This window comes from Malus sylvestris, chromosome 7 (assembly GCF_916048215.2).
Source record: "Malus sylvestris chromosome 7, drMalSylv7.2, whole genome shotgun sequence".
NCBI lineage: Eukaryota > Viridiplantae > Streptophyta > Magnoliopsida > Rosales > Rosaceae > Malus > Malus sylvestris.
This window is the reverse complement of record NC_062266.1, coordinates 32,667,913-32,804,969: the sequence shown is the minus strand read 5'-3', so window position 1 is coordinate 32,804,969 and position 137,057 is coordinate 32,667,913. Positions and strand designations below refer to the sequence as shown.

Below are 137,057 nucleotides of genomic sequence, written 5' to 3'. Positions count from 1 at the left end.
TACGTTTATATTATTTTCAATCCTATTTTCTCTTAACGTACTAAAAGAAAAACTTATTTCGGTACGCTTGATTTTGTGAGATTTAAAAATATTTTAAACTATTTTGGAAAGAAAATATCTTAAATCGTAGATAATTATTGCTAAGTTGTAGCATTATTGTGAAAATATATTAATCTAACCAACTTTTTTTTTTTTTTACAATTATTTCTAACGGATGAGAGTGTAATCAAAAGATTAGATTATAGGAAATTTGTTACAATATAATGTGCATATAGCACCAAAATTACGATAAAAAAAAGTTTAATCAAATCATTAAAAGGCATGAATGTTTGATCTAAAGAATTCAAAATTGATGCGTATATATGAAAAGATTCCATTATTTTATGTTAGTGGACTTCAATTCTCTCTTATAGTTGGTAAAGGAAAATCACCATAAGATATGACTAATTATGTTGTACTATAATATAATTTATTTATTAACGTCGGATTCATCTTAAATTTGAATTCATGTTAAATCTTTACTTTATTTCATTGTGTTTGAAAAAATTGTGTGAATTTGAAAGATTTGAGTGAGATTTTTGCTTGGATTCCCATTCCGAAGATTGTAGATGTAGACAATGGAGATTATGATGATTACCTTTACCTATTTATCTTTTTCACTCGTTACTCGACACATGTATTTCATTAATAAATTAAAATTAAATTGCATAATTTATGATTGTTTAATTAACTATGTAGTTTAATTTGTTATTGAAATACACATGTCAATTGATGAGTGCGTAAGATAATAGAGAAAGGAAAAGTAAAAAAATAAGGGGTTGGTGCACATGGTCTCCTATGGAGGAGGCCCACGTGGCATCTATCACACGAAGTTTGTGATCCCAATCCGACGGTCCAATTGGCTTGCCATAATCTGGTGGAAAAGTTAAGGAGGCAGAGACGAAGAAACCAGATAAAATCATATTGACTGAGTTCGTAGAGAGAGAGAGAGAGAGAGAGAGAGAGAGGGAGAGAGAGAGAGTTAAGAAGAAGAGGGAGGAGGAGGAGGAGGAGGAGGAGAGAGAGAGAAAGAGATGGCGCTAAAGGTACCGGCGCTTCCGTTGACGTTTGTGGTACACACGCTCGGAATCGTGGGCTTGGTTTTGGTGTTGGTTTGGAACATTCATTTCAGAGGCGGCTTGGCATGGGAAGCTGCCAACAAGAACCTCATCTTCAACGTACGTCTCTCTCTCTCCATTTCTGGGTTTTCTTAGGTGTAGAAATAACTTCTTAATTTGTATTGATTTTCTCTATGTGCGCCTTAATTTGACTCTATAGTTATCTGGTTCTCAAATCTCGATTGATATACCGTCTTTTGTAGCGTCAATAACAGTTCTCTAAATTTTGCGTACGTGTTTCTCTGAAACAATTTAGATAGTTATGAAAGATAGAAGGGTTTGTGCATGTCCTTAATTATATAGCATATGGCTTGGTTCTCTTCTTATCGATATGGAATTGGATACCATTCTTTTTTTTCCTTTTGTTTCCTTTTCTATTCCTCACAACCGGTATTGGCGCTGCTCCCCGATAATTTTAAGCAATTGAATACCCACCCCACCTTCTTTGACTGCTTTTTCTTTCTTTTCTTTTTTTATATTTTGAGAAACGGCAAGAGAGTCTTCAAGGCTTTCTATACGTTTTCTGTCGTCTCATGTTTTTAATATAATATTTTATAATATTAATTCGAGAATAAGGTAATACATAATTCATAAATGTCTCATTTCGAGGAAGTTTTTTAACATTTCTTTTATATTTTTCATTGGTTAAAGTTGGGAGTTAAAAAACACTAAGGAGAAGAGTTTAGTGAAATGCTAATTAAGTTTAGTGGCAGTGTAGGACATGATTAAAGTGCAACTCTTTCTACATGTCGATCTTAATGTTGGTTGTAGTTGTAGAAACAGCTAAGCACCTTGCACAAGTTCACCTACCATTCTTACCAAAAATATGTCATGCATGGACTCGACACAGTGCTACTTTCCAATATGATTATCTTTTTCGAGTAGTTCATGTTTATATGCTATCAATCACGATATGAGTTGCATCAACAACAGTCTTATCCTATTAAATGAGATTCATTAAATAAATTCTTCGTGCTTTTGCGCTAGATTGTGAGCAAAATCTTCCGTTCACTCTAAGTACTCCAAGTATTTTTCCAAATTCTTTTAGGCCTTTCTCAGCCCTTTTACCTTAAGCATTTGTCTCAAAACCACGATACGAATTATTTTTGAAATTTGATGAGAAAACTATTTAACTTTAGGGTTTTTAGGGTAAATCATGAGAACATGTATATGGCACCTAGCTTCCATAAAATGGTTGGTGCTTGGAATTAATGGTCTAGAAATTAATAAATGTCGTGTGGACATTCTGTGGACACTCACATACTTATCAAATTTGGTGTGATATAGAGCTCAAATAATTCACGTGTCTATCTGCTTCTGGAAATATCTAAATCTTCATATCATTGGTACACGTAATTACGTATGTAACCCCCAATCTTGGATTTATCCGCAGCTTTTGACACTGGACAGTGGACACTCTTGTCTTTTTCTATTTCAATTTCATTGTGCATAAAGAATTAAAATCTTTTATTATAATTAGTTTTGGAAATAATAGTATTATTCACACACTTTTTACTTTGGACATTATGTTAATATCTATTTTTTATTTTTTCAATACATTCGATTCAATAGTCGAAAATTAGAAGAGTGGAGGGTAAAAAGTGTTGTGTCTAGCGCCACCCATAAAGAATTGTGTTTTATTCTTAGGTTAGATGTCACTTAGGAGAAATTTTTGATTGTGACGGGAATACAGATATCCCAACATTTGTATAATGACACATGATGTACCATCTCGTGTGCCTGTTACATTGAAAAATCTATCGTCACTTGGGCAGCCTGGGAGTAATGAAATAAGTCACGTGATTTGCCTCTATACGACTGGTTTTCTTCCATACAATTATTTATTTCTGGATTTACTTCATTGGATATTCGCAGGACAAAACTATAAGTTTAGGGTTTGGTGGGTCCGTTGGGTTTGGTGTGGCCATGATCGATGGTAAACAGTCTAAGTTTTGGAATAACCAACGGCCCAATACTATGGCAAAAGAAAGAAAAAATTGAATGGGCCAAAGCCCAAATTTTATTTGTTGGGTATTCGTGATGGTGAAATGATAATATTTTCTTGTATTTTCTGGTGCAGCTCCATCCTGTTCTCATGTTCCTTGGCCTAATTTTCTTGGGAGGAGAAGGTAATAAAATACTATGTGATTTTTTTACAAAATATGTTCGCAGCTTGACGATAGATCTTGCTGTAAATTTTACGTACTGAGTTTTTCACTTGGTCTGACTGTCGAACCTTCATTCGTAAAACCAAAAATTGCAGCCATTGTTAGTTACAAAGCACTGCCTTTCAGGAAAGAGGTGAAGAAAGTGATACACTTGGTTCTTCATGCCCTCGCGTTAGGTCTTGGGATCATTGGTATTTATCTTGCATTCAAGAACCATAACGAGAGTGGAATTGCCAATCTGTACAGTTTGCACTCTTGGATTGGAATCGGGGTCATTTGTCTCTATGGAATTCAGGTACGTAATCCCTAACCCCAACTACGAGGCTCACTTTCGACAATTGTCCACGCTCGTGTGAGTGGTTTTAGTCGTTAATGCAAGCATGTGAATCCTATTGAACTACGAGGCTCACTTTCGACAATTGTCCACGCTCGTGTGAGTGGTTTTAGTCGTTAATGCAAGCATGTGAATCCTATTGAACGATTCACATGCATAACGACTGATAGTCACCCACATGCGCTAACAGTTATGCTTAGACTTTAACTTGTTATTCTCTTCTCCTAATCATCTAAAATTGGACATTTTTATCCGAATATGCAGTGGATATATGGGTTTGTGACCTTCTTCTACCCCGGAGGAAGTCCTGCACTGAGGAGCGAGTCTATCCCATGGCATGTGGTGTTTGGAATCACCGTATACTTACTAGCTGTTGGCAATGCTTCATTAGGGTTCTTAGAGAAGGTCACATTCCTCGAGAACTCGGGACTCGATAAATTTGGGACGGAGGCCTTTCTCGTCAACTTCACCGCAATCATCACAGTACTGTTCGGAGTCTTCGTTATATTCTCAGTACTTTCTGAAGCTCCTACTGTAGAAGATGACAACAGCTATTCTGCTATTTGATGATACAAGGACTGTAGCATGTGCATGGCAGCATGGGGCTTTAATCATTTTACGTGTATCTATTTATCTATACATAATAAGACTTGCGACCACTTTTTTTATCCTTAATTATTGGCATGCCCTTCTATTTATTTATTTTTATTAATTAAGAAGAGGTGGGGTGGTGTAATTTATGTGGATATAATGACAAGATTTCGAGCAATCTTAAAATTCATGTTGCATTTTATTACTTGACCATGAGCATAATAATACCATAATTATGTATTTTAATTTGTTGGGTGGATTATGGAAGACCAACGATTTTATATATATATATATATATATATATATATATATATATATATATATGGTGGCAAGGTAGCTCACCATTCTCACAATCAAGCAACAAGAGAGCAACTTACACTGATCAAGTGTTTAGAGAAGAGTATCAAATCTTATTACCACTTGGATTCATCAAAGGGAGTCCGGATGGCTCAAGGTATTTCTTCTGCTTTCTTAAATTTCTTAAATTTAGTTTTCAAGATCATTTTTTACTCTTGAAAAACAATTTAGTCAGGAAGGAAGGCATTAGATACGACACACAAATTGTTAATATATTTCAACACTGAAAGATGGATAATAGAGATACTTTGGATGCGGTCCCTAGCCACTATTGTTATATGGTTGAAACGTTATTGGTTTTCAGTTTTATATCAAAGTCTCTGACATTAATACATTTATGTATAACCGTATCGGTTATAGTGTATTGGACATATTAATCTGTCACACATTTAATTGTTTAAATTTTTCTTCTTCTTCAGAGCTTTTACAAAAGAAGAAGGAAGATACTCTATCCTTCATAAAAACATGGGAGGAGAAACAAAAAACCAAAGTTGATAACAAGTATTAGCTCTCTGCTTTTTCATTTCTCATCTAATTAATCTGGATTAAGTCAAACAATATACTTATATAAGATGATTATACAATTATTTGAGATAGTATATAATTAAGTTGCTGAATTACTAAATAAACTATTGGTGATGAATAGAGCTAACAAAAGGCTGGCCATCAATGAGGAGAGAAAGAACGCAGATCAAATAGACCTGGAGGCAGAAGAGAAGAAGATTGAGGTAGTTTTTGTATTTATTTAGTTCGATCCCGTTCGAAAGTGATTCTAGGAGGGCCGGAATTTCTTATGAGGATAACCACTTGAAAAGTGTTTTTCATAAACTTAGTTAACGAAACACCTCCAAACGAGCGTTTAGATGTTTTCTTTTCTTAGTTTATCATTAATCGTTGTTAACTATGAGCTTGTGCTTGCATGATGGAGCAGACAAAAGTTGAGAAGCATAGACACAGGGAACTGGAAAAGCTGAAGAACAAAGAAGCTCACTCCGCGAAGATCATAGAAGACAGTAAGGTCAGAATTGAAGCAAAACGCAATAAAGGACATCTCAATGTTGAAAAGAAGGCTGACAAATTTCGTAACGCCAATACTTTGCCAACCAAGTGCTTTGGCATGTGCGTGGACGAATAAAGATTTCGCGTTTTCTCTTTCTCTACATGCATGTTTATTACTGTTAGTTGATTAGCAATTAAAAAATTATAAATAAATTGAGGCATACAGGGATTTACCTCACTTGAGAAGTTGAGTGTGGGATTATACAAATAATTATACTATTTTAAATATAAATAACATTAATTTGTTTTCAATCTATGTAATCGGTTTTCCATAAACTAATAGAACCAATGAAATTAAGCTACGTAAGCATTCAGAGGGACAGCACACGACTACGACATGTAGTCTTCTAATGTACAGCTCCGGACTCCAGAACAGACTACAGAGATCGACAAATTTATTTCTAGTGGAACAAGTGTTTGTTTCTGATGTCAATACGTCAACAGAAGGGTGTGGCAGTTGGTGCCTTAACGTTTTCCAACTACCAATAAGGATTGAGATTCGCTGAATCTTTTTGTTTTCAGTATGCAAATTGAGAAATTTGGATCACTAAATTTCAATTATACAGCATCCCATTCCCATTTCATTGGTCCACCTCACAAAAACTTAAAAACTTGAACAATTTGAATCTCTTTCTCTTTCTTTTGAATGGTCCGAATCTCTTGATCCACATACTCCAAACATAGAGATATAGAGTGAATCTCATTCCTGCCAACAAGACTTTGCTTTCTCTTTTGCCGAGTTGTGTTTGGAACTCAAAAAAATTTTGTGGCAAAAAAAAGTAGAGAATTTTAATGAAAAGCTTGTGGTACTGTTCACTTTAACGAATAACCATTTTTTTACACTAAAAAGTCAAACTTGGTATTATTCACTTTACCCTTTATTTTGTTATTATCATTAAAACTCAAAGTTTTCAAGTTTTTTTCATTAGTTTTCCTAAAAAAGTATTAAGCTTATAATTTGGCCTATTTACTGCCTTAATGGATAAGCTCAACTCATTTTCTAAAGGCAAATCAAACAATTGATGATTATAGTGCATAATTGACTTATGAACGTCGCAATAACATCTAGTTGCATAAATGTTGGTCTCGGTTTCTTAGGGTTAAATAGTTGTTTATCATTTCCAATAGTTGTCAATACAACTGTAGGGATTCGCCCTAGGCCAACCTCTCTGGTCCCTTGGCCTTTGCCGTAACTTACAAGTTAGAAGTAAACTACAAACCACCCAAGGCAAAGCCATTTGTTGTAGTTTGTTTTGTCACGAGTTGTCCAGGTCCTTATGCAAATATGGAAGCTCATCATTATATTGAATTGTCGAATTCAAACGGAAAGTTATTTACTCGTAAAAACAGTTACAAGTTACACTATTCGTCATTTACTCATCTAACTTAATCTATTTTAACATCATGCATTATTGGGTGAATTTTGTTTCCATTTTTGGACAAAGGTCATAATCGTTCAATTCCTTCTAGACCAAAATGACTATTAAATTAAGTTAAATTAAATTATTTAGGAGTCACTTAACTTATATAAAACGTTTACAATTCTTGTATACATGAACTACAATAATCATATGCACGCAATGTTTAAGCAACAATTTGATTTGGATTTTTGACAATAAAACACACTACGTACCTTGTTACTCCGGCAAAAGTATAACAATGCTTAGGAAAAGCTAAGCACCAGCAATAGCTTTCTCCTTGATAATAACATCCATTTTGTTTTATTGTTTTCACAAGTTAATCTATTTCTCCATCGTGTGGATTAAACTTGTTAAATTATTAATTTTTCGATTCATGTGATAATCACATCGGCACTTAGTGTTACTAATTTAGAATAAGTATGAAAAGAAATGAAATCATTCAAAATCTTGATTTCTTTGTGCTTACAAACACCAAATCAATCAAAATTAAGAATGAGATCAGCTAAGAGAGTAGTTAATTCAACTTACATTCCTTAGTTTCCATATACCTAACTTTTCAAATTCTCTTGTTATTTCATGTTTGATAAAGTAATATCTCACACGTGTTATAATATATATGAACGAAATGAGGAAATGACTATTACTTTGTTATCTTACTAAAAAAAAATATATGCCAACTCATAATAGCCACTTGTACCTACCATCCAACTAAGCTTGTATGAGCTAGTATGAGCTAATGTGCTTTGAAATATCAGTTACCTTACTCCAACCATACAACATATACAATCCCAACTCTCTCTCTCCTTCTCTCTCACCCCCTCCGTCGCTTCTATTATCTTCTCACTCTAAAGAATACAGTGAACTTCCCTTTGAAAACTTCGAGGTTTCTTCCACCTTCGAACCAACTTTAGCAATCAACATGGCAGAGGCACTCTCTCTCTCCCCCCCTCCGTTGCTTCTATAATCTTCTCACTGTAAAGACTACAGTGAACTTCCCTTTGAAAACTTCGAGGTTTCTTCCACTTTCGAACCAACTTTAGCAATCAACATGGCAGAGGCAGAGGAACCCAAGAAGCTAGAATCTGAGTCACCCTCGGATCCTCCACCCGCTCCGATTACGGCTCCGGCGGAGAAAGAGAAGCCGCTTGTGGAAGCTCCAAAAGACCCTGTGTCCCACAAGGACAAATCTGAAATTCCACCACCTCCTCCTCCTGAAAGCAAGGCTGAGCTTGATGAGTCCAAAGCCCTTGCTACTGTTGTTGACAGTATATTTCTCTCTCCTCTCTCTCTCTCTCTCTCTGAATCTTTTCCACTTTATTATGTTTTCTTGTTGTTTTGTTGAAGTTGATAACTTAATCTGTTTGGTAGGTGAGAAAAAGAAAATTTCAGACTATTAATATGAGTTGGGATTGCTATATGCATGCTAGTGATCATGTGTCTGTTTGTAGTTTTTAGAATCTATTTGTCTTTTTTTTCCTTTTAATGTAATTTTTCCCATGGTTGCTGACTAATTATTATTGGTTTGATTCTGCCCTGCTTCTAGTCTTGCTTTGGTTTCTCTTATTGTTCTGAATTTCTTTCTCTTTTCCCATAATTTTTCCCTGTATTTTTGTTGTAAACATCTTTTCGTTTCTATGAAATTCTCTTTGATAATCTTTTTTTTTTTTGTCAACCTGGGTCAGAATTATATTTCATATTCAGGAGTTTCATTAGATTCCAACATCTAATTGCTATGTGTTGGTTTGTCGTCGATATTTAATTTTGATTAGTTAAGCAATTGAAATTTGATTTATGATCATTTAAACAAATTGCTTTTGATTATTTCAACTGCTGTTCTGGGACTCTCGCTTCCTTAACTTATTAATTTAGCTACAAACTTACAAAATTTCCTTCTAAAATAAAAACGAAATGTTCATCAAAAGGTGTCATAAAAATCTCAACGTAAGAAAGCTCCATACTTCCATTAGATCGACCAAACTTGCCGTTGCTTTTACTTGTTATGTTCTATCCTTTGCATGTCATGTTTTGAAAGTTGCATTTTCCTTCTTCTCCCACAGAGCCTTCGGAACCTATTGCCGAAGAGAAAAGTAAGGAGGGTTCCATCAATCGCGGTGAGTGTTTAGGGTTTGATCATGAGGTCCGTTGATTCCTGCTTGTTTGTACGCATTATAATCAACTAGGTTAAACTTATCCTCCTATCATCGTTTTCTTGTTCAGATGCTGTGCTAGCAAAAGTTGCAACAGAGAAAAGGCTGTCACTTATCAGAGCATGGGAAGAAAGTGAGAAATCAAGGGCACAGAATAAGTAAGAGATTTCTTCAGTATTGAGCCTAATTGAGTAATCATGGTGTCTGATATGTTTCTTGACAAGACGACATTCTATTCTAAACTACTATTATTTACGGGGAAGGGCATTTGGAGGTGGGGGCAATGGGGTAGGCACAGTGCCCTGGTAACCTAACCGACACCTGCATGGTGTTTCATACGTTGATAAAGAATCAAGTTTTTTTTTTTTTTTTTTTATATATCATTTGATATACTGAACTGAAAGTGTATGTGCTGGCTAACAGAGCTCAGAAGAAATTATCTGCCATCGGTTCATGGGAAAACACCAGGAAGGCAATTGTGGAGGCTGAGCTGAAAAAGATTGAGGTAACAATTTATGCGCATTTCTTCGTATGATCTGCTTGGATTCCTAGACGCAAAGGTCTTGTCTTTTACTCTCTGTTTGTTTCCTGTTCCGACATTTTCACTTTGTGCATGAGCAGGAAAAATTGGAGAAGCAAAAGGCTGAGTACATGGAACAGATGAAGAACAAGATTGCTTTAATCCACAAGGCTGCAGAAGAAAAGAGGGCGGTGGTTGAAGCCAAGCGCGGGGAAGATCTTCTCAAGGCGGAGGAAGCTGCTGCAAAATACCGTGCCACAGGGAAAACTCCTAAGAAGCTCCTCGGTTGCTTTTAAGCTAAACTTAATATTAAGGTACGATTGAGTATTTGGTTGGTTTGGAGTACATTTGTTTTTTTAGATGTGTTTGTTTCTTCTTCACATAATGGGGTCATTGTTACTTATTGTGTGTGTGTGTGTGTGTGTGTTTGTAAAAACAACTTCTGTTTCCTTATATTTTTGGTTTAAAGAACAATTTGTGCAGGAGAAAACCAAAAAGGAGCGAGCAATTTTGTGTTTCTACATATCTGCTCAATGATAGAAAAAGCCTAGCCTGTACAAACGATGTGACGATGGTAGTATAATAGTATAATAGTATCACAACCCTATCATGCACTGTCATGTGTTTTAATTTTTCAATACGAAAGTGCATAATTGGTTTGAAATACGAGACATCTCAATTGTAGTATGTTATCTCGGTGGGCGTTTTCTAATAATAAAGGTGATTGATAAGTGTTGGTAAGTGTAATCATGATGAGGCATTCCGCAACATTTGATTGTTAATATTTCATAAATTTGAGAATCATGAATGTTCAAATGTGGAATCTTGATGACAATTATTGTTCATGTGATACGCATGCATGTAACTTCAAATTTCTTCTTTTCCATTGGAAAAGGAAGTGGGGAAACGAAAAGAATATCTCCGTAGCTTCCAATTCCATGACCCCCAAGGAATAACTTGATGTCCAAGTTATTTCTTTCCATTGCCTTCCCCTCTCATCCCTCTATAAGTAAAATACCCTAACTTCCTTCCCCTACTAGCTAGATATGGTAAAGCTAACAATTGTTGGAAGGGTCAGTGATGGACTTTGTCTTGCCAAAGGACCGTCTTATATGAATGAAGAGCACGAAAACTCTTCGTTTTACAAGCAACAAGGAGAGTTCATATTCAAAGAAATCTCCAGAGGAGCCTTGCCTCCTTCCAGGATGACCATTCATGTCGATCATCACTGCTTCAAGTATCCTTCTTCTTCTTCTTCTCTGTTTTTCAGTTTTCTTTCTTTTTCCATTTTTGAATAGACTTCATCACCACCAGGTGTTTTGTTCACTTAATCTTTGCTAAAATGTAGTTACTTGGTGGAGAAGGGAATTGCATTCATCGCGTTGTGCGAATCTTCGTATCCAAGAAAACTAGCTTTCCATTACCTTCAAGATTTGCAAAAGGAATTTGAAAAGTTCGACAGTAACCTCATTAACAAAATCACAAGACCATACTCCTTCGTCAAATTCGGTAATTCTCATCACCTCGTTATAGAATTCGATATCAACCAATCTCTAATAACTAGAAGGCAGAACAAATTATAATTTCGTCATTAATCCCACCCCAAATAAGTTCTGTCACAGATGGTGTCATTGGGAAAATTAGAAAACAATACATTGATACAAGAACACAGGTTAATCTGTCAAAGCTTAATGCTAACCGGAAACATGATTTAGACATTGCTACTGAAAATCTTTCAGAAATCATAGAGAGACGGAGACATTCAGGTAAAATTACGCTTCATATTTATCGCTGCATTCATCATTAAGGTGTCATGGACAAATCATTTGCTTCCCTCTTTTGTTCCAAATTCTTGAATTTACAGATCTATTGGAAAGACCATTGCTTCCTCCTCCTCCTCAAGCTGTTTCGTCTATTTGGTGTTCACCGCTCCTCGAGGTACATTTTAACATTTACTCGAAACTCATACTTAATGGAAGTTTATGTTCTAAACGAATTAATTTCTTTGCATCATTGATCCAATGTTAATTTTTCTGAGCAGGTTATTGCGTTGAAATGGACACCTATTACCTTGATAATTGCTGTTGCCACTGCTGTTCTTTGGGTCTCCATAATCCATGCAGACAACAATTTCATGGTTCTAAACTAATTGGGGTTATCAGGAACGGATTAAGAAATTTCTAATTCATCTCGTTGAGTTGCACCGATTTGTTATTCGATCTCACTCATGAAGGTTATGGTTTTTTTTTTGTTGCCAAGATACACCAGTTTAGAAAGAAGAAAATAATCAAATTCTGTTCATGTTCAATTAATTCCATATGTTGAATCAGATAATCAAATTATGTAAATCCAAATGCAATTCTTTCACTGTATTTCCTTGGAAATAGACGTTCTCCCTACATTCACAAAGCAGGAAGCTTACTTGGCTTGGGGTCACCCATTTTTATTTATAAAAATACATTGCATCATTCTGCAAGTTGAAATCACTACACAAATCTACAAAATCAACAAACGCTGGTCCTGAAATCTGTTCCTCAAACTTATACTGCGAATTGATCATCTCCAAACCCGAACCATGATGATGGCTTATCCCATGATGAAAACCACTGCCAAATGTTCCCTCATTGTTCAACTCAAAACCATGTCCTAGATCATGATCTGCTTGCAGGTTATTTGAAGTGGTACTATGATCAAATCCTTCCCTCGAAACCCCAGTATCACTGATGTTGTTTGCAAAGCTCCCGCCATGAACATGGTCCAAGGAGAGCCACTCGGCAAACATAATCTTTGGTAAAGGGCTTAAGTGACAGTTCTGATCTTTGGATAAGTCATCCAATGGCGGCGGTTTTTGCAATGATTCATAACTGGGATTGATGCCGGTTGTTGACTTTTGGGGAGATGGTGAACACTCCAAGATTTCTGAGCTTGAAGTGCTTGTGTACTGGGATTTTCTTGGACCTTCCATTGTTTCGTCAGCTTTGGTCACTTTCTTCTTCAAATAAGAATGCCAATAGTTTTTTATCTCATTGTCTGTCCTTCCCGGCAAATGCTGTGCAATTTGAGACCACCTGAGGTCATAGAAAAAAAAAAGAGTTAATGGAGTTATTTGCCTTAATCAGTGATATTACAAGAAGAGTGCACGGTTAATATCTGAGACGAGCAGTGTGTCATGATTTCAGAAAGAAGGATCAACAATTCACTATTAATTAACACCGTTTATCCCCAACGGATTTGGATCCTCTCCTGAGCAGGAGATCAGGATCCTCGGGATCAAACAACATGGAGCGTTGGATTTTGATCTAACGGCTATAATTATTATAATTTTTAGAGGGATCCTCTGTTTGTAGCCGTTAGATCAAAATCCAACGGTCCATATTGTTTGATCCCGAGGATCCTGATCTCCTGCTCAGGAGAGGATCCAAATCCATCCCCAACTTAGGCTTAACCACTTAAAGCACAACACGCGAAAGGTTTTATCATAAACAATCTTGGAACAATTAGTAATTTAGTATAGTAGAACCATTCATCATGTATTAAATTATGGAGGGTCAGGATTGATGGTCAAAGCAATGTATCTTGTTCTCTTACTTGTTGCCTAACATGTGATGAAGGGTCAGGATTGTCTCCTCCTCTTGTTTGCTAAATGTCCCTCTCTTTAACCCTGGCCTTAAGTAATTTATCCACCTTAATCTGCAGCTTTTTCCATTCCTCTGCAAGTCTGCATTTAATATATTATAATTTATAAATACAGTTAGTCAAATTGAGAAAGATGCTTAAGCCTATCGTAAAGGAAAGTCACCATCAATCTCTTTTACTAATAGAATAATATTAGTAAAAAAATTAATATTATATCTCAAAGTTTACCCAAGATTAAATAAATAAATTACGAGGAAGTCTCGAACCGTTTGCAAGAGCGTAGACTTACTGTCTAACTGACTTAACACGCATATGTCAATTAACAGTAACCAAAGAGCTAGAAATTCTTGATTATAGTATTCATCTAATTTCCTCGTCATTTTTTTTTTCAAAAAATCTCAAACGTTAGACCAATTTGCCAATAAAAGAGTACTCATTTGGGTTATACAAGTACATCTATGAAAATATATAGTTATGATGCATTCATAAACTAATACCATGCTGGGTTGATTTAGGGGTGTGGCTGGAAAAACAAAACTGGAAATGGAAAACTCACCGGCGTTTATCGGGACGGAGCTCCAGCAGCCGTGGCCGTGTTTGAGGATGTAGTTTCGAAGCCTTAGGTCTTCTTCTGGTGACCACAATCCCTTTCTGTGTTTTGCCTTCGGCTTATCTGATGGCCTGCACCCCATGTTTCCACCAAGAACAAACTTGCAGCTTGGAGTTGGGCTGCAGAGCAATGAATGAACAGCTGGCCTCAATTTTGCTCTGGTACTTAAAGCAATGATTAGTTGAAGTCTGCTCTTTAAAACGAATTAACAAAGCATCAACCTTTTTAGTCATTTGTTTATATATTTCAAATAATAATTAAAAAAAAAAGTAAAATGAATAGTACTAGAATTGACTTTTTAGCGTAAAAATGTGATTTTTCGTTAAAGTGAACAATATCGGAAGTTTTTTGTTAAAGATCCCTATTGTATATGTTCATATTCCACCATGAGGTCACATGAAGTTTCTAGGGTTTTAAGAAGTCGTTAATTGCTGTCTGGGGATACAATTTGTAAACCTAAACCTATGCAATTAACTTTAGGAAAAATTAGTATCCGGTCCCTAGTTATTAATGTTCATCATCTTATTAGTTTTCAAATTTTGATTGAAGTCTAGCATTAATGTAATAATAAACTTACATATTTATAACATATTTTTAAAATAAAAATTAGTAATTGATTCGGGATTTTAATAATCACACCTCTATTGAACTCCTAATTAATTTTCAATTCAAACATTTCTCAAATAAAAAATAAATAAATTAGAATAAGTTTGTACCCATTAGTTTTTTTATAAAAAGATTCTTAATTTTTTAATCTTAAATGTACCTATTCTTAAATATACTAATTTGTTATATGCATACTGTACCATTTTTTCAATATAAAATGTACCCAATTTTTTAATATAAAATCCATTCAAAAATTTTTAATCCATTTTTAAACTTATATGGATACATTCTTTTTCGTTGATTTGAGAATGTATCTATATCAAGTTTAATCAAAGAAATTTTCTAATGTTATTAAGCCTATTTTTTGTTTTCTGTGTTTTGAAGAATGTACCCATGTTTTGGTACAATCATTTTTTTTTGTTAATTTTGATGAATGTACCCATATTTATACACACACAATATAATAGAGAGTATAATTTATATTTTATTATTTTTAATCTCACAAATGATGGGTTATATTTAAAATCTCATTAATATAAACAAATACAAATTTCAAATTTTAATTTTTAGTTCAAAACATATAATAACTTACATTATTACATTAATGTTAGAGACTTCGATAAAAAACTAAAAACAGAGAATGGTTCAGTTAAAGAATATTGATAGTTAGGGACCGTATCTAAAATGTCTCTTAACTTTAAATACCTAATTTAAAGATATTAATTAATCTCGTAGCTTTTTCTTTTAGAGGGATAACTTGCTGCCTAAAAACGACCCTTTAGTATGAAAGCATAGAGATTGATTCAAGTTGGCTTTGGTTTTGACTGAAGTTGGTAAAAACACGAACATTCTTTAGCTTTTCTCGATCGTACATTCCTTTTTTTATAACAGATTAGAATACATATTCTCTCGTGTTTTACTCATTAAAACTAAGTCGATGGATTTGTGTAGGTCAATGTCCTTTTCTTGTGACCGTTGCATCATATGGCTTATGAGAGCTCTCTATGTTGAAGTTAAAAATGCACAAGAAAACTTGACCAAAAAAAAAAAAAAAAAACACAAGAAAACGACCAACTTGCTTGATGTCATAGAATACTCGAATCACGCTAATTAAAGCTATATATAAACAATGTCCACTTGATAGGTGCTTCATTTTTTAATATTTTTATGTTAATTATAGATTTTATTACTGATTCTTAACTTCATCTAAGGTGTGCACTTAGAACGTTTTTGGTAATAATCGACTTTTCAGAGGAGTTTTTCTGCAAGGCCAATTGGAGAAGGAATCTAAGAGGTTGAAGATCATTGTGAACAAATTTCATAATTTTCCCTGAAGCCATTCATTCAAGTTTTGTAAATCAATCCTGCAAAAATTGCATCCCGTCAAAACTGTGCAGCTGTGGGAGAATGAAGGTTTGATGTCATTCCTGATTTTTCTAGTAACATGTCATATTCATGGAAAGCTAAGACATAAAGCTACGTTTTTCGTAGTTTTATAGAATTTTCCAAATGCTGAATCGAGATAAAATCCGGGGTGCAAAGTAAATGGTGGTTTCACAAGTAAAAAATGATTCTTTTCTAGTTCGTGTCATTAATTACTTAAGGACTTTATTTCATTTTAGGCTAATTTTATAAAAAAAATTAGGATTTTTCTAATATAAAAAGGGCGTCTTTTTCTACATATCATATATCGTCATATCATAATACACCACCAACTTAAAATCATTGATATAAATGATAAAGTTTATGTCCTGAAGATAATTATTTTGATAACAAAAATAGCAAATTGATACTATTGATAATCTAAATCTACTGATAAAATTGTTTTCATTATTAAGCAAGGTTATCATACCATTGGGGGAAGGGGAACTAGGTGACATGCATTAAATCATTATTTTAACCACCTCTATGTTGTCTCTAACCTACCGACAATTTTTTTCCCTTGAAAAGGAAATTTGTTAAAGGGGTTCGTTTTGAATATATTTTAATTAATCACAAATCGATTCTTTTGAAAGACTGAAACCTCATCGATTGGAATTGGTAACAGAAAGAAATGCAATTGGGACGAATGGACAACGGATACAAAAATCCAATGCCAGACGGTATTTGATCTTGGATTATTCGATATATCCTTTTGTCCCACTTGTTATCATCAACCAAAGAATTTATCACATGAAAAGAAGAAAACAACAATGATCATGCAATTATTCAACAATAATTAATTGTTTTGAACTTGTGATTAAGAATGGGAAAAAAATGGAGATTTCACTGCAAAATTAACTTGTAATATTGAGCATAATCAAACCTACTTATAAGTTTATGCAAGGTCTTTACTCCCGTCAATGAGAGGCTCGTACTCAACAACACGCCTCTTCACGTGTAAAACACAAACAAGATGATGTGGAACATATGTAGCCGTTGCTCGGATATCATGAAGAAAGTTGGGGTTCCACGGTTCTACCATAAATTCAATTAGCAATATAGAGAATAGCGCAATTTACTTATAAGGTTATGTCAAATCCCTTTTCCAACAATGTGAGATTCATAAAACCAATTGACAATATAAGATTCTTAAAACCAATTCAATTCACTTTACGAAGAACAGGAATACATAATAATTGAGTGTATATTTAAATAAAATAATTTAGTTTTAAACAATGATAGTAATATCGTTTTGTTATAAAAAAAAAAGTAAATAAAAAGAAATATATAGTACGCATGGCTCTATTTCCTTGGAGATACACTTAAGAAAATAATATCGTTTTGCCAACCCCAACAACCCCATTTGTCAATCGATATTCTACTTATCGCACAAAGATTTTTAATTGTAAATCTCCTATAAGGAGATGTTGAATATTATTATTTATGGGTTGTTTTATATTTTAAAGGCTTTTCTTGTGTGTCGTTATCTCTCTTATGCATCAAAGTTGATTTTGTGAAATTAGACACATTATGTAAATAAATGGTTGTTGTTGATGATTTGGTTCGTTTGAGTTTGTCATGCAGTTTGTGCAGTCTTTTTTTAGCAAGCTCCTGTTTTAGGTTGGCTGCTAGTTAGATATAATTTGGGTCTCATGGCCATATCTTTCAGCATTTTTCAGACTTATGCCCCATTTTCAACTAAAAACTTTGAAGAATTCTAATTTACGTGTCAAAAACTGAAATGGTTGGTTTTAGTTTTCTTTCTCAGCATCTTTTCCATTTGCACCTAATTTTCCGCATATATACTCTCTGAGACGAAATAAAATCACCAGCTATTGACCTCCAATATTTTTGTAACCTAATTTCTAGTGGATCATCAAGTTGGAACTCCTTAAACACATCCACATTGCAAGGAAATGTTCGATCAGTCTTTTGCTCTATAGTCAAGTCAAACATAATTCGTCACCATCTTTCAATCTCAATATGTATGCTCCTACTTGTGATTAAGATGAAATTCGATTGGAGTGTGACCCTTTATGCAGTTCTGAAATATATTTTGAGCATATTAAGTACTTCGGTTGGGGGCAATTTTTGTAACTCCAAAAAAAATAAATGAAATCGAGGATTGAAATGTGTTTAACTGTTCGTCATTTCCTGTTTGTCAATCATTTGCATAATTTTTTTTTTTTAAATCAAGCAAAATGTCGTGATGATTCAAGCTTTTCTTGTAATTACAATACCAATATCTGTCGAATACTGACTTCATCCAAAGACGCCATCTGCTCCAATAAAACTGCTTCATATTTTTATTTTTTCCAAAGTCGCCAAAAATAAATATCAGCAGAGCCTGCAATTCTAGATTTCAAATTAATATTAATGCAACATGGGTCAACATACCATGAATAAAGTTAGGATTCCACCATAAAATAAATTTGCAATATGATGAGTAACTAAACCTCATAAAAGATTTATTCTTTCACCGATATTGGACTTTTTTATTTACATATCCTCACGCTATATATAAGCTACGTACTTCTGCTTTAAGTAGATTGTCTTCTTCTCCTTGTCTTAAAAATGGGTTGAGTTAAATTAAAATGACCCAAAAAGTAAGCAATTTAACTGTAAATTTATGGCCAGCATTGATAATTTCATGATATGTTCCTTTTTTAAAAGCTTAATCATATGATTGGTATTAATTAATCTGGACTATCGTTTTATACCTCATCGCCTATATTTTATATTTACAGGGAGATAAAAAGACAACGTTTTCAGGTTTGTCCGTTCTTTGTTTTTCTTGGTAGCTATTCGTTTTGAAATTAGGATTACATCATTATAACGGAATCATGACACTGTTGATTATTCAAGTAATTAGTCGTGAATCATGTGTTTCTTAGAAAGATTCTACGTGATGTGGTACAAACCAATATGCACAGAAAAATAATTACATCCATTAGTTCATATTTTATAACATTAACTAACTCATTAGGATATCTCCAACGACGACTTACAGGAGTTACAACATGAGATGAGACAAATGCAACAGCTATTTATGATACCATTACCATTATTTAATCACATTATCAGTCTTTTAATAATTAATTAGATGGTATTATAATACTAATAACAACAGCTTTACACAACAAAAACCAATTAGCCAAGCTAGGGTTCCTAGACCTCAGGAATTAACCTCGTGCCTGCAAATTAGACATTGTCAAAATCAGAAGCCAAAAGTGATTAGGTAATCTTCATATGGCGGTTAGACTGATCATTTCCTGTATGATGTGATGAGCTTGATACGCTTAGTTGTTATTGTTGTTGTATTGATCCGTTGTTATAAACTTCACTTGTCCAAAAAAGAAAAAAAAAACGTATTCCTCCAAACCCGATACTTACCTTATCTGTCAACAATCCAAAATTTGACTTCCATCAAGATGCTGTGCTGTGCCCTGTGGAGGGGGTAGCTGTACATATTAGGGTTTCCATGGTTCTGACTTTGTTATAGAACTATTTTTGTTTGGTTGTCGTGGAAGTTTTAAATTGTTAAGAGAGAACTGAATTATGACAAACATGTAGGGATGAATCAGCTGATTATCTTAAAACTAAATTGATTCCATGAATCAAGTCAAAGATTTGTGATTGGCAGGACTCGGCCAAACACCAAGTTGTCCATTAATTTTTTTTTATTACAATTCATTGGTTAATCTCGACCAATCTGCAGCTTCATATACACAAATGCAACCTTCTTTTCCTGGTTCTTCCATGTTAGAGAAAATAGGTTGTCTGTAATCAGACTCTCAAGCATGGAGGCCCGATTGAGACAAAGAAACGAACTGTAATTCCTCTTTACATAGTGTTAGAGCGCATCTACCCTTAAACGGAAAAAATCTCAAATCAAAAGAGGACTCCTAGATTCAGTGATAGAGCACCTGTACCCGTAAACATAAGAAACAAAACCCTAATTCCTCTTAATTTACAGTGTTCTTTTAGAACAAGTGAAAATGACAGAGATTAAGACAGCATTTGATCTACTAATTAAGTGTAAACTGTTACAAATCAATTGGTTCCAGGTTGCTCAATGCTTACCCTTCTGCTTACTTTCCACATTAAATAAGTTTGTTGGTTGCTTAGACAACTTATTATTCTTCAGAGGAAAACACAATAAGACAATAGGATATGACACACAAAGAATATAACACACTAATCATTGACCAAGTCCTAAACTTTGTTTTAAGGCCACATGGAAATGATGCACCCTTGGCTTGGGGGCATATTAGTCTCTTTACAATAGTTAATACTACTCTTGATCTTTTAATTAAAATCTTTAGAATTACATAGTCAATAAAGTAGATTTGCTAAGATTTGTTTTGGTTAACAATAACCAATGTGATCAAACAAAAGGATAAAGGATATAAGAAAAAAAAAACGACGACCAACGGAAACAATAGGGCGAAGGACCATGGATTCTACTAATGGAGTTTTGAACCCGGTAGGCATAGATGAAAACCCAACATCCTATCCATTAGAATATATACGTAGAATGAAAAAACAAATATGTGGATTTCACATTACAATCAGTAATCCAATTTATTACGCGTAGTTTATCTCATATTAATTTATTAGCATTATTCTCAACTTTTTAAAACATTCCAAATAACTACCTAACATTTTAAATAATTAACGGTTACGTCACCAGCATTAAGTGTCGATGTTGCCAACATTAAGCTGGCTAGTCTACTAATGTTTTGTACAAGGTCCCTAATCGTCGTCTTTGGAGCTTTAATTTCCAAAATCGACTCCTTTTAGCCAAGCCAAGTGTAAATTTGCTTGGCAAAGCTGTGTTGGTTATTAAATTTGCTTGACCAGGGTCTTGCTGCTGTTCCTTTCTTTGAACCCAAACAAAGAAGCAAAAAGGAATTAGAAGTACAGACAAAAGAAAAAGAGCTAGTGAATTAGTATGCGAGGTGTTACCAGAAATGCAAGCCATGGCTTATTCCTTAGACTTCACTCTCTCAAAACTATTGCCACAATGCGCGTTCAAACAGTTGCAGCAAATCCATGCCCTCATTGTCACAACCCCTCTACCAAAACATCCAAATTTTCTCAAAATTTCTCCGGCGGAGCACCGAGTTCGGATCCATGGAGTATCCCAATCTCATATTTTCCCAACTGGGTCATCAACTCAGTACCGATATTGTGATTCAGAACGCCATGATCAGAGGGTACGATATCAATGGGCCCTTCGAGCAATGCGTCTCAGTGTTTGATGAAATGCCTCTGAGAGGAATCAAACCCCATAACTTCACCTACCCGTATGTCTTGAACTCCCGCACTAAATTGGGTTGGTACAGAAAAGGAAAACAAGTGCATTGTCATATTGTAAAGCATGGGTTCGAGTCAAATCTAGCGGTTGCTAATGCGGTTTTCAATATGTATGTGGATTACTGTGATTCTGGCGTTGTAAATTATAGGACTTTGAATGATGCCCGCAAGGTATTCGATGATATGTGAATAGAATTGTGGAACCGCATGATTTCGCGTTATGCGAGCGTTAGTGATGTTCAGAGTGTGAGAAAGTTGTTTGATGATATGCCTGAGAAGGACGTTGTTTCGTGGAATTCTATGATTTCAGGTTATGCTGAAGTTAGGGATCTGGGTAATGCAAGAGATTTGTTTGAGAGGATGCCGAAGAAGGATGTTGTCTCGTGGACATTGATGATTGGAGTCTATGCCAATGCCGGAGACCTTATAACGGCAAGAAATTTTTTCGAGACAATGCCGTGCAAGAATGTGGTTTCTTGGAACAACATGATATCAAGTTACACCCAGCATGGACAGTATGAAAAAGCATTGGATGCTTTTGTGCAAATGCAGTCGGAAGGTGTGGTTCCGGATGGATATACATATGTTTCTGTTCTGTCAGCTTGTTCCCACCCGGGGGCCCTAGAGTTTGGAAAATGGACACACAGAGCTTATAGAGGATTGGTTTCTTTTCGGAACCATTTTGGGGACTGCCCTAATCGACATGTATGCGAAGTGCAGGGACATAAACAGAGCTTTTGCTCCTTTTATCAAGATAGGAAAGAGGGATGTATTTTGTTGGAATGCTATGATTAGATCGGTTGCTATCCACGGAAGAGCAGAAGATGCCGTCAAACTATACTCACTGATGCGGAAGGAAGGGTTGAAGCCGAACGACTTCACGTTCACAGCTACTCTCTTCGCTTGTAGCCATGGAGGCTTGGTAGAAGAAGGTGAAAGAATCTTCTATGCTATGGAGAAAGAATTTGGGATTGTACCAAAGCTTCAGCATTTTGGTTGCCTAATCGATTTGCTGAGCCGAAACGCTCAGGTGGAGGAAGCACTACGTCTGGTGAAGGAAATGCCGTATAAGCCCGACATTGCTATCTGGGGGTCCTTGCTTGGGGGTTGCAGAGAAAAAAATCACCTTAAGTTTGCAGAGGAAGTGATAGAGAAGGCTACTGACTTGGAAACGAACGAATCCGGGGTTTATGTCCTTTTGTCTAACACGCATGCCGCGGCTGGACAATGGCCAGAGGCTCAAAGTGCAAGAGGAAAAATGGAAGAAAAGAAGATTTGAAAGAAGACAGGACGTAGTCATGTTTATGCTTCTAATGGAACCCTGGACCCCGAGAACGAAAACCTCTTAAAAAAATGGAGAAGAGAAGGTAGGACAAATTAGATCCACTTCAAACCAATGTAAGCCTCAAAAGGAATAGCAATTCATTCATTTTGCCCCCAAACTTTGTGATCAATTGGGTATCGGCAATATTTTCCTGTCACACATAGACCAGGGGAACCAAGAGCACCATGCAGCATTTCGTAACATAAAGAAAAAATACACTTCTCGAACAAACAAAAAAAAAGGAAGAATTTTACTGATCAAAGACGAATTCTACAAGGGTGATTACATGCCACAAGGCTCCAACAGAATAAAACCGATAAGAATCCCGTGGGAATGCATATCCATCGCCTACCCACCATTACACGAAGTTAAGATAGTTGTTAGGTACTTCTAAGAAGTAAGCACATACATCTCCTCCTACCCATCATTGCACAAGAGAACAAGTTAACGTACAAAATCTCAAATTTTGAGAATCGGAAAACAGAACTGAGACAACATTGTATCACTCCCGTGTCTAAAGTAACTGACAGACCTTCTTGATAAGAAACAAGAACTTGCACAACATAACCACTGTTCAGACAAAGTTTCAAGAGTAACGTAAAACGCATTTAGCAAAGACAATCACTAACCAAATATAGATGGACAAATCATACCACAAGATATGCTTCGGTCATCTGTATAAACTGACGGATCTCACACTAACCAACTTAAGTTCAGTTATAAAAATAACATCTTGTCTTGAGTTCTAGCTATCCACGCAATGATATATCAAGATGTGATCTTTAGTATACTGGATAGTGATATACTTCAAAATTCCTCTCTTCATGAACTGATCATGTTAAACTGGAATCTGGAAAGCTGCTGTGGGATTGTAGATATAACAGGCCCATATCTCTGCAATTATGTGACATCATGAGTTTACAGAAAATTTTAAGATGATATTTAGAAAAAGGATGAACTTAATGAAAGGAACAAAAGGTTTAAGTTTTTCATTACAAAACTAAGAGATGGGTAACCGGGGGAAATCATAATGAAGTAATTGTACAACACTTATGAATCATCATCCTGAAAATATTCTGATGCAGCTATTGCTTTTTTAAGGCTTAGAATTCAACAAACACAAGCCAAATTCAAATATTAAGTAGGAAAGCAGAAGAACTCCATATGACGATATGATCACGATACCTGAACGTTATCATAGAGCTCAAACAATGGAACAGCAAGAAGTTTTAGGTTTTTGGGGACAGCAAAGTACTCCCTCTCAGATAAGTGAACAAGGAAAAGCTTCTTACACTCCTGCATTACCAAAATTGGGTAAATAAAAAATTAGTGTGTGGGAATGAGAGGAAGGGATATAATTATATGCAGCACAAAGAAGTCATCAACAGAAATTGTCCAGGATTTGTTTTGACAGAAATTTACCTTGGGTTTTGTTATGTGAGGAGGGCAATATGGGTACATTATGGTTTCAAAGTTTGGCCTCCACCAGATAGCCACGCACTCTCCTATCTGCAACCAGGGGACAAGCTAAGTAAAATGAGCAATGACAATATAAAACATGCCTAAAACCAGAATTTTCAAGCTCCAAGATTTCAAATAGAAGGAGCGGCATTGTGAACTTGACATGCGACAAGTTCTCATAAACCAAGGTCACTTTTATGAAATAGAACACTAAGGAAGCACCTATTAAAGGCCAATGCGTTTTTTGGTTGCCTTGAATGTCCATTCATCTTCATTAAGTTTTAACACTTGCAGTCAACTCAGTTCCAAGTTATTTTCTCATTTGTTTTCCTATAGCCCTATAAGTTTCTAACATCATTTCTCTTACACCTATAGTCAGAGAGATGGTAAATCTGAGAGTCATACCTGCCAGTCTGGTACAAGGGCAGGTGAATTAGCACCAAGCTTGCTGGTCAGCTTTCTTTTCAACCCCTCAATTTCTGTAACATAAAGAGACCCACCATGGCACCACCGCAGAGAAAAGAAAACAAAAGGGGTCAGTCTTTAATAATATCAACTCAGGTAAAAATGGATGCACCATGACAAGGATGGAATACAAGATAAGTTCTTACCATTCTCCCCTGGCTTCAGTCGTCCACCAGGAAGTTTGCAGAATGTGTTTCCAATCTGCAGGAGAAGTATGTGGGGATGATTATGCTCCTGTACCTGCAAAGCAAAGACGTGCGTTGAGCCCAGAGAAAGAATGCAAGTGTCAAGACACTTCACTTTATCAATTCCATGTTAAACAGCGATACAATTGGCAATTATGAAAACTTGAATTAGGGGCTTGTAGAACGTTGAAGATGAGAGGACCAAAATGCGAAAACATAACCTGGATTAGTCAAGCTAAAAAGACATCCAACATACATTGCAAAGTGTTTGCGGAGCCTCTTATCAGAAACCATGAAAGAAACAAGTCAGGAATTCCCAAAGGCGAAAACTAAAGAACCAGTGCCATAGGTAAAACCGGAATTCCTCATTTAATTATGCCACGAGCCATTCAGCTCAAAAAATCCCCTTTTGTTAATTTCTGATGAGCATGCTACCAAGATTTGTGTCTAATATAGTTAATCATCCAAAAAATAAATTAAAAAGAAGTGTAAGGGCATATTATGGTACTAAAATAATGATCAAACAAGTTCTTTATTTTTCCTAAATATTTCACACATACAAGGAGATTATGAGCTTTGCCCACCAAAATAAACGGTAAATTATGTGCAGAGGAGGGGCTATTGATTCAAAGCACATACCAGTAAAATCGCTTCGACGCTGGTCCGCATTCCCTCTTTCATGTAACTGCAGATTCAAAAATTAGGGTTTTAGAAGTCAAAAAACCTTCAAAAGGACTAAAATCTAAAAATTATTGGAATCAATTAGAAGGGGGGGAAATGAAAATCGAAAAAGGGGGAAACATACTTGACTTTCATGCGGGCGAGGCGATCGGCGACGGAAGTGTCCTTCTCCATCTTCGGCTCTTTGGTCCCGAACGTGTAGCTCGACAGTGGGTACGTGTTCACCACCGCCGACATCACCATTTCTCTCTCTACTCCTTCTCTCTCAAATTCTCTCTCTGTCTGAAAATCCCAACCGGATTTTAATTTCGAGGGCGACTGATCGGAAGAAATGGAGGTGGGAGAGAGCGGAGACGGGGAGAGATTCAAAACCCAGGGACCGAGGGTTTAGTTTAATTGGAAAATAACAAGGAGGATTCTAGTTCTACACTTGTACTCACGTTCGACACTCTAGAACCTGTGAAATTCAACATAGTAGCCTCGTTTCCTACCGTCGGATTTGATGCAAAGTCCTCTATGTGTACATTGACTGAAATCTGACTGTCCTTGATTTAGTTGTGGTTTTGGCCCCTTTAGACCAACTCCAATGGTGGGCTAAGAGCCAAATTAACCTTCAAAATCTCCCCCCAAACCCAACCCAAGCTAAAACATTAGGCTAAAAGCCAAATGCCAAAGTTGGGCCAAATTCCCCCCCCCAATGCGCGTGGACTCGCTGGAACTTGGGCCAGTCTCGGCCCGCCCACACGCGATGGGCTTACAAGTGTTTCCCAACAGGGTGGCCCCCGCTGTCAGCCCGTGTGTCGGCCACCAAATCCAACCCAACGACTATATTTAACATCCAACGGCTGGGCTTTTTGGACCGTTGGTTGATCCAACGGTCCAGATTCAAATTTAAAAAAAAAAATGTTATTTTAAAATACATTGAATCCAACGGCTGAGATCGAATATAATCAAATCTAACAGTAAAAAAAAGATCTAACAGCCCAAATTTAAATCCAACGGCTAAAATAATTAAAAAAATTATTTAACTCAAAATTCACCCAAAAACTCTATAAATACCTACATATTTGTTCAAACATCCACACAAAACTCAATTTTCTCCTACAATTCTTCCAATTTATCTTTCAATTTCCAAATTGTTCAACATGACAAGAGAGCATATTAGAGGTCGTAATTGGTGTTGAACGGTTGGTGAAAGTTGAAAGTTAGGTGTTGAACAGTTGGTGAATTGAAAATTTGGTGTTGAACGGTTGGTGAATTGAAGGTTAGCCAAGGGTTGAAAGATTGGTGAAAGTTGAAGGCTTGATTTGTGGAAAATTTGGTGATTTTTCAATATTTAAATATTTTAAGATTAAAATGTTCATAAAATTAATTTACGATAGTCTACATATTTAATTTAAAAACATAATTTAAGAAAAAAAAAATAGCCTAAGTTCATTATTTAATAATCCTGGGTTAAAATTTTAAGAAAAGCTGTTTCTTGGCTAAAAGCTAAATTTTCCGGGCTAAAAAAATTGGTTTTTAGCCCAACCATTGGAGATGGTCTTAGAGCATCTCTAAAGAAAATGTCAAAATTTTAGGTGGAATGTCACTGTGCATATTTGACATTAAAAGTCCCTCCATGTGAAATGTAATTTGCTGATTGGATTTGAAGACTTTGTGATTTGACATCAAAATTTTAGGTGGAATGCCACTATGCAAATTCTCTTTTAGCGAGAATCGAATATAAGATCGATCACTTATAAGCAAAGAGGAAAACTATTAAACGTGGTACTAAGTGACAACAGTTAAAAAGTTAGACTGTTTGTTTTTTACTTTTTAGTGAAAATGGTTCTATAGACTAACATAACTTCTCACTTTGGTCCCTAGTAATGAAAATTAATAGAAGTGGTCATTGCTTTTGTCTACCGTAAATCATTATAGTTGTTTCGTGAAAATCTTTCAATACCCTCGTTAAATTGTCACATGAATGACCACGTGATCACCTTTAAGGGTATTTTTATCAAACCAACTCTTCCATTCAACGAGGATATGAACCGATTTTTCATGGATTACTAAAATGATTTACAATGGACAAACTCTGGGATCGCTTCAATTGATTTTCAAGTTAGAGATCAAAGTGAGGAATTATGTCAATCACAAAGACCATTTTGATTAAAAAGCCATTGCTTTTTGCTATAAGTATTTGGAAGTGTTTTTTTCAAGTCTTTCTCACAAATAGCTTTTATAATTCGTAGATACTTTTAAGTTTTTATGTCAAAACCAATTATAAACACTTTAGGTTGTTTATTTTTTATTTTTTTTTTAAAAAATTGTTAGAAGTAATTCCAAACAGACTCTTAATGCGGTGTTAGATATAGATGATTTGAACAGAATTGCATTTCGCAAAACATGATAAAAATGACGAAAACCGAAATTTGAAAGCAAGATTTTGATAACAATAGACACATACACATGTAAACAAGTACTCCCTAATGATCAAAACTCTATATAACAAGATCCAATGAGGATAATTAATAATTTGGTAAATTACATAGTAGCCCTTCAGGTTTGAGCTTTATTGCAATCTCATACAACATCTTTAAAACATTTCACTTTCATACCTCAAGTACTATTTTATTTCAATTTCATACAACCGTTAGATTTTCCATCCATGGATCTGTTAAATGCTGACGTGGCTGCCACATATATGACACGTGGCTGCCACATATATAACACGTGGCTGCCAAATGTCTGACACGTGGCAAATAAAATAATTTTTTAATTTTTTTTAAAAAAAAAACATATCTGCCACTTTTTTTTTTCTCTTTCTTCTTCTTCTTCTCTCTCTTTAAAAAAAACATATCTGCCACTTTTTTTTTTTTTTCACTTTCTTCTTCTTCTGGGTTCGGACCTTTTTTTTTTTTTTTTTTTTTTCTTCTTCTTCTTCTTCTTCTCCCTCCTCCTCCTCTTTCTTCTTCTCTTCTTCTTCTTCCTCCTTCTTCTGGGTTCTGTCCCTTTCTTTTTTTTTTTTTTTTTCTCTTTCTTCTTCTTCTGGGTTCGGACCTTTTTTTTTTTTTTTCTTCTTCTTCTTCTCCCTCCTCCTCCTCTTTCTTCTTCTCTTCTTCTTCTTCTCTTCTTCTTCTTCCTCCTTTTTCTGGGTTCGGTCCCTTTTTTTTTTTTTTTTTTTTTTCTTCTTCTTCTTCTTCCTCCTTCTCCTCCTCATCTTTCTTCTTCTTCCTCCTTCTTCTGGGTTCAGACCCTTTTTTTTTTTCTTCTTCTTCTTCTTCTTTCTCCTCCCTCCTTTTTCTTCTTCTTCTTTCTCCTCCCTCCTTTTTCTTCTTCTTCTTATCTTTCTCTTTCTTCTTCTTCTGGGTTCGGACCTTTTTTTTTTTTTTCTTCCAATTTCAGGTTTTTAAAAAAAAATTAAAAAATTATTTTATTTGCCACGTGGCAGACATTTGGCAGCCACGTGTCATATATGTGGCAGCCACGTCAGCATTTAACAGATCCATGGATGGAAAATCTAACGGTTGTATGAAATTGAAATAAAATAGTACTTGAGGTATGAAAGTGAAATGTTTTAAAGATGTTGTATGAGATTGCAATAAAACTCAAACCTGAGGGGCTACTATGTAATTTACCCTTAATAATTTGTAACCAAACATAGATCATTTGTTCTTGCTCTATCGATCATTCCATCCGGTTGGCAATTGGCAAAGGAAAACATGCAAGATGCAACGGTCTTGAACTTTCCATGCAAACACCAAGTGATCCATCTCCTGCTTTCTACAAGGGACTTGGATTGTCTGCCCTCCCATTTAGGTGCCCTCCCCGTGCCCTCCTGTTTTGTGTGGTCACGGTTAAGTCACGTCAATATTTTATATTATTTTTTTATAAAAATAATAAAACAAAAATAAATAATAATATAAAATGTTGACGTGGCTTAACCGTGACCACAAAAACAGGAGAGCATGAGGAGGGCATAGAAATTGGAGGGCAGAGAATCCAAGTCCCTCTACAAGACATAGACAGTATCGATCCAATTCCAAGTTGCTCTGCCCAGTCACTGCAAAATGCCAGTTTATGGATAAGGTATAATTTAGTTTTTTCTCCAATAAGCTACAAATATAGCCATAGTCTAGTTGGTTATGTCAATACACCCCCCATATATCTAAATTTGAGTTTCACTTTATGCAATTTATCACATGCATGCTTACTTACCAAGAATAGAAGTACGAATATTATATAACGCGTCATGTATTTAATTTTTACTAAATGTCATTATTAAGAAGCATTGTTTATTTTATACTTGAACAACTACGATTTTGATATATTACTGAATGAAAATACACAAAATTTAGTGGTGCCATGCAATGAACTCCCTACATGCATGTTAGGCATGAAATTTTTTTCAAAGTGCTGAGAATACGGCAGGTATATTGGTTGGATACTTTGAAAAAAAAAATTCCAACCACTTATATTATGACATTGGTATATCGAGTTGTGTTCCCGGCACTTTGTAAAATCTCTCGTTACTCATAAAAGATCATCATATATAGGGATTTGGATTCCATATGGATCCTATTTGAAATCCTCACATCCTATCCGTTCATCGTACATCGTGTGGCCATAAATCATTTAATTTTTTATTATTTAAAATTAAACAAAAATAGTTTTAAGGAAAGTTGGCTGCACGATGTACGATGAATAGATATAATGTGAGGATCCGAAGAAGATCCTTATCCCATATATAGCTACATGAATATATTTGCAAGTTAGAAATTTAATTTAATACAAACGTCATAATAAACTCCGCATGTGTAAGTTTATCTTACATTGCCGGTTCCAAGCTTGGATAAAGGAGGAGGGGGAGGGCGTCAGGTAATCGACAACCGACACTCCTAGGTTATATCGAATCCTTATGAAAATGAATCCAAAACGAAATCGCGCTAAAGCTAGGGTGTCACCTGTAAGTGGCGTGTTGTGTGGCCCGAGCACAGTGATAAGTGAGCAAGGGTCGTTGTATCTCCATCGGCATCCGAATGCAGTGTTAAATGAGCAAGGGGGTCATCGAAACTTCTTTTTGAACGACTCCACTCAAAGTTGTTTGGAAGCATATGCTCCTATCAACTTTACACAAGACACACAAAAAAAGTACTTTGATCATATTAGACGGGGGAGGGAGAAGAAGCTAGGACATAAGGCTAGAGTTCAAGAGAGTAGAATGCGTATAGGAACGTGGAATATAGGAACCTTAACGGGAAAATCTATGGAAGTAGTGGAAGTTATGGTGAGGAGAAAGATAAATATTAGGTGCCTACAAGAAACTAAGTAGGTTTATCTTAAGGCAAATGTTCTATAAAACTTAGGTATTTGAGCACAAATAGAACGAGAAACGGTGTTGGCATCATCGTGGACAAGACCTTGACACAAGATGTTGTAGATGTCAAGAGGGTAGGAGATAGAATTATGGCAATCAAGATTGTAATAGGACAAGAACTCATCAATGTGATTAGTGCATACGCACCTCAAGTAGGGTTGTATACGAGTTTGAAGGAGAAATTTTGGGAAGATCTTGGAGACTTGGTGCAAGGAATTGCTCAGACGGAGAATGTATTTATAAGAGGAGATTTAAATGGACACGTGGGCAAGGAGACAGGCAACTATGGAGGTTTTCATGGTGGCCATGGTTTTGGGGAGAGAAACGAGGATGAGGAAGCCATCTTGGATTTTGCAATGGCATACGATCTCTTCTTAGCCAACACCTTCTTTAAGAAAATAGAAGAACATGTGATCACCTACAAGAGTGAGTCGTCAAAAATACAAATAGATTTTCTTCTAATGAGGAAGGGGATCATATAACTTGTAAGGATTGCAAAGTTATACCGGGAGAGAACTTGGCTAATCAACATCGCTTGTTGGTGATGGATGTACATATCAAAATACAGAGAAAAAAAAACAAGACCTGGAAGTGCCCAAAGACTAGATGGTGAAATCTAAAAGGAGAAAAACATGCCATTTTCAAAGATAAAGTAATCACCCAATGCGTGTGGGATAAAGAAGGGGAAGCTAGCCAGAGGTGGGTATCCATGGCTAATTATATCCGAAAAGTAGCAAAAGAGGTATTAGGAGAGTCCAAGGGCTTTGCTCCACACCAAAAGGAATCTTGGTGGTGGAATAAAGAGGTAAAAACAAAGGTGAAGGCTAAGAAGGAATGTTGTAAAGCCTTATACAAGGATATGACCAATGAAAATGGTGAAATGTATAGAATAGCGAAGCAGGAGGCAAAGAAAGCCATGAGAGAAGTTAAGCTAGCGGCTTATGACGATATGTATAAGGGATTAGATACCAAAGAATGAGAGTTAGATATCTATAAACTAGCTAGAGCAAGGGAAAAGAAGACAAGAGACCTAAACCAAGTGAGGTGCATCAATGATGAGGATGGAAATGTTCTTACTACATAGAACGCAGTCAAAGACATATGGAGAGGTTATTTTCATAATCTTTTCAATGAAGGACATGAAATGAGTACTTCTTTAGGGGAATTGAGTAACTCAGAATAGTGTAGAAACTACTAATTTTACCGTCGAATCAAGAAAGAAGAAGTGGTTGTAGCTTTGAAAAAGATGAAGCATAGAAAAGCATTGGGCTTAAATGATATACCGATCGAAGTGTGGAAAGTCTTGGGAGAGACATGTATAACATGGGTCACAGACTTTTTCAATAGGATTTTGAAAACGAAGAAGATGCCAAATGAGTGGCGAAAGAGCACTTTGGTGCCTATCTACAAGAATAAGGGCGACGTAAAAAATTGCATGAACTATAGGGGTATTAAGTTAATGAGTCATACAATGAAGCTTTGGGAAATAGTCATTGAGCATAGGTTGAGGCAAGAGACACCGGTTTCGGACAACCAATTCGGGTTCATGCCAGGGCGCTCAACTATGGAGGCAATCTATCTCTTACGAAGATTGATGGAAAGATATAGAGATAGAAAAAAAGATTTACACATGGTCTTTATAGATTTGGAAAAAACGTATGATAGGGTCCCAAGAGACATTCTTTGGAGGATTTTACAGAATAAATGAGTATGAGTAGCATATATCCAAGCTATAAAAGATATGTATGATGGAGCAAAGGCTGCCGTAAGAACTCATGAAGGACAAACTGAAAGCTTCCCCATAACTGTAGAGTTACATCAAGGCTCATCCTTAAGTCCTTATCTTTTTGGATTGGTAAATGATGAGTTAACGGGACATATTCAAGATGATATTCCTTGGTGTATGCTTTTCGCAGACGATATAATGTTGATAGATGAAACTTAGGAATGGGTAAATATGAAGCTTAACCTTTAGAGAGAAGTGTTGGAATCTAAAAGTCTTCGCCTAAGTCGATCAAAGACAGAATATATGGAGTGCAAGTTCAGTGCAAATGGAGGCCCAAATAAGTTAGAGGTGAGGATCAGAGATCAGGAAGTACCAAAGAGCGACCGCTTTCACTACCTAGGATCTATCTTGGAAAAAAAACGGAGAATTAGATGAAGACCTCTGTTTGTACCATACTTGACTAATCCCGAAACTACTGAGCACCGGTCAACGTTATACCGTCAAGGACCCAGAAGAGTTTCCCTTCAACCAGAAGGCCAATCACAATGCGACACGTGTCGACATCAGAAGCCAATCACAGCACGACACGTGTCAACATCAGAAGCCAATCACAACACGACATGTGTCAATATTAGAACAAAACTAGAAACTCTCTTCTATAAATAGAGATCATTCTCCCACAATAATCTCTAATGTCATTTTGTACTAAACTATTCACTAGAACTCACTAAACCAGAGCTTGAACCTATGTATTTGTGTAAACCCTTCACAATTAATGAGAACTCCTCTACTCCGTGGACGTAGCCAATCTGGGTGAACCACGTACATCCTGTGTTTGCTTCTCTGTCTCTATTCATTTACGTACTTATCCTCACTAGTGACCGAAGCAACCAAGCGAAGGTCACAAAACCTGACACTTTCTGTTGTACCAAAGTCTTCGCTGATTTTGTGCATCAACATTTGGCGCCGTCTGTGGGAAACGACACTTATTCCCACTCTCTTCAACTTTGTCAAGCTGGTTTCCACCGCTCGTACACTCTCTTTTGGCCAAGCATCTCTCGCCGATATGGGGAGCGAAAGAAGCCACATCACACAGAATGACACCCCTGCTGGACCTAGTATGAAGCAACGAAAGCAGGAAGGAAATAGAGTTACTCTTCAAGCTAAAGTCGATGAGCTAGAGGTTCAGAACAACAAGATAGCGATGAAGAATGAAGTCCTCCAGGAACAATATGAAAAACTTTTCGAGATGCTTCACGAGGCTAGGCAGGCTCAAACACACAAGCTCGTCGCCCCTGTCGAGGTCAACAATCAACTGAATGCCCCCCAACACGGAGGGTCGCCGATATCCGACACGGACATCCCTGATAGGGATCGAGCTACACATCAATGTGATAATCAACATGAGACTTCTCTCAACCCAGCTGCTTCAACCCGAAGCAGGAGAAGTAGAGGAAAACACCTCCTCACAGAGGATGTGGAAGGATCAAAAGCTGTCTATCGCGATTGTCGAGACTTCCTAAAGCAACGTCGAGAGAATCCCATCCACATAAGCTCGAAGATCAATGACCCAAGGGTTTCTGAAAGACTCGGTCCTCTTCCACGACCCAGGCCAGCCGCCAATCTAGAGAAGGGGCAACAAGTCCCAGAAGAATATGAAGGTACTGGGGACTCGGAAACATTCCGACATACTCACTCTAGAAGTCAGTGTGGCGAGTCCAAAGAAAGATCACGCTATCTTGATCAAACTTTCCTACTTCCAAGAGGCGATGGGGACTTAAAGAAGAAAACTTCAGTGGTGCACGACTCCACTCAGGACCCCCTTGTCCTGCAGCTCATTGAGGAAGTAAACAAGTTGAAGGCTGAACGTCAAGCCGAGATACCTGACTGGAACCAACCCAGGCCTGGCCCTCTCACAAGAAGGATCCTCAACACTCCCCTCCAAGCGAAGACAAAGCAGAAGCTTGACTTACAGCTCTATACTGGAAGGGAAGACCCGATTGAACACCTTAACCTCTTTGAGTCCACCATGGTATACCGGGGACACACCGACGAAGAACGGTGCATTCTCTTCCCCTCCACCCTCTCTGGCGGAGCTTTAAACTGGTATTGCCGTCTTCCACCTGAGACAGTAGACTCATTTGAAGAGTTGAGAAAGCTGTTTGTCTCTCAACACATCTTCCAGACCGATCGCTTGCATTCCGCAGATGACTTGTACACTATTCACCAGAAGCCGGACGAGTCATTACGAAAGTACGCTGGCCGCTTCAGCCATGAGTATTCTCGCTGCGCTGAGGCAGATGACAAGACCGCCCTCAAGGCTTTCACTGCAGGCTTACGTGACTGTTTCTTCAAGTACATGATCAATGCCAACACTTGGAAGACTTACTCTGAGGTGATGACACAAGCTTACAACCATGCCTCCGCCGAGGCAAGGACATATCAAGGGAAACCCCCTACAGTCACCCCTTATTAGCAAGTAGGGAGTGGAGGCCAGATCCAACCGAATGAAAAGACCTCAACCTTCCAAATGGTAGCAGCACACCCCCCTGCCTCATTTAATGCTTCGCCAAGTCAGCAGACATATCAATCTCAGGGCAAAAGGAAGGACTTCCATCCTCACCAATCTCATTTTAATAAAAAGAACAAGGGGCACTATCGCGATAACTCAGGATATCGTCACAATAATGCCCGCCCCCAGGCAGTCAACGCAGTGGGCCAATCACGTGTCAAGACAGGCCCTACCCCGAGGTATGAGACATACACCTCTTTGAATGCTACATGTGCTGCCATCTACCCCAGTATAGCTCACCTGATACCAAAGCCAAAGCCAAGACAGCCAGATTACAAGTCCACGAAGAACACGGGCATGTTTTGCTGCTACCACGAGTATAATGGCCATTATAGTGAGAAGTGCATTATCCTCCGTGACCATATTGAAGCTTTGGCACGTGAAGGAAAAATTGATCAGTTCCTCCTTCACCCTCCAAGGGATAACCGTAACCAACGCCAGGTGAATGTGATATATTCCATAAGCGGCGGCACACCCATGTCTGAATCTTCCAATAGGGCCATGAAAAGCAGTGAACGAACTTTGAGACCTGGCCATCAAGTGTTTCACGTGGAAGACATCAGAGGAGGCAAGTATCAAAAGCCTAACTGGGATCCAATATGTTTCTACCCTGAGGAAGAAAGAGGTATCATCTACCCTCACAATGACCCGCTGATCGTGGAAGCTCACATAGCAAATTTTGATGTGAAACGAATCCTGATAGACACAGGTGCTTCAGTCAATATCATGTTTGCTGAAGCTTTCAAGGCACTTAATGTAGCTGAACACTTGCTCGATCGCTCGATTTCTCCTCTGATAAGCTTCTCTGGCGATATCGTGCAACCTTTAGGGAGTATACACTTACCCTTCACCATTGGTACATGCCCCTACACAGCTACTATTACCACTAACTTCCTAGTGGTTAACTGCCCGACGGCATACAATGTCATCTTTGGGCGCACAGGCATCAATGATCTCAAGGCCATGGTATCCACACATATGTTGTTGATGAAGTTTCCAACCCCTTTCGGCAATGGGTACATCAGGGGAGATCAACTTAGTGCTCGATCATGTTACAACACTTCAGTCAAACAACAACACCTGCCTGTCCCCAAGGAGACTCTCTTTATACATAACCAAGTCGTAAAGACCAGTCCAGATGAATCCAACTCGGGTCTTCAGGATGGCAACAGTCAACCCGACGACCCTCGAGATGACTCATTCACCCAGCAAGCACAACCCGCTGAAGAGTTAGAGAAGATCTCTATCTCCAAAGACCATCCAGACCGCATGGTGAATATTGGCACCACTTTGTCACCACCCCTTCGGTTGTCGCTGATCTCCTTTTTGCAAGAGAACGCCGAGGTCTTCGCTTGGTCATATAAAGATATGCCGGGCATCTCTCCCGATATCATCTGTCACCACTTGAGTATTGATCCCAAGACCAAACCAGTAAAACAGAAGCGAAGATCTTATGATGTTGAACGATACGAGGCGATGAAAGCAGAAGTTGAAAAACTCAAGGACATAAGCTTCGTCCGTGAAGTCAATTACCCAACATGGGTAGCAAATGTTGTCCTTGTTAAGAAAAATCCGACCAAGGAAAGTCTCCTGCTTCAAAAGGTCTTGTGGAGAATGTGTGTCGACTACACCGACCTAAACAAAGGATGCCCGAAGGATAGTTTCCCCCTTCCTCTCATTGATAGACTTATAGACTCTACGGCAGGGTGTGAGCTCTTGAGCTTCATGGACGCTTATTCAGGATACAACCAAATCCTCATGAACCCCTCAGACCAAGAAAACACGGCCTTCACTACTGACAGGGGACTATATTGCTATAAAGTCATGCCTTTCGGCCTAAAGAATGCAGGAGCAACTTATCAGAGACTGGTCAATTCAATGTTCGCCGAACAAATTGGGAAGAGCATGGAAGTTTACGTTGATGATATGCTAGTCAAAAGCAAACATGCTGACCAACACATCACCAACCTATCTGAAACTTTCACCATTCTAAAGAGGTATCGAATGAGGTTGAACCCCAACAAATGTGCTTTCGGCGTGGGCTCTGGCAAATTCTTAGGCTTCATGATTAGCCAACGAGGCATTGAAGCTAACCCTGAAAAGATCAAAGCAATCCTCGACATGAAAGAGCCAATAACTTCAAAAGACATCCAAAGCCTTACTGGCAAGGTGGCAGCCTTAACCAGATTCATCTCTAAGGCCACAGACAGATGTGCTCCTTTCTTCAAAGCACTCAAGGGAAATAAGAAGTACATTACATGGACGGAGGAATGTGCCAAGGCATTCAGGAACCTCAAAGAGTACATGAGTAAAGCCCCTCTGCTCTCCAAACCAGAAGTTGGTGACACTCTCATCATCTATCTATCGGTTTCGGCTTCAGCAGTCAGTTCTGTTCTTATTCGAATGGATAGTGGTGTCGAACGGCCCGTCTACTACGCTAGCAAGGCCCAACATTGAGAAATTAGCTCTAGCATTGGTCATGTCTGCTCGGAAACTTCGCCCTTATTTCCAAGCACACGCCATCATCGTGCTTACCAATCACCCTCTTCGACAGATACTCCAGAGTCCTGACACGTCTAGACGAATGACCAAATGGGCGATAGCATTGGGTGAGTTTGACATCTCCTACCAACCAAAACCAGCCGAAAAAGGTCAAGCAGTAGCAGATTTCATCGCCGACTTCACATATCCTGTTGACATTGCTTCTACACCTGAAGCAGTAGCTTCATTACCATCGGAAGCTCAGAAAGTAGAATCAACGACCCCAGCATGGAGTCTGTATATTGATGGCTCATCCAACCAACAGGGCTGCGGAGCAGGATTAGTCCTCACTACCCCCGACAAAGTGGCGATGGAATACGCTCTTCGTTTCAAATTCAAGGCATCGAACAACGAGGCCGAATACGAAGCCCTTCTAGCAGGCTTGCGTTTGGCCAAACACCTTGGGGTTAAACGAATTGATATCTTCAGTGACTCCCAATTAGTGGTCAACCAAGTCACAAACAACTTTGATGCTAAGGATAGCTCCATGGCAGCATATCTTGCGCAAACGCGACTTTTGCTCAAGCACTTCCACTACCAGATCACCCAAGTTCCTCGAGCGGCAAACAGTCATGCAGACGCTTTGGCTCGCCTCGCCTCGGCAGTGGAAGACAAGATTGGGAGAAAAATTCATGTCGAATTGTTGGCAAAACCAAGCACCATGGTCGCGGAGGTGTACAATTTACAACAAGAAGATAGTTGGATCACCCCAATTTATAAATTCCTTGCTCATGGCACCCTCCCAATTGACAAAGTCCAAGCTAAGCAGATTCGATACAAGTCTGCCCGCTACCTGATCATTAATGACCAACTCTACAAGCGCGGTTTCACCCTGCCATACCTAAGATGCCTTACACCTGCGGAGGCGGAAATTGTCCTTCGGGAAATACATGAAGGAGTCTGCGGAGATCATGCTGGGTCTCGATCCCTAGCTCACAAGACTTTTCGCCAAGGATACTATTGGCCAACACTCCACCAAGATGCCATCAGAATATCTCGCTCATGTGATAAGTGTCAACGCTACGCAACTATCCCTCACTCCCCTCTCGAGCCGCTCACTCCTATGATCAGCCCTTGGCCCTTCGCCCAATGGGGACTTGATTTGATCGGCCCAATGCCTGCAGGGAAAGGCAAGGTCCGCTATGCAATCGTTGCAGTTGACTACTTCACAAAGTGGGCTGAAGTAGAACACTTGGCAACCATTACTGAGGGAAAAATAGAAGACTTCGTATGGAAGAACATCCTCTGCAGATTCGGCATTCCCAATGCGATAGTCACGGACAATGGGCGGCAGTTCGACAACAAGAAGTTCAAGATGTTCTGCTCTAAGTTCAACATCAACTTATGTTTTGCCTCTCCAGCCCATCCCCAGTCTAACGGACAAGTCGAGGCCGTTAACAAAATAATCAAGCGCACTCTGAAAACTAGCTTGGACAAAGCTAAAGGTTGTTGGCCAGAATTCGTACCCCAAGTCCTTTGGTCATACCGCACTTCATATCGGACTTCCACAGGAGAAACTCCATTCTCACTTGCTTTTGGTACAGAAGCAGTTGTCCCAGTTGAGCTTAAGCAAGCAACATACCGAATCCAGAACTACATACAGAGTGAGAACGACAAGCAACTCACCCTCAACCTGGATCTAGTCGAGGAACACAGAAATCAGGCTCACCTGAGGAATGTCGCCTACAAGCAGCGCATCTCCAACTACTACGACTCAAGGGTCAAACCTCGCTCTTTCAAAGTGGGAGACTGGGTACTGAAGAAAAGATTACTCTGTGATAGAGTCCCGAGTGAAGGAACACTCAGTCCTAACTGGGACGGACCGTTCGAGGTCGTCGGCATCAGTCGCCCTGGCTCCTACAAGCTCAGAAACTCCGACGGCAAGACCCTTGGCCATCCATGGAATGCTGACCACTTGAAGTACTATTACAAATAAGACTCACATTGTACAAGTGTTAAGCTACAGCCGTTCGGCATCCTATGTAACAAAGACCATTTGGTATGAATTCAATAAAGAGGTGATTTAGCCAACTCAGCCATAAACTCTTTTCCATTCTGAGCAATGAAACACTCAAGTGTTGAAGCTTCAACGCAAATGTTTCCAATACAAAACAAAATCTAAGTATGTGTCAACAAGACTATACAAAGGATCTACATCATACATTCCAACACATTCATACATAAACATCATACATTCCAACACATTCATACATAAACATCATACATTCCAATATATTCATACATAAACATCATACATTCCAACACATTCATGCATAAACATCATACATTCCAACACATCCATACATAAGCCAACTGTGATTCGAAAGGGTTCAACACACTTTGTGTCATTCGACATTTGCCACAATGTGCCTCGACACCTTGCCCTTATTCTCACCAACTAGGTGATGAAGTAACTCACCTTCGTACCACCAACTAGGTGATGAAATGTACAACCCGTACTCTAATATTATTTGGAAACTTGCCACCCTTATCACCAATCAGGTGAAGAAGGAACTCATCTTCATGCCACCAACCAGGTGATGAAATGTACAACGCGTACTTTCCTTCATGCCACCAACCAGGTGATGAAATGTACAACGCGTACTCTCCTTCATGTCACCAACCAGGTGATGAAATGTGATGAAAGGTGATTAAGGAATTCACATTCGTACCACCAACCACGTGATGAAAGCAACCTACCATTCATTTCATTAACCAGAAGACGAGTGGTACAACTTGTACATGTGAACTCCTAGCATTCACAAATAATAAAAAACCATCAAGCTTTACAACTCAACTAGGGGAGCACTTATGCCTAACAAGAGCTATAGTCACCAACAAAGTCTTATTGCAAGCCAACAATGGCTTCAATGCATGGTATACGAAGATCAAGCTCTTCAGCCCTCTTGCATCTGCTTCAGACATTTCTCCTCTGTAACAATGCAAACACTACAACTCATAGAACGTTTCAAACGCTTTTGATCAAGACTGTTCGAAGCAAATTCAATTTATATGGTTCATCCAAACCTTCGACTACTACAAGATGTGGCTTGCATCACAATCTCTCGCTTAACAGTATGGAAGCAAAATTTGTATACGTTGTCTCTCCCACATTTTCAAATTTCTAGTTTTCCCAAAAAAAAAAAAAAAAAAAAAAAAAAGAGGAAATTGGAAATTGGGAAATTCAACAAAAGCTTCATCAATGGAGGACAAATATTAATCTCAAAAGCTTCGTACTATGTTCATCAAGATAGTGCGAAGCACAATCAATTTATGGTGCCAACAAAAGCTTCATCAATGGAGGACAAGTATCAATCTCCAAAGCTTCGCACTATGTTCATCAAGATAGTGCGAAGCACAATCAATTTATGGTGCCAACAAAAGCTTCATCAATGGAGGACAAGTATAAATCTCCAAAGCTTCGCACTATGTTCATCAAGATAGTGCGAAGCACAATCAATTTATGGTGCCAACAAAAGCTTCATCAATGGAGGACAAGTATCAATCTCCAAAGCTTCGCACTATGTTCATCAAGATAGTGCGAAGCACAATCAATTTATGGTGCCAACAAAAGCTTCATCAATGGAGGACAAGTATCAATCTCCCAAGCTTCGCACTATGTTCATCAAGATAGTGCGAAGCACAATCAATTTATGGTGCCAACAAAAGCTTCACCTATAAAGCTTCAACCCCAAAGCTTCACCTATAAAGCTTCAACACAAAGCTTCACCTATCAAGCTTCAACACCAAAGCTTCACCTATAAAGCTTCAAACATAAAGCTTCACCTATCAAGCTTCAACCCCAAAGCTTCACCTATAAAGCTTCAAACACAAAGCTTCACCTATAAAGCTTCAACACCAAAGCTTCACCTATAAAGCTTCACCTATCAAGCTTCAACCCCAAAGCTTCACCTACAATACCAAATTTCAACACCAAAACACATAAAAGCTTCACACACTCTTCATCAAGATAGTGCGAAGCTAATTCCAGTGGAGCTGAATTTTGGACATCTTATAGTTCTTGAGCAGATGAACAACTTTCACGAAGGAAATTTTTCTATTTGAGCGACGGAAGTTAGAGTGTTGAAGCTCCAAACATGACGGTCAGATTTCTGCAAGCTTCAAAGCTGCTGCGGTGTTTCGAAGATCTGGAAATATTCAACCGTTAGTTTGTTCTGAATTTTTGATATGTTATGGAAGAGATGATGAGGAACAACTTCCATGAAGAAAGTATGTTGATCTGAACAAGAGAAAATGGAGTTTCGAAGCTCACAACAAGTCTGACGGATTAACAGAACATTGATGAACAGTTACTCATCATACTTGAATTTCTGAAGTTGTACTACTCCGATGGATCTCAAATTTGGATATGTTGTAGTTCACAAGATAAGGAACAACTTTCATGAAGACAACTTTGCAATCTGAGCTATAGAGAATGGTGTTATCTTGCATCCACTCAGGCTGATTAGTGGAAACGAAAAGCAATTCCACCAAAGAAAAGATGAAAAAGAGAGAAAAGCTACTAATTGCACTTGATCTTGTCTAGTCAATAGCATGCAGCATCAAACACACAAAAGTTGGAAATATTTTTAGATAAAGCATATACGAATGTGTGACATCGAAACAAGGATTCGTTACTTTGACAAATTAGTAACAAGCGAGACACCTCATTCGGCAACTCTCTTCGCCTGAAGACTTGGGGGACTCCCACCATATGATACTGCACCTTGATACTCGGCAGTCTCACAACCACTCAGTGACTTGGATTTTTCAAGTCTCCAACCGAGAAGTTTTCCTCACTCGGGAAATTAAGGGAACACTACCTCAAACTACATGCTTCACTCACAAAGCTTCAACAATACAGGTTTCAACAAAAGAAAAAATTCAAAGAACTTTATGAAGAAGGCTTTGGTGTATTTAACACAATATGTTGAAATGAAGCAAAGCTTATTTATTAATATTTTCGATAAGCCACAAATATGTACATATACATGAGTCAAAATAAACAAACAAAAGGGAGCCTTCACAAAGGTTGCTTAGGGGAAGTCTCAGCAGTCGGTAGAGCCCCAGAAAGAGAAAGCACCGGAGGGTGGTTATCCGGAGCCTCAGTACTTGACAAAACCCCAGAAGGAGGAGGCATTGGAGGTTCATCATTTGAAGCTTCATTACCAGGTACAGCCCTAGAGGACGAAGGCAATAAATGCCTTTGGAACAAACCCACAAACCGCTGATGATCAAGTAAAACCTTACCATCAGATTCCTTCATCTGGTCAAGCTTCCTCTTCATGTTTGTAGCATAGTCATGGGCGAGCCGGTGCAACTGCTTATTCTCATGCTTGAGCCCTCTAATCTCCTGTTTGAGACTCATCACTTCAGCAGCCAATGATTCAACTTGGCGGGTTCTAGCAAATAGGCGTTGGGCCATATTAGACACAGAACCTGCACACTGAACACTAAGAGCCAGAGAGTCCTTAACAGCCAACTCATCAGACCGTTTGGAAAGTAGTCTGTTATCTTTGGGAGTGAGAAGGTTCCTGGCCACCACTGCAGCGGTCATATCATTCTTCATCACAGAATCCCCAACGGTAAGAGGACCAGTAGGGGATATGAAGGATTGGCGCCATATGTTGTCTGGAGAAGGCGTGGCTGTCTCTTCTCCAAGGTTCAAGTCAAAACGACGGTCGGAGGGTCCAGACATTTTCAAATGTGTTGAAGAGGGAAGAGGTCAGACAAATCAAGATCTTAGAAGTGCAAGAAATGAGCTTCTACTGGTAGAGATTCAAGTGTGCTGTGGAACTTAATGCCAGCCTCTATAAAAATCTGCACTCGACGGAGCTTCAGAAATCGAAGAGGCGTTTGCTTTCTCAAAAGCTGGGCTGCTCAGAGACCACGAGGGCCGATCTCAGAAATCGAAGAAGCACCTGCTTTTTCAGCCTCGTAGCACCTGTCACATGCACACTCAGCTTTGCGGAAATTACGGGCAATCTGTCGAAGATTTCTGGTGAAGTAGAAAGCACGTGAATCTTACTGTTCAATCACCGCTCTCCATATGCACCATCAACTCCTCGGGTACCACATATAACTTTGTCAAAGATCTCTGACAAAGTTTAGGCACGAGAATTTCGAAGTTCCAGCTACCCTACTATTACCCATAAGGGTAAAGGAACAGCACCACTGCTTGACAACTGGAAAGTCCCTATGTGTGTCGACCTCCGTGTTTTGCGGCAAGACAGGTTGGCAAGAACGTCCAACCTTTACTCACATTCGAAAAAGACTCCCAACATAATTACTTTCTCAAAAACCGGAGTAGCATCGCTTTCCGAATCTCGAGACTCAGATCCTCGACGGGATTGCTTGTTCGAAAACCGAAGAGGCACAACTTTCAGAACTTCGAGAGCCAGATTTCCTTAGATAAAGCTTGTCTGTAATCTTCACACGTAACATCAGCTTTCCAGATACCACATACCATTTTTTCAAAGTGCTCTGACAAAATTAAAACACGTGAAGCTGGCAGCTCCCACTACATTGCTGTGACCAAGAAGGGTAAAGGAATAGCATTACTACTTGTTATTGGGAAATCCCTATATACATTGACTTCTCTCCTCAACGGACAGGCAAACCTGCAAAAATGCTCAACCCTTTCTCGCATTCGAGAAGGCACCCTCAACATAACCTCTCGAAATACTCAGCTTTATTTCCCCCCGATAATACCTCAGCAAATAAGCCACACCAAGAACAAGAGTATCTCATATCATCAGGGTCGAAAGCAAGAGTATCCCATATCATGCTTTCTCCCTGTCTTTGTCTTTGTCCTTGTCCACACCTGCAGGACAAGGAGAAAGAGAGCAGTCAGTCGGAACCTGAAATCAAACCTCCAATTTGGAACTGACTGCCTGGAGCCTTTGCCTGGTTGCTTACTTAGCATTGCTCTCGAGTACTCATCCTCAACTGCTGTCAAGGTCACGAATTCCACCGGCAAATACCTCATGACAGTTGATCAGATATTGGCTCTTTACACTGAAGCTGCCAAGCGTGGATGAGTCACTATGAAGGAATGTTCTGAAGGACCATTTAAATGCAAAGGTTGCACACCACTTCTGCCATGCAAAAGATTGAAGCAGAAGGTTCAACGGTGAGCTGAAACAGATCACTACAGCACGACACCTTTCCATACCACATTCATTATTCCGTCAACAGCAAAAGTATCCCATATCATCAAGGTCGAACGTACTCTAGATTTGATGGACTTGTTTTGACCCTCAAATTCTTGAGTCGGCCTTATACTCTGAAGGGCACCAGAAAACCCTCCAGCACAGTTCAAGAATAAGCCTGTGGAAAGTTACTTCTTCAAAAGCAAAAGTATCTCATATCATCTCTTATCCATTTGCTTCTCCTTATCCTGGCAGTTGAATGAGAGACAAGGAGAAGGAGAACAATCAACCGGAAGCCGAAGTCAAACCTCTGATCCTGGGTTGCTTACTTGGAAGTTTGACTACTTACCTTGTCTGTCACCTCTTTCGGCAGATCTCCTAGCTCGGCGACTTGAGGGACTCCTACTATAGGGTTTGTATCGCACTTGACCAAGCCCGAAACTACAAGTAAGCTTCAAGTGAAATTGATACATTACCTTGTACATCTTCATCGGTTAAAGATACCACCCCTGGATGGAGGAAACGTACTTCCAGAGAAGATGCCACATCTACATATGAGAAAGATAAGGCAAGTGAAGACGATACCACACCTCGGTACTTAGAAGTTTCGTGATTACTCAGCGGCTTGGATCTTGCAAGTCCCCAACCGAGGAGCTTCCCTTACTCGGGAACTTAGGGGAGCACTGTTTGTACCATACTTGACTAATCCCGAAACTACTGAGCACCGGTCAACGTTATACCGTCAAGGACCCAGAAGAGTTTCCCTTCAACCAGAAGGCCAATCACAATGCGACACGTGTCGACATCAGAAGCCAATCACAGCACGACACGTGTCAACATCAGAAGCCAATCACAACACGACATGTGTCAATATTAGAACAAAACTAGAAACTCTCTTCTATAAATAGAGATCATTCTCCCACAATAATCTCTAATGTCATTTTGTATTAAACTATTCACTAGAACTCACTAAACCAGAGCTTGAACCTATGTATTTGTGTAAACCCTTCACAATTAATGAGAACTCCTCTACTCCGTGGACGTAGCCAATCTGGGTGAACCACGTACATCCTGTGTTTGCTTCTCTGTCTCTATTCATTTACGTACTTATCCTCACTAGTGACCGAAGCAACCAAGCGAAGGTCACAAAACCTGACACTTTCTGTTGTACCAAAGTCTTCGCTGATTTTGTGCATCAACAACCTCAACCATAGAATACAAGCTGGATGGATGAAGTGGAAGAGTGCATCTGGTGTGTTGTGTGACCGCCGTATGTCACTGAAGCTCAAGGGAAAATTTTATAGGATGACAATAAGGCCAGCGATGCTGTATGGCACGGAATGTTGGGCGGTGAAGCATCAACACGTACAAAAAATAGGTGTAGCGGAGATGAGGATGCTTCGTTGGATATGTGGGCACACGAGAAATGATAAGATTAGGAATAAGGATATCCGAGGTAAAGTAGGAGTACCCGAAATTGAAGGAAAGATGAGAGAAAATCGATTACGGTGGTTTGGACATGTGCAAGGAAGACCTACTGACGCTTCGGTTAGAAGATGCGACCACGGGATAGAGGTCCAAGGCCAAAGGGGTAGAGGAAGATCTAGGAAAACTTTGGAAGAGACTCTAAGAAAAGACTCAGAGTACTTGGATCTAACGGAGGACATGACACATAATTGAGCTCAATGACGTTCTAGAATTCATATAGCCGACCCCACTTAGTGGGAAAATGCTTTGTTGTTGTTGTTGTACAAACGTCACAATAACAAAAGAGTAATGCTACATTTATCATCTAATTGTGGTATACGAGAAGTCTTTCTCCTTCATTTATTTGGGTTTTGCAAATTTTTCAAATGATGTGGCTGTTCACATCAGATACTACTTAAGATGATATAGAAATATAGTATAAAAATATAGTACGAATAACATTAACATTACTCATAATAAATTAATTGAATTTTCAACAAATTATAATTATCCGACTAGAATGGACTTCCTCCTTCCCAAAAAAACCTGCAAAACCCCATCCGACCCACCCGCCACGAGCGTGCACTGCTCCTCACCAACTTGCCGCCAGCACACGCTACTTACAAACGCGCCCAAGTCCTCACCGCACCCACCGCTATTACTACTTCCTGCACCCACCTCCCCAAACCCGTGCACCCAAATGGGCTCGCCCCACCTCTTATCGTACACGAAAACCCGGTTATTTTCCGACCCGCACCCGATTAGCTCCCCATTTCTCCACACCGATAACCCCACAAAGCTCCGACTATTGGCGTGCCCCTTGTACGTCCGAATCGCCCGCGAATCCTCCGTGTCCCACAGCTTCAAACACCCGTCCGTGCCAGCTGTTACCACCGTACGCCCGTTAAGAAACCGCACGTACGTCACGGTTTTCCTGTGTCCGTCGAAGACCGAAACCGGGCTCACCATTTTCCGAACATCGTAGCCGTAGGCCTTCCGGTCCGCGCATCCAACGGCCAGAAGGGCCCCGCCGAAGGGATCAAACTCCACGCAACAGACCGGATTTCGAGCGTCGCTGGGCTGCACACTGGCCACGCAATTGCCGCCCTCGTGGCGCGGGTCCCACAGCTGGAGGGTCCCGTCGTCGGAGGCAGACGCTCCGAGAACCGGATCGGAATGCGAATAATCCACGCTCCAGACCCTGCGCCCGCCGTGCTCGTCGCGCTCGAAGATGGGTAGTTTTGTTTCGAGGTCGTATTCCGTGACGACGCCATCATAGTCGCCGGAGGCCAGGACCCGGCCGTCGGATCCGGGGCGCCAGCGGAGGCTGCTGAGCTTGGCGGGAGTGCAAATGGTGTAGTCGCATGCATCGACGTGGTCTATCAAATCCGCCATACTATCACTAGAACTTCCACAGATTTGATTATCATAATTGGGTAAGAGAGATTTCAAGCTGTAACCTCTTATTTTTCTGGCGATTCCGCCGGTGGCTAAGACGGTGTTTGATGGGTCGAACTCGATTACGCCAAGGGTGTTGGACGCGGCGCCGCGGCAGGCAGTGGAGGACACAACTGTTGAGAGACTGAAATCCCAGTCACAATTGTTGAACTCTGATCCTTTTCCTTCTTCTTCTTGTAGCTTATCTTCTTCTGTGCTTTCTCTTTCTTCTTCTGAAATTCTTTGTTGGGCTGGGAAATGGAATCCTGAGGAGAAGTTGTTCATTTTCCATTCATTATCAATCGGAGTGGTGGTAGGGATGTTTAATTTTTGGCTGCCATAACCATATACCAGTGGTGAAGAGGATGTGGATAATTTCACTTTTCTATCTACGTCTTGTTATCAACATGTCAGCTTGTTTCGTAGAATCAATTCTTCATGTCTTCTCAAATTACTACAATGCCATTATATTCCCAACTAACCGTTGTGTGTGTATCTATTTGTGTGTGTATCTATAGTATAGTATAGGGGGTTGCTATCCACATATTCATTTTTATTTTTAACACACACACTCTCAATTTTCGTCTTTCCTAGGCAAGACTCCACGTCGATCTCTCCCAGCCTTCTCCCACTCCCATCCAGCAACTTGTTCTTGGTGGGACTCTTCGACGACGCCACACCACCACCACCACCTGCAGGAGAAAAAAACCTTGAAATCAAAATTTCAATACATACGCCTTGTTGCCGCCATCTTTCACCAACAAGGCCTTCTTGTTGAGCCCAAAATGGGTAAGGGCGTGACGAGGATCTGTGTCGGATGAATTTAGGGTTGAATTTGATCGGTTTTGATGTTTTCTTCCTTTGGGTTTGAAATCTTTTTGCGTTTTGATTAATTTGATGGGTTACTATCTCCTTTTGGTTTATGATATGAATGTGGAGCAAAAAATAATTCCAAAAATTCTAGAGGCGACACGTGAACTTTTATTAAAGAATGACAAGATTGCCCTCAATGAATGGGCATGCTTCTCATATGCTCCCACACGCAGCTTACATCCCTGAAGGTCTTAGCAGCTGAATACGACTGGCCACAGCTCACCTGCCTTTGGCAAAGAATTAAAGATAAGGATTAATTACCCAAATTCTATCTTTAATACATTCTCAATTGAAGATTGATTTCAATCAAGTAAGTAATCATAATTTAAATCAATTAGGGATAATTACACTATTATCTCAAGATATTATTTTCTATTTAATATTTTGGGAATATTTAGAGAATATCTCTCCATTAAACACTATGGTCGGCCCTATCCCTATCCCTATAAATACCTCATATTCTACCAAATTTTCAGAGTTTTTACAACCCTAAAAAAGCCCTAAACACTTTACTCTCTCCGATAAACAAACTTAGGCATCGAAGATCCGTTGACCTAACCCCCCCACCTCGTGGGCGCGTGAAGCTTAGATCTTTGATCAAATGTGTTGATTGTTTTGCAGGTACATTTTCGTCAAGACTGAAGACGGTGGAAATTTGCATCGACAATGAAATTTGTAGTTTTTTTTTAAGAATTAATTTTATGGGTCGAGAGAGACTCCATGAAATGTGAAAATGATGATGGGAAGAAAAAGAAAACCAGGAAACAGACACACGCAATGCAGTGTTTGAATAGAAATGTAAAGACAGAACCAGGAAACGGACATTGCATTGCAGTGTCTAAATCAAAATGTAAAAAAAAAAAAAAAGGGAAAATGACACTACATTGTAGTTTATGAATCAAAATGTTAAAAAAAAAGGGAAACATACATTACATTGCAATGTCTGAATCAAAATGTAAAAAAGAAAAAAAAAAGAAAAAGGAAACAAACATTGTGTTGTAGTTTCTGAATCAGAATGTGTAAAAAAAAAAACAAAAAAAAAGGAAAATGGAAAAATAAATAGTCACTCAAAGAATGAAGCATAGAAGGCGTGTAAGTGATGAAAAAGAAAGGAAACCAGGAAACTGACACTATAATGCAGCGTCTGAATCCAAGTGGTAAAAAATAGAATCATGAAACTAACACTGCGTTGCAATATCTGACCCGTATTAACCCATTCCAAAATATGAAAAATATGAGAAAGGGGCTGTCAGTTGAAGTAGGTGCCAATTGTAATGGTAGATTCTATAATTTTTGTTTATTTAAAATGTATTTAAATGTCACAATACATGATTAACCTATTTATAATTAACATAACTATTGTTGATCTATTTTCAATATGGTAACTTTGTATTGATTTTATACAAGACCACCCTATTTTAAAACCACCATCAAATCATTGCATATATATAATAATTCATAGATTTATCTACTGCTTTATCTTTGCCTTTTTTTTGGGATTTTTCATGTCAACTAGATCAACCAGTCATGTGTAAATACAACTAGGATTTACCTTTGGCATTTTAGGGTTCTTTTGGCTCAAATTACAGGTAATTCATGTATGTACGTATGCAACCAAAAGAAATGGGGTTTTATGGAATTTCAAAATCTCAATTCTAAAACATAAAATAACAAAAATGTTACAATCAATTTTTATTTTATTAAGTGGAATCAAATGTATAAATTATATACCACCATTACTCTCGGATTTGCGCATAATTCTAAAATAGAAACCAACAATTTGATTTAGACTTATACTGTTCTATGAATTAATTTTTATCAATTTTATGAGAGATAAACAGTAGGAGTAGGGGTGTATATTTAATGGGAACTTTAACGAAAAGCACCCGGTACTGTTCACTTTAACGAAAAACCACATTTTTACACTAAAAAGTCAATCCTGATACTATTCACTTTACCCTTTATTTTGTCCTTATCATTAAAACTCAAAGTTTTCAAGCCCTTTTCATTAGTTTTCCTTATATTTAATGCATATGAAAGAAAATATAAAATAAGATTCATGGGAAAGGTGCAGAAGAGAAGGAAGAGGCCAGAGGGTCTTTGGACTGTGGAAGGATCGTTGGTCATTTTTGTGCCTCAATTTTATGTATGGGACATACCGTGGACACACAGTCACTTTGTCCCCCCCCCCCCCCCCCCCGCCCCCCCCGCGGGCATTACGTGGTTTAAGCAAAGCCTTTTATCATCCCCTTCCTTTCTTCCCCTCGTGCCTTTGCCATGCTTTCTCAACCTCTCTTGAGCTCATAACACAACTATGAAACTACGTGTGAGAGGGAGAGAGAGAGATCTTAATTGATTTTAATATCAAAAGTAGCTTTGAAAAATGCATCACACATTAAATATTACGGAAAAAGACTGAATCCATCATTTAACAATTATTTATCTAACTATTTAATATCAACACATTATCACTATCTATGTATGATTCATATTATTGATACCACAAATGTTTCGACCACATAAAATTGATATATTATTGATATGTTTGTCAATGAAAATCTACACGACAATTAACCTAAGGAGCTGAATGATTTTCGCGCTACTTTTTTTCTCCCAAAACAATTAATCAGAATTGAAAAGACAAAGTCACTATTTAATACTTGGTAGCAACATGCGTGCTATTGAAAATGGTGTGGGTGAATAAACGACATGCCGTGTGACAATCTAATACGACCCGAGTGAGCTGAGCGCGCCAAATCAAACCACCCGTTTATACAGCAGACCTCCTCCCTCACACTCCTCAGTCCCAAACCACCGCAGCGATTCCACTTCCTCCGCCATGGGAAAGCAAAAGCAGCAAGTTATTTCCCGCTTCTTCGCTCCCAAACCCAAAACCCCAGACCCCTCATCTCCTTCCTCCTCCTCATTTCCTCCCTCATCGCCGCCGTCAAACCCTAAAGACCCACCCACCCCACCTCCCAAAATCACAGCCACAGTCGCCTTCTCTCCCGCCAAACGCGCCCTCATCTCCTCCCACCTCGCCGTCTCTTCCTCTCCCAAACCAGCCAAACTCCCCAAACTCTCTCCTCACACCCACAACCCCATACCCGCCGCAGCCAATCCCTCCCTCCACCAAAAATTCCTCCAGAAGCTTCTAGAACCCGCCTCCGACGTTCCAGAACCTCCCCCTTCCTCCAACCAACCCGCCAAGTTCACGCCTTTGGAGCAGCAGGTGGTGGAATTGAAGAAGCGCCACCCGGATGTTCTTCTGATGGTGGAAGTCGGTTACAAGTACCGGTTTTTCGGCGAAGACGCCGAAATTGCTGCGAGGGTTTTGGGGATTTATGCCCACATGGATCACAATTTCTTGACCGCAAGTGTCCCAACCTTCCGGTTGAATGTCCACGTCAGGAGGCTGGTGGGTGCCGGGTATAAGGTCGGCGTGGTGAAGCAGACCGAAACCGCCGCCATTAAGGCACATGGGTCGAACCGAGCCGGTCCATTTGACCGTGGATTGTCGGCATTGTACACGAAGGCGACTCTGGAGGCGGCGGAGGATGTGGGGGGAAAAGAGGAGGGCTGTGGTGGGGATAGTAATTATTTGGCTTGTGTTGTGGACAAGAGCGTTTCAGTGGAAAATGTGGATGGTGGAGTTGAGAGCGGTGTGGAAGTGAAAATTGGAATTGTGGCAGTGGAGGTTTCGACGGGCGACGTTGTCTATGGAGAGTTTGATGATAATTTTATGAGGAGTGGGCTTGAGGCTGTGGTTTTGAGCTTGTCACCTGCTGAGTTGCTTCTTGGGGAGCCACTCTCCAAACAAACAGATAAGGTATTTTCCATGTAGGTGTTTTTGAATATTACGATTCTTGTTAGAGAATTAAGTTATTTAGTTCCTGAAAAATGATGGAAGTTTGTAACTTGGAAGCATGAGCATCCCAATCAAGTTAGAGGTAGGTGAAAACCTTCGAATTTAGAATGGTAATCCAAGATTTCAAGCATTTGAAGGAAGTTTCCAGCTTGCATTACGAAGTTCGGCTGATGTTACTGCTTGATTCTTGTCACTAGATGTTACTTGCTTTTTCTGGACCGGCTTCAAATGTCCGCGTGGAGCGTGTCTCACGAGATTGCTTCAAGGACAGTGGTGCTTTCGCTGAAGTAATGTCTTTATATGAAAACATGGAGGGTGGTGATTTAACAGATCATCCAAAGGTAAATACAGATGTGAAAGAACAGAGTAATAAGCACTTGGGAATTGAGGTACGATATTTGTGATATTTTATCGTCATTAAGACCCAAATTTTTGTTTCTTGTCATTCATTTTTTGTTTTAACTCTATTTTCTTTTCATTTTGTTCTAAAGGGATTCATGAACATGCCAAATATGGCAGTCCAAGCATTGGCCCTGACTATTTATCATCTGAAACAATTTGGTTTGGAAAGGATCCTGCGCCTAGGAGCTTCTTTTAGGCCCCTCTCAAGCAGCATGGAGATGACTCTCTCGGCCAATGCACTTCAGCAATTGGAGGTATCTGACTCTGTTTTTGGGTTGTGCTCAAAGAAATTTGCTTTAAGGAATTAATCCCCACGGCCCTTATATTTCCACTCAATTCTAGGGTTGATATTAGAATAGCTGACAAGAATGCATTTTCTTAAAAAGTGATGCAATTTACTTCAATACTTATACCTAGCTATGGATAGTTGGTTCAGGTTTTCAGGCTCTATTGCCATAACCAACATTTCTGTGTCGGAATTGGTGATTCTGTGTTGTGTGTTCATTTTCCACTAGTATTTAGTGGTCATATGACATATCTATGATTGATCAAAATTTGTGCAAAGGGGGAAGATTGCTTGTACCATGATGACTTAGTGTCGGCAGGGAAAGTATTAAATGCTGCATACTTGGTTGGTATAGTGAAACTTCTCAACGATTATAACATGCAATAAGGAAATCAAATCCTTGTAGGAACTTAAAGCAACGGTCCATTTGAAATTAAGAAAATCCCACTAATGAGGTTGGACATATATAAGAGCCCAAATCATCAAAATTTTCACGGGTCCATCTTCCAGACTCCAGCCCATCTCAAATCACGCATAGCAGCAACCTACTTCGCTCTTCCTTCGTGCTTTCCTTGTAATTCTTCTCGAAAATGTACATTTATCTCTGAACTATGATTTCTACAAAATTCACAAACACGTCAAATCCACCTATTTTATATAAAACCAAGGCTAATTTAATAGTTAAAGGAGGTACAAAATATACGTCAAATATCAACCTAACAGTTACCTTACTCTTGAATAATATTAATACTGTAATCATGGATTCATGATAGATATTATGCCTGTCCTATATGCTGATATCTACAACAGTCACCTTTTAAAACTTTCTCGTTTATACCCAAGTTTTGACTCTAGGTAAACACTCCAATGTCTTCAGGTATTGAAGAACAATGCTGATGGATCCGAGTCTGGCTCCTTGCTGCAGTCTATGAATCATACTCTTACCATATTTGGTTCAAGGCTTCTTAGACACTGGGTATGAGCTGCATGTAAACTCTTGTCTTTTCTCTTGAGATGTAATTTCTTCATTTTCCAGTAGCTAATAGTTCCCTTGAATGGTACAGGTATCTCACCCTTTATGTGATCGAACCATGATTTCTGCTCGTCTAGATGCTGTTTCTGAGATTGCAGAATCTATGGGGTCTTCTATATCTCCTCACAATATTGAACAGCTAGATGTGGAAGATTCGTTTGCAACAAATGTGAACCCAGAGCTGACTTATATACTTTCTTCAGTTCTGACGACTTTGGGACGGTCGCCTGATATTCAACGTGGGATAACAAGAATCTTTCATCGGACTGCCACTCCACCTGAGGTGATGCCGACTTCTCCTCCAACCTACTATTTTGAATGGCTGTATGTTTTGTAAATCATTAATTTGTTATTGTCTGGAACAAATTTGGTTGCATTTGGTGCTTAGTGCTTGGTGCGACTATGTATTTTGCCTTACCTATCTTGTTCAGTTTCTCATCAAGGGGTCTGTTCAGTTCATTGCAGTTATTCAAGCTATTTTATATGCTGGAAAACAACTTCAACAACTTCAAATTAAAGAAGAGGGAAGCAAAGGAAATACGAGGGGAAAAAGTGTACGCTCTGAGTTGTTGAGGAAGTTGATATTGACTGCTTCGTCGTCCACTGTAGTTGGAAAAGCTGCAAAATTGTTGTCTGCCCTCAACAAGGAAGCAGCTGACAAACAGGATCTACTAAACCTAATCATCTCTGATGGCCAATTTCCTGAGGTTTGTACTATGAGTTTCGCATACTGAATCACTTATATTTTTTGGGTACTTTATGCTGCCTTCTTATTTATTCTCATCCTACATTGTCAAAATTAATTAGGTTGCTAAAGCAAGGAAGGAGGTTCAATTGGCAAATGAGAAATTGGATTCTCTCATCAGTTTGTACCGGAAACAGCTTGGAATGCGCAAGTTGGAATTCCTTAGCGTGTCTGGAACAACACACTTGATAGAGGTACTGAGTTAAAGTTCATTTGGGAATATTCTTATGTATATAGACACTGCTGGTGCAAGTTATACATGCTGGATATCAAATTTAATGTTTGATTACCTGCAGTTGACCTTAGATGTAAAGGTGCCCTCAAATTGGGTTAAGATTAATAGTACCAAAAAGACAGTCCGGTATCACCCACCTGAAGTCCTGACTGCTTTAGACCATCTAGCTCTTGCAAGTGAGCAACTCACTGTTGTTTGTCGTGCTGCTTGGGATAGCTTTCTAAGTGGTTTTGGTAAATATTATGCTGAGTTCCAAGCTGCTGTTCAAGCACTAGCCAGTTTAGACTGTCTTCATTCACTTGCTGTCCTTTCAAGAAATAAGGTATCCACTGAAGGTTTAATTAGAATTTCTTGTTATAATACATAACTTATTTGGATCTTATGTTCTCTTATAAAAATGATCCTGTCAACTTAATTGGTGCAGAACTATGTTCGTCCAATGTTTGTATATGATGATGAACCGGTCCAGATACACATCTCCTCTGGTCGTCATCCGGTACATATATAACTCTTATTAGGTTTAAGAACACTTTATAATTGTTATTATGAATGCTCAAAGTGGTATTGATATTATTGGTTGCTTCAAATTTGCATATTGGGTTAATCTCTTCTATATCATACCGTATGATACCATATGTAAGCAATCTTAACGTTTCTTTTTCAAAAAAGTTGTAAATGTTCTTTAATGTTTGATTGATGTTAAGAAAATGCTAAAACAGAGAATAGGGTAGAATTTTCTTGTGATTTACTCCTCCCATTTCCCGAGTTATTTATAATTGTACAGGGTATGTATGAAAAGGAAAGTAAGTCAATATAGGAAAATCTAATTAAAATTTTTCCTAATCCTAGAAGTTAACTTTACAGCTCATATACCACGCATGCCAACACATCGTTAGGTCTCACCTCTCTATTGGAAGAACCACTTTCTTCCGCTGATTAGGCTGAGACTTGGGTTTGCCTAAGTTCCAAAGAAATCAGATTTATTAAAATTGAAGGGCTCTGCCGTTTAAATAAAATTGTTTCATCCACTGTCTTATGGCTAATTTCAAATTGTATAGCAGCTCTTCTACTAAAGGGGCTATATTTCATGAGTTGTGGGATTCTCTTTAATAGCTGTAATTTCTCACCAGGTTTTGGAGACTATATTACAAGACAATTTTGTTCCCAATGATACAGATTTGGAGGCAGATGGGGAGTATTGTCAGATTATTACTGGACCCAATATGGGTGGAAAGAGTTGCTACATTCGCCAAGTTGCTCTCATTGCTATCATGGCTCAGGTAAAATCATTGTTCCGACTAATTTATGGCTCAGGTAAAATCATTGTTCCGACTAATTTAACTGTATATGCTTTGGTCGATACAAGGGAATTGGTTATGTTCACCAAGTTGCTCTAGTCCCTTTCAGTTCTCCTTAGCAAGTGAATCTCTTTCAGCTGTTGCATTATAAAGTGTGTTCTGAACTTCTGATTCTTTTAGGTTGGTTCCTTTGTTCCAGCATCATCGGCAAAACTGCATGTGCTGGACAGCATTTTCACTCGAATGGGTGCTTCTGACAGTATTCACCAAGGGAGAAGCACCTTTCTTGAAGAACTGAGCGAGGCTTCACATATACTTCACAATTGTACATCACGCTCATTGGTTATCATTGATGAGCTTGGGAGAGGCACGAGCACACACGATGGTGTGGCTATTGCTTATGCTACATTAAATCATCTACTACAGCAGAAAAGATGCATGGTCCTATTTGTCACGCACTACCCAAAAATTGCTCATATCAGAACTGAATTCCCAGGCTTAGTGGAGGCGTACCATGTTTCTTATCTGACGTCAAATAGAGATATGGGTTCGACAGGCATTCAATCCGAAAATCAAGATGTCACTTACTTATATAAGCTTGTGCCTGGTGTTTCAGAGAGGAGTTTCGGATTTAAGGTTGCAGAGCTTGCACAGGTAATTCCTGTCTCTTTGCCCTCTTTCCCCACTATCTTAAACATTTCTCCCTTTCCCTTTGATAGGAACGCAATGACTTTGTAGTGTAATATAAGTTGGGAATTCCATGTTTTGTAGCTACCTTCCTCATGCATCAGACGAGCGACTGTCATGGCTGCTAGGTTGGAGGCAGTAGTAAGCAGCCGAACAAGAAATAAGGATGACAAAAAGTGGTTGCTAAAATCACTGCCAACAGAACAAAAGCAGGAAGAGCAAGATGTGATGCTGGAATCTCCCGAGTGCCTTCGTGTGGGATGGAGCTCGATTTTAGGGGACATAGATGGTGCCCTGTACGAGAAATTCTTTAAGAATTTGAAAACCACATTACTTGATGACAGCGACCCCATAAAAAGCGTTGAGAACTTGAATCACACAAGAAGTATTGCAAGAGAATTAGTAAGCAGGTAAAGATGAAATTTCTCAGCTTTGATATGCTAGTTTATATGACAATGCACCATGAACTACTGATATTTTCGTTCATGCTCTTTTATTTCCCAGATAGATGGCCCTTACCGGAAGTGATCTGTCATGCATACAGCAACAGCAAGCGAAGGGGACGGATTTAGAAGGACGAATCTCATCAGTTCTGCGGATGTATTTTTTTGAGTGAAGAACTTTGTATTCCCCGAGATCTCCAGCTTTCGTCTTTTGTAATTGACCAGAAATTGGGGGAAGTTATTATGAATATATAATAGAAAGTGATATTTGTTTAATCCATTAATTTTGGATGTACGGATGAAATTTGGCAGAAAAATACAAAGATCCCAAATCAGACCCGAAAAAGGAGAAAAAAAAAAAAGCAAAAAAACACTTGAACCGAATCTTATGTCATAAATAAGAATCAGACTAAAAATGACAAAAATCTAAAATCCATTGATAGCCTCTACTCGTGTCTTAGCTCGTCTGAGAGCTAAATTTGCCTCAATTGTTTGTCTCTTGCCTTTAGCTTTCCTCAAATTAGCTTCTGCTGTTTCAAGAGTTTGCTGATTCGACATTTATCGATGTCTAACTTTGCATCTGTGACCGTGAGACTTCAATACAATTCCTCAAGGCGATCGTTTAACTCGCCCGTTATTTTCTTTAGAACGCGTAGGCCTTGAATTGTAAATGTCGAATTGCAGTTTGTTTTAGTGAATCGTAGATTTTGAGTATTGATGATTTCTTTTACTTGTTTATGTAGAAATTGAGATGGAGTAAGGTTGCTTGGAGGTCGTTGGAAAGCTGGTGAAATGGACGACGGTGGCTTCCCTGTGAGAAAATGGGAGGACCTGGATACTGACATACTAGTGAAGATTTTTCAGTCTTTCGACATTTTTGAGTTATCGGGCATGGCGCTTGGCTTGCTGTGATCCCCTGCTGTGGAAACAACTTGATTTGTCGACGTTGAAGTCGAATTTCATCAAAATACCATTGGAGCCTTATGTTATGATGATGGCCGGTCCAAGAAGACATTGACTCGTATTTTGAAGACTTCCTTGAGTCTCAGCCGGGGAAACATAAGGGCTTTGGTTTTCCATTTCAACTTATTTGTGAGCGATGATCGGGTGATGTATACTGCTGAAAGGTAACTCATTAAACTCTCATCTCAATATTTGTTTTACTTTTGCCAATTATGATTGTAGTTTAAAACTTTAATCCTACCTTCGGTTAATGTTTGCATATCTGCGTTTAGATTCCATTGCTATGGAAGTAATGTCGTTTTTCTCGTATAAAGTTAGGGTATGCAAAATATGAGGTTGTTTCTCCAGGCATTTTAAAGTTGGGATATGCAAAATATGAGGTTGTTTCACTTAATCACAGGTGCCCATAGCTGAAGCGACTGGTTATGCCGGCTTGGAACAGAATAAAAAAGACCGGAATCTGCAAGGCCATTCACTGCTGGAAAGAGCTTGAATCGCTAACAATGCCAAGCATGGCGAATCCCCTGTACCTCTTGGAAGAGATTGAAGGGAACTGCAAAAATTTTAGTGAACTGAAGATCATGGGTCCTTGTGATAGTTTGTTTGCTTCAACAGTAGTTGCATATCTTCCAAAACTGAAGGTGTTAAGCCTCCGTTGCCCGATGCTCTTAGAGGATGATTTGATCACGATCTTGGATGGCCTAAAACACCTAGAAGTTATCAACATCTCACATTGCCTTCTAATCGAAACCCCTCCGCCTACTGCAACTAGGAGACTTGTTAGAGAACTTATCCGCTTATTCTCGAGATGCCTCTCGGTTGCGAAGATTTTTAACATGCATGCAGGACACTTGCAGGGGTGGGAAATTTTGCCATAAACCAATTTACGGACCGAACCATATCGGTTGGCTCATAATGGTAAGGTATAGTTTTGGTATTTTTTTCATAATCGGTTGCCATTTTACCAAACCGACAATTAATGGCATGGATTTGGTAATTGATTTTATGCCCGCAGTATGCTATACCTACCTATATATATTTTTTTCATTTTTCTTTTTCTATTTAGATATTTTAGGTATTTTTTACATGCTTCACTCCTAAGTTTTAGGATTTAGAAAATAAATGACTCCTTAGTTTTAGGGTAAAAAATATATGCACAACTTCTAGCAGCTTTCTCTCAATTTTCTTCTTCTCTTCAATGCACACATCCCTGTCATCCGGCCAACTACTATCTTTGCCAGAAATCTTCTTCTTCTTCATCAACTTTCAAATTTAGGTAAACATTTGTGGAACCCTTTTCTTTGGGATTTATTGTACTGCGATGCTTTATGTAGATCTCACATATTCATAGTACCGTTGCATTCCAATATTATTTTTAAATGATTTTTTTTTTCTGTTGTATCTCCTTATTTGGAGTTAGAAGATGTACGCATATATTTCCTCAGGTCCAGGGACCAATAATGCAGTGCAATGCAAATCACCGGTTGTGTCATTTACCAACCGAACCAGCCAATAATTTTGGCTGAACCGATTTTTGGCAACGGTAAGAAGATGGTTGGCTAGCGGTAACTAATTTTCGGTAATTCTGTATATGTGGCTGGCAGGTGGCACAAGGAATTTGACACGGTTTGCCAACCGAACCCAGCCACCAAAGAACCAAAAACGACGAGGGACTCGTGAGGTGGTATAAGTACGAAGAAGGGCTATGGAAAGAAGATGAGATGAGCTCCCTAGCTTGTTGATTACAGCAAGAGAATGAGACTAAAACTTTTAGTGTGGGTTAGAAACTATAGCTCGCTTTTGTAATCGTCTTACCCCCTTGATGGCTGTATTTCCTCGTCAACGATTAAAACTCCGTCTCCTCTCCATCGACACATAAGACTACCACTTGAAGTGTGTGCTTTTTCTTCTTCTGAGTAATATGTGTTAATACTGTACATAATGTGATTACTTTTCTTTCCTTACTCAAAAGTCTTTGAGCAAGTTGGCTCAACCACTATGCTGCCTTCTCTGCACCAAAGATCGAATCCCCTCCTTTCATAATTTGGATTATATTAGAATATCGCTTGAAAAAAAAAAAAAAAAAAAAAGAAAAAGTCTCGAGCCTATAGTTTATGACGGGTATCGGTCGTGGGCTTATTGTTCCTTGTGCGTTAAGCTATTTCTATACTTCTATTGTTATTATGTTTACTATTCTGTTAGGTCTGGTAATTACATATCGTTACAGGAAAGCTAATTCCTACTCCCGTTGGAATTGGAATTAGGCTTCTGTTCAATATATATATATATAATATACATCTTAAGTATCTTAACCCCCACCAACAAATTGACCGTATACAACTCCAGCATTAAGAACTTCCTGGCTCCCACAATATCGGTAACACACAGATTAACAACTTAACCGTCTGATTAATTAAAAATTAAATTATAAGACTAAAGCTTGAATGGAAGATCAAGAAACGAAAAAAAAAAGAAGTCGAGAAACAATGTCATGCGATAACTCGCGTATGACTTTGGGAAGATGGGAAGACCTGAATGCTGACATATTGTGGAAGATTTTAGACTGCTTCGACGACACCTCTGAATCTGATGATTCATCTTCCGCCATCGGAAAGGTTAACTGTAGTGCCGTTTGCAAGAAGTGGCGTTCGACTCTGTGTGATCCTCGGCTTTGGAACACGCTTGATTTGTCGACGATGAAATCACATTTCATCAAAACCCCAGATAAACCTTATGTTTATGTTTGCAGCCGGTCCGAGATGGCACTGAGTCGCGCTTTGAAGATTTCTCTGAGTCTCAGCCACAGGAACATAACCACGTTGATTTTTAATCTCCAGTTATATGTTCCCAATGATCTCTTCATCTACACCGCTGAAAGGTACGTTAAGTATTTGAAACTTGTTCCAGACTTTCTTCTAAGAAACAATTTTTTGATCGCGACCATTGACAAAAACTACTTTTTAGAGAAGCACATGCCTAACTTCACGGTGTTTCTAACAAAACTAATTCTAGCAAAACGGCTTATATTATGAATACTTTCCGAAGAAGTAGTCTCAAACGGCCCCTTAGACTAACGTTTTGTGTTGATTATCGATCGCAGGTGCCCGAATCTGAAGCGACTAGTCATGCCATCCTGGAACAAAATAGAGATTGATGGTATCCGCAAGGCCATCGGCTGTTGGAAAGACCTTGAATCCCTGACAATAGGGAACATAGAATGGACCGAATTTCTCGTCCTCTTGAAGGCGATTTCAAACAACTGCAAATATTTCAGCGAGCTAAAATTGATAGGCGCCACGAATCCTACTTGTAACTTTGCTTTAGAACTAGTTAAATATCTTCCAAACCTCAAGGTTTTAAGCCTTCGATGCTCAATGTTCGTGAAGGACGCTTTAACCACGATGCTAGACGGTCTGCAGAACCTGCAAGTTCTCAATGTATCGCATTGCCTTGTTTTGGCTGAAATCCCTCAGCTCGGTCAGGATGTTGTAATTGTTAAAGAGCTTGATCGATCCGTTGTTCACAAGGCTTCGAGGTTACGAAGATTTATAACATGCATGCACATGCAGGACGACGACTCGTCGTGCGTCATGTGCATGAGGAACAGAAACGACGAAGGGATCGTGAGGTGGTATAGATACGAAGAAGGGTTGTGGAAAGAAGATGAGGTGAAATCACTAGCAGTTTGATTAATCAAAGAAGAAGGATTATATGCGATATACAAAAATATAATAATGTCGAGTCTTGTTCTGGTATAACAAACCAAACTTGGTTGATTCTTTCAATTTTCACGTGTTAGGCTGCAGGCTGCGGCTATACATTAAATTTGGTCCATATTCTCTATTTTTGTTTTTAATATTTTTTTAACAAACGATATTGTCTACACTAAGAGGTGATGAGTGGGTTAAGCTTCATAATAGACGATTAGAGTGAGTCAAAATGTGCCTCAATGAAATGAGTCACAAAACGTGTGTCAAAAGTGCGTCAAAAGCGTGTGTCCATATAATATTTTCATCTTTACACCATAATAATAATAATGTAACAATTTGTGATTATTAAAGCTGCTTTTGCAAATTTCTTAACCCGTAGACCAAATATTTACATGCCACAAATTTCAGAGGGCAAAGTGTAATTAACTATTCTTAAGAGTATACTTGAGAGAGGTAAATTAGAAGTAAGGTCAACAACAAATTAAAATTCAAGAAAGAAAAAAAAAACAGAAAAAAAAAGAAAAAAAGAAAAGAAGTTAAGTTGGTGGGAGTGGTTGTGGGACTAGGGGGACCAATTAAGACTAAACAAAACCCAAATTAACGTTACTTAGCCGCCCCAACCATTTTTTAACTCCGAGTTGATAAAAATCTCATCGCCTTTTCATTATCTCTCCCCCATCCCACTTTCTCTCTCTAAAATCCCAAAAATGGCTCTGCAACTGTGGGAAACACTGAAAGAGGCGATCGTGGCCTACACGGGCCTCTCTCCGACGACCTTCTTCACTGTGCTAGCTCTCCTCGTGGCCGTCTACCACGTGGCGTCGGGGCTGTTCGGGTCGTCCCACGACCACCGTCAGCTGGACAGGGACATGGAGGAGATGCAGCCTCTCCCGCCCCCTGTCCAGCTTGGCGAGATCACCGAAGACGAATTGAAGCAGTACGATGGCACCGATCCCAAGAAGCCTTTGCTCATGGCTGTCAAGGGTCAGATCTATGACGTGTCACAGGGCAGGTGCCAATTGGATATTTCTTTTTCTTTTTTATTAATTTAATTTTAATTTTAATTTTAATTTTGGGTTTTAGTTTCTGGTTTCTGTGGTTTTGATATTTATGCTTAAAGGTTATATCTTTTCATGTAATTTTGTGGTCAACGGGTGTTTTAGCTTCGAAGTGTATGGATTTATGATAATTTAACTTCTGGATTGTTAATTGTATATTGTTTTTAACTCATCAGCTACTGATTATCTTGTTATGTTGTAATTTTAGCTTCTGGGTTTGGGAAATTTCCGGCTTAATTTTCAATGTTTTTTGGATTTGTAATCCATCGGCCTTGGGTTCACTTAAAAGTTAAACCTTGGGACATCTGGAATATTGTGTTTGTAATTATATAATTCCAGCTTTTAAGATCATGGAATTTTGAAGTTTTATGTTGGCTGATCTGAATGTAGTATTAACAATGTGATTTTTACAATGGGTTTGATCAAAAGTAATATCTTCCAAGCTCATCGTGTATTTTCGGGGAGTGTTGGCTTAAGTAATATCAAATGAAGGGATGAAGGCCCTTCATTGAAGGGTTCTGTCGTCGCAAATTAGAAGTGTTTGGAACTGTTTGTTACCCAAAGTTTTTACATTTTCCAGCTCTTCTGTGCATGCTTTCATTTAGTCTTTTCTTTGGGAATGGTTTTTGTACGGCTATTTCATAGTTTATAACGAAGTTCCTCTTGAGGGTTACAGGTGTTTCGTCTGAGAACAACTTGTTGAGTGAGATTAGATGGCTTTGTATGAATGTGTTGTATGAATGTAGAATACACTTTTTTAGCTCTTGCTTAATCATCCATGTCATTTATTATAAGTGATGTGAAACAAATAGTTCCATAACGACGAGTACTTTGTCTAATGTTGTCTTCTCTTTACGGATCCAAATTTATATACTTTTGAATCGTCATTGCAGGATGTTTTATGGACCTGGTGGGCCGTATGCTCTGTTCGCAGGCAAAGATGCTAGCCGAGCTCTTGCTAAAATGTCTTTTGAAGAGAAAGATCTGACTGGTGATATCTCGGATCTTGGTCCGTTTGAACTCGAGGCCTTGCAGGATTGGGAATACAAGTTCATGAGCAAGTATGTCAAGGTTGGATCTATTAAGAGCACAGCTCCGGGAACTGAAGGAGAATCCACTAGTGAAACCGCTAAAGCCGCTGATCAAGAAGCTACTAAGCCTGCTGAAGATATTCCATCTGATAGTCCAGCTGTTAAATCCGAGGAAACCTCATCCAGTGCTGAAGCTAAGCAAGAGTAATTGCAAATCCCAAAACCATTTAGGTACTATCGAAGTTGGGGTTTGGCTGCTGCATATTTGGTGAATCTTGTGCAAACATGAGTTACTGTTTTCATAGCCTAGGATACTCCTGTTATAATCAGATTTTCGTGGGTGCTTAAGTTGTGGTGTAATAAATCATCCATCTTCGACTTCTGTGAGTCCTTTGCGCGGTTAAGGAATTATATGTAGATGATTCGTACGTACGAAATTAGTATTCTGCCCTAATACTTTTGTTAGGGAGATACTGTGGGGTTGCTCCAAGCCCGTCATCTCTTTCAAAAGAATTGAAACTCCTTATGTTTTGGTTCATCTGCCCTCTTGCGGTCTCACTTTGTTTGAGAGCATTTCTAATCAGATAACTCTGTCGAATATCTTCTCGAGAGATAAGCATGTCTTTAGGGTTCCAGTCATTTGGCAAAATAGCTTGTGGCCCGGAGGAATTGGGCTGCCCACATTTCACTTTGTTTATACCATATTTAGGGCCTCGTATTTAGACCTCGTATAAATACTCGGATGACTTAAATGTAATTATGTGATAAAGGAATGGGCAAATATGTAATAAGTGAGGAGTCCTTATTTTATAAAAGGACCCCTCACCCTCACAATTAGGAGAGGCTCATTCTCACCCTCAGATGCCATTTCTGAAGCTTCTCTCAACGCTCTCACTCTTAGAGCTCTCTCTCTCCCTCACTTCTCAGAGAAATATAATACAATCAGTGTGGACGTAGCCCAAACCTTGGGGTGAACCACGATAACTCTTGTGTCATTTACATTACTTGCAGATTCACGGTCGGATTTACGTTGTTCCAAGATCATCCGGTTTTGTGCATCAACACACTTCATATCAAGTTCATTCAGAGAACAAAAATGCTAGAAACTCAGAACATCTCTCACATGGGTAGTCCCTTCACAATGCTACATCATTGTAAACAATCCAAGACTACAATGACACTGATTATTCAATCAAAGATTGCTGGTTGTCACTCGAGCACCTTGTCCTTCTGAGGAAAGACTCTCCTTCCGGCACGGCAATGCATTACCCTACCGGCACCACGACTCGAACATACAACGCATTACCCTAATGGCACGACAAGCCACCCATAAGAAACCATACGCGTAGATATGGATTTTGATGTCTCTCAAGGCAGGAGAAACATGTTATGTACCTATTGTTTCAAAGTTTTCCACTTCTCGTGGCACACGAAAATCGGTGTCCCTGTGGAAGCAAGCATAAGCTCCTTCCATCAAAAGTTGTTTTTCTGATCTTCATTCGGAGGACAGTTTTGTTTTTTTTTCTTTTCAGATTCTTCATTGTGCAGGCATTTTGTTTCTAGCTCTGAATGTGCATTTCACGTTCGTACTCTGTTTTTTTCACTGAAAACCAAATATTACCAATCCAGGATCCCAGTCTTTTCATTTTTGGACCACAATCACCTTTCAATGTCTACTGCTGGCAGTTGAAGTTTCTGACCATTGACATATCTTTTAACTGTACTGTATTTAAAATGTTGTACAATTGATTAAATGCCCTGGCCCCTTAGCTACTACAATTTAATGACTTGCCTTAATAACGAGGGATTCAGGCTTCAGCAGTTATCTATCTCTCTCATTACGTACAACCGGTTATAAAGCAGATCTTGTTTCTTCATAACAATGTTACAATTTTTACATAGTACTAAAACAATACGTGTCCCTCCCGATATCTTAACATCAAACAAATCAGCTAGCTTGCTTCTATCAGCTTCTTGGTTTAATGTGTTGTCTTTTCTCATTGGATTATCTATTTATTTTCATTTTTTTTCCTTGAGCCCTAACAATGATTAGAAAATGAGTGTTCAAGCATTCTCATATATATATATATATATATATGATTGATTGTTAGTTTTGGCTTCTATCATACCAGTGGCTGCCTCATCTTTTCCTTCCAAATAAAAAAAAATGGAAAAAAAAAAACAATTCAAAAGCATGCCTAATTTCGTATAAATTAATCCTTTGAGTTCAAGCCTTCTAGCTAAGTTTCTGGAGTCATGAGAATTTGTAAACTCTCTCCTGTGATTATGCTCTTTGTTGTGATTCTAGCACTAGCTCATGTTTCGAGTTGCCGGCGCATCACCTGGTCCTGGCATGGCAGCAAGGATTCGGAATCAAGACTAAGAGCCGAGTTTTCGTCTCTCTTTGCACGGCGCCTTGGTGCCGGTTCTCATTCTTCTGCAGGATTTGGATACAGGAAGATGAACGGAATAAATGTTGTTGCTCACAAAGCTGTCCCCGGAGGACCAAATCCACTTCACAACTGAGTGAATTTTATGTCACAGATCATACAGTCGGTTCTTGGAAAGAACAAGGAAAGCTCAAAAAATCAGCTTCCTGCTGGAGATTTTACGGAAACTTTCTTCTCTCTTCTGTTCTTTCATCGAACCAATTAGTAGTTAAATTTATCGCATTATTGTGTCATAATTTTGTAAATCGAAGATGTAAAGTAATTGATTCCTTTTTTTGAATGTCTAATGATTTTGTTTGCATCATACTTGGTGCATATATAGATCAGAAATTAATCAAAGCGGAACCACTCTGTGAATCACTACACTACTCGATTTTTGGATGATCGTTCGATTATGCGCTATAGAATAGACTGGAAAACAATGGATGAATGAATGAATCTCAAAGTCACCTGATTGCCGGTGTTCTTAGTTCAAGAGCTGAGAAAAAACCAGGTCAACAAGTTTATCGACAGATCCACTTTCGCTATCAGATTACATGGTCAATTTTATTTCTTCAAGTTTGGTCAAGATTCCAAACTGCGTACCGCCGGCCTCGTAATTTCAAACTTCTCATTTTTTTTTTCTTGCATCGTGAATAATACAACCGTGTTTAGTCAATTGCTGCAAATGTTGAGAAAGAAAATGTATGAACATATAAAAAACATGGATTAGGTCATATCTTATACATAAGCAAACAAACAGAAATGTCAACCGACTTTGTTTTTCCATGGATCAATCTCATTATCTCAGTGTCGTTTTTTATAAGCAACCTGCTTGCTGACACCATGAATTTGTCTGTAATGTTACAGTAAGTAAGCGTTTTATTTTGGTCAAATTTATGCTGCAATGAATGAATTACACGTCTTGCACGTCGTATTCACGCGAAAAAGCAGTCAAAATTCATCTTCTGTATTTAAAATAATGCAATCATAACAACAAAAAGTCCGGATGGATTGAAATTTTTCACGCATCTGTCCCACAACTTCCTCCTAGAGACAAAGTATAGCCAACATGTCTCTGGAAATAAAAAAGGATTACGTAATTCTACAGTCCATACCAGTTGCATAATTTAATCGATTCCCGAAGGAAAAGAGAAGGAAAATTTCACCATAGAACGATCGATTGATATGCTTGCAGTTCCATCTAATTTTTTTTTTAAGACAAAGTTGTAGCTTGGGGGATAAGTCAATTGTGCCTGTTAACATATAGGAGCTACACACGGTGGCCAGCTTACAATTACATTGCAGAAAGTGACTTCCTGCAAAGTCGACTTTTGTCAATTGGATAAACGTGGATAAACGTGCTCCTTTATTTATAGAGTAGTGTAAAGGATTTGTTGACAAACACCAACACTACAAACTACCACATATCTCTTGTGCTTTTCTTATCAGACAAACCATGAAAGCTCAAAAGCCCATAATCCCAATTTTAGTTGTCATTTTTCTGTTAGCAGTGATTCAAATTTGCAGCTGTCGACCGATAACTACTACTACTCAAGCTTCTAATGGAGATACAGAACAGAAGTCGATATACAGCAAGTATTTTCCTATGTTCCTAAAATCTATGGAGTCGATGATGAAGAACAAGATCAACCCGATCCATGCAGTTTCACACCGGCTTGTTCCTGGAGGACCAAATCCGCTTCACAATTAACTTGATGGCACCAACTGCTTTCACTTGATGGTTCATAGTTGGATTATAATATATTCCTTTTGTAATTTTTTTGTATTTATAATGTATAGTACATAGGTTGATGAGATTCCAAGTTTTCTATTACCGATGTCAATTACACGAGTTTAGCAAAATTAATACCAAATTATCTAGTTCGTATATGCTACCTCTTGCAAGTTTCTGTGTGTGAATATTGCATGACTCCATATATGTAGGCAGTCATTTCTGTTTAACTAAACATAAAACCAACAGTTAGAAAGAAAGAAAAAAACATAAAACCAACAGGCAGTTCATCCTCGATTAACAGCGAAATTTTTTTATGCTCAGGTATATTATATATACCGGGATTTGAGCCGTTAAATTTTGATTTTTGGGTGAAAGATCTAACAGCTAAAAATAATATGATAAAAAATGAAGGCAGACCAAGAAATACTCAACATTATGATCAAGATCACCAATATGATAGGAAATGAAGGGAGAGAAAGTCTGGAGTTTTGGATTTTGACAGAAACAAGAGTTTTTGTTTTGTTTATGTATCATTCGAGCTCCACGTGTAAGTTTCAACTGGGCTCAGTAATTGCCAGTGAGATGTTTGTGACAATTCCTTCTCTGCGAACTTGGAATTATGTCGAAAGCACAAATTCGTGCGTTCCAAGTTCACTGAGAATGATTTACTGAAATATGCACATAAAAGGCCTAAATTTTTTGTTTATCTTTTGTTTATTTCATCTAATTTTTTTTTTTTTTACAATGTTTACATCTATCGTTTAATTGTAATGACACATATCATGATATAACTTTTGAGGTGGAACGATATCTAGACTAACATAATGAACTACAAACAGGTCCAGGTGGCCACTTATAGGTGCTCAGGGCGATTGCCTACGAGAATTGAGGTGGAACGATATCTAGACTAACATAATGAACTACAAACAGGTCCAGATGGCCACTTATAGGTGCTCAAGGGCGATTGCCTACGAGAAGAAAGTCTGCTGTGAAGATCCTTCTTGCAGACGTACGACTCATAAGTGGATACTTGTACGTGTTGAGTCCATTATGTTTGTCTAGATTTATTTGTTGGTTGCAAGAAAAGAAACTTTAATTCCTTAAGTTTGGGCTTGTTTGGAAGTATTTTTAAAATGGTTAAAAATGTTTTTGATGAAAGTGTTTTGGATTCCAAAATGACTTGAAGTGCTTATTGCAAGAAGCATCAATTATGCGTTTTTACAGGAAGCACTTCAAGTGATTTTCCATGATACACTAGCATTTTTCTTAGGTATTGGTTTCAAAAGCACTTTCATAAAAAACAATTTTAGTTATTTTAAAAGTACTGTCAAACGAGCCATATATATATATATACATCTTTGCAATATAACCATAAAAGTGTGTGATGCTTTTTTATTTTCTTCCGCAAAATCTTGAAAAGTGTGTGCTTTGCGTCAAATGATTAATTTCATTCACTCTTTTGTGTGGCTGCTAATCTTCCTTACAAAATTTCTTACCGACCAAAGTCATGCAGATAGCAAGAAGAGTCCTCTCTTTTGCATTTGGATGTGCCTATATTGGGTATCTACCCAATAGACTTTGTTCTTATTTGCTCTCTTTTTGCATTTCATTGCTCTAGTTATAAAGGTTTATGTTGAAAATGCTAGTGGGTAATGAATGCCCACAGTAATATTGAAATCTTTGGCAGATGAATGAAAATCTTGGCAGATGAATGTAGACTTTGGAAACAACATGATCCTATTTTCAAAGTCATGGGATGAAAATTTCAAATTGTAATATTTTATATCTGTTTTGCTCCATTCACTAAAAAGGTTATCCCTCATTTTGATCCTCGAAGCATTCAATGTGAAAATGAAGTAAAAATGATTGTTCATCTTCAAAGCATTGCCAATCAAATGCCAGATGCATTTAATGATGTTATGAAAGTGACAAAATCACATATACCAGCTGCAAATGCACCTGCAAGAATTGATGTCCCTGTTGGACAAAATAAAGTGGCAGCGTATGATTCATCTGGTGCACGCCTGAAGCGTGGTAAACCCCCAGGTTCAAAAGATTCAGCCCCTCGAAATAGAAAGACAAGGGTACAGCTGAATCCAAATGAAATCATTCAGGAAGAGAGAATGAATGACAAATCAACAATTCATGATTCTGGACATCCAGAAAAAGAAAATGTCCTTGATGAGACACATGTCCCTGAAGAGACAGAAGTACATGAGAGCAAAGAAATCTCCATAAATTATGCATGTACTAATGAATTGTGGGATCATAATGAAATAATCATCGACGATATGTTCGCATTCGCAGTAGCCACTGAAATCATATTAAGTGATGATATTAAGCCCCGCTCTGTTGATGAATGTAAACAGAGACAAGATTGGCCTAAGTGGAAAGATGCAATCCAGGCAGAATTAAATTCCTTGGAAAGGTGAAATGTTTTTAAACCAGTAGTCTAAACCCCACCTGGTGTAAACCCCGTGGGTTACAAATGGGTATTCACAAGGAAACGCAACGAGAAAAACGAGATTGCATGATATAAAGCATGACTCGTTGCACAAGGTTTTTCGCAAAGACTTGAAATTGATTATGAGGAGACATACTCTCCTGTAATGGACGCAATTACGTTCCGTTACTTAATAAGTTTAGTGGTTTCAGAAAAACTTGACCTGCGACTTATGTATGTCATCACCGCGTATCTATATGGAGAATTAGATACTGACATATATATGAAAGTCTCAGAAGGACTTAAGTCACCTAAAACAACTAACAAATCATGAGGCATGCTCTCAATCAAATTAAGGCGATCATTGTATGGGCTAAAACAATCCGGACAAATGTGGTATAATCGTCTCAGTGAGTATTTGATCAAAGAAGGGTATGTCAACAATGTCATTTGCCCTTGTGTATTCATTAAGAAATCCAACTCTGGATTTGCTATAGTGGTAATATATGTCGATGATATGAACCTAGTTGAAACTCCTGAATAGCTCAATAAAACTACTAAATATCTGAAAAACGAATTTGAAATGAAAGACCTTGGGAAAACAAAATTTTGTCTCGGCCTGCAGATCGAGCATTGTGCTAGTGGAATTTTGGTCCACCAATTAGCTTACATTGAAAAAATCCTAAAGCGATTTGGTATGGACAAGGCTTATCCACTCAGCACGCCAATGGTCGTTCGTTATCTGGATGTTAAGAAAGATCCATTCCGTCCAAAAGAAGATGATGAAATGGTCCTTGGTCCAGAAAGTGTCTTTTTTATTTTAGAAAACTATATTTTAATCCTTAAATAAGATAAAGTTTAGAAAAATGTTTTATACAAGATTAAAATTTGATTTTAGTCCCTAGACTCTATTTAATGTCAACATATGTATTCAATGTTTCTCTGTTTTATTTATAATTTTATGGTGTTCATAAATTAAATCTTATGAAAATATTATAAATTTTAATTCTCATTATGGTAAGTATCTTATATAAGAAAATATTTTCATAGAGATTTTTTAGTACACTTATGTTTTTCTATATTTTCTTATGTGTCACTAATTCATTACAATATATTTAGGTATGAATATTTCGGTACACTAAGTTAGTATAATATGTTTAGGTACGGACATTTCGGTACACTAATTAATTTAGTAAAATATATTATGATACGAACGTTTAGGTACACTAATTAGAGGAAGTAAAATAAAATTAATGAATTAAAATATGTATAATAATAAATTTTAATTTTAATGTAATGACATTAAATAAGATATCTATTAAATATTAAAACAAAAATGTAATATGAATTGAATTAAGTGCACATTAGAGGACTAAAATCAATATCCAATCTAACACCAGATTTTTATTGAATTTTAATCTTCTTCAAGGATTAAAGTTCAAAACCCCCATTTTATTTTGATTCTATGAATTTAGTTTTCAATTATCGTTTTTAGTCATACTAGTGTCACGGGATGACTCTTTAAGCCTTCCGCCCGTGCGGCACTTAGACTTGAATACCTCGACGAACAAGCTAAGTAAGCCTTCGAAGCCTCGCTTCCCCGGATCGAATCACAAAGAAAGCTAAGATAGCTTGGAGAATGCTAAAATCGCTTAGAAGATGGGAGAAAGGAAGCTTTGTATTGAAAGTTAAGAGAACTTTACAATTGCTTACAATTCTTGGATGGTTTGGCCAAATGGCCTTACCTCCTATTTATAGGCCTAAGTCACCTCCTCAATGGAGGGTTCTAGAATCCCCTACTTACATCCAAAAATATCTAGCATAGTTCTAGATACAACTTGCCTAATCTAGATTATTCTAGGTGAGGCTTAAATACGTACACTTGTGTGGAATGTTCCGGAATGCCCTAGATTATCTTGAATGCTCCGCCACGTTCTTGATTTCTCCGGGACATTCCAGAAGCTTCCATGAAGACATGGCTTCATGGGATTAGATATATGATGTCTTGGGCATTTTCTTTGTTTTTAACATGCGGCCCGTGACATCCTCCCCCACTTAAGCCGTCGACGTCCTCGTCGACTCTTGCCTCTCGAATGTCTGAATCAAGTCCTTATATTGCCATAAGGACGTCTCCTTCTCCCAGGTTGCTTCGGAGTATGGTAGCCCCTTCCATTTGACAAAGTACTCCACATGCTTTGGTTGTCTTGGTCGCACCACGACACGCTTGGCTTCAATGCTCTCCACTTCTTTGTCAAATGCCTCCGTCATCAAAGGGGGTGCTCGATGAGACTCACCTCGACTTGGTTCTTCATCGTCCGCATGATAAGGCTTCAAGTTGCTCACATGGAACACCGGGTGAAACTTGAGGCGGGGTGGGAGTTCCACAACATACGCGGCTTTGCCAACCTTCTTGATGATAGGGAATGGTCCCTCATATTTCCGCAACAACCTCTTATGCAGGCCACGAGTACTCTTGTGCTGAGACGCATTGAGCTTCACAAAGACTTGGTCGCCAGTTTGGAACTCCACATTCCTTCGCTTGCGATCTGCCCATTTCTTCATCTTCTTTGAAGCCTTCTCCAAATGAGCTCGAGCAAGTTCGTGGGCTAATTGCCACTCCTTAGCAGTTTTGAAAGCGGCTGGACTATTCCCCATGTAGCCAGTCACGACCGTGTTCGGGGTCAAGGGTTGTTGCCCTATAGCCAACTCGAACGGACTTTTCCCCGTCGACTCCGAACGTTGCAAGTTATAAGAGAATTGGGCAACATCAAGTAACTTAGCCCAATCTCGTTGATTGGCACTAACATAGTGCCGCAAATAAGTCTCTAGCAATGCATTAACCCGCTCCGTTTGTCCATCAGTTTGGGGATGAAAAGCTGTGGAGAAGTCTAACTTTGAGCCAAGTAGCTTGAAGAGCTCCTTCCAAAATCTACCCGTGAAGCGAGCATCTCGATCACTGACTATGCTCCTCGGAACACCCCAATACTTCACCACGTGCTTTAGAAACAAGCGTGCAGCTACTTCGGCTGTGCACTCCACAGGTGCGGGTATGAAGGTGCCATACTTGGTGAATCTATCGACCACGACGAAGATAGATCCACATCCATCAGACTTGGGCAAATGTGTGATGAAATCCATGGTTAGACACTCTCATGGTCTTGATGGGGTGGGAAGTGGTTCCAACAGTCCTCCCTGTTGCCTTTGTTCCACTTTGTCTTGTTGGCACACAAGACAAGTCTTCACGTATGAATCTACATCATCCCGCATTTGTGGCCAATAATAAGCATCGCTCACCAAAGCCAACGTGCGGTGAGTGCCAGGATGTCCTGCCCACATTGAGTCATGGCACTCCTTAAGGATTTCTTTCCTTAAGCTTCCCCACTTTGGGATGTAGATCCGCTTGCCCTTGGTGTATAGCAAGCCGTCCTCAAGCCAAAACCTTCTTGTCTTCCCATCCTTGACAAACTCCACAATGTTCTTGGCTTGGACGTCATGTGATAAACCTTCTCGGACACGGCCCAAGAGATGGCTTTGCGGCTTGAGTACCGTAGCCATTAACTCTACTCGTCTACTTAGAGCATCGGCCACCACGTTCTCCTTTCCTTGCTTGTACTCTAGCTTGTAATCAAACTCCGCTAAGAACTCTTGCCACCTTGCTTGCTTAGGTGTGAGCTTTTGTTGGGTTTGAAAGTAGCTAGTGGCAACGTTGTCCGTCTTGATGATGAATGGGGTTCCAAGCAAGTAATGCCTCCAAACTCTAAGGCAATGGATGATGGCGGTCATCTCCTTTTCATGGGTCGTGTACCTCTTCTCGGCATTGTTTAGCTTGCGACTTTCATAGGTTATCGGATGTCCCTCTTGCATCAACACTCCTCCTATGGCAAAGTCGGAAGCATCAGTATGTAACTCGAATGGCTTGTTAAGGTCGGGCAACCTTAGTACAGGTTCCTCCATTAGGGCCTTCTTCAACCTCTCAAAGGCCTCTTGACACCGGTCCGTCCATTCACATGCCTTGTTCTTCTTAAGAAGGTCTGTTAAGGGTGCTGCTATGGCTGAATACCCTTTTATGAATCTCCGATAGTAGTTGGCTAGCCCCAGAAAAGATCGTAGTGTTGGTACCTTGGTCGGCGGTTCCCACTCTTGAATGGCTTTGATCTTGCCCTTTTCCATCATAAGTTTCCCCTCCTTTATCTTGTGGCCAAGAAATTCTACTTCTTTTGTGGCAAAGGAGCATTTCTCCTTCTTGACATAGAGTTCATGCTCCCGAAGGGTCTTGAACACTATGCACAAGTGCTTGACGTGCTCCTCCAATGTCTTGCTATAGACAACGATATCATCAATGTAAACCACCACAAACTTGTCAAGATAAGGATGGAATACCTTGTTCATCAATGTGCAGAATGTTGCGGGGGCATTGGTCAGACCAAATGGCATGACTTTATACTCGAACGATCCATATCTGGTCACCATCGCCGTCTTCGATTCGTCTCCAGGGGCTATCCTCACTTGGTAGTATCCCGATCGAAGATCTAACTTTGTGAAGTACCTTGCTCCACCAAGTTGATCGAATAAGTCGGCGATCAACGGAAGTGGGTACTTGTTCTTGATGGTAATCTTGTTCAATGCTCTATAGTCAATGCACAACCTTAAGCTACCATCCTTCTTGCGTTGGAACAAGACGGGTGCACCATATGGGGACTTGGAGGGTTGGATGTAGCCAGCATCAAGTAGCTCGTTGAGTTGCTTCCTCAATTCCTCCAACTCGGGTGGCGACATCCTATAAGGTGATTTGGAGGGAGGCTTAGCACCAGGCTCCAACTCAATCGCATGGTCGACCTCTCTCCTTGGTGGCAACTTCTTTGGAAGTTCCTTAGGCATCACGTCCGCAAACTCCACAAGGACGTCTTCCACTTGTTTCGGCAAAGGCCCGTGCTTCTCCTCCCCTTCATTCAACATTAGGGTTGCAAGAAATGTGGCCTCGCCTTTCTTCCAAGACTTGGCAAATTGAATTGCCGACAAGTGCTGGGTACACTTCTTGGCTTGCCTTTCCAATGGCACCAGGCAAGGTTGTCTTCCGTCGGCTAGGATACAGAAGATATTGTAGAAGGGAATGGGAAAGGCTCGTACCTTGTCCATGAACTCTAACCCAATGACTACGCCATAGTCGTCCATCTTGACTACGGTGAAGTCGATATTTCCCTTCCATGCGCCAATGCCTACTTGTACATTGCGCGCAACTCCAACAATGGGGGTGGCAGCGGAATTTACCGTCTTCACGCTACCAGGCTCCTTTGTGACTCGGAGGCCAAGCCTTGTGGCTTCCTCCGACGTCATGAAGTTGTGTGTTGCTCCCGTGTCCACCAACACACTCGTCGTCTTGTCACCAATCTTGACGTCGACGAACAATGATCCTCCTCCAACCTGAGCCTTGGGTTGTGGGAGGGTTGTCTGGATGGCATTCAGTAGACGGATGCATCCCATCGTTGCATCGTTACTCTCTTCAGCCTTGTCCTCCTTGAAGGCCATGGCCTTAAGGGCCTTCTTTTGTGGGCAGTCTCGCATCATGTGAGGGCCGTCGCATAGGTAACAAGTGGGTTGCCAAGACTTACCTTTGCCTTTGTCATGCTTATCGGCTTTCTTCTCCTTTGGTTTGCTTGTCTCGGCCTTGTCCTTCGGCTTATGTTCTCCCCCACTTCTCTCATGGTTACCCCTCTTCCCCGTGGACTTGGAATCACCTTGGTGGCTTGATTTAAACTCAATCAAGGATTCGGCAGCGGCAATGGCATCAGACAATGTTTGCACGTGTCTCCTTTGTAGTTCGAGTTTTGCCCAATTTTGCAGTCCACTCATGAAGTACATGAGCTTGTCTTCCTCTAACATGTTGGGCACCTCGAATAACAAGCTCACGAAGGCGTTGACATAGTCTTTGACGCTCCCCGTTTGCTTGAGCCACCTTAGTTTCTCCTTGGCTTCGTACTTGGCATTTTGGGGATAGAAGTGCAACATAAGATCTTTCTTAAATTCATCCCAAGTGGTGAGAGAGAACGTACCTTGCTCAATCTCCATGCTTCGGCGACGCCACCACATAAGGGCATTGTCAGCTAAGAACATGGTTGCCGTTGAGATTTTGGACTCGTCATCTTCAAGCTTCAGGTACTTGAAGTATCGTTCCACGTTCCACACGAATGTGTCGAGCTCCTTTGCTTCCCTCTTCCCATTATAGGATTTGGGTTTAAAGGAGTCGATTACCTTGGAGTCCAACGCCTTGATTTCCCTCGGCCCTTGCACGAATTGCTTCACAACTGCTTCTTTACAAAACGCCACATCTCCCTTAAGTTCCCTTGTGTCCTTTATCTCTTCTTGAAGCGCCACAAACCTTGCCTCTATGTTGTCAAGGTGAACCTGGACTTCCCTCCGCATCTTGTCTGCCATGGTGTTGAGAGCGCCAAGGAGCTCATCTCGTAGCCCTTCCACCAAGCCACGCAATTCATCCTTACCATTGTCCACCATGGTTTGGATTTCCTCCTTGTCGACAACATCCTCATCAAGTCGAGTATCGAACTCGAGTATGGTTCGTTCCACCTTCTCGAGTCGCTCTTCCATGGTCTCCATCGATGCTTGCAAGTCCTTTAACTTTGGCTTGCTCTTGGCAACGTCTTGGACCTCGGCAGCACGCTCCCTTAGCTCGGAGACTCCGGACACCGTCTCTCCACTTGCCATATCCTACTTTCCTTCAAGTGATTCACGAGCTTGGCTCTGATACCAGCTGTCACGGGATGACTCTTTAAGCCTTCCGCCCGCGCGGCACTTAGACTTGAATACCTCGACGAACAAGCTAAGTAAGCCTTCGAAGCCTCGCTTCCCCGGATCGAATCACAAAGAAAGCTAAGATAGCTTGGAGAATGCTAAAATCGCTTAGAAGATGGGAGAAAGGAAGCTTTGTATTGAAAGTTAAGAGAACTTTACAATTGCTTACAATTCTTGGATGGTTTGGCCAAATGGCCTTACCTCCTATTTATAGGCCTAAGTCACCTCCTCAATGGAGGGTTCTAGAATCCCCTACTTACATCCAAAAATATCTAGCATAGTTCTAGATACAACTTGCCTAATCTAGATTATTCTAGGTGAGGCTTAAATACGTACACTTGTGTGGAATGTTCCGGAATGCCCTAGATTATCTTGAATGCTCCGCCACGTTCTTGATTTCTCCGGGACGTTCCAGAAGCTTCCATGAAGACATGGCTTCATGGGATTAGATATATGATGTCTTGGGCATTTTCTTTGTTTTTAACATGCGGCCCGTGACACTAGGATACTTCCAAAATCTCCAGTTATCAATTACAATCAAACAGTTCCGAGTACAACAAGAACACTGGGCCCTTAATTAAGAAAATTTATAAAAACAACCAAGCAACAAAAAGGTCAGACCAAGTCAACTTTGTTTCAGTCCAAGTCACACAAATTTTGTTTTTGACGACTCAAAGTTTATCACCGTGAGTTTTAAGGTATATAAGTTGGTGTTGAACGATGATCATGATCAGTCGGCCCTTGTGCAACATGTTGAGCCAAAAGGCATCGGAGACTAGGCTCTCTCCGTGGGCGCAAATCAGTCAACATCCGTCTTGGCTTCGAATTTTCCGGGATGTCAACCAATCTCCATATAAAAACTTCTGTTTTCCTTGACGGTCTTTGCCTCAGGTTTATTAATGGAGTCTGTATATGTTCACATCTTAATCATAATTAGTGAAAAACTTAGCTAACATAATTGAAAAATAGCATGAATACATCGTACTAAAGTTACAGACACTAGTGTTACACGTACACAGAGATGCAAACAGCGAAAACTTCACCAATGCGGTCTCTTCCTAAAAGACGACACAAGAAAAGTAAAAAGGGTTAGAGGGAGGGTGAAAGCGGGGCGTGGAAGCAGGTTGCTACAATTCTATAAGCTGTACAAGGTTTGAAGTCAGTGTCTCTGCCTCCCCTTTTGGTTTACATCTGATCTACCGGAACTATGTAAACTTCCACTCTTTGTGAGTCGAGGCTCAGAAAGCGCTTGTTTCTTAAGCATGGGGACCTCAGCATGACAGAATTGCTCGCACAAATCATCCGTTTGGCAGAAGTTATCTAGACCAACATTTTTCAAGGTCAAGTCACTTGTTCCTTGAGTTTTTGATGAGCTTAGTTGCTGCTGAAAGTACTCCTCAATATGGGGATCGTAGTCTACTGGGATTGCACCAGTGAGAGTTTTTATAGCAAATTCAATGCATGGATAGGGCCATGAACCCCCAAAAGGCAACTCAGTTGGGGATCCTGACTTCTGTCTAGCGCTATCATCCTTTCCAACTTTCCCTCCGCCTTCTGGGATAAAAAGGTTGCCACTTTCCTGCTTCCCGCTGCTCATTATTGTCTGCTTCTACGTCCCCAGGACGACCTTTGGAGTTGCCAGGTCCCCTGAAGAATGCTCACCATTGCTCCCGGAATTGTCAAAACCTATTCCAGTGAGAGTATTGTAAATGCAATGCAGGGATCTGTGAAGAAATCCGCAAGAGGCAAGTCTGGTTGAAGTCCTGGCTTCTCTTCAGCCTTATCATTGGTTTCAAGTTTTCCTCCATGCTCTTTTGGGCTACTTCGGCCCCCCAATGGGAAAACAGAAGCACACCTTTGCTTCTCGTCACCATTAATTGCTCGTTCCACATTTTGTATGCTCTTTTCTGGCTCAACCTCAAGATAATCAGGCTGTTGGGATCCGCAACTGGGCAAATCACCAGGGGAAGAACCTTCAGTTTTATGGCGTACTCCATCCCCTGACTGTTTAATTGCAACTCGACATGCACGAGTACTTGTTTTCAGTTCTGGAACTGGACCAACTTCAACTCCAGCTAGTCGCTTTGAAGCACGGCGAGGCAAGATAAGCTCTTTCTTGTTCTTTGATTTGCAGACGCCGGGACGGTTTCTTTCATGTTTTATCAGCCCACTTTCCAGGCATTGGTTACCCGGCGGGTCTCCACCTGCAGGAGCTGAAATACATTCAATATTTTTGGAATCACCATCCTGTTCATTTTGTTCTAAACCTTTGGCTTCTGAAGGATTTAAGCTGCCTAATTCAGTGCCCGCCTCGCCTGGAGCATGTAACTTTTCAACTGAGCTCAGTAATTGCCAGTAAGTTTTCAGTCATTTCGTTAATTTCATCTAAATTTTTTTGTTTTACAATGTTTACCTATGTCGTTTAATTATAACGACGCATATCGTTGATATGACTTTTGAGGTGGACCAATATCTAGACTAACATAATGCACTACAACACGTCCAAGTGGCCAATTATAGGTGCTCAAGGGCGATTGCCCACGAGAAGAAAGTCAGGTATGGAGATCCTTCTCGTTGACGTACAACTTATAAGTCGATACTTGTACGAGTTTAGTCCATTATGTTTGTCTATAATTATTTGTTGGTTAGAAGAAAAGAAACTTGTACGAGTTTACCCTTGCTTTACAAAGACATTGTTTCCATGACTCGAACCTGTGACCTTTCGGTCACAAATGAGCAACCTTTGCACAAAGGCTCACCCTCAAAGCATGAATTTAGTTATAGAAACTCAAAGCATGTGAAGTGTGAACTTAGGAGCATCACACACTTTTCATGGTCTACAAGGGAAAAGTAATAAAGTGTCTAAGCACAAGAAACTGAAACAAGAAAACAAATCCTAATTCTTATAGAAGACCAGTCGGCAATTAGTTTCATAATTCATATTGAAGACCATTTTGTTTGTAATCCTTATCATCCTTGTAGTCCTGCTACTCACTCAGTTTATGGATTATACACGCCGGGATGTATAACTAGGGACTATTAGTCAATTATTTACAATTAATCTTCTGCGCAAGAAAAACTTGTTCACAGTTTTGAAATCATGGCATCAGGTGTGTTTTCTCTTCATAATTCCCTTTATTTTGTACATTTTTTTACCTTGTTATATCATGATATCCTACTTTAGATACATATCAGTTTTTAGATATTAAATATCGGTGTTTAGGGTTAAAGCATTCTAAATTTATGGTCAACTTTTAGTCGTCGTTCTCTGTTTGTGACTGATTTGTTTTCCAAGTGCCTGACTACCTTGACGGTGTTTCATATATACATACTATTTATATCTTGAAATAAAAGAAATAGGGTTTTTCTTTGAAAGTAAAAAAGATGTGGTTTGTCCCGTGCATAAAACATCTATATTTATGTCTGCAATTTTATGTGATTTAACATATATAATTTTTCTTCCTGCCAGATTGGGCAAATCTTCCTATGCATCTTTTGGATTCAATTTTAGAGAACTTAGTGTCACGGTTAGATTATATTCGATTCAGTGTTGTTTGTATGCCATGGTATTGCGTTGCAAAAGATAATAAAAGAAAATTTGACGAGATGTCAAGTTGTCGTCATAATCCTCCGCTACTCTTGATCCAAACTCCTAAAAAACCCGAGTGGAATTTATACAACCCCATGGAAGACCAGGTTCTTGGTTTGCAGCTGAAATTTCCGAAGAAGCGACTCTGTGGTTCTTCAAAAGGATGGTTAATAGCTATGAATATGGATTTAGTAGTGACTCTTAAAAATCCGTTTTTTAAGGGTGAAAGGGACATCATCCATCTTCCTCCTCTAGCTTGTCCAGATCGTCTGCTTGACCGGGTAAAGGCTGAGTTTGTAAATAAGGCGACATTGTCAGCAGATCCAATATTAGAGGCCGATAAATGCATTGTTATGGTCATATATGAGCCAACTGGTCATGATTTGGCTTTCATTAGACTCAACAAAGATTCATCATGGACTTACATTGTTGATGAAAAATTTAGCTCTCTCCAAGATGTTGTTCATGTTGGAGATAAGTTTTATGTTGTTGAACAAATGGGAAGACTTTTTTCTTTTGATATTACTACTGATCAATCCATCTCTAATAAACAATTGGTTGCTGGCAATACCTTGGAAGATTTGGAAGATTTCGAATACGAAGTAAAGACATATATCGTGGTTTTAGATGATAACGAATGGTTGATGGTTCAAAGGGTTGTTGAATTTGATCATGGTGGTCGTTGGACAAAGGAAGTTAGGATATCTAAATTGGATTTTGATAAGTACAAGTGGATTGAGACAGAAACCTTAGGTGATGTTGCTCTATTTTTGGGCGATAACTTTTCGATATCTGTCAAGGCCTTGAATTTTTCAGGATGTCTGCCAAATTGCATATACTTCAACTATGATTTTGATCCTATCAACAGTTATCCAAAGAACCGCATATATGATGATTATGGCGTGTACAACATTGAAAGTCGAAGCTTTTCGCAGGCTTACACCCAAGAGGCTAAGAGACTTTTGGAGAAGACCATGCAACCTCCATATTGGGTCGTGCCTACTTTGCAGTTGTAAAAAAGTTGTTATGTTTCTTCTTATGTATTATTTACTTCTGTCACTTTTATGCGTTGTATCCTTTTTTTTTTGTTTTACAATGGAAGCTCAATGGAGAGTTTATATATGCAACAAATTTTCCACCTTTTTGTTAAGAGACGATTTTCTAGAATGGAGCTTGAGAAAATAAAAATTCATGACATTTCTTCTGCGCTAAACTGGGAAATTTTTTAGCCGAAACCGAAAACATCTGGTTTTCAATCTGCTCTGGCGATGTTCAGTGTGGCCATATCCCGTTTTGGGGACATATCCTCAAAGCAAAATAACTTGGCTTCTTCCTTTCTTTTTCATTTTGGGGGATTTGAGCCATTAAATCTTGATTGTTGGGTGAAAGATCTAACGGCTAAAAATTAATATGATAAAAAATGAAGGCAGACCAAGAAATCCTCAACATTATGATCAAGATCACCAATATGATAAGAAAGGAAGGGAGAGCAAGAAAGTCTGGAGTTTTGGATTTGGACAGAAAAAAAAAATTGTTTTGTTTATGTATCATTCGAGCTCCACATGTAAGTTTTCAACTTTGTGACAATTCCTTGGCTGCGAACTTCGAATTATGTCGAATGATCAGATACAAATTCGTGGGTTTCCAAGCTCATTGAGAAGGAATTACTTAAATACGCACATAAAACGCCAAAATTTTTTTGTTTATCTGTTGTTAATTTCATCTAAATATTTTTGTTTTACAATGTTTACATATCTCGTTTAATTGTAACGATACATATTGTAATATGACTGTTGAGGTGAAATGATATCTTGACTAACATAATGAACTAACATGTCCAAGTGGCCAATTATAGGTGCTCTAGGGCGATTGCCTACGAGAAGAAAGTCCGCTATGGAGATCCTTCATACGACTTATAAGTGGATACTTGTACATGTCTAGATTTATTTGTTGGTTGAAAGAAAAGAAACCTTGACAAAGAAACCTGTTAGTGTTTAGTCTATTGAGTTTGGGCTCGTTTGGAAGTGCTTTTAAAATAACTAAAAACACTTTTAATGAAAGTGTTTTGGGCTCCAAAATGACTTGAAGTGCTTTCTGCAAGAAGCACCAATGATGCGTTTTTGCAAAAAGCACTTCAAATGATTTTTCATGATACACTAGCATTTTTCCTAATGATTGATTCCAAAAACACTTTCATAAAAAACGGTTTTTGGTTATTTTAAAAACACTTCCAAACAAGCCATATATATACATGTTTGCAGTAGTGTGTGATGCTTTTTTATTTTCTTCCATAAAATCATGAAAAATGTGTGCTTTGAGTCAAATGGTTAGTTTCATTCAAACTCTTGTGTGGCTGCTATTCTTCCTTACAAAAATTCTTACCTACCAAAGTCATGCAGATTGCAAGAAGAGTTATGTCTTTTACATTTGGATGTGACACATCCCGATCCAGATTGTCCACTAAGGCTCTGAATCGAACTGTGTTGGTCGACACCTAAAAGGTGACGAAACCATAAAATGTAGTGATATGAAAAATGTGAATAAATTTAAACCTAAAGGTGCCTAAATACAAGAGTGCATTATGAGCGGGAATGAACCCATTTCACACGTGGCGTCAGAGCATAAGTAAAGTACAGTAGAGTGGATTGAAAATCATACCATCGAAGGTAATCTCCAATACCAAGACTTGCCACGAATCCTCGTCGATACGAAAACTCTGCTACGTAACTCAATCCGGAAGATCCGCATCTCGAATTTCTGATCCGTACTTCCAAAGATCCACATTGTGCTTCTAAAACATCATACTAAAATTTCATTACGATCCAACAGTTGGATCTCCGCCAATTGCCAATTGCCAATCGCCAATTCAAGTGGCGGTCAACATTTTATTTTACGAACTTACAAATCCAATTCGTGAAGATCCATACGTCAGATTCCCAATCCGTAAGTTTCTATGGTCCTTAAATATTACGTATAATAACATACTAAAGTTTGGTGATGATCCAACGATTGAATTATCGATTCATAAAATGGTCAAGTGACGGACCTTAATGGAACTAGGTTCAAATGACAGAAAATCGTCAATCGGACTACACATACGGAATTAGAGAATCAAATTTAATCTAGGAAGGTCAGGGGATGCCTCACCCCATGCGTCGCCGCCACACAACAGCTGGCTACCCTGACTCGCCGAAAAATCCAACTATTTCTAAAAATTTCCGAATTTTGCCACAATGAAGATCTCAATGAGTAGAGAAAAATTTATACATGTGGCCAAGTCCAATTTGGCCGAAAAGCCTCAATTTCACTCAAGCCTGTCGGAAACCTTAGAAATTGGTGGCTTCGATCCATCACCTCCGGTGCTCCGCCGCCCCTATAGTTGTTTGGGCTTTGTTTCGAACCTCAAAAGGAGTATGTTGATGGTGGTGGTCGACTATACTACCTTCAAAAATAGAGGAATTTGAGCCGTAACCCCATGAACCCGCCGGTGAGTTTATCCCGAAATCAAACTCATTTAACTCGGTTTTTTTATGAGATTGGAAGAGGAAGGAGCGCTAGATCAATTCTAGGTGGTGTGTGGCTTCTAATCGTTGGAGAAATCGTCTGAAAAGATGTCGGAAATCACTTCTGTAGTAGGGTCGAGCAGCGGGTCACAAAATGACCCGGTTTGGCTGGGTGGATTTCCCCATGTTCCTCTCCTTTCTCTCCTTTCTCTTGGTCCTCATTGGTCAGTCACCTCATCTCCTCTTCTCTTTCCCGATTCCCTCTCTTCTTCTTCCTCCTCCTGCTGCCATTCGGCAGTTTCTATTTCTTTCTCTCTTTTTTTCCTCCCAGCCACACACATGTGGCCTAATAATTTTTTAGTATAAAATAATATAATATAATTAAAATAGTTATTTCTTCAAAATACTTTCGGGTTCGTAGCTCCGTAAAAACTTTAACCGTAACTCCAAATTCACTTATGCTTGCGCTTATTCATTCGTATCGTTGAGTACTTCAGAAATACGCTAAAAGAATATTTAGTATGTCTCACTATACGTTGATCAACGAAAGTCAAAACCTTCCTCTAGAGCATTTTCATAAATTCACACTTTTAAAATTTATAAAATCGTAGAACTAGGGACGGATTGTCACAGGATGTGCCTATATATAACTACCTAATGGACCTTGTTCTTATTTGCTCTCTCATTTTGCATTTCATTGCTCTAGTTATAAAGGTTTATGCTTTGATTTTATTTTAATTTTAATTTTCTATTTGTTAGCTTAATTTCTTGTTTTCTTGTTTTCTTTTTCTATTTGTTTGCTTAATTTCTTGTAAGAGCTATCAAAGCTATGAAATCTAAGCAACAAGTGAAAACTAAATTCATAGAATCAAAATAACAAAGCCTCCTTCGTAGGATACACGGTTGCAATTCAAGCATGCAACAAATTCTTAAAATATCCAGGTAGAGGTTCTTCTTTCTTAGAAGATGATGAGTTGTTTGTCGTGAGCTTTGTTCTTTTACCTTTTTCACGGGAGCAATTGTGCTCCTCTTTGTCGTCTTTTGTGCAGTAGACGTTATACCAACTCTTGCAAAAGAATTTTCCTTCATACTCTGGTTTGTGTTTGGAATTGTAGCACATGTATCTTCCAAACACAAACAGAGTATGAAGGAAATTTTGTAAGAGTCGCTACAATGTTTACTGTATAAAAACCAACAAGCAGGCGCACAATTGCTCCGGTGAAAAAAAGAACATAACAAAACCTTCAACAGACAAATCATTCGCTCCTAAGAAGTAAGAACCTCGTATCATAGCTAGGTATTTTAAGAATTTGGTTACATGGTTGAATGCAACTGTGTTTCCTACAAAAGTGTCTGTTATTTTGATTCTATGAATTTAGTTTTCAATTATCGTTTTTAGCCTTACTATTACACTTCCAAAATCTCCAGTTATCAATGACAATCAAATAATTCCGAGTACAACAACAAAACTGGGTCCTTAATTAAGAAAATACATAAAAACAACCCAGCAACAAAAAGCTCAGACCTCTACTGATCACCAAATTTAAACTTTTCCTAGAATTTTTCGGTCAATATCCGTCTTTGGCTTCGAATTTTTCGGGATGTCAACCAAACTCCATATACTACACTTATGATCCGAAAATTTGAAAATAAAAACTTCTGTTCTCCTTGACGGTCTTTGCCTCAGGTTTATTAATGGAGTCTATACATGTTTACATCTTAAACATAATTAGTGAACAAACTTAGCTAACATAATGGAAAAATAGCATGAATACATCGTACTAAAGTTACAGACACTAGTGTTACACGTACACAGAGATGCAAACAGCGAAAACTTCACCAATGCGGTCTCTTCCTAAAAGACGACACAAGAAAAGTAAAAAGGGTTAGAGGGAGGGAGGGAGGCAGGGGGAGTAGCTGTACAAGGGTTGAAGTCAGTGTCTCTGCCTCCCCGTTTGGTTTACATCTGATTCACCGGAACTATGTAAACTTCCACTCTTGGTGAGTCGAGGCTCAGAAAGCGCTTGTTTCTTAAGCATGGGGACCTCCGGATGACAGAATTGCTCGCACAAATCATCCGTTTGGCAGAAGTTATCTAGACCAACATTTTTCAAGGTCAAGTCACTTGTTCCTTGAGTTTTTGATGAGCTTAGTTGCTGCTGAAAGTACTCCTCGATATGGGGATCGTAGTCTACTGGGATTGCACCCGTGAGAGTTTTAATAGCAAATTCAATGCATGGGTCGGGCCATGAACCCCCAAAAGGCAACTCAGTTGGGGATCCGGACTTCTGTCTAGCGTTATCATCCTTTGCAACTTTCCATCCATCTTCTGGTATAAAAAGGTTGCCGCTTTCCTGCTTTCTGCTGCTCTTATTGTCTGCTTCTACGTCCCCAGGATGACCTTTTGGAGTAGCCAGGTCCCCTGAAGCATGCTCAACATTGCTCCTGGAATTGTCAAAACCTATTCCAGTGAGAGTCTCTATTGCAAATGCAATGCAGGGATCTGTGAAGAAATCCCCAAGAGGCAAGTCTGGTTGAAGTCCTGGTTTATCTTCAGCCTTATAATCGGTTTCAAGTTTTCCTGCATGCTCTTCTGGGCCACTTCGGCTCCCCGATGGGAAAACAGAAGCACACCGTTGCTTGTCATCACCATTAATTGCTCGTTCCACATTTTGAATATGCTTTTCTGGCTCAACCTCAAGATAATCAGGATGTTGGGACGCACAACTGAGCAAATCACCAGGGGAAGAACCTTCAGTTGTATGGCGTACTCCCTCCCCTGACTGTTTAATTGCAACTCGACATGCTCGAGTACTTGTTTTCAGTTCTGGAACAGGACCAACTTCAACTCCAGCTAGTCGCTTTGAGGCACGGCGAGGCAACATAAGCTCTATCTTGTTCTTTGATTTGCAAAGGCCAAGACGGGTCTTTTTCCTTTCATGTTTTATCAGCCCACTTTCCAGGCATTGCTTACCTGGCAGGTCTCCACCTGCAGCAACTGAAATACATTCACCATTTGTGGAATCACTGTCCTGTTCTGTTTGGTCCGAACCTTTGGCTTCTGGAGGATTTAAGCTGCCTGATTCAGTGCCCACCTCACCTGCAACATGTCACGAGTTCATCTCAGATAAAAGATTATTAACTTAGTGTTGCAGAATAAGGGTTGGCCTTGGAAATCAATCGAACTTCCTAAATCATTACAATGTATAAAGAAATTAACTTCATGCCAATTTTCAGAGTCTCAAATCCCATTCCCACATAAAAAATAGAGGAAAGAATACGGAATATATCTACAAAAGGACAATACCAAGAGATTGTAAACAAGACGTGAAATTTGAACATTACTCTGATCAGAACTGTGTTCAGGAAGGGACGGGCCTTCAGTTGTATGGCGTGCTCCCTCCCCTGACTGTTCAATTGCAACTCGACGGGTTCGAGTACTTGTTTTCAGTTCTGGAACTGGACCAACTTCAACTCCAGCTAGTCGCTTTGAAGCACGACGAGGCAAGATAAGCTCTTTCTTGTTCTTTGATTTGCAGAGACCAGGACGGTTTCTTTCATGTTTTATCAGCCCACTTTCCAGGCATTGGCTACCTGGTGGGTCTCCACCTGCAGGAGCTGAAATACATTCACTTTTTGTGGAATCACCATCCTGTTCATTTTGCTCCAAACCTTTGGCTTCTGAAGGATTTAAGCTGCCTAATTCAGTGCCCACCTCACCTGCAGCATGTTGCAGGTTCATGTCAGTTAAAAGATTATTTTTGAGAAAGATTATTAACTTAGTGTTTCAGAATAAGGTTTGGCCTTGCAAAGCAATCAAACTTTCTTAAATCATCAAGACAAAAAAGAAAATAACTTTATGTCAATTTTCAGTCCCAAGTCCCATGAAAGGGGAAAGTAAGGAATACACCTATGAAGGACAATACCAAGAGACTGTAAATAAGACGTGAAGTTTGAACATTACTCTGATCAGAAGTATGTTCAGGAAGGGACGGGCCTTCTCTATTACATGAACAATTAAGTATCTCTCCATCCTTCATTGTCTCATTCAATTTCAAGCTCGGTTTGTCTAATTCCTGTTTCACGGTTACAAGAGAGAATCCAAACAAGGAAAGATGTCAATGAAAAACTGTAAGTACACATTTTCCTAACAATCAAAATTAATAGCAGGCACAGTAGCAGTTAAAATCCAGACAATCCATTTTGTTGTACACTTACAAACGCTTTTTGATCTTCCGATTCCTTATCGCCGCTACCACTCGGCTCAAGAGTTAACGTTCCTGGCTGCTCATTTTCAAGATAGCGATGCACATCCCTGATAGAGCAGAATACTTTTTCACTTGCAGGAGCAATATAATGCTGCGCAGAGATTAAATATCAGTAAAAAAAGGAGTGAACTTTAGGGATGACCCAATATAAAGTGAATGAGTGGAATGAGCTTGAAACTGAAAGACCGTGGAAACTCTGAACAAGCCCATACTGCGCACGCACACTCACATGAGCAGAGAGAGAGAGAGAGAGAGAGAGAGAGAGAGTTCATTACCGTGTCTCTCCTAGTCTTACGAGCCTTTTTTGTAATCCGAATTTCTTTGGTCCATCCTGGAGGTAGTCCTTCTGCTACAGTCTTCTCAACTACAACCTAAATGCTTGAAAATTGAAGTTTCCATATCTTAATTAGTAAAATCTGTCAAGATTAAACATCTAAACACAAATAATAAACAGAAGTTTGAGTCAACGGACATCATCTGAAGGTCGCTTGAGAGTCTCTTTAATTTTCTGTTCGTCTTCATGACTGGAGGTGCTGAGATATCGAGATACCTCTGCCCTGGAACTAAATCTATGCCCACTTGAGGATTCGTAATAATACTGCAACAAACACAAAATATAACCACCTCTACTAAATTATCTATCGCAAAAGATAATCAGATCTCTCTCCAAAATAATTAAAAATGGTGTCAAACTTTGCTCAAATAGTTTTAAAGTTTCATGTTACCACAAATGAAGTTGCAAGTTCAGTTCCCTATAAATAAGGATATCGATATATGCATTAAACAAGAAACTTTCCGGATTTAGTCCGAGAAATTTAGGCAGAAAAAAATTTGATGATACATAACAGATTGTCAAAGGAACTTGAAACTTCGAAATTCGATAGTACAAAGTTCAGAGAAGCACAGTATGTTCCACATATCACAAAATTCCATATAATCAACGTAGAAAATTGGTTTCGAAGGGAACATGGTACATTATAACACATTCAAAAACAGCAGCAAAGGTGTCAAATTTATTCTCAAAATCCACATTTTCAACAACCTAGGAAATGCCCGGTTCTAAGTTCATATCTAAAATGCACACCTCAACATCACAACTAAATTTCCAAACTTGTGCGGAGGTGCTCGAATCCTCTTCCGCGCAGTTTAAATTAGTTTAAAGTAGAATATCGCTCGTATCAATCCAACCTTCCAATCCTCTGTCCACTTTTATACAAGCACAAAAATTGGTTCTTACCAACTTACAGAAAACTAAATTAAAACTAAACTATAACTTCAATTCCAGAAATTACTCAAGGATGTTGCACCTGTACTAATTTCCTAATTAGGGTTTGAGAAGTCAATAAATAAACTTAATTAAAAGATAGAAAGGAGAGTAAATTCCATACCTTGTCTCTTTTGCCGTTTTTTCTAAACTTGACCTCCACTGTCCATCCAGTTGGGAGCCAGTCCTCGGAGTTCTGCTCCTCCATCGCCGGAAAATGACTTCCCCGGCGACCACCGCTGGAATATGAGTCGCACACACACTCTCTCTCTCTCTCTCAGTAAAATGTTGAAAACTAAAAAGCTTCGAAGGTCTTCGGACCCACGTGTTTCCGATACTGTATTGCTAGGGCTGCGAGTTATAATTGTTAGACGATAATACCCCTCGTTTTTTATCAGTAAAAGACACATTTGACGCGAAGTACCATAATATGAAGCAAAGTTTTAAAAGAGTGCCTAAGAACAAGTCCACTCCTAAAGACTTTGCACTAACACTTAGTACATTTATACACTTAAATGAACAGTAATAGACTTCAATGAATAGTAATAGGTCAAAGCATCTCCATCCCTAACAAAAAATAGCCTAATCAATTTTATTAAAATATTATTATTTTTTATTATAAAATAATAAAAATAATAATTTTATAGAAAAAAATAAAGAAGTCAGGAACCTCTTCTCTCTCAATCTATCACGCTTCTCTCTCTCTGGTTTCTCACATCCCTATCGCCGCCTCGTCTCTATCGCTCTGCCGTCCTTCACTCCTCATGGACTCGAATCTGCGCTCTCTTTCCTTCGAAAGGTAGGTGGCTTTCAAGTTCCACTACCCTCTATACTATCCCCTCTACATCCCCAATCGGTTCTCTCTCTCTCTCTCTCTCTCTCTCTCTTTTCCAACTCACTCCGGCGGTTCATAATTCCGACGTTGAAACGGCGTGGAAGATCGTACATGTAGACCTTGAGAGGCGGGGAGGTTGTGGCGCAGAGGGACCGGACAACCGGAGGCGGCGATAAGGGGAGGAGCGGGAGGAAGTAAGATCGGATGTCGATGGTGCCGATGAAGATTGAGTAGGTGAGGAGGAGGAGGAAGGCGAAGATGAGGGCGTCAGGCAACGGGTCACCAGCTTGATTTCGCCAGCGCCACAAACTGCTTTTCTTCTTGCTCAGTCATCTTGTGTTTTCTCGGTGCCATTCCCAAAAAATGCACGCTAATAGCCTGGTCCTTAGCTCTGTCAATTCTAGGCTGGTCTTCAGACCAGCTTAGGCTGGGTGCCAGGCAATTGAACGGGCTGGAGTGGATTGACTGAGTCCCGGCCCCTTTTTTTTACTGGGTGCCGGCCTAATGGTGTTCCGATGGAATGCTCTAAGGGCGGTTGCAGGCGATTGAAGACTTTGAAGTGGGACCAAGTAGAATAATGACACATGTTAGTGAAGAGCAGCAAGCTTTCAACTCTTCTGCGTGCTATCTCTTCCATCAAGATCACCAGATTAAGTGATTCAGGTATTTGAAATTTTATCAAACGGTCAAAAATTATTATAGTTTTTAAGGGATCAAAACAGGTGGACCGTTGGATGAAATTTCAAAGGTTCGGATCACTTAATCTGGTGGCCTTGGTGGAAGAGATCCGGTGAGAATCTCTTTCCGCACCTCTCAAGCAAAGATGGAAAGATTTATCCATATATAGCTAGAGATGAAAAAAATTAGCTATAAATTATGGACAAGGATTGTCTGCCCTCCTTGTTCACGTGCCCTCCCATACCCTCCTGTTTGTGTGGTCACGGTTAAGCCACGTCAACATTTTATATTACTATTCATTTTTGTCTTATTATCTCTATAAAAAAAACCAATATAAAATGTTGACATGGTTTAATTGTGACCACACAAAACAGGAGGGCACGGAGACAAGGAGGGTAGACAATCCTTGTCCATAAATTATTTCTCTTATCTAACATTCGTGTCATGTTTTCCGTATTGTGTCATTTTCATGACATACTCGATATTTTAACGGATCGTGCTATATAACACCCGTTAAAATTTGTTGCATACACTAAATGCTCCCTTGAGCTTCCATTATAAACAAAAAAGGGACACAACGCATAAAAGTGACAGAAGTAGATATTTACACAAGAAACGTAACAACTTGTTTACAATTGCAAAGTAGGCACGACCCAATGTGGAGGTTGCATGGTCTTGTCTATAAGGGTGCGTTTGTTGCACCGGACTGTCTCGGACTGGACTAGCTTCAGGGACTAAGCTGGACTGACTTAGACTAGACTAAGCTGGACTAGCTTAGTGAAGCGTTTGGTGCAGCGTCGGACTAAAAAACAGGATAATTAATAACTATAATATTATATTATATAATACACATCTAATAATATTTTATTATTAATTCAATAATATTTTATTACTAAATCAAGCTTTTTCTTTTTGAGTTCCAAAGTACACAGCCAGACACTCCACTGCTCTCTCTGGAGAGTTCTTCCCTTTTCTTCCTCTTTAGTTTCGTTCCCCATCACTTCTTTTCTCCTTCTTCTTTCCTGCAAGACAACATCCTTCAAATCATTTTTCTTGCAAATCGTCCCCCGTGCTACTCTCCCCTCCCTCTCTGTCTCTCCATTTCTCTTTGTCCCAAAGCTACTCTCTCCCCTTCTCTATCCATTATTTCCGAAATTTTCTGGGGCAAAGGAAAAAAATTTGGAAATTTTCTGGGAATATTCGGGAATAAGGAAGAATTTTGCTATTGGGATTGTTGTTGTTATCGTTTTGCATATATGTTTTTGAATTTTGGTGTTGAGATTTAGGCAGTGGGTAGGGCTGTGTTTTAGATCTAGACATGGGTTGGCAAACGGAGTCGCCCAGAAGCATTCTTGCAGATTTGTAGTTCACAAGACTTGCTGCATGCGATCGTCCTATGCAAGTTCTGGAGACGGGATTAGCAATCCCATGGTTTTTGGGGGGCTTAGCAAAGACCGGCTAGGCCCTGTTTTAGTCGGGACGAGTGAGAGCTAGTCTCATTAACTCTAAGCCCTATGGGAAACAAACACGGGACTGGACTAACCCTTAGTCCAGTCCAGTCCAGTGAACTTTAGTGAGGGAAAACAAACACCCCCTAAGTTTCTTAGCCTCTGGGGTATAAGTCTGCGAATAGCTTCGACTTTCAATGTCGTACACGCCATAATCATCATCTAAGCGGTGTTTTGGATAACTGTTCACACAATCAAAATCATAGTTGAAGTATATGCAATTTGGCAGACATCCTGAGAAATTCGAAGCCTTGACAGATGTCGAAAAGTTATCACCCAAAAATAGAGCAACATCACCTAAGGTTTCTGTCTCAATCCACTTGTACATATCAAAATTCAATTTAAATATCCTAACTTCCTTTGTCCAACGACCACCATCATCAAATTCAACAACCCTTTGAACCATCAACAATTCATTATCATCTAAAACCACAATGTATGTCTTTACGTACTTCTGGAAACATTCCAAGGTATCGGCAGCAACCAATTGTTTATCAGAGATGGATTGATCAGAAGTAATATCAAAAGAAAAAAGTGTTCCCATTTCTTTGACAACATAAGACTTGCTTCCGACGTGAACATCTTGGAGAGAGCGAAGTGTTTCATCAACAACGTAAGTCCACGACGTATCTTTGGTGAGTCTAAAGAAAGCCAGATTATTACCAGTTCGCTCACGTTCATGTATGACCATGACAATACATTTATCGGCCTCTAAGATTGGATCTGCTGACAATGTCGCCTTGTTTACAAAAGTAGTCTTTCTCCGGGAAGACATATTATCTGGACAAGCTAGAGGAGGAAGATCGATGACGGAATCTGCTCTCTTTTGTCTCCCCTTCACCCTTAAAAACGGATTTATAAGAGTTACTACGAAATCCAGATTGACAGCTATTAACCATCCTTTTGAAGAACCACGCAGTCGCTTGTTCGGAAATTTCAGTTGCAAACCAAGGACCTTGTCTTCAATGGGGTTGTATAAATTCCACTCGGGTTTTTTAGGAGTTTGGATCAAGAGTAGTGGAGGATTATGACAACTTGACATCTCGTCAAATTTTCTTTTATTATCTTTTGCTACACAATGTCATGGCATACAATTTGAACCCAAAATTACACTATTGGTTCAAGCAATCAAGCTCGTTGAATAAGCAGATATTAGACCGTTGGATGATAAAATGGTTGAAATGAATTTTAGTTATTATTGAGAAATAATATTGTGATTTTAATCATGATATTATATCTTAATATTAATTGGGATATTTAAACCTAATATTTGATATATTCATATGGTTGTTTTGGAAAAGTTGATCCGAATGGACTCATCATATCAATCCCCAGATGCATGTAATCTCTTACGTGTCCTATTTCTGATCCAAAAGTGTGATGTACAAGTCAAACTTAGAATTCATGGATGAGGTTGGTGCGCATGATTTTTCTTATTATATTAAGTTGGTGAGTCAACATGCATACACGTGGAGGGCTGGGAGATTGGATTAAGTTGATATTTTTTGATAATGCATGATTGCACCTGGACAGATTTTGTGGAAAGATCTAGAGTTAATCTTGCATTTAAATTACTAGAGGCACTGAGGCAATGCCCCTTTTATTGCTGAGTCCAGTTGAAATACATGGCTAGGGTATAAACTTGCATGCCTTGATTCCAGCATCATGGAGGTCATCAGATGGGATGTTGCATGCTAATTATTTGAATAAAATGAGGAGTAATGATGACATCTAAAAGATAGGCTGTTGCTTATCTACCTAACAAGAAATTTTTAATTGTGACGAGAATACAGATAGTACACCATGTGTTTTATGTAAGTAGTGGAAAATTATATTTTTTAAGTTATTAACCTTTTAGCACACATATTCCACTATTTATGTAATGACACGTGGTATACCATCCCGTGTGGCAGTCACACTGAAAAATCTCTCCTAGCTATCGAGTTTGAAAAGACAATGAACAAATCCCACATATCAATTTGAAGGATATGTCTTGGCTTCTGATGCGGATCAAGTTCAGTTCCGCAAATTAGAGTTGCAATTAGACTCTACAAAATTATCTGGCCGCGCCACACAACATTTGCTTCTATAAATACAGAGCCGCGAATATCATTGGGACCCCCTCCAACTCAACACACAAACTACCATGCGCAAACTCTCGCTCTATGCGAAACCTCTCAACAACCTTAAGATTTTTATTTTCTTTTTCGCCAACACATCTTCAGTTTGGATAAACAGCATCGTTGCCATAAAATCAGTCGACCGTAGAGAACATTCAGTTTGGATAAACAGCACTGCGTCAATGCCGACTGATTATCTATCCAAGTCTTGGTAGAGAAGAATTTTCGAATCCTTATTAGTAGAGGTCATCTCATTAGCCTTCTCGGCAAAGTGAGGTGTTACAGATTACTGGGCTCGGCGCATTGAACGCCGAGTTGTTTTTATGATTGGATATTCACAAGTAAGTTTTAGAATTCGGCATTATGACGGCCAAACCACATTCACCATCAAGACATATATCTCTTTTGAGTACTTGTGTCTGTATAGTTTGGAATCAATTCGGCGTGTTTATACTCTTACGAATATAATCACCGTGACTGAACCCGGTGCTGAAGATCTGTGAACTTCACCAGACTAGCAGCCTTGTCTTCAAGCTCTAGAACCCGAAGGCCGAGGCGAGTTCATTCCTCGCCCGCAGTCGCAAGATCAAGAAGTCAGCAGCGCGCTCAACGCAACATCAACAAATTTTACTCCCTGGCCGAGCTCGGCCGTCGAGTTGACACGCCCCGCACATAACCGAATGACGTAGTTAGCTTATTCATTAATCGGCCTGCACTCCACGTAGACTTGATAGTTTTTAGAGTTAACAAATACAAACAACACTAAACCAAATATACTCTAACCGTGATACTAAATTCTCTAAAACTGAACCCAAAAGATGCGTAGGAAGATTTGTCCAATCTGACAGGAAGAAAAATTATACATGTTAAACTCATAGAATTGCAGACATAAATATAGAAGGATATTATCCTTTTCAAAAAAAAAAAAAAAAAAATATATATATATATATATAGAAGGATATTATAATATAATATATAACAACAGCAAACAACAAAGCCCAACAAAGCCATATTTCATTAAGTGGGATATCCCAGAACGTCAGTCTGCTCGTTATCATGATATATAACAACGTAAATAAATGTATAAAGTAAAGGGAAATACGAAGAAAAAACACACCTGATGCCATGATTTCGAAACTGTCCGTGAACAAGTTTTCCTTGCACAGAAGATGAATTGAAAATATATAAAATAATAGACTAAAAGTCCTTTTTAATAGACTAAATAGTCCTTATTTATATATCGCTGCGTGTAATCCATAAACTAAAGGAGTAGTATAACTTCGAGGATTTAAGGATTACAAACAAAAAGGTGTTCTGTATGAATTATGAAACTAATTGCCAACTGGTCTTCTACAAGATTTAGGATTTGTTTTCTTTGTTTCGTTTCTTGTGCTTAAATTAAACGCTTTATTATTTTTCCCTTGTAGACCTTGAAAAGTGTTTGATGCTCCTAGGTTCACACTTCACACGGTTTAAGCTTCTAAAACTAAATTCATGCTTTGAGAGGGGAGCCTTGACGCAAGAAAGGCTATTCATTTGTGACCGAATGGTCACAAGTGGTTCGAATCATGAAAACAGTCTTTTTACAAAGCAAAGGTGAAGCTGCGTACGATAGACATTCCTCATGACTCTCACAAAGCGAATAGCCTTGTTGACTTGGGATAGTTTTTTTATTACAAAAAATGAAAGAAAAAAAAGAAGAGATTATTCATAATAGGCCAAGACTGCAAGTCATGCTCAGCCCATGACCGGCACAATAGGTTGTGAGCCTTTACGCTCATCTGACCTATCTTTTAGGCCCACCCGGCCCATTTCTTATGAATTGGGCCCGGCCGTGCCTTACCTTATTTAAGCGGGCCGTGTCTCTGCCAACCGACCTGTTTAACACCTCTATGCATGCTACTACCTGAGTGGTGTGGCGATCACACAGAAAAACCTCTCTCTCTCTCTCTCTCTCTCTCTCTCTAAAAAGTGTGAGAAGTTTGGAAACTTTGATCGGTTGAGTTTTAATGGGCTCTAAGAATCGGGCCCAAAACAGATTTGTTGCACATTGATCATCTTTTGGCGGGAGTCCGTTGGCGCCAAATCTCCACATTATTTATCAACATATAACAAATACTGAATAGGGCCGTCGTATTAAAGAAATCTGAGAGGGCAGAGTTGAAGGGAAGAGAGGAATGCAGATCCGGGTGAGGTGCAGCTGCGGAGAGGACTGCCGGGAATGGGCGGTGGTGGAATTGCAAGGGGTGGTGGAAGTTCAGCCGCAATTTCAAGACCGCCTCCACAACCTCCACATTGGTCTCCTCTGCCGCCCTTCCTCGCCGGAAACCTACACGTTTACTATCGGCTATCACGAACTGACGGGGACGAAACTGCCCTTAAAGAAGCCGCTCTTGGTCTTGAAGAAAACGAAGCACTCCGAAGATGGTTCTGATAACGATGCTCGTGCCGCGGGGGTAGAATTGGAAGTCATCGGAATCATCCGCCACCGGATTCTGTTCAAGGCCAGGCCTATGGCCCTCATTTCCAGTACGCTCTTTTATTTTTTCTACCCTCTTACTTTTGGAATTTTGGACTTTGGGGGGTAAATTTAAGGGAGTTTTAACAAAAATCCTGCACTTTAACTAAAAACTACATTTTTACAAAATTATTCTATTCACTTTACATTTTATTTTGTCTTTATCGTTAAAACTCAAAGTTTTCGAGTCATTTTGATTAGTTTTCCTTAAATTTAATGGAATTCTCACCTTGGCCCCTTTTTTTTCTTTTGTTTTGCAAAGAACCCCAACCAGCAGTGAAGAAAAGCGAGCAAGCTCCTTTTGCAGCACCTGCCCTGGAAAACTGAAGCAGTTACAACTCTTACAGAAAGTAAAGGAATCGAAACAAATGTAATCGAATTTCGAAGAATCGAATGTGTTTATGTATGTGACTCATTGCAGACAAAAGCTTTCTCATGATGCATCGCTAGATTTTGCCGTGCTTTGACTAGTTCTGTTTCTTATTTGAGTTCGAAAGAAAGTTGTAATGGTCATATCGACACATAAAATTCATATTCTGCAACTTGATTCGTGACAGCCTGATACGATCTATGATACATAGAGCAGGAAACAATAATTCAACATCGAATTCAAAAAGCCCGATTTCTTTACACAATTGTTACAGAAGCAGAGCAAGGCAAGAAAACTGCATATCGGTTGATACATGCCGGTCTAGGCAGATGCCGGGCCTGCACGGGCTCTCAACGTTTCAGTTCTCTTGCTTCTCTCCATTACCGCCACCAACCACTCCACGCTTTCTTTAATCCCCATCCTGCAATCAAATGTCGAAGCGCTTAGCTATTGTGTTTTGTAGTTTTACAGCATCTCATTATCTCAGTGCTGAGATTTTTCCAATGTGAAATCTGGTTCATCCGGTGCCAAATTACCCTTTCAAAAGCTCCCTTTTCCACATTTGGAGCAAATAAATAATTAACTATCTGCCTATGTCGTGAAGCAATGGAGTCTAGAAAAGATCCACTTACCCATCGTATGCTGAAACGGCTTCAAACATATAAACCCTTTCATCCAACTTTTTAAGATCCAGATATCGAGCAAGTTCCTCGGCTGATACAGAATCAGCAACATCCTGCAATTGCAAAGACATTTCAATTTAAAACCAGCTTAAATCAACATAATGGATGCCATAACTAAATTACACATTACAAGATTTAAGATAAAAAAACAGATACGATATTAAAAGATAGATGTCGGAGGAGTAACACATTGTTATATCAACACATAGAAGGAAATAGTTCCATATGTTAGAAACGAGGATGCACAACAAATTACAACCCGTCTATAGAGATGTCACCCAATAAGAACTTATGCACATAGATTTCTATGTGTGTACATTCTGAATAAAATGTCAAAATTTGTTGAACTTCTGGTTTAGTGAGACATGCAAGCCAAAAATTTCCGATAGATTTATCACTAGGTTGCTTGTGATTTTGCGCGATCAACAATGTAGCCTCTCACCTGCTTGTTGGCCAAAATCAATAGAGGAGCTCCTTGCAAATCCTCATGCCGAAGAACTTTTTCTGGTTTTCAAAAGTAGTAAAATCAGGGTAGTGCATCATGTAATTTTGTTATTCCTCAACTTTAATAGCTATACTATCATATGATTCGATAATTACAACTCAGCAGAATTTGTTCACAAGATTCAGCAATTGAACACCACCTACCCAATGCAGATTTTGAATCTTCAAAACGCGATGGACAAGTGGCATCAATTACATAGACCACAGCATGTGCTTCTTCATAATATTTCTCCCAGATTGAGCGAAGACCAGGCTGACAACAAACAAACAACCCTTTGCTTCAATATTTGTGACTGGTCATCTCAAAAATGAACATTGATGCTAGAGAAAGCGATTGATTTGCAACGCATGGAGATTACATCGATGTTGGTATGTGATAACAAACTACTGATAGTAATAATACTACTTGCTAAACTAGTAATGTCTTCTAAGGAAAAGTAAATCTGAATTTTGACGCTATCAGCTTATGGTTTAGAATAAAGGAGAGAAAATCTATGTTGAAAGAAAGAATAAGAAAGATGAACAGCAATGATGAATTCCACATACCTGACCGCCTAGGTCCCAGAACACAAGTTTGGTATTTGATGCTTCAATACGACCAATATTAAGTCCCACGGTTGGAACAATCCGATCAGGAGGGAGACCTTCTAAGTTTGAGTAAATTGACTTCAACTTCTCGAGTAAAGTCTACAAAGTAATACCAGATTAAAAACTTAAAAGGATAAAATCCACTAATGAGGCCAAAGATAAAAGCATCTCAAAATGGCAACGAAAAGCACAATAACTAAAAGATTACAGGAATGTGTATTACCGTCTTCCCAGCCTTGTCGATTCCAAGAATGAGTACATGAAACTCCGTCTTACTGAACATATATTTCCAGAATCCATAAAACAATGAAAACATCTCTGCCTAGTGTAATCTCTTTACTATTCTGTCCCTACCGATCTTCAAGTTCAAAAAGAAAATCACTTCATTATATCAAACTTGACCGCCCTCTGGAACCAATAAAAACTTGATCTTCCTCACCTACGAATTTACCGCCTGAAACAGCATAAAAATGGCCAATTTGTTACAAATATACATTTTGAAATCTGAACAGAATTTGCATGCACTGCCTCAATACATTTTGTAGCTTAACTTTCTCATTGTCCTCATCAATTGAGGTTCTACGATTTCAACTATTTGTCAATTGCAAAATCCCAACTTTCGCACGTAGTAATCGTCAAAATGCACATAAAACCACCCTTTTCCTCACAATCCATCGTCACATTCTACATCAATCCTTCTTCAGCATCTCAACTCAGTCATGAAACGCTAACAATCACACTAAACAGATATTCTAATTCCACTTCTCACATTGCTGGATTCAGCACAAGTCACAGAAATCAAAACTTTTTTAGTTGCAGCCGACCAACAAATCCAAATCACGAAACATCGACATCTCATTACATCAAGAACGCATTGAAACAGAATGGGATCTCCAATTAACCTCGCGAAACAAGCAAGCCCAGAAAGCAATTTGACCCAAAAATTAAGAAAAAATGAAAATTAACACGACCCAATTTCCGTTCAGCACTAAAATTCACAGACAGAACCGGGTTCAGACAATCCAGATCAACCAACAAACTTCACCTATGCTATGATAATAAACAGATATTCACGGAGAAAGCAAAGTCTCGAATTCTTACAGTTGGAGGGCTGCTGCTGAATGATGTCGTCACTCTCGATGAAGAGCTGCTGCTCTTCTATGTAGCAATCGGGCCCCCAATCAACAGCTTCTTCTTCTCAAGCTGCAAAACTCTCCCTCCCTCTTTCTCTTTTATATTTTTACTTCCCAGATTTGTGATTTTTTTTTCCATACAAAAATGTTCATTTGTCCTTTTGCCATCCGCGACTTCATTCCCTCTCTCGCCTCTCCCATTTTGCCCTTGGTCAAGTTTTCGGGTCCATCCTGCCGGTCCATACTGCATGTGTTTGGACACAAATTTCAAGAACGTATTTCACAAATCACGTTTTGAGTTTGATTTATAATACGTGTAAATTACACGATGGTGTTCATGAAAAGCTGAATTGTTTCTGTGATTGTTTTCGATCTCAAAATAAAAAAAATTCGTGACGAAATCACTAGCTGGTCTCTTTTTTTAAGAAAAAACTATTGTTGTTGTTTCCTTAATTTTTTTATATAAAAAAAAACTATTATTGTTGTTTTTATTGTGTCATAAAAATAGTTTTTTTAATCTAACTCTTGTAAAAAAGAAATTCATAAAAAGTTCAATAGTGTTAGTGTAGAGTTGTGTCTAACTTAATTTTATTGTTACTTTTCATCCTTGCCCACAACAGTTAAAGAATGCACTGTGATTCAATTTGATTTAAAATGAATTTGAACCACGTTATTATTAATCTATTGTGAGGTTAATCTCACTCATTTTCCTTTTCGAATAGATAATATCGTTTATTCAAAAAAAAAATTGAGAAACTAAGTCAATAATCTTATTTAATTAAATTAAGTGTGATGCCTTTTTTTCATTCATAATTTGTGTCCGCGTCAATTAATAAATAAATTTGGTTCATGTGCTCTTGCTCAGTAGATGTGGTGCCCTCCACTAAGTTAGTTGTATTTTCTTTACTTATAAGTGCGCTGTCTCGAATCAACTTTTACGAATAACAAAATTAATACTTAAAGTAGTTAGTCGTAATTGTTCATGGTTTAGTTTAACTCCTTGTAAAAATTATCTCACTCATAAATTCAAGACATAATTTAATCAAATTTCTTCCTGAAATCCTTGGCTGACGTGGTTGGATCATAGTGTTGTAATTTGGAAAAGGATCCTCGCCGGATCCTTTTGTTGGGGATTCTAGGGATTTTCTGATCATGACCGTACATCGTGTGATCAGTTTTCGTTATGTATTATTTATATTTAATTTTAAATTTTAAAATAATTTTTAACCACATAATGTATGATAAACGATCACGATCGCGGGATTCTAGGGTTCACATGAAAATGATTCGGCGAGGATCCTTTTCCTTGTAATTTGTACATACGGTCCGAGATCTGCACACTCTAGAAAGCCCCTTGATGGCTTCAACCGATATTAAATGTTATTCGTCAGGGCAGTTTAGTAAACCTGGAAAATCATAAAACCAGGAACCAAAAATTCGATTCAGCTCTTCGAACGAACGTTCATTTTTCTCCCGAGGAAGTAAGAAGGTACCAGAATTTATTTATATTTCCTGCTCCTTTTCGTATTTCTTACTTTTAATTTGATTTTTTCGCTCAAATTTTCCCAGAAAACGCAGGAAAATGAAGGAAAAGGAAATTTTCCGATCCTTTAACCTACTTACTGTTTAATTGACCGTTTCAGGTTGGTTAGGGTTTTAATGCGCTATTGATCCATGGCTGTACTGGATAATTGTGCTTATTGTGCGTTTTTAATTAGCAGTGGATTAATTTCTGAGAAATTGAAATGAATTTTTTCCCCTTTTTTTTCATTTTTAGGTTTTTAGGTTATTGTATATGTATATTTCGTTATCGTTAATGCAGGTTTGATGGCCTAGAATCTGATTGTTTTGGGTTTGTTTTGCTTAATGTTGAGAAATTAACGACGATTTCGAATTTTGTTTCAGAGAATTTGATTCAATTGAGGAGTTGCTGGTTGTTGTGGTGCTTGTGCGGAGATCAGCTGCTTAGCAAAATGAAGTAATTCAATCTGTCTCCTGTTGAATTTTTTATACTTTTCGGGTTTGGTTTGTGTTAAACGCTTAGAAATGTTGCATTAAGTCATGCTTTAGAAGATGGTTTCGGTTTTGTAGAAAGGTGCATACTTTCTGTTTGTTATCAGATGCTTGAAGTTTATAGGTATACTGATTTTAGATTTTTCTTATTGAGTGGCAGAGGCCGAGTTAGATGGGACGAGGATAATATAGGAGAAATTGAAGCAAATAAACCTGTGAGACAGAAAATTACTGAGCCGAAGACACCATACCACCCCATGATGACGGATGATGAGGATGGTATGTTGGTTTCTATCTTACTTTTCTTTTTGTGCAGGCATGTCAACTGGATATGCATGAACACCGAAGTGTTTATCTTTATCGTATTTTTCTTATAAACTTCATGTGGTAATCTTTGGTTGTAGGTTTTCAACGCTTGTTTCCTGAAAGAAAAAAAAATGTGTTTATCTTACATGTGGAAACTTATCATTTTTTATGACTTTATAATCTTTCCAGGATCTCTGTCTCCTATACGAGGGGGTGGTACCTTCGACGATTGTGTTGGTGATGCAGATCATGCAGAAGCAATACGAACTGCTTTGTGTGATGTGGCATCATCAAGTAGAAAGAACGCGCTACAATCTACTGGCTGGACATCATCTGAAGATGAGGCAGAAGCTATGGAACAAGATGATGAAGGTCTTCATTCATCTCCTTTTACCTTTTCTCCTTAAGTTAACCCTTTCAATCGCCATTCGTTACACTTCTCACTATATTTCATTCCAGTCGGCTGAGTTAGTTTTATATTTTAGTCATCCACTGCTTGTTGATTAGAATATTTATACAACTGGATTGATACATGGATATGATTGAAGTTGCATCAGATGACATTACTTCATGTAAGACACATGAGATTAGATCTCAATGAACATATTTAGAGGTTATTATTGCCTCTAAACTTGCCGTCATTATATTCTGTTAATGGTCGGAACTTTTGTTTCCGATATTGCTTAATCCTCATCTAGTTCTCATTTTCCCCATGCCCAGTTCAAAAAGTCCGGCATATTTTCAAATTCTTCTACCCCTCAGTTACATTTATACAATTCATCAACAATTTCTTTACTGACATGTGGTTGTCTGTTCTGCGTTTTTGCTGTCGGACTTTGCCAGATTCTGAGAAAAGCAAGAGTTTTAGGGAGCTCAGAAGAGCCCATTATGATGAATTCCAGAAAGTAAAAGAACTCAGGCGGAAAGGTTCTTTGCTCGACGATGAAGAAGAGGACGAGGTCGTTAACATGGATAAGGAGAAGAAATCTGGCTCCTCTTCGTTAACTGCCGGTGTCAAAGAAATAGATATCGATGAAGATGGTACCGCATCAACCAAAACCTCTTCCGGACCTCCGGCGACCGGAGCTTAGAAGATCAAGCCAAAGCTAAGACTTCCTTTGATCATTTCACTGACATTTGGATTACAGTTTTTGGTTCCTTGTATGCTCATCTGATTGCAATTTGTATCTTTCTATTGTGTTTTTGGTATGTAAATAGTTCAATTTTATTTCCTTATCAAAACAATGTCTGAGAACGAGAGATATTTTTGTTTAATGCTGACGTGTCACTGATTGGCAACATCTCACTCACATATATAGCTCACACTCATCGCTGCTCTCTTATGATTCATTGAGACTCTGAGCAATGGCTTCAGAGCTTGCTTCACAAATATGCAGCCACTTAGCCTCCATCTTCACCAAACCAACCCACCCCCACCCACCGGTCCTCGACCTATTGGTCACCGAGCTCTCTTCCACAGCGGCACGAAAAGGCCGCGTCTTTCTTTATGGGGTGGGCCGAGAGGGCCTAATGTTGAAGGCGCTATGTATGCGCCTTGCCCACTTAGGCCTCTCGGCCCACATGGTATTCGACATGAACACTCCCCCGATCGCAGCTGCGGATCTACTCATAGCCTCAGCCGGCCCAGGTGGATTTTCTACTGTGGATGCAATTTGCTCCGTCGCCCGATCGAACGGCGGTCGAGTCCTGCTGCTGACGGCGCAGCCGGAGACTGGATCGTGTGCGAGGCACGCTAGCGTGGTTGGTTATGTGCCAGCGCAGACCATGGCGGATGATGGTGGGGATGTGATGAAATCTCGGCCGTTGCTTCCAATGGGGAGCGTGTACGAGGGGGCTTTGTTTGTGTTGTTTGAGATGGTGGTGTATAAGTTGAGTGAGGTTTTGGGTCAGAGCCCTGAGGATGCCATACGAGCCCGCCACGCCAATCTAGAATGACCGCGATTACCTGTTGAATGTGGGCCCACCATAGATCGTGAGATTGGAGAGATTTTTTATTGTGACCGACATATGGGATAATACATCACGTGTTAATATATAAATTATGGGATATGTGTGTTAAAAAGTTAATAACTTAAGAAATAAAATTTCTCATCACTTACATAAAAACACGTGATGTATCACTCGTATTTCTGTCACAATTAAAAATTTCTCTTGAGATTGTTAGTCACGTGCTCCACTTTCTATGCCTCCTCGACTGCGCAAAAGCTTTCGTACTCGCGTTACCCGCCCGGTCGACCCTTTGTTTTCCGTGTTGGATATTTGTTGGATAGTTATTTAGGCACTTTTGTTTTTGAAAATCTAGATGTTGTTGTGCACTTGCGGTAGGGTTAGATTGGTATTGTTGTGGTTTTAGAAAAAAAATAATTTGTATCATGTTGCGAGAAGAAATAGTTGTAAAATAAAGCAGCTGTGTGTTTCGTAAACATTTTTTTATTGTAAAAGAGCTTTTAACAAAATATAAATAAAAAAACAATGTTTGAATGTTCGATAAACTTTTATATAAAATTGAAGTGTCTTCCCTAGCCTATACTGTCCATTTTTTATTTTGGTTTTTAGAATTTTAAATCATTTAAAGAATTAATTATTTTGTGTAATCCACATGTTACCATTTGATTGGATTTGTGGGTCTGACATGTGTGCCAAATCTAAATGGAAAGGTGAAATTGATTTGCAATAGTAAAATGTAAATGACAACATTGATTGAATTTGAAAATGAGAGATTAAAATGATAAGTTTGATCAACCTCATAGACCATTGATGATAAACACCCACAAAAACTAGACATTTTTATACCAAAACTTACGCACAAATATTACCTTCATTCATTCATCTTTCGAGTATTCCATAAAATTATCTTTTAGACGATTATTCTTTCCATGCATTAATTGAATGGAGTTTTAACGAAACACCTTCAATATTGTTCATTTTTAACGAAAAATCATAGTTTTATCTTTTTCTAGTACTATTCAGTATACCTTTACTTGTCATTTTTCATCAAAACTAAAGTTTTTTTGAATTTTTCGTTAGTTTTCCTTTAATGGAATGGCAGTCGACTGATTAATATACTAAATATCTTGCTAAAGATTGATTGAGAGAGAATGAAATGTATTTGTGTGTCTTTTCGGTTTTGAAAGAGTAGATTGTCGTTACAAACCCACTAGCTATTTCTTTTCTTTTTTAAATATATATAAAATATCTTAGCAAAGAAATATATCCTTCGGATCTCCACACAAAAAATCTAAAATTTGCTACGATTAATATCTTGGGGAGGTCCAATGAGTTGGGATATTTGCAAAGTGATAAATTCTGGTGAGCCAAACACATGTCGGTCGACGACAGCTAGTGCCATCCTCCCACAAACTCTTCCAAACTCCCTTCCAAAACCTCCAATTTGAAAAAATATATATAGCCAACCTGTATCATACCAAGCAACCCCTTCATAATTTTCAACCATCCATTAGCCGGGGGCTATAACCTAGCTACTTCCTCTCCAAACCACCGTAGGTGCCGGCGGAATTAAGATCGGAACTAGTGAGAATGGAGTTGTCCCCGGTTAACATGTCGTGGACGAACGAGAAGCACGTCAAGTTTTTGAACAGCATGGAGGAATCCTTCGTGCGTGCCATGCTTGAGAAGAAGAAGAATAACAAGGATCACCGTCATCCTCCTCGTCTCGACCGCTACTTGCCGGACACCTCCGACTCAACCCTGGATCTCAAAACCAGCAGCAGAATCACCAAAAACCGTAACTCCTTACAAGGTAATTAATTAAATGTTGTTATATTATTAATTAGTTAGGTCTGATCCGTTTTTATTGTACGCATTTTCCTCGTGGGTGTATTTGAAGAAGAACAGCACGATTAATTTAGGGTGTAGTCAAACTAAGATTTTAAAAGATTTAAAAAGATTTAAAAAGTGATAGATTTGATACGATTTAGGAGGATTTAAGACTCTTGCAAAATTTACATGGATTTTAAAGAATTTGAATAGATTTAGTTTATAGATTTTGATGGATTGGAGTGGATTTTCATATAATTTTTTTATTTCAAAAAAAAAAGAAAAGAAAAATATTTCCCCTTGCCCTATTGTACCCAATAGCCACTTTATCCCCTCTCTTTTCAGGTTCCCTTTCACACAACTACAAATTTATTTCTTTCTCAATTGATAAATTAACATAACTTTGGTGAGCTTTTGAACACTACACCACCAACAACCATCACCACCATAAAAAAACCTAGCTCAAATTGTGTTCAATACTATGAAATGCTTACAAAAAGAGATTCTACCAAAGTATATGGTGGTTACCTATATATGGCTGGGGTTGGTAGACATTTGAAGGTTGCCCAGATAGAAAATGATTTGAAATCCTAGGGGGTGAGGTTGGATTCTTTTTAGTCTTGATTATATGTATTTCTTACTCTCAAATTCCACAAAATCCACAACTTATTGAAATCTTTCAAAATCTTAATTTTTTTAATACACTTAGATTTGGATGAATTTTAAAATCCTTTAAAATCTTTTAATTGACTACACCTAGATTTGAATGGATTATAATCCTTTAAAATCTTTTAATTGACTACACTAGAATTTTAAAATCTTTTAAAATCCCCTCAAATCTGAGTTTGAATACACTGTCTTTAGTATGAATTATTCAAATTTTTCTATGCCTTGTGCTTAACGTCTAAAATGTGTTAATATGTCACTTAGTACTACAATTTAATGATATTCCTTTTTATTTATAAGTGAGAGATATTAGATTCAATTCTCGCCAGAGATTCGTTAACAAAAATTATAAATAATATCGTTTGTTAGAAAAAATTGCGTCTAAACAGCTCCTAGAAAACCTAGTATACATAAGTACTGATCAATATACCCTGGGATATTTTGAGGTGTGGTGTTAGGTTGTTAGCAATGTTTAAATATCGATATAGGTAGAATATCGACATGAAAATTTAATAAAAAATATCAATATCGGTTTCCTTTAAAGGAAATTATGAAAACAGACAATGAGTGGGTATATCAACTCATTCAGATTAAGAAAAAATTAGAGAAAATTTTCTCAAAAAAATTAAAAAAATAAAAGTTCGAAATCTGCCATGGATCCCAGGATTTTTTTTTCAGTAAATAGGTAAATATAGTTGATATTATTGATTTTCCATATCTTGCCGATATAGGGTGAAGTTTGCATTTCACCCCATTTTCATATTTTCGTATTGATGATTGATTTTTTGAATATTTTAATGAAAATATCTACAATTTCATAGATATTTTAAACATTGAGTACTATTTAGTAGTTATGTGATTTATTTTAAGGAAAACTAATGAAAAGTCCAAAAAAACTTCTCTTTTAACTAAAAACTTTTTTTAAATGTATAATGGATAGTGTCAGTTAAAGGTAAAAATATGATTTTTCATTAAAAGTGAACAGTACCGAAAGTGTTTTGTTAAAACTCGCCTTATTTTATTGTATTAATTTTCATTTAGTACCTTTTTCCTAGTGGTAATAAAATGTACTTACTGTGTTATTGATATTTGGTCTAGGTGGCAGAATGGGCGGTAGATGTGAAAAAAGATCGAGGACGGTATCATCTCAGCCTTCCAATGCATCACAAGATCAGGTTGGCAATTAACCCTATAACACAAAAGTTTAACTGATAAATACCATTTGCTTAATATTTTCTTAATTAATTGCGTGTCCCCACCGCAGGTGGTCCCACAGATTGAAATCAGAACGGCTGGTGATAAAGATGAGATGGAGCAACAAAATGTTAATGTACCAGATCAGCTGGCACTAGCTGCACCAATCAACTGATCAGATCAACCGTCCATCCATGGCTATGATTAGATCTTGCTAACGTTACTTAGCATTAATAACTATTTCTAGGGTTTTCTTTTATTTGGCGGGTAAATGATAGCGATGTTTTAATTGATTTTTCAACGGAAGAAGAGAAAAAGGACAATAAGAAACGGATGAAGAAATAGTACCAAATCTTGATCTTTAATTCCGGGAAAAATCTTATCTTTTGGGATAGAGCTTGATGAATTTGACTTGGGACAGATATTTTTATCAATGGATGTGATTGTGTGGATTGATCACAAAATTATTGAAGGGACATTACATAATTCATATCCCTTTTTGTGTAGTTACAATCCAGATGTTTTATGAATCATGAATATTAATTATTTTTTTCTTAAAAAATGGGATCAGCGGGTGGTTTTGTCACGGAAATTCACTCTTTTGAAGTTGGAGAAAACTCACAAAGGCATTTCAACCTTCCCTATCCACCATCGTGTGATTCACCAGCGTCAGGAATCGAACGACCCACCCTAGGTTGGTTCGACCTTAAGAAAGATGAGGTTCTACAATAAGACCAATTGGCAAAATGAGACTTGCTTATAAGCATATACAAAGTTTCTCCTCTCATTAATATAAGAATCATTCTAAACATGACTCAAATACTGAAGAATATATTTGTGACTGTGGTCGAATAAGTGACTTGGTCCACCCACTTACCACCTCTAGGCTAACCCTGTGGGCTATTATAATTGGATTGTCATTTAAAAGAATGCTATCCCCCTTCTACAAGCCCAAAGGTAAGGAGCCCAATTACCACAAAACCAAAGTATGACCTTGACAACAACATAGAGTACACAAGGAGCAACAACGGGAAGAGATCCTCTTCACATCTATTTTGTAAGGATCTTAAAGATTTTCATATTCTAGTCATTTATTCAATATTATGGGATTAGTTTTCATCAAATACTATTTGTGTTTAATTTTAAATAAAAAAATCAAATAATTTATGATTGTACAATACACGATAAATGAATAAGATGTGGAGATCCTAAAGTGGATCCGGATGGGATCCAATTCCAACAAGAACAAGCATGTAGAGGATCCCAGTTCACTTCAACAACCTCAGAAGAAGTTTAGAAGCCAATCAATCTTAAGATCTCAAACTCCCACATTCTCTCTCTCTCTCTCTCTCTCTCTAACGCCCAAGCATTTGTCCCAACTCCACAGCACTCTCTGGTCTTTCAAAACCCAAACCAACACGTAAACAATGGTCCAATTCTTGATCACCTACAAGAATCTGATACTCCAAATCTTACTCTCCCTCACTCTCACCCTCCTCCTCACCTTTCTCAAAATCCCCGTCTTCTTTCTCCGCGGTCTCCACACCTACATCCACCCCGACAACGTCCAAAGCGGTGTCCGCGCCGCCATCCGCCGCCCCGACGGCCCCGATTCCGCTCCTGGGCAGCCCTCCAAATCCAACCCCGAGCTCAGGAAGCGGTCAAAGTCAAAATCCAACCCCGAGTTCGATGAAAACAATGCTCAGATCTTCCGCCTCAAGCTCGACGAGGCCCACCTCCAAACCCGCCTATATTTCAATGAGTATTCCAATGCCTTCACTTTCTCTTTCGTTGCAATTTCATGTCTTTTGCTTCAGTTGTTGTACTTGAATAACGAATCGGACGATAAAAATTCTGGGTTTTTAGTTAATGGGGTTTTTGTTCCGGTTTTGTTGGGATTTGCCGGTGTTTCTAAGTTGTTGGTTTTGCTTGGTAAAATTGCGTATGAGAAATCCGCTTCGAGGCGGTCCGAGAAGCAATTGAGTGTGATTTTGGGGGCTGTGGGGTTGGTTTTAGGCAATGTGATTTGCTTCACGTTTAGTCCTAAGTTTTTCGATTTCAATTTCGAGTCCATTGATGGGTTTGGGAAGATGTTTGTTGCTGTTTTGATGGGATGCTTTTCGGGTTTTCTATTTATTCCGGCAGTGAAGAGTGCGAGGTGTTTTTGGCTTGGAACTGATCAGATTAGGTCTGATTTGGTAATGCTGTCATGTGATTGGTTTGGCAGAGCTGTTCTGTATGTGAATCATATGATGATTGTGTTGACAGTTTTGTTGTGGATTAATCCCTTGGCTGGAATGTTCGTGAACAAGAACATCAATCGCAAGAGTGGAAGTGCAGATATGTTGTTTGGAAATATCGGATTTTCACCTTCGGATTTTGCTAAATTTAGGGTTTGGTGCTTGCTGGCTACGAGTATAGTACAGATTGTTGCTTTACGCCCGAACATACAAATGTATTTGAACGAGGCATTGCTGTCTTGGTATCAACGGTTGCATGCTAGCAGGGTTCCTGACTTGGATTTCAGTAGGGCTAAGGTGTTTTTGCACAATCACTACTTATGCCTTGTAGTTCTACAGTTCCTTGGACCGCCAGTTTTGTTGCTCCTCTTTCTTGGATTGTCTCAGATCGATGGTATCTCTCCGGAAAATTACCAATACATTTGTAGTCTAGCTCCTTGCTCTGCGTTTGTGAAAGAAGTGGCTCTCTTTATGGCTTGGTGGATCCTCTTTGTTTGGACGATTTACAGTTCAGCGACCATTTTTCTATATCGGCGCTGCATTTTGTACATGTCTTGACGACTTGGATCTGCTGATTCAACCTTCAAATTAATCCTTGAGTTGGACTTTTCACGAATTTTGAGTGAGAGTGTTGTGCTTTGTAACAGAATTTTGATTTACTTAACCTGTGCAATTCTGCCTCCTGGAGGGAAGGGGGAAGGGAGGATCGAACGCATTATCTGGTATATACTTTGGCCTCCTCTGTTTATTTTGTTGTTACATTGATTGACACTCATTTACTACATGTTAGGGTTCTGCTATTGTATTTTATTTTGTAAACGTCATAACTCGTGGCAAATTAGATTCAGTTTTGTGCGTATAACTGAGTCCCGTACAATTTTGATTAACTGGCTGAGCATGTCCCCAGAAATTGTTTGTGAATATGTTTACTTATACACGTTTTGTCCATCAAATGATCAACTGCAATTTGAACAAAACTTGGTAAAATCGAAGCGAATGCTAGGGAAGTTATATGTGTTTGATGAGTTGGTCTCTTGATGCAATGTTTGCGACGAATCCTATGAAACATGTCCGGCTTGTGCTTATTAGAGAACCATGTTTCATAGCCTTGTTGAGCAAGTATGGTTGTTATTATCTTGGAAGTATGTTGTAGCTGTAAATGCATTAAGATTCTATGTATCTTTTGGAAGTTTGCAGGAATGTGATGTTATGGAAAACCATATTAAAAACTAAAACCTGCACTCTCGTAGGGTAGATTTCCTCCCGGAACATTCTATATTGTGACGGAAATACTGTCATGATCAACTAGCCTAACCCTCATCTTGCATTGTGATAAGTTTCATAAGCATGGATCCAATATGGTGGCCAAGATGGAATGTTTGGATGTGAAAGATCCATCACGTTCGTTGCAGTAATGTTAGGGAGACCACATAATTATACCACGTGCTAATAATAAATCCACCAATCATATATCCCGTAGACGGTAAATATTTGTGTAAGATCGCGATTTTTGCACTCCATTTTTGTCATTTGCAGTCAAAATTAAATGCTTTACACTGTTTCTGCTGTCCCAAATGACTAGATTTTGTTTATCTTGCTGATCAAAACTATTCTAGAGTTGTTTTCTTGATGTTTCTAGTCCTCGTGTGTTATGATATGAGTCGAAGACATGATTTCATGCTGTGAACTGGGGATGCAAAATAGATTGATTGCCGCAAATGTTGAAATATGATGATGAGTATTGTACGAAAACCACAATTTGAATCACATACATTTATTGAAAAATAATAACTTACACAGCTTGAAAAATGATTTTTGCACATTTTTTTGGTAAATTTCCCCATCTTGTTCAAAGCCGACATTTGATTTTTCTTTGCTCTGTTCAATTTAAAGGTAGTTTAAAAGCAAAAATGCATGTGGAGGAAGAGAAAGGAGATGTAAAAACCATTTTTTTTTAAAGAATAATGTTATTCACACACTCATTCTTACATCTCACACACTCTTGTTGGCTATTGATATTCTGCAATTCAGTAGATTCAAAATGGCTTTTTCCTTAATCAAAGCATATCAGCTCGCCTTCTTGTTATCCAAAAGTCGGTTGAATCTGGTGGGCCCCTGCCCCATAACATCGAATGAAATAAGTGGACGGGTTCCCTTTCTACAACCCCTTTAATATTGTGTGTGTGTATGAGAAAGCAAAATGAGTGTGGATAACACTACCCTTTCTTAATACGTAATGTGACAAATGCGTAATGCATTTTCATTAGTAGGTTGCTCCACAATATTTATTTATCATTTGAAGAAGTTGGGGTTCCATTATAAAACTAATTGACAATATATGGACTAGCGTAATTATTTATAAGGAAAACTAACAAAAAGTCTAAAAAAACTTCCCTATTAACGAAAACCCATTTTTAAAGGTATAGTGAATAGTGACAGTTAAAGGTAAAAATGTGGTTTTTCGTTAAAAGTGAATAGTACTTAAAACTCCCTTATTTATAAGCTTATGCAATGTCTCTTCTCCCATCAATGTGAGATTCATTCTCAACACGTCTTCTCATGTGTGACGAATTTTCAAGCTTAACAAGTGGGCAACACAACGAGGTGACGTACAACATATGTGATCATTTAGCTTCGCACATTGGTCAACCTACTCTAATACTAAAAAAAATATTGAAATTTCATCATAAAACTAATTAGCAATGTAAGAAGTAATCCAACACGTCTTCTCATGTGTGACGAATTTTCAAGCTTAACAAGTGGGCAACACAACGAGGTGACGTACAACATATGTGATCATTTAGCTTCGCACATTGGTCAACCTACTCTAATACTAAAAAAAATATTGAAATTTCATCATAAAACTAATTAGCAATGTAAGAAGTAATCCAACACGTCTTCTCATGTGTGACGAATTTTCAAGCTTATCTCATGTGTGACGAATTTTCAAGCTTAACAACTGGGCAACACAACGAGGTGACGTACAACATATGTGATCATTTAGCTTCGCACATTGGTCAACCTACTCTAATACTAAAAAAAATATTGAAATTTCATCATAAAACTAATTAGCAATGTAAGAAGTAATCCAACACGTCTTCTCATGTGTAACGAATTTTCAAGCTTAACAAGTGGGCAACACAACGAGTTGACGTACAACATATGTGATCATTTAGCTTCGCACATTGGTCAACCTACTCTAATACTAAAAAAAATATTGAAATTTCATCATAAAACTAATTAGCAATGTAAGAAGTAATCCAACTATTTATAAATTCATATAAAATCTCCCCTTCCCTCAACAACTTATTTTCAACATCATTATCGTAACAAGATTGGACTAAAGAAAGAAACATTGACCGCACCAATTACCAAGGAAAAAGCATTTACATAAATTAATTAAATTAAAAAGTGGAGCGGCAGCCATAAGAGGAAGAAGATTGCAGTTTGGTTGCTTTGCTTCTTTACTCCACTTTTATCTTCTTTTTCCTCGCTTTTTTGCCCCACGCGTGACATATTCGACCAGACCATGTGACCGCACACACTCTCTCTCTCTCTCTTTACCTTTGTTAAGATTAAAGATCATTTCCAATCCAATGGTGACAAATGCACATCACCTAAATATAATTGAGAAAGTTGAAAAGATATGATTGAGAGATGTTTTTTGTGTTAGACATTTAAACCATTACCTGAAGTTATCAATGTTATTATTTTAAATTTTGGAGACATAAATTTATAATAGTACGTGACAATATGTCTATTTATATTATTTATTCAAATGGATCTAAAACCTGAATTTTTAAGTACAGATTGTGGTTAACATTTTATAGTACTTCTGATTTCGTTTGGTTTTGAAAAGTTTAACGAAGGGAGGTTATCCCGTCTTAAAATATGGCATACCGAAAGCTTCTTTGAAGATTTACAAAAAGAGTTTTAGCCCGTTTTTTCGATTTTTACGTATAGCTTACTAAGAGATATGAACAATGCTTGACTACTTAAGGATAAGTAGAAACTCCTACTCAAACTTCTTCATGTTCAAATCACATAGCTTTGTGTTTATGATCAGAATTGTTCATTTTATGAACCACTTTGTAAATATCATATGGACAAAAAATAAATTAAACATAAGGTTATTTAGTCAATCTATTATTGCAATTATTAGACGGTTTTACTTTTATTAATCCTATTTGTCTGTTTTTATACAATTCAATGACGAAACGATCTTAATTTTAATATTATTTTTTTACAAATATGAATAGTTCTGATCATAAATATAGTTCTATAAGAGCATCTGCAAAGAAGACTTCAAATTCAAAACATCAAATTTCAATTTGATGGCAGCCTTAACAATTTGACATATTGTCAGTATTTTTCTTCCACCCAACATGCCAAAATATATTGTTTCATTTATGTTTTCTTTTAAACAAAAATAACAAAAAGTTGGGATATTGATGGTTTAAAAATAATAAAAAATACTTAAATTTGCTAGCATTTAAGATAAGACAAGTGAAATGCCTTTGAAAATAGCAAAACTGACATAAAAGATACCTAAATATGCTAGCATTTAATCTCTGATGCCTTGAAGCAATGGTGTCAATTTTGACATCTCATTTTCCATGTTAACTTAGACCATCTCCAAAGGAAATCTTAAATCCTAAGTGAAATGCAATGTAATCAAATTTGAAGGTATGAGCAAACTCCAACCGATATGTCAATCTTATGTGGATTGACATATGAGTTTTCATATGTCAAATTTGACATGAGAAAATGTGATGTTAAATCATTTTTAATTATTTTTTTGTGTGAGTCTTATTAATGCACCAATTATAGATCTTGAAAATTTATTTTAAATGATTTCTTTTTAAAATAGATCCTACAAATATTATTTATAACAAAAAAAAACATATCGGATGAAAAAAAAAAAGAAATTCTGACATTACCACCTTAGCCATCAAATTTACATTTGATATTTTTCTTTTGACATCTCTATTGGAGATGCTCTTAACCTTCTTTCTCATGTCAACTTTGTCATCTCGATTGGGTAAATGATCCGTCATTTGTTACCGTTATATGTTTATGTAGTATTTTTGACATCTCCTTTAAAAACGGTTTAAATCAACAACAAACAGTTTTTCTTTGAATAATCAAGTATGGTTGTTTATTGAATTCAAACCTAATTTAGAAAGTAAAAAAATGCAATAATTTCGAAACCATATAAACATGCCATTAATTTCGAAATGGACTGCCAAAAGACAATTCTCACACAAACTTATTCCATCCCTACCAACCGCTCATAAGCCGCCACGTCCACGGAACCGAAGAAAATCTGACCCGGAAGTTTCTCGAAATGGTAAGAGTTTCGTGTGGGTTCCCTCTCCCACTCCCTCTCCTCATCTTCCCAACCTCCCACCCTATAAATTCCCCCAAGGAACCTTCTAGAACCACCATAAACGATTCCCCCCTTCATTCCTCCAACCCAACTCTCTCCCTCTACTTTCCTCTCTCTCTCTCTCTCTCTCTCTCTCATCGTCTTCCAAATTTCCATGTCAATTTTCCTTTAACGTTAGAGGTGCGGCTTTCGATATGGCTCCGACGCCGGTGGAGCCGACCGGCGAGTCCACGTCCAGCGAGTCGTCGCAGCGAGCTCTTCCGACTCCGTTTTTGACCAAGACGTATCAGCTCGTCGACGATCCCTCAATCGACGACGTCATCTCATGGAGCGACGACGGATCCAGCTTCGTCGTCTGGAACCCCACCGTCTTCGCCAGAGATTTGCTCCCCAAGTACTTCAAGCACAACAACTTCTCCAGCTTCGTACGGCAGCTCAACACCTACGTAAGCATCTTGATTTTGTTTCTTCAATTTCCGGCTATTTTCCGGTTGGAATTTATTAATTTCTGAATGTTTTGTGTTCGAATTTCAGGGATTTCGGAAGGTTGTGCCGGACCGATGGGAATTCTTGAACGATAGCTTTCGGAGAGGCGAGAAGCGGCTTCTCTGCGAAATACAACGCCGGAAAATCAACCCTCCGGCGCCGCCGGTGGCGTCGGTTTGGGCGGTTCCGACGGCAAAACCGATTATTTCCCCGGCGAACTCGGGCGACGAGCAGGTGATATCTTCGAGTTCGTCGCCGATCAGAGCATCGTCGGAGATTATGGACGAGAACGAGAGGCTGAGGAAAGAGAACATGCAGCTCACCAAGGAGCTGGTGGAGCTGAAGTCCCTCTGCAACAACATCTTCACCATGGTATCGAATTACGCTTGCGCCCAATCGGAAAGCGGTTTCCCGGAGCTAAAACCGCTCGATTTGATGCCCGGGAAGCGTTTCTCCGGAAAGAGGGAGAACGAAGAGGAAGAAGAGGCGAGTCCGAAGCTTTTCGGGGTGGCGATTGGGGCCAAGCGCGCGCGAGAGGCCGGCGGCGATGGCGTAGAGAACGATGAGACCAACTTGCGGCTTCAGCAACCGAGCGCTAGCGAGGTTAAATCAGAGCCGTCGGATATTGGTCATAAGGAAACGCCGTGGCTGAAGCAGTGCCACATGGCTAATCAGAGGGTGTGCAATTGATCATAAGTTAGAAGCAACGGTAGATATTATATATATTATATGGAGTTGTAATAGAAGAACCAGGATTGAGGCACGTGTTAAAAATGGGTTCACGTGCGTAGTCAACCTCCAGGGGCCCATTCCCTTCAAGAAGTTTCTTAGACTTTCTACTCTTTTAGCTTTATGAATTTTGGAAATAACACTTTTGTTTTGTCCTCCGCCTTTTGATTTTGCATGATATTCCACATGGAATCTGATCAAATGTTCCCCACTTCCCACAGAGACAAAGAAAAAGAAAAAGCTGAAATAATAAGTCTACTAGAAATTAAGTTGGGAAAGACCATACCCAAAGCAACCAATCAATATGATAAATCTGATCAAAATTCTTGTGTTCATCGGTAATATAAAATTATTTTATTTTTGCGGCACCTTATTTTTCAAAATTTCATTGAGTTTCGTGTTTAAATATCTAGCTGACTAAACATCGTTGAATTTATGTCAATTTTGGTGTAACATCATAATTTAATGTAACTGGATATCGAAACTTATAAGTAAATACTAAATCGTGGTGTGTGTTGATTGAAGCCTACAAAATTGAGTTTGGGCAAATTCAACAAAAAACGATGAAACTCATATTTGAGTAGTTCATCGTAATTGAAGATGGACTATAACATATTTTCGGTCTAGTGATTAAAATATTTGTGTCGATGGAATTATTGATATTCAAATTGAGTTGTATTTGATGAAATGATGAAAATTGGCTCAAAAACGTGAAAATTTAAAATGAAACTTTAAGGAATTTATCGTTATGTTAATATAGCGGTTTGTCAATATTTAACCATTATGTTGGAAATATTGAAGAAATTTATCGTTTTTGGGCGAAATTTAAGAGTTTCTTATCTTTCTCTAAATTCTCCGATATTGCTACGAAAAAATCAATGTACAGAACACATGAAAACTAAATGGTGCTTAATTAAACAACTCCAGCTTTTGATATGAGATTAGCAGACTAATTATACCATTAGTTTATAAGCCCTACGTCCCTTCCTAATTAGTTTACATCATCATTGTTATCAAATTCTTTGCCATAAAACTCTACATTTTACTCGTCATTAATCCCTTTGAGAAACTTGAGCACTTGAAGCATTGTAGGCCTCTGAGCTGGGTTATCAGAGACGCACACACAGGCAATCTTCAACACTTGAACCATCGTGCGCTTCGAATCCGCGTCAAGCACCATCGGATCAAGAACATCAGCAGCCTTCCCCTTCTTCAGCATCTGAAAAACCCACCCCACTAAATTCCCGCCTTCCAAATCTTTGAAATCGGGTCCGGTTGGCTCTTTCCCTGTCACCAACTCGAGCAGTATCACACCAAAGCTATAGACATCTCCCTTTGTGGTAGACCGCCCGCTCTGTCCATACTCAGGTGGAATGTAGCCAAATGTTCCGGCTATATCGGTGCTAATGTGAGTCTCACAGGCATTGATCAATCTTGCAAGTCCAAAGTCTGCAACTTTGGGTTCGAAGTCTTCGTTGAGCAAGATGTTGCTGGCTTTGATATCCCTGTGGATGATATGGGGGCCGAATCCATGGTGAAGAAAAGCCAGGCCGCGGGCTGCACCCGTTGCAATTTTGAAACGTCTGTCCCAGTCTAGGCCTTCAGGATCTCCACTCCGATTTCTCAGCCAAATGTCGAGGCTCCCATTTACCATATACTCATAAACAAGGAGCTTCTCCTCGCCAAGAGAACAGTACCCGAGTAATGGAACGAGATTTTGGTGGTTTACCTTCCCCAGGGTTTCCATTTCAGCCATGAATTCTCGATGTCCCTGAGTTTTATACTCATTTAGCTTCTTAACCGCAACGGCTTTCCCATCTGACAACGTGGCCTTGTACACGGTTCCAAAGCCTCCATCTCCTATTATGTTTGTCTTGCAGAAGTTGTTGGTGGCTTCAAGAATGTCAACTAAAGTTAGCTTGAGAAGCGGCTGCTGAGACATGGCAACGTTGATGCTCAGAAGCTCCTTTGATCTGCTGCTACTGAGAAAATAATGTTCCATGAAACTAGTCAACCTGGTTTCTTCATCTTCTTCAGGATCATGCCGACTGCTTCGGGTGATCCATCTTACTACAGCATAAGCTGCAACAATAAAGATTAGAGCACTTCCAACTACAATAGCAGCGACTCCCTGGGCATTAAACAATGCTAATTCATCAAAACTCTTGGCATGGCAATCCAAATCTTTACTTCTCCCACACAGTTTCTTGTTACCGGCAAGCGATTTTTCTGACAGGTTCCGGCAAATACCACTATTAGGAAGGGGCCCTTCCAACCTATTTTCCGCCAAGTTCATGTAAAACAGATTGATGAGGCTGCAAATTTTCTCTGGAATCTGTCCAGAGAGCTTGTTACTTGAAACATCAAAATACTCAAGTTGCACCAAATTCCCAAGGTCTGGAGGAATCTCTCCTTGGAACGAATTTGAATGAAGATCCAAATCCGTCAAGTATGACAGATTACCAAGAGAATGGGGCAGCACCCCATCAAAGAAATTATTGCTCAAGTTCATCTTTTCGATCCTCCAAGCTATGGTATTCGAGAACAGCTTATCAACTCCACCATTAAGGCGGTTCTCCTGAACATACAGCCCCACGAGATTCTGCATGCTTGACAGCGATGAAGGAAGCTCGCCATCTAGCTTGTTTGAGCTTAAATCCAAGTGAGTTAGCTCTTTCAATTCCCCAAAGCTCACAGGTACAGAACCAGATAACTTATTACCAGTCAAATTAAGCTTCACCAAGCTTCCTAAACGACCAAAGCTTCCAGGGATGGTACTCGTAAGCTGGTTATTTCCCAGATTCAAGCCTTGAAGCTTCGGCGAATCACCAAACTCAGGAGGAATGGAACCACTGAGCATGTTCCCAGACAAATCCAAAGTTGTAAGGTTTGTTAAACGAGCGAGGGACCTTGGAATTTCACCAGAGAGCAGGTTGTTGCTGATCAAAACATCCACCAGAATAACACAGTGACCCAAATCTTCAGGTATTGCACCCGACAACCTATTGTAGGACAGATCAAACACTCCAACATGTTGCACAAAGCTCAAAACCGGGATATTTGCTTGTCGAAAATACAACGATTTTTTCAAAGGAATTGAACCAGATAGATTGTTGTGAGAAAGTACCAGACATTGCAATTGGCTTAGCTCTGCCAGCTCCGTTGGGATAGAGCCGCTAAGCTGATTGTTTCCCAGATCCAATGTAGTAAGACCGGTGCACTTGCTAAGCTCCGCCGGAATGTTCCCTTCCAGAAGATTCGAATTCAATATTAGAACAGAAAGGCTGCTGACATTTCCGATCTCTTTAGGAAGTTTTCCTGTCAGGCGATTGTTACTGAGGACGAGCCTTTCCAAGACAGCTGCCCGACGAATCTTATTCGAAATTGAACCGCTCAGCTGATTGTTCGAAGCTGTGAACTCCATCAAATTCTTCGAATTCCAAAGACTTTTCGGTATTGTGCCCGTGAAGTTGTTCGAATCAAGGTCGATCACCATGAGTGGAAGCTCCGAAAGGTAATGAGGGATTGCGCCGGCAATCCGATTGTTCACCAAGTTGAGCTGCGACAAGTTCTTGCACTTGACAAACGTGCTGTCAATTGTTCCCGAGAGGTAATTGCTATCGAGATCAATCTCCAAAAGCGAACCCGCATTGCAAATCTCTTCCGGAATCGGACCCGTCAACAAGTTATTGCTCAAGCTAAGTAACCTCAGCATAGAGCAGTTGCCAATCTCCGGTGGAATTTTCCCGGAAAACAGATTGCTCGAAAGCAGAAGCGATTCGACTTGCTTCAATTTTCCGAGCCAGGAAGGCAAGATGCCCGAAAGCTGGTTCTTTTCAGTGGAAAAAGTCATCAGTGGAAGCTCAGAGAGCTCTTCAGGCAACGGCCCCGAAAGCGAATTGAACGAAAGCATCAAAGTCGTCAAACTTTTACAGTTCCCTAGCTCAGCAGGAACAGACCCATTAAGCTCTGTGAAAACCAAAGCGAAAATGCTCATGTTCTGCAACTTCCCTACGCCTTTTGGGAACGAACACCTCAATGGGTTGTACGAGAGGTCAATTTTGGTCAACGATTCCAGCTTAGAAATCTCTTCCGGCAACGGCCCTGTTATGGAACAGGAAGCAGCGTCCAAAATTTCGAGCCGCGAAAGCTCTCCGATTTCGCGGGGCAACGGGCCGGAGATATGATTGTTGCCAATGTAGAGGTCCGTGAGATTCTTCAGGCTACCAATTGACGGTGGAATTTCCCCAGAGAGTGAATTGCGTGATACGTCCATGGAAGCTATAGATTGAAGCTTTGGAAACAGGTCAGAGGGAAGAGAACCTGAGAGGACGTTGTTGCCCAGGTCCAGGAACTTCAGCCGGGTCAAATTTCCAATCTGGGTCGGAATTTCTCCATAGAAGTCATTACTGGAGAGCTCCAGGGTTTGAAGTAGAGATAAATATCCCAGCTCCGGCGGGATTTTCCCGGTGAAAAAGTTGGTTCCGAGCTTCAGGGTCTCCAGCTCAGTCAACTCCGCGATTTGGGTCGGTATTTCGCCGGAGAGCTGGTTACCAGTGAGGCAGAGGTGGTTTAGGTGTTTGAGGTTGAGAATTTGAAGTGGAATTTTACCGTGAAGTAGGTTGGAGGAGAGGTCCAGCACGGCGAGGTTGGAGAGGGAGAAGAGGGAGGGAGGGAGCGGGCCTCTGAGGGAGAAAGACGGGAGGGCGAGCACGGTGACTCGGCCCAATTGGCAGGAAACGCCGACCCAGTCGCAGTGCGAGGCGGAGGGCCGCCACGAGGAGAGAACTGCGGGGTTTCCGAGGACGGTTTTGAAGGAAAGGAGAGCTTTCCGTTCAGGGTTTTGGACGTTTTGGCGGGAAACGCCATTGGCGAGTAGAATGAGGGACTCAAAAACTATGAAAATAACTAAAAACAGAGGCTTTATCGACGCCATGAAAGGGCAATTTGAGAAGAAGAAAGAGGGGTCGGAAGCTATGTTTTTCAGAGAGAAATGGCGGTGGAGAGAGGGGCTAACGGGTCATTTCACAAGCGTTGAGAAGAAGCTTGGACGCCATAGCTTTTCTCTGCGAGTTGAGTGTTTGCCAAGGAGGCCATAAAAGATCGAAGACGAGGACGACGGAGTGTTATTAATTCGGTCAGGAGAAGATTTGCACCGCTCACGTGACTTGTACTCTCGTAACGGCGATTCTGTTAAATTTGCAAATGATCCCCTTTTGTGACCCACATATTTCTTGAATTTATGTTCTGACCGCAATATGTTTCCTAGATTTAACATATAGATCCACCAGTGTCCTACTTTGTGCTACTTCATAGAATCCAGCTTTTGTCTCTTTTTAGCTTCTTTTGTATTTTCAAATGGAAAAGGATCCAGCGACCAGATCATTTTCTTAGGGATCTTAGAGATCTCGTAATCTCATCTCATCATCGTATATCGTACGGTCAGTTTTCGTTAGATACAATTCATATTTAATTTTAAATTTTAAATTTTGAAATTATTTATGACCGCACGATGTACGATAAACGGGTAAGATCAAGGAATCCCTAGGAAAATACGTTTTCAAATGTGCAGGTGCTTCGGAAAATATGGGTTCTGTTTTTTTGCATGCCATGTCCCCATCTCTTTTCCTTATTCTTAGCACCATGTATGGATGTATTTGCAATGATTGATTAGAAATAAGTACTTTGTGTAACTTTTGTTGTTGTCCCATAATTACTGTTATTCTCATTAAATCAAGTTTGCGTAGCTATAACATAGACTACGACCATCTCAATGATCAGATATAGTGATTGTATCAAATAAATTTTAACACTTTAGCCAAATTCAAATTTCACAATTGTGGACAAATTAGCATTTTGTAAGATTAAGGAGCTCATATGCAAGTTAATAGTTGAGGGAGCAAATTGAAAGAAGATCATAAGTTGAGAAGACAATTGATAATTTTTTCCACTTATTTGTTATTGATGGGGTCCACGCGATTTGGGTGAGATATATAAATAAAATAAAGTAAGAGCAGAAAAGCTTTCTTTGCCGCTCAACTCTATGAAAGTTCCAAGTTTACACGGGATAAATGTGACCCAACTTCTACCTTTTTCCTACGCTTACTGAAATTTTGAAGAAAAATAAAAACGGTTTGTAATTGACTACAATAATAATAAGGGAAATTTTATTTAAACTTATTAATCCTTTTTTCACATCTAATTTAGAAATTTTATCCCACAAACTTACCATTTTATCCTCAAATACAAAATTTACATACTTGAAAAAAATTACACAAACACATAAACTCACCCAACCACTTACCCTGGCAACAACCAGATTTGATTCTTGTCATCATTCCAGAAACTGTCACCACCGATCTGCTCTTTATCTCGTCGTTTTTCAATTCTTCATGCCCAATTCCATGGGACTGGATTTTCGTCCGACTATTGTCTCCTTAAACCTTAATGAACTAATTATAAAAACCCAGCAAATAATACAATTCACCATCACCAATTCAAAGTTGTTTGTTATTGCATTCTCTTGATTTGTAAAGGTATGACTCCAACTACTTTGTCCTCCAAACCCTTCTTAGCATTTGCATCAACAATTGCAGAACAAAAGTTAACCCAATTGCTAATCTTAGCATATGCAGCACCGATTCATCATCACCTCGCATCTGATATAAGGCTCTATGTACTGCAATTTGTTCAGTCCTCACCAATTTCATGTTCTTTGAGTCTCTAACTATATATGTAAGTCTTTCCCTCTCTCTGTCAATGAGCACCGCATTACAGTACTGCAAGAATACAATTTCATGGATGTCTTGATTACTGCAATAATTCAAGTTCAATTTGGTTATGACTTATATATATGCAGACCTTCGGCAATCCCTTTTTGTTGTTCTTCTCCACCCTCCGGCAATCCCTTTTCTGAATTCCGGCAACCCACCCAGCCACCAATTGTGGCTCTCAGGGCCATTTCGACCCACCCATATTCCCCAGTTGATACTTTCTTTCTACACCCATCTTTTCTTTAGGGCATAATTGGAATATAAAATTTAACAAAAATTTAATGGGTGTAGAAATAGGTTTATTGGGTCCAAATAAAATTTCCCTAATAATAACTAAGTCTTATTCGATATTAATTGAATTTGGTACTGATAATAAATTTAATTTTTTGGAAATACAGAAAAGAGAATTTTTGTAATTCCCAATATTTGTAAGCCCAAGAAATGGCTAAATTTACTATATTAGACAAACAGCGGTAAATAAATTGCATTGAAATCACCAAGTGGTACAACTTGAACATTTATATCTAAAAATCATCACTCTCCATTTTTTGGTTTCTAATTTTTTTCTTGAAGATTTCTATAAAAATGGTGAGGATCAACACTTTTTTTTTCTTTTTTAAAACAAAGTACGATATTTGAGAACGAAATACGTACAATTATTTCCCATGATGAGATTCACTGCATTTAGTTTTTATAAGCAAACATGTAGAATTTTTACAAAAAATTAAGTACGACTCTGAAAATGTTTAGCAATGCATATGAAAGAAACAAATAATAAATGCTTCTATTGTGCATATGTTTTTCTATCAAACGGAATTATAAACACAATAATACTTTTTGTTGTTTCAGAATTCAGAAATAGTCTTACAAAGACCCTCAAATACTTTGGGTTAGATTATCATTCATATATAAACTTAATTACAGTTACTTAATTATGATAATTCTCACATCAATTGATGCTGGAGTGAATTGTATAAGGCTAAAATACATGAGGGTTTGTAATTTTGTGAGCGGTGCACTATAGTTGGCATGAACGGTCCCTTCTTTCTCCAATGTAGATTGATACTCTCAACAAGCCCCTTCACTCGTGAGAATTTTCAAACATAACATGTGGACAACACCAAGTGGGTGATGTGAAGCACGTGTGTTCGTTGAGTTTCACACATCTGCTCTGATAACATGAAAAAACTTGAGGTTCCACAACAAACCAATTGGTAATATCAAAAGTTATGGCTGGTTTAGTATTGATGTGCTTTGAAAAAAAATTGTTTCTGCTGTGCTGTGAGAATAAGCTCATTTTTGCTGCTTCACGTTTTCAACTTTTTTTGACACACCCCGTCCCGAAGGAGGGCATGCTGGCCGTCACGTGAGAGTGACGTAACCATTTGCACAGTACGGAAGCTTTAATTATACAATTTATAAGTTGATACACCCGAAGGTGAGTCCTAATTTTGTCCAATCTGTCAGAACACCGTCGAATTCCTCGTAGTCACCACACCTTTGTGATTCCTGAACCTGGAGGGGCGCAAAACCAAAATTGAGTGGGTCAGTAAAACAATTCTTTTCCAAATCCAAACATTTCTCATAACGTTGTAACCCCTCTCCGTAAAACCTGTATACTTTCCCAGAAATGTAAAATATAAATATACATATATATTCTCAAAACTTCATTTTTACTATCTCAACATTATCTCTTTATCAATCATGCCATGCCATGTCATCTCAACATTTCTCATATTAATTATGCCATGCCACATCATCTCAACAGTAATAAGGTATGAATGCATCAACATAATCATATCAGGTGCAAGAAAGTAATCAACCGTAGGCCCTCTAATAGCCCTATACGGTTGAACCTAGAGCTCAAAATCTATCATTATCACTCTACCGGAGTCACCTCTGTGACCCGTCCGGCCTTCTGCACGCAAGTTACGCTCTAGTGCTTCTCATAAATCATCTGTGCACATAATCTAAGGTCACCCACCAGTCGGAATCTCACTAACACTCTCGCGACTGGTCTGTCGTACCCACTCCGCGTGGACTGTACGACTAGCATCTACTTGGATCCAAGGCGAGCGTGCGATGCGGTGAATACTATAAGCACTAAACCATGGTGCAGGATTTGAGCTCAATATATATCATCATCATCATAACAGTAATTAAATACTCATCTGTGCGTCCACCGCACCATTTCATACATATGCATCATAAATCAATTCTTACCTGTGCGTCCACCGCACCAATTCATACATATGCATCATATATTAATTCATGCATGGCATTTCAACTCACATTTCTATATACTTTTCATATCAATTCTATGCATGGTATTTCACTTCCCGTTTTTCCACATAACTCATATGCATTTCATTTTAAACATAATTTCATGCATTTTCAATTTCTGGGAAAACGTTAAGTATATATATATATACGGAAAACAAAACTGCCCACTCACCTGGAGTTCGCCCTACAACTCCCTAGCACAATACGCCAAGGCGTCATGACGATCGGCGCCTAAAACAATAATCAATTCCAACCTCAGAATTCATACCGATAGAATATATAACTTATATAAAATACGTCACTACGTAGATTGATCCGGAAGATCCACCCCTCAGATTTTAAATCCATAACTTCCAGAGGTCCACATTATACCTCTAGGACAACATCCTAAAATTTCATTACCATCCAACGGTCGGATCTCCGTCAATTTCCAAAACTAAGTGACGGTTAACATTTTATATTATGGACTTACAATTCCAATTCCGGAAGATCCGTAACTCGGATTCCCAATCCGTAAGTTCCAATAATCCTCAAATATTACGTATTACAACGTATCAAAGTTTGGTGATGATCCAACGGTCGGATCATCAATTCACATTTTCACCTAATGTGAAAACTATAAAACGTTATTTGAACACCTAACCAACAATCCTCAATAACTTTCTCATACGGTGTTCAATTTAGGTATATGAATATACCACAGTGATCTACTCGACGTCACGGACGTCGACATATTTTTAAAATAATTTTATTTTTATTTTTTATTTTTACTGTAGCACATTCTTCTTCCTTGGGTCGCCGGACTGGTTTTTCCGGCGGCCGTTTTCTGGGCAGTTTTTCAAATTGCCATAACTTTGTCATTTCTCAACGAAATCAAGTGATTCAAAAACGAAAGTTGTAGCCCTTGAAGAGACAAAGAGAATGGTACCTTTCCCAACACCTAGTTCGCCGTGGTTTGGCCGGAAACTGCCTCGAAAGCCTCGGAGGTCGCCGGAAACTGGGTATTTTTCAAATGAGTATAACTTCTTCAATACTCAACGAAATTGAGTGAAACAAAAAGGAAAGTTGTAGTACTTGACGAGACGAAGAGATTGATACCTACCTCGACTCCTAACTCGCCGGGGATTCGCCGGAAAAAGCCTCGAAAGCTCCGGCCAAACTTTGAACTTGTCGATCTCCGTGTTCTTACGTCCAAAAACTTCCAACGAAGCACTCCGAGCTTCCTTGGGACCTCACTAAGCTCACTATGAGCTTGGATTGTCCTAAAAATCAACCAATTCAAAGCTCATGAACAGTACACTTTCATGGGGAGTTTAGAATCTAGGTTTTCCGAAGTAAAACTTACCTGAAATGGATACCAACGTGATCGTGAAGTCCTCAGGATTGCCATGGTAGCTTTAAATCCGACGTTGGTATAAGTTTTAGGTGGTTTTGGGTGGTTGCCTGTGTGTTCGAGAGGGTGAGAGAGAGAGAGAGTGAGGTCTGAGGAAGAGAGAGTATGAAGGACAGTATACGGGAAATGGGGAGGGTTTTGAGGTGTGGGGATCCCACATGTCCAATCCAATCCCAATTTCATAAAATTCCATCATAAAATTTAAGTCTAAGTCTCCACTCTAATTACCAAATTTTTTTTGGAGCTTAGATATAACGAACGTGAAAATTATACCTTAGTCACGTATTAGGGACATTTTCGTAATTTCATGTCCTCGGAATTAAAAATTCCGGGACGGGCTGTGACAATCTCCCCTCCTTATAGAATTTCGTCCCCGAAATTCCAGCAACCAACTAAATCATCTATACTCATACAATAGCCTCGGATAAATCTCTCTCATCCGATTCTCTTTCTCCCACATAATTTTCTACTGAATGATTTCCTTCACAAAGCTTTTACTACTTACTCTGTCTTAATTCTCAGGACCTTCTTTTTCCAATCCAAAGTCGTCCTTGGTTCCTTATCAAGTCGAATCCAATTTAATTCTCAATAGTTGCACCAGAATTCCATGAGACGACTCTGCCACCTAGTGACAACGCATCGAACACAAATACATTAAGTACCGTTGCCCTGTCTGAAAAAAAATTTATTACTCAACACTGGAGTAATTGTACTAACTTGGTACATTGACCAATTATCACTTCAAATTCGATCATAACCATCCTATGTACAAGGAAACTTGTACACATAATCCAAAGTAATATCTTTCCATTTCCACTGCGAAACAGAAAATAGTTATCTCAATCCAAAGGTTTATCTCTTTCTGCCTCAATCTGCTGACCAAATAAAACTGTCGAATGGTATGATAAATCTTATTAGTTTTGGAATATTGCAGAAGTTGAACAGTGAACTTCGTCCAATATTTGCTTGCTTCAAATCCTCAGCATTAGGCACATACTTTTTGTTTTCATGTATCCACATACCATTTGATTCACGAATCATGTACTCATTCTTTTTCCCTTCTTTCTCTGCCTTGGTTAATTCTTAAATTTCCTCGTCAAACATTTAAGTTTCGAGTACGAACTTACTAAAAATGCCTAACTTGAAATTTAACAAGTATAACTTCTTCTCGATCTTGCATTTTTAATTTTTCTTCCATTGGTTTTCAATCCACAAGATGATACTCTTGGCAAACGTGCCAGACATTAATCTTACTGTAGTCTTCTCACCAAGTGCTTGAGCTAGAACAAACTTTACGATCACCCTGATCGTACAATCATGTTCATTAAGCAATACAATTCACATTCGCTGCCTCCTATCAAAATCCTTCCAAGTAATGGATATTGAAGACTCTTTTGATTTGTAAAATCTTGCATTCTTATCAAATATAATGCCTTCATAACTTCACAGCAAGAATGGTAATCATGACTTCCAAGTCACCCGTAGGGTAATTCATCTCATGAGGTTCCTTTTATCGTGAAACGTATGCAATCACCCTAACATTTGCATCAACATGCCTCCAATACCATTCAAGAAACATCACTAAAAATTTATGATTACCACTATTCTCTGGGAATACCAAAATACGTGCATGAGTGAGGAAATACTTCAGTTGTTGAATCCTTTGCTCACAATTTCCTTCCCACTCATACATAACCTCTTTTCTCATCAGTCTCGTTAATGACAAAGCAATGACTAAAAATTCTTTCACAACCATCCAAAATAGCCTGGTAAGCTAAGAAATTCCAAATCTCAATTACGACTCGTGGTTGTTCCAAATTCTCAATTTCTGCTATCTTTTAAGGATTCACTTGAATACCTTAAGAATATATAACAAATCTCAGAATGCCACCTGATTCGTCTAACTTTAGCATTTGCTACTTAGCATACAACCAACGTTCTCTCAATCTTTGGTTCACCGACTTAATACGTTTACATGCTCTGCTCTGGCTCAGAATATGCCAGAATATCTTCAATGAAAATGATATCAATCTATCAAGGCATTATTGGAATACTTCATCCATCAACTCATAAAACAGCATGAGTATCCACATAGCATCACCAAACTTCATAAGGACCATAACAAGTCCAGAAACCATCTTATGATCAACGTTAATATTCAATTGGTAGTAACCAGATCTCAATTCAATCTTTGAATCTTCGCAATTACTTCTGAGCTGGTTAAATAAACATCAGTACATCACCATGGATAACGGTTCTTAATCGTTACCCGACTTCATTGTCTATAATCAATGAACAATCTCTAAGTCCATTTTCTTTCTCACCAACAACTGGGGCTCCTCAAAAGTGTTGTACTAGGTTGAATGAAACTTTTATCAACCAATTCTTTCAACTGAATTTCCAATTCCCTTAACTCATCCTGAACCAATCTCCAATATAAATTTATACCTGGCAACAAATCAATAATGAACCTCATATCTCTGCCTGAAGGCAATCCAGGTATACTTTCAAGGAAGACATCAAGAAAAGTCTAACTCTTTCGACATTATTCACACTACTCCAAACAACATCATTTAGCACCACATGAGCTAAGTATTTTTGACAGCCTTTCGAAAACAATCTCTTTGCTCTCACAGCATAAATAACGGTCTGACTCAATCCACTTTGCATACTTACAAAAGTAATCTCTGGTCATCCAGATCGATGGAAAGTACTGGTTTCCCGTAACATTCCGTCTTGTCACAATTATAACCAACCAATCTAATGGAACAGAATTAACTGATACAATATATATTCTATTATTATTAAGCATTCTAAATAAGTACAACACTAACATAAAATAACCTACCGGTTTGCTTGCTTAACGAATCCACGAATGAGTTATTAATATTACGGTCTGCAGCCCGCAATACTGATAAATCATCGTTGTCTCGATAAGTAGGCAACCACTCTCAAAGATATAACATTACTATTTTGTTACTCAAGGCAAAATACATACACTCGTCTCAACTACATTTATTTACTACTCTCTAGGTAATAACATACATAATAAGAAATATATCAGCCGAAGTCAACTAGAATGACCAATACGGTTGATTCAACTCTTATCTCAATAATACGTCGGCCGGATCCACTCCGCGTGGTCGGTACGGCCGAGCCTATAACTCACCAATTTCTCATGTGTCAGTCGAATCCACTTCTCATGGTCTGTACAGCTGAACATATAACTCATCAAATCTCTTTGTACTCACGGTCAATCCGACCAAACTACTAAGTCCATAACTCTGCTGAATCGACACTATGATATCATGGAAAATTGTTGAGTACAACTGATTCTAGGGACGATTCACAATTCTGTGTCCCCTCTGTTCACATAAACACATTCATTAATTTCACACTTCCCAAAGTGTTAATTTTTGTACCTGCAGCACAAGGTACATTTCCTTTACTCGAGACACCTTGTCTCAAATATCTGGGATTACCAGTATATCCATCACTTTTATTCTGACCAGCGACATTAAAACCTCAGCTAGAAGAATTAACTCTAGCTTCACTTCTTTCGAAGCTCTAAATCTTTCTATATCCTTGATATGACGAATCATTAACTTTATCGTCTTCTTTTAATTCCCATTCATTTCTTATTCTTCTTTATTCTCGTTGCTCATGTTCTCAGAGTCCTCAAGATTCAACAACATCTAGCATACTCCTGATAAGAACTACAATGGATAGTGGTCACCCAAAATACCACTTCCCTTTTGTCACCCAGCTTAAAACAACATAACACCTCCACCAAATTAACAACAATATCTGGATGGAACGAGGCTAGTCTGAAAACTTTCTATAATATCCCTCGATCATCACCTTCCTTGTCTCATATTTGTAAACTCTTGTTTACTACCATCGATAAATGCCGGAGGGATAAACTTTTCCTTTAAACAAGTCCTTAAACAATTCTCAATCGACTGATTCCTCTGGTGACAACAATTCATACTCCTGTTTCCACCAGGATACAAATTCATAACCAAAACCAGGTAGTCGTCTCGACCCCTTGTCAGAAGGAAGATTCCTTTGACTTGCATATTCCGAAACATCTTTTCCAATTGGTTAATCCGTCACTTTGTTCCCTCAGGTTCATCATTTCTCTTAAGTGATTCAAATTCAACTCATAACCCGTCTTAAAATGTCCATTTTTCTAATATACTGAATCACCATAAGAATAGTTTCCCCTAACCCGCTAAATCAGGGAGACTAAGTTCCTCTAACTACGTGGTTTGCTACGAGGCGGTGTAGTTCTGACAGAATTCACTAGAAACTTCTCAAGATGTCCAAGATTGCAACCATGCTCTGATACCAACTGACACACCCCGTCCCGAAGGAGGGCATGCTGGCCGTCACGTGAGAGTGACGTAACCATTTGCACAGTACGGAAGCTTTAATTATACAATTTATAAGTTGATACACCCGAAGGTGAGTCCTAATTTTGTCCAATCTGTCAGAACACCGTCGAATTCCTCGTAGTCACCACACCTTTGTGATTCCTGAACCTGGAGGGGCGCAAAACCAAAATTGAGTGGGTCAGTAAAACAATTCTTTTCCAAATCCAAACATTTCTCATAACGTTGTAACCCCTCTCCGTAAAACCTGTATACTTTCCCAGAAATGTAAAATATAAATATACATATATATTCTCAAAACTTCATTTTTACTATCTCAACATTATCTCTTTATCAATCATGCCATGCCATGTCATCTCAACATTTCTCATATTAATTATGCCATGCCACATCATCTCAACAGTAATAAGGTATGAATGCATCAACATAATCATATCAGGTGCAAGAAAGTAATCAACCGTAGGCCCTCTAATAGCCCTATACGGTTGAACCTAGAGCTCAAAATCTATCATTATCACTCTACCGGAGTCACCTCTGTGACCCGTCCGGCCTTCTGCACGCAAGTTACGCTCTAGTGCTTCTCATAAATCATCTGTGCACATAATCTAAGGTCACCCACCAGTCGGAATCTCACTAACACTCTCGCGACTGGTCTGTCGTACCCACTCCGCGTGGACTGTACGACTAGCATCTACTTGGATCCAAGGCGAGCGTGCGATGCGGTGAATACTATAAGCACTAAACCATGGTGCAGGATTTGAGCTCAATATATATCATCATCATCATAACAGTAATTAAATACTCATCTGTGCGTCCACCGCACCATTTCATACATATGCATCATAAATCAATTCTTACCTGTGCGTCCACCGCACCAATTCATACATATGCATCATATATTAATTCATGCATGGCATTTCAACTCACATTTCTATATACTTTTCATATCAATTCTATGCATGGTATTTCACTTCCCGTTTTTCCACATAACTCATATGCATTTCATTTTAAACATAATTTCATGCATTTTCAATTTCTGGGAAAACGTTAAGTATATATATATATACGGAAAACAAAACTGCCCACTCACCTGGAGTTCGCCCTACAACTCCCTAGCACAATACGCCAAGGCGTCATGACGATCGGCGCCTAAAACAATAATCAATTCCAACCTCAGAATTCATACCGATAGAATATATAACTTATATAAAATACGTCACTACGTAGATTGATCCGGAAGATCCACCCCTCAGATTTTAAATCCATAACTTCCAGAGGTCCACATTATACCTCTAGGACAACATCCTAAAATTTCATTACCATCCAACGGTCGGATCTCCGTCAATTTCCAAAACTAAGTGACGGTTAACATTTTATATTATGGACTTACAATTCCAATTCCGGAAGATCCGTAACTCGGATTCCCAATCCGTAAGTTCCAATAATCCTCAAATATTACGTATTACAACGTATCAAAGTTTGGTGATGATCCAACGGTCGGATCATCAATTCACATTTTCACCTAATGTGAAAACTATAAAACGTTATTTGAACACCTAACCAACAATCCTCAATAACTTTCTCATACGGTGTTCAATTTAGGTATATGAATATACCACAGTGATCTACTCGACGTCACGGACGTCGACATATTTTTAAAATAATTTTATTTTTATTTTTTATTTTTACTGTAGCACATTCTTCTTCCTTGGGTCGCCGGACTGGTTTTTCCGGCGGCCGTTTTCTGGGCAGTTTTTCAAATTGCCATAACTTTGTCATTTCTCAACGAAATCAAGTGATTCAAAAACGAAAGTTGTAGCCCTTGAAGAGACAAAGAGAATGGTACCTTTCCCAACACCTAGTTCGCCGTGGTTTGGCCGGAAACTGCCTCGAAAGCCTCGGAGGTCGCCGGAAACTGGGTATTTTTCAAATGAGTATAACTTCTTCAATACTCAACGAAATTGAGTGAAACAAAAAGGAAAGTTGTAGTACTTGACGAGACGAAGAGATTGATACCTACCTCGACTCCTAACTCGCCGGGGATTCGCCGGAAAAAGCCTCGAAAGCTCCGGCCAAACTTTGAACTTGTCGATCTCCGTGTTCTTACGTCCAAAAACTTCCAACGAAGCACTCCGAGCTTCCTTGGGACCTCACTAAGCTCACTATGAGCTTGGATTGTCCTAAAAATCAACCAATTCAAAGCTCATGAACAGTACACTTTCATGGGGAGTTTAGAATCTAGGTTTTCCGAAGTAAAACTTACCTGAAATGGATACCAACGTGATCGTGAAGTCCTCAGGATTGCCATGGTAGCTTTAAATCCGACGTTGGTATAAGTTTTAGGTGGTTTTGGGTGGTTGCCTGTGTGTTCGAGAGGGTGAGAGAGAGAGAGAGTGAGGTCTGAGGAAGAGAGAGTATGAAGGACAGTATACGGGAAATGGGGAGGGTTTTGAGGTGTGGGGATCCCACATGTCCAATCCAATCCCAATTTCATAAAATTCCATCATAAAATTTAAGTCTAAGTCTCCACTCTAATTACCAAATTTTTTTTGGAGCTTAGATATAACGAACGTGAAAATTATACCTTAGTCACGTATTAGGGACATTTTCGTAATTTCATGTCCTCGGAATTAAAAATTCCGGGACGGGCTGTGACATTTTTTCATCCAAAATTGTGAAAATAAACTGTTTTTAAATGTTTATCAAACATCTTTTTGAGCTAAATTTTTTTTATTCCCATTTTTTTATAAAAATATCTCAGTACCAAATCAGTATTAACTCAACTTATTTTTAAGCTCATGCAAAATTTCTCGTCTTATTAATATGAAATTCATTCTCAACTGAAACGTATTCCCCAAAAAAATTTCTCCTCGACGCTAGAATCATAGGTGTGCAACCTCTAGAGTGAACTGACGCGAAAAGCCCTCGAGTCGATGGTGACGGAGAGCCAGAGGACTCGGGCATAGCAGTGTATGGCACTGCGTGACATTGACATTAGACTGTGATTATTTGATGAGACATGAGAGTGTACAGGGGGAGGGGAGGTAGAGGGGGGACTGCCCCTGCGGCTGATATGTCCCTTCACAGGAAGCAAACCATGAACAGAAATTTAGGCGCACCCTGCCTCTGACCCCTGTCCCCGCTACATTTCATTTCATTTTATCCATAATCTCAATCTTAATTAGTTTGCGACTTCATGTCTCAAAATTTCTTTGATAAATACAAACACCGAGTGTTTACGTTTATGAAGTAATTAGATCATATTTTACGGTTGTTAATCATCAATATTAAATCAGATAATCAAACCAACAATCAATTGTGCTTCGATACTTGACGGGACGATTGTACTAAAAAATTATTCACACCTTCAACAAAAGAAAAACACAATAGTATAGGGGTGTGGAATGTTGAAGAGAAAGTATAAAGGTTTGAATACTTCTAGCAACCAAATTAAATTAAAAAGAAAAGAAGGTAGGGAGGGTATCAGTTTGTGTTTTTTGTCTACTGAAGAAAGCTGATATGGGCAGAAAGCTTTTACACAGAGGAGGGGGGCATCTGCCTTGTCCTATTGAAGCTGTATGGCATGAGTTGGTGGCGGTGGCATCTGCCTAGTTCAGGGATCTTATATCACCTGTGAAGATCTTCTGCCACCAAAAGTAGTATCAAACATTTGATCCCCTTTTTCTTCTGGACTAAAAATTTAAAGCCAAATTTCCCACTCCTAATATAAGAAAACGGATAGACGGCTCATCCTTGATTACCTATAAATTAGATTTTTTAACATGGCTTAGGGATTCAACGTAAAAATAGAGTGGCGATGGTTGATTACCTGACCTCTCCCTCTTCTCTTTTATCCGGCCTTGAAACTGGCATCGTAAAATAAACTTATACAGGCGGAATTAGATTTTAGGGTAAAATACAAAAAACTACCTCAACTATTGATGTCACGATACTTTCATACCTCATCTTTTAAAATTGACAATGTCATACCTCATCTTTAGAATTTGTGCCAATGTCATACATCCGTCAGTTTTTCTATTAATTTTTCTGTTAAGTGCTGACAT

General features: G+C 38.9%; 22 protein-coding genes, 1 long non-coding RNA gene and 3 pseudogenes across 32 annotated transcripts; 17 read left to right on the top strand and 9 right to left on the bottom strand.

Moving 5' to 3' along the window:
• The first annotated feature begins 963 nt into the window (after window positions 1–963).
• On the top strand, window positions 964–4,455 carry LOC126628932 (transmembrane ascorbate ferrireductase 1). Its single transcript, XM_050298820.1, has 4 exons — window positions 964–1,217; window positions 3,238–3,286; window positions 3,421–3,620; window positions 3,924–4,455. The coding sequence occupies exons 1-4, from the start codon at window positions 1,074–1,076 to the stop codon at window positions 4,224–4,226; spliced, it is 696 nt and encodes a 231-aa protein (XP_050154777.1). The 5' UTR covers window positions 964–1,073; the 3' UTR covers window positions 4,227–4,455.
• Window positions 4,456–4,497: 42 nt separating this feature from the next.
• On the top strand, window positions 4,498–5,918 carry LOC126628939 (remorin 1.4-like). The gene is made up of 4 exons (XM_050298831.1): window positions 4,498–4,704; window positions 5,027–5,108; window positions 5,254–5,335; window positions 5,539–5,918. The coding sequence occupies exons 1-4, from the start codon at window positions 4,512–4,514 to the stop codon at window positions 5,740–5,742; spliced, it is 561 nt and encodes a 186-aa protein (XP_050154788.1). The 5' UTR covers window positions 4,498–4,511; the 3' UTR covers window positions 5,743–5,918.
• Window positions 5,919–7,845: 1,927 nt separating this feature from the next.
• On the top strand, window positions 7,846–19,845 carry LOC126628935 (remorin-like). Of its 4 annotated transcripts, none has more exons than XM_050298827.1 (6): window positions 7,846–8,352; window positions 9,145–9,198; window positions 9,305–9,392; window positions 9,658–9,739; window positions 9,856–10,068; window positions 19,835–19,845. In XM_050298827.1, exons 1-5 carry the CDS (start codon window positions 8,136–8,138, stop codon window positions 10,048–10,050), a joined length of 636 nt encoding a protein of 211 aa, XP_050154784.1. In that variant the 5' UTR covers window positions 7,846–8,135; the 3' UTR covers window positions 10,051–10,068; window positions 19,835–19,845. The 4 variants fall into 4 exon arrangements, with proteins under 4 accessions (XP_050154784.1, XP_050154783.1, XP_050154782.1 ...); XM_050298826.1 differs by lacking the exon at window positions 19,835–19,845 and adding an exon at window positions 10,238–10,364; XM_050298825.1 differs by lacking the exon at window positions 19,835–19,845 and adding an exon at window positions 10,224–10,364 and having other exon boundaries at window positions 7,847–8,352.
• Window positions 10,547–12,163, top strand: LOC126628933 (25.3 kDa vesicle transport protein-like). Its single transcript, XM_050298822.1, has 5 exons — window positions 10,547–10,991; window positions 11,103–11,263; window positions 11,377–11,520; window positions 11,619–11,692; window positions 11,796–12,163. Exons 1-5 carry the CDS (start codon window positions 10,801–10,803, stop codon window positions 11,901–11,903), a joined length of 678 nt encoding a protein of 225 aa, XP_050154779.1. The 5' UTR covers window positions 10,547–10,800; the 3' UTR covers window positions 11,904–12,163.
• On the bottom strand, window positions 12,067–14,151 carry LOC126628931 (transcription factor LAF1-like). Its single transcript, XM_050298819.1, has 3 exons — window positions 13,947–14,151; window positions 13,343–13,472; window positions 12,067–12,822 (listed from the first exon to the last, which is right to left on the bottom strand). The coding sequence occupies exons 1-3, from the start codon at window positions 14,080–14,082 to the stop codon at window positions 12,198–12,200; spliced, it is 891 nt and encodes a 296-aa protein (XP_050154776.1). The 5' UTR covers window positions 14,083–14,151; the 3' UTR covers window positions 12,067–12,197.
• Window positions 19,846–20,878: 1,033 nt separating the features above from the next.
• Window positions 20,879–22,828, top strand: LOC126628926 (pentatricopeptide repeat-containing protein At3g29230-like; annotated as a pseudogene).
• A 358-nt stretch (window positions 22,829–23,186) lies between these two features.
• LOC126628938 (pre-mRNA cleavage factor Im 25 kDa subunit 2) lies at window positions 23,187–25,903 on the bottom strand. The gene is made up of 7 exons (XM_050298830.1): window positions 25,588–25,903; window positions 25,422–25,467; window positions 24,744–24,837; window positions 24,538–24,611; window positions 24,094–24,180; window positions 23,857–23,967; window positions 23,187–23,565 (listed from the first exon to the last, which is right to left on the bottom strand). The coding sequence occupies exons 1-7, from the start codon at window positions 25,704–25,706 to the stop codon at window positions 23,494–23,496; spliced, it is 603 nt and encodes a 200-aa protein (XP_050154787.1). The 5' UTR covers window positions 25,707–25,903; the 3' UTR covers window positions 23,187–23,493.
• Window positions 25,904–46,619: 20,716 nt separating this feature from the next.
• On the bottom strand, window positions 46,620–48,149 carry LOC126628126 (WD repeat-containing protein RUP2-like). Its single transcript, XM_050297714.1, has one exon. The coding sequence runs from the start codon at window positions 48,002–48,004 to the stop codon at window positions 46,790–46,792; it is 1,215 nt and encodes a 404-aa protein (XP_050153671.1). The 5' UTR covers window positions 48,005–48,149; the 3' UTR covers window positions 46,620–46,789.
• A 3,123-nt stretch (window positions 48,150–51,272) lies between these two features.
• On the top strand, window positions 51,273–57,873 carry LOC126629722 (DNA mismatch repair protein MSH3). 2 transcript variants are annotated; one of them, XM_050299826.1, is made up of 13 exons: window positions 51,273–52,421; window positions 52,658–52,849; window positions 52,952–53,116; window positions 54,026–54,124; window positions 54,213–54,464; window positions 54,637–54,888; window positions 54,989–55,120; window positions 55,223–55,483; window positions 55,586–55,657; window positions 56,292–56,441; window positions 56,640–57,113; window positions 57,231–57,556; window positions 57,655–57,873. In XM_050299826.1, exons 1-13 carry the CDS (start codon window positions 51,432–51,434, stop codon window positions 57,716–57,718), a joined length of 3,429 nt encoding a protein of 1,142 aa, XP_050155783.1. In that variant the 5' UTR covers window positions 51,273–51,431; the 3' UTR covers window positions 57,719–57,873. The 2 variants fall into 2 exon arrangements, with proteins under 2 accessions (XP_050155783.1, XP_050155784.1); XM_050299827.1 differs by having other exon boundaries at window positions 51,275–52,421; window positions 57,651–57,873.
• A 126-nt stretch (window positions 57,874–57,999) lies between these two features.
• On the top strand, window positions 58,000–60,551 carry LOC126629723 (F-box/LRR-repeat protein At3g48880-like; annotated as a pseudogene).
• Window positions 60,552–60,921: 370 nt separating this feature from the next.
• Window positions 60,922–61,609, top strand: LOC126629223 (F-box/LRR-repeat protein At3g48880-like). Its single transcript, XM_050299183.1, has one exon. The coding sequence runs from the start codon at window positions 60,997–60,999 to the stop codon at window positions 61,582–61,584; it is 588 nt and encodes a 195-aa protein (XP_050155140.1). The 5' UTR covers window positions 60,922–60,996; the 3' UTR covers window positions 61,585–61,609.
• A 68-nt stretch (window positions 61,610–61,677) lies between these two features.
• LOC126630301 (F-box/LRR-repeat protein At3g48880-like) lies at window positions 61,678–62,241 on the top strand. The gene has a single exon (XM_050300390.1). It carries the CDS (start codon window positions 61,678–61,680, stop codon window positions 62,239–62,241), a length of 564 nt encoding a protein of 187 aa, XP_050156347.1.
• Window positions 62,242–62,883: 642 nt separating this feature from the next.
• Window positions 62,884–64,788, top strand: LOC126629222 (membrane steroid-binding protein 1-like). The gene is made up of 2 exons (XM_050299182.1): window positions 62,884–63,274; window positions 64,214–64,788. Exons 1-2 carry the CDS (start codon window positions 62,970–62,972, stop codon window positions 64,557–64,559), a joined length of 651 nt encoding a protein of 216 aa, XP_050155139.1. The 5' UTR covers window positions 62,884–62,969; the 3' UTR covers window positions 64,560–64,788.
• Window positions 64,789–78,927: 14,139 nt separating this feature from the next.
• On the bottom strand, window positions 78,928–80,132 carry LOC126630300 (methyl-CpG-binding domain-containing protein 13-like; annotated as a pseudogene).
• Window positions 80,130–82,507, top strand: LOC126628207 (uncharacterized protein At1g65760-like). The gene is made up of 2 exons (XM_050297818.1): window positions 80,130–80,878; window positions 81,238–82,507. Exons 1-2 carry the CDS (start codon window positions 80,869–80,871, stop codon window positions 82,371–82,373), a joined length of 1,146 nt encoding a protein of 381 aa, XP_050153775.1. The 5' UTR covers window positions 80,130–80,868; the 3' UTR covers window positions 82,374–82,507.
• A 3,995-nt stretch (window positions 82,508–86,502) lies between these two features.
• Window positions 86,503–90,709, bottom strand: LOC126628994 (methyl-CpG-binding domain-containing protein 13-like). Of its 2 annotated transcripts, XM_050298882.1 has the most exons (7): window positions 90,517–90,708; window positions 89,601–89,726; window positions 89,404–89,499; window positions 89,079–89,219; window positions 88,825–88,936; window positions 88,206–88,580; window positions 86,503–87,960 (listed from the first exon to the last, which is right to left on the bottom strand). In XM_050298882.1, the coding sequence occupies exons 1-7, from the start codon at window positions 90,598–90,600 to the stop codon at window positions 86,795–86,797; spliced, it is 2,100 nt and encodes a 699-aa protein (XP_050154839.1). In that variant the 5' UTR covers window positions 90,601–90,708; the 3' UTR covers window positions 86,503–86,794. The 2 variants fall into 2 exon arrangements, with proteins under 2 accessions (XP_050154839.1, XP_050154840.1); XM_050298883.1 differs by lacking the exon at window positions 88,206–88,580 and having other exon boundaries at window positions 90,517–90,709.
• A 2,741-nt stretch (window positions 90,710–93,450) lies between these two features.
• Window positions 93,451–94,455, bottom strand: LOC126630299 (uncharacterized). Its single transcript, XM_050300388.1, has one exon. It carries the CDS (start codon window positions 94,453–94,455, stop codon window positions 93,451–93,453), a length of 1,005 nt encoding a protein of 334 aa, XP_050156345.1.
• A 3,201-nt stretch (window positions 94,456–97,656) lies between these two features.
• LOC126629008 (uncharacterized) lies at window positions 97,657–98,593 on the top strand. Its single transcript, XM_050298902.1, has 2 exons — window positions 97,657–98,062; window positions 98,314–98,593. Exons 1-2 carry the CDS (start codon window positions 97,711–97,713, stop codon window positions 98,376–98,378), a joined length of 417 nt encoding a protein of 138 aa, XP_050154859.1. The 5' UTR covers window positions 97,657–97,710; the 3' UTR covers window positions 98,379–98,593.
• Window positions 98,511–101,485, bottom strand: LOC126629004 (uncharacterized). The gene is made up of 7 exons (XM_050298894.1): window positions 101,298–101,485; window positions 100,420–100,650; window positions 100,155–100,295; window positions 99,753–99,861; window positions 99,547–99,608; window positions 99,054–99,157; window positions 98,511–98,842 (listed from the first exon to the last, which is right to left on the bottom strand). The coding sequence occupies exons 2-7, from the start codon at window positions 100,510–100,512 to the stop codon at window positions 98,743–98,745; spliced, it is 609 nt and encodes a 202-aa protein (XP_050154851.1). The 5' UTR covers window positions 100,513–100,650; window positions 101,298–101,485; the 3' UTR covers window positions 98,511–98,742.
• Window positions 101,486–102,661: 1,176 nt separating this feature from the next.
• LOC126629006 (protein phosphatase inhibitor 2-like) lies at window positions 102,662–104,947 on the top strand. 4 transcript variants are annotated; one of them, XM_050298897.1, is made up of 6 exons: window positions 102,721–102,818; window positions 102,899–102,972; window positions 103,235–103,307; window positions 103,497–103,621; window positions 103,838–104,020; window positions 104,492–104,947. In XM_050298897.1, exons 3-6 carry the CDS (start codon window positions 103,303–103,305, stop codon window positions 104,737–104,739), a joined length of 561 nt encoding a protein of 186 aa, XP_050154854.1. In that variant the 5' UTR covers window positions 102,721–102,818; window positions 102,899–102,972; window positions 103,235–103,302; the 3' UTR covers window positions 104,740–104,947. The 4 variants fall into 4 exon arrangements, with proteins under 4 accessions (XP_050154855.1, XP_050154853.1, XP_050154854.1 ...); XM_050298899.1 differs by having other exon boundaries at window positions 102,724–102,818; window positions 103,503–103,621; XM_050298898.1 differs by lacking the exon at window positions 102,899–102,972 and having other exon boundaries at window positions 102,662–102,818; window positions 103,503–103,621.
• A 57-nt stretch (window positions 104,948–105,004) lies between these two features.
• On the top strand, window positions 105,005–106,161 carry LOC126629005 (uncharacterized). The gene has a single exon (XM_050298895.1). The coding sequence runs from the start codon at window positions 105,014–105,016 to the stop codon at window positions 105,602–105,604; it is 591 nt and encodes a 196-aa protein (XP_050154852.1). The 5' UTR covers window positions 105,005–105,013; the 3' UTR covers window positions 105,605–106,161.
• Window positions 106,162–106,922: 761 nt separating this feature from the next.
• On the top strand, window positions 106,923–109,778 carry LOC126629010 (uncharacterized). The gene is made up of 3 exons (XM_050298903.1): window positions 106,923–107,429; window positions 109,211–109,287; window positions 109,377–109,778. The coding sequence occupies exons 1-3, from the start codon at window positions 107,207–107,209 to the stop codon at window positions 109,479–109,481; spliced, it is 405 nt and encodes a 134-aa protein (XP_050154860.1). The 5' UTR covers window positions 106,923–107,206; the 3' UTR covers window positions 109,482–109,778.
• An 800-nt stretch (window positions 109,779–110,578) lies between these two features.
• Window positions 110,579–112,408, top strand: LOC126628997 (uncharacterized). Its single transcript, XM_050298887.1, has one exon. It carries the CDS (start codon window positions 110,734–110,736, stop codon window positions 112,102–112,104), a length of 1,371 nt encoding a protein of 456 aa, XP_050154844.1. The 5' UTR covers window positions 110,579–110,733; the 3' UTR covers window positions 112,105–112,408.
• Window positions 112,409–116,847: 4,439 nt separating this feature from the next.
• Window positions 116,848–118,308, top strand: LOC126629003 (heat stress transcription factor B-2a-like). Its single transcript, XM_050298893.1, has 2 exons — window positions 116,848–117,381; window positions 117,470–118,308. Exons 1-2 carry the CDS (start codon window positions 117,130–117,132, stop codon window positions 118,109–118,111), a joined length of 894 nt encoding a protein of 297 aa, XP_050154850.1. The 5' UTR covers window positions 116,848–117,129; the 3' UTR covers window positions 118,112–118,308.
• Window positions 118,309–119,042: 734 nt separating this feature from the next.
• On the bottom strand, window positions 119,043–123,289 carry LOC126628991 (leucine-rich repeat receptor protein kinase EMS1-like). Its single transcript, XM_050298876.1, has one exon. The coding sequence runs from the start codon at window positions 123,084–123,086 to the stop codon at window positions 119,193–119,195; it is 3,894 nt and encodes a 1,297-aa protein (XP_050154833.1). The 5' UTR covers window positions 123,087–123,289; the 3' UTR covers window positions 119,043–119,192.
• A 3,031-nt stretch (window positions 123,290–126,320) lies between these two features.
• Window positions 126,321–135,639, bottom strand: LOC126629013 (uncharacterized). Of its 2 annotated transcripts, XR_007625647.1 has the most exons (9): window positions 135,257–135,639; window positions 135,014–135,173; window positions 134,840–134,908; window positions 134,084–134,142; window positions 128,552–133,143; window positions 128,309–128,468; window positions 128,135–128,203; window positions 127,379–127,437; window positions 126,321–126,438 (listed from the first exon to the last, which is right to left on the bottom strand). It is a non-coding gene; the product is annotated as an uncharacterized LOC126629013 (long non-coding RNA). The 2 variants fall into 2 exon arrangements; XR_007625646.1 differs by lacking the exon at window positions 135,257–135,639 and having other exon boundaries at window positions 135,014–135,250.
• Between the last annotated feature and the right edge of the window lie 1,418 nt (window positions 135,640–137,057).

What these genes read in the sequence shown, in the direction of transcription:
- LOC126628932 (XM_050298820.1), top strand. Translation starts at nt 1,074, where the DNA reads ATGGCGCTAAAGGTACCGGCGCTTCCGTTGACGTTTGTGGTACACACG. An exon ending in ACAAGAACCTCATCTTCAAC is followed by an intron (nt 1,218 to 3,237) that starts GTACGTCTCTCT and finishes TTTCTGGTGCAG; the next exon opens with CTCCATCCTGTTCTCATGTT. An exon ending in TTTGTCTCTATGGAATTCAG is followed by an intron (nt 3,621 to 3,923) that starts GTACGTAATCCC and finishes CCGAATATGCAG; the next exon opens with TGGATATATGGGTTTGTGAC.
- LOC126628939 (XM_050298831.1), top strand. Translation starts at nt 4,512, where the DNA reads ATGGAAGACCAACGATTTTATATATATATATATATATATATATATATA. An exon ending in AAAACCAAAGTTGATAACAA is followed by an intron (nt 5,109 to 5,253) that starts GTATTAGCTCTC and finishes GGTGATGAATAG; the next exon opens with AGCTAACAAAAGGCTGGCCA. An exon ending in CAGAAGAGAAGAAGATTGAG is followed by an intron (nt 5,336 to 5,538) that starts GTAGTTTTTGTA and finishes ATGATGGAGCAG; the next exon opens with ACAAAAGTTGAGAAGCATAG.
- LOC126628935 (XM_050298827.1), top strand. Translation starts at nt 8,136, where the DNA reads ATGGCAGAGGCAGAGGAACCCAAGAAGCTAGAATCTGAGTCACCCTCG. An exon ending in GGAGGGTTCCATCAATCGCG is followed by an intron (nt 9,199 to 9,304) that starts GTGAGTGTTTAG and finishes TTTCTTGTTCAG; the next exon opens with ATGCTGTGCTAGCAAAAGTT. An exon ending in CTGAGCTGAAAAAGATTGAG is followed by an intron (nt 9,740 to 9,855) that starts GTAACAATTTAT and finishes GTGCATGAGCAG; the next exon opens with GAAAAATTGGAGAAGCAAAA.
- LOC126628933 (XM_050298822.1), top strand. Translation starts at nt 10,801, where the DNA reads ATGGTAAAGCTAACAATTGTTGGAAGGGTCAGTGATGGACTTTGTCTT. An exon ending in AGAGAGACGGAGACATTCAG is followed by an intron (nt 11,521 to 11,618) that starts GTAAAATTACGC and finishes TTGAATTTACAG; the next exon opens with ATCTATTGGAAAGACCATTG. An exon ending in GGTGTTCACCGCTCCTCGAG is followed by an intron (nt 11,693 to 11,795) that starts GTACATTTTAAC and finishes TTTTCTGAGCAG; the next exon opens with GTTATTGCGTTGAAATGGAC.
- LOC126628931 (XM_050298819.1), bottom strand. Translation starts at nt 14,082, where the DNA reads ATGGGGTGCAGGCCATCAGATAAGCCGAAGGCAAAACACAGAAAGGGA. An exon ending in CTCCGTCCCGATAAACGCCG is followed by an intron (nt 13,473 to 13,946) that starts GTGAGTTTTCCA and finishes TATTAAATGCAG; the next exon opens with ACTTGCAGAGGAATGGAAAA. An exon ending in CATCACATGTTAGGCAACAA is followed by an intron (nt 12,823 to 13,342) that starts GTAAGAGAACAA and finishes CTATGACCTCAG; the next exon opens with GTGGTCTCAAATTGCACAGC.
- LOC126628938 (XM_050298830.1), bottom strand. Translation starts at nt 25,706, where the DNA reads ATGGTGATGTCGGCGGTGGTGAACACGTACCCACTGTCGAGCTACACG. An exon ending in CTCGCCCGCATGAAAGTCAA is followed by an intron (nt 25,468 to 25,587) that starts GTATGTTTCCCC and finishes TTGAATCTGCAG; the next exon opens with TTACATGAAAGAGGGAATGC. An exon ending in AGCTCTATGATAACGTTCAG is followed by an intron (nt 23,566 to 23,856) that starts GTATCGTGATCA and finishes ACATAATTGCAG; the next exon opens with AGATATGGGCCTGTTATATC.
- LOC126628126 (XM_050297714.1), bottom strand. Translation starts at nt 48,004, where the DNA reads ATGAACAACTTCTCCTCAGGATTCCATTTCCCAGCCCAACAAAGAATT.
- LOC126629722 (XM_050299826.1), top strand. Translation starts at nt 51,432, where the DNA reads ATGGGAAAGCAAAAGCAGCAAGTTATTTCCCGCTTCTTCGCTCCCAAA. An exon ending in ATAAGCACTTGGGAATTGAG is followed by an intron (nt 52,850 to 52,951) that starts GTACGATATTTG and finishes TTTGTTCTAAAG; the next exon opens with GGATTCATGAACATGCCAAA. An exon ending in AGGTTGCAGAGCTTGCACAG is followed by an intron (nt 57,114 to 57,230) that starts GTAATTCCTGTC and finishes CATGTTTTGTAG; the next exon opens with CTACCTTCCTCATGCATCAG.
- LOC126629223 (XM_050299183.1), top strand. Translation starts at nt 60,997, where the DNA reads ATGGAAGATCAAGAAACGAAAAAAAAAAGAAGTCGAGAAACAATGTCA.
- LOC126630301 (XM_050300390.1), top strand. Translation starts at nt 61,678, where the DNA reads ATGCCATCCTGGAACAAAATAGAGATTGATGGTATCCGCAAGGCCATC.
- LOC126629222 (XM_050299182.1), top strand. Translation starts at nt 62,970, where the DNA reads ATGGCTCTGCAACTGTGGGAAACACTGAAAGAGGCGATCGTGGCCTAC. An exon ending in TATGACGTGTCACAGGGCAG is followed by an intron (nt 63,275 to 64,213) that starts GTGCCAATTGGA and finishes TCGTCATTGCAG; the next exon opens with GATGTTTTATGGACCTGGTG.
- LOC126628994 (XM_050298882.1), bottom strand. Translation starts at nt 90,600, where the DNA reads ATGGAGGAGCAGAACTCCGAGGACTGGCTCCCAACTGGATGGACAGTG. An exon ending in GTAAGACTAGGAGAGACACG is followed by an intron (nt 89,220 to 89,403) that starts GTAATGAACTCT and finishes ATCTCTGCGCAG; the next exon opens with CATTATATTGCTCCTGCAAG. An exon ending in CGGAAGATCAAAAAGCGTTT is followed by an intron (nt 88,937 to 89,078) that starts GTAAGTGTACAA and finishes ACCGTGAAACAG; the next exon opens with GAATTAGACAAACCGAGCTT.
- LOC126630299 (XM_050300388.1), bottom strand. Translation starts at nt 94,455, where the DNA reads ATGTCAAGTTGTCATAATCCTCCACTACTCTTGATCCAAACTCCTAAA.
- LOC126629008 (XM_050298902.1), top strand. Translation starts at nt 97,711, where the DNA reads ATGCAGATCCGGGTGAGGTGCAGCTGCGGAGAGGACTGCCGGGAATGG. An exon ending in GCCTATGGCCCTCATTTCCA is followed by an intron (nt 98,063 to 98,313) that starts GTACGCTCTTTT and finishes TGTTTTGCAAAG; the next exon opens with AACCCCAACCAGCAGTGAAG.
- LOC126629004 (XM_050298894.1), bottom strand. Translation starts at nt 100,512, where the DNA reads ATGTTTTCATTGTTTTATGGATTCTGGAAATATATGTTCAGTAAGACG. An exon ending in TCTGGGACCTAGGCGGTCAG is followed by an intron (nt 99,862 to 100,154) that starts GTATGTGGAATT and finishes GTTTGTTGTCAG; the next exon opens with CCTGGTCTTCGCTCAATCTG. An exon ending in GCCGTTTCAGCATACGATGG is followed by an intron (nt 98,843 to 99,053) that starts GTAAGTGGATCT and finishes ATTTGATTGCAG; the next exon opens with GATGGGGATTAAAGAAAGCG.
- LOC126629006 (XM_050298896.1), top strand. An exon ending in GATGACGGATGATGAGGATG is followed by an intron (nt 103,622 to 103,837) that starts GTATGTTGGTTT and finishes TAATCTTTCCAG; the next exon opens with GATCTCTGTCTCCTATACGA. An exon ending in TATGGAACAAGATGATGAAG is followed by an intron (nt 104,021 to 104,491) that starts GTCTTCATTCAT and finishes GGACTTTGCCAG; the next exon opens with ATTCTGAGAAAAGCAAGAGT.
- LOC126629005 (XM_050298895.1), top strand. Translation starts at nt 105,014, where the DNA reads ATGGCTTCAGAGCTTGCTTCACAAATATGCAGCCACTTAGCCTCCATC.
- LOC126629010 (XM_050298903.1), top strand. Translation starts at nt 107,207, where the DNA reads ATGGAGTTGTCCCCGGTTAACATGTCGTGGACGAACGAGAAGCACGTC. An exon ending in AAACCGTAACTCCTTACAAG is followed by an intron (nt 107,430 to 109,210) that starts GTAATTAATTAA and finishes TATTTGGTCTAG; the next exon opens with GTGGCAGAATGGGCGGTAGA. An exon ending in CCAATGCATCACAAGATCAG is followed by an intron (nt 109,288 to 109,376) that starts GTTGGCAATTAA and finishes TCCCCACCGCAG; the next exon opens with GTGGTCCCACAGATTGAAAT.
- LOC126628997 (XM_050298887.1), top strand. Translation starts at nt 110,734, where the DNA reads ATGGTCCAATTCTTGATCACCTACAAGAATCTGATACTCCAAATCTTA.
- LOC126629003 (XM_050298893.1), top strand. Translation starts at nt 117,130, where the DNA reads ATGGCTCCGACGCCGGTGGAGCCGACCGGCGAGTCCACGTCCAGCGAG. An exon ending in TACGGCAGCTCAACACCTAC is followed by an intron (nt 117,382 to 117,469) that starts GTAAGCATCTTG and finishes TTCGAATTTCAG; the next exon opens with GGATTTCGGAAGGTTGTGCC.
- LOC126628991 (XM_050298876.1), bottom strand. Translation starts at nt 123,086, where the DNA reads ATGGCGTCGATAAAGCCTCTGTTTTTAGTTATTTTCATAGTTTTTGAG.